Raw genomic sequence first — 144179 nt, 5'->3', positions numbered from 1 at the left:
CCTGTTTGGGGTGGCCACAAACAAATCGCCTCCAAGTCGCCCTGTCCCCCGCCATTTCACTGCCCTGCTCCCAACTCACACACCCCCTCTCTCATATACCTCTCCACCCCATCCCTCAATCTCATCCTCGGCCTCCCCCTCCTTCTTCCCCCCTCCACCTCCCTCACATACACTCTCTTCGTCAGTCTTTCACCCTCCATCCTCTCCACATGGCCAAACCACCTCAGTGTGTTCCTCATAACGCTTCCTATCACATCCACATCAACACCACAATGCTCCTTTATATCCTCATTTGTCAGCCTGTCTCTCCATGTGACTCCACAGGCTCCTCTTAAATAACTCATTTCCACTGCTCTCACTCTTGACTTGTGTCCTTCCAACAATGTCCAAGCTTCACTTCCGTACGTTAGAGTTGGTATCACAATACTGTCATGTAGTAACTTTTTCACTTCCATGCTCACTTCCCTGTTTCTTATCACTGCTTTCAAAGAACCAGCAACCTTTCCTCCCTGCTGTACCCTTTCAAGCACTTCACCCTCCAAACCTCCATCCTTACTCATCACACTACCCAAGTACTTAAACGTACTCACATTTTCCAATTCCTCACCATCCAACCTCGCTGTACATTCACTGACTTCACCTCTCTCAAAGACCATCACTTTACTCTTCCCTACATGCACCTTTAGATTCCATTTCTTACACACACTCAAACTCATCCACCAAGCCTTGCAGCTCCCCTTCGTCTTCACTCAACAACACAGTATCATCTGCAAACAACAGTACAGGGAGTTTCCATACACTATCCTCTCTCACCAGGGCCACTCCAACATCCACTACCCTACCTTGTACCTCTTTTATTACCCCATCCATGTACAGATTGAACAACCATGGAGACATGACACATCCCTGTTTCAAACCAACTTTCAAGTGACATACCAGTACTTAATATTGTATTATTGCTACCACCAGGTAATTTTAATCAGTTTTAGAGAGATTTGAAGGAGTTAGATTTAGCCTTCATTAAGCCCTTCAGTACTAGAGGTCTGTCCTAAAGTAAATAAAATCATCTAGTGGTTGTAAGAATAAAATACGGTAATATAAGTACATCACTGGATTAGAATGTTTAACTTTTTACCCTCTTTCCACCCAACCAGCCCTGTGCCCTCATACAACTGGACGCGACGGAGTGGACAGCTGCCTCGAGGTTCCCGCATGGAAAACTATAACCGGGTCCTGATCCTGCCCAGTGTGGAGCCCTCAGACATGGGAGACTATGTTTGTCGGGCTCAGAACTCTCGGGTGGCCATTGAAAACAGCATTGCTCTCAGTATCCAAGGTACGGTAGGCATGACAGCAGAGTGGTAGGTAGGCAGGATGTGAAAGGGAAGGATTACTGGAGTTTCTAAAACTGGTTTGTTTTCACTTGATGGGACTGGACCTTTCTCACAACTTGAATACTGTACTGTACAATACTAAGTTGTGGTTGCATGAAATTTGATGAGCTTTAGTTATGAGGCATATATTACACATGGCCATCAGCTGAGCTGAAAGGGTTTAGGAATCTTTGTCATATTAGAGTACTGTACTTGAGTTGTTTTCTTCTTCCTTTGGCAGTGAACTGAGAATACCTACATCATAAGAAAGATGATATTAATTGACCCTCGCAGTGATCATATCCACTTGCAGTAATCCAATCTTCATTAAAATTCCCTCTGTGCTAAGGGATCTCTGTATGCAGCATGTGGTGGGAGTGTAATGTTGTATGGTAATGAGACCTGGGCAACAAAGAAAGAAGATATTCATAGGCTCAGACATACAGAAATGACAATAATTAGATGGATGTGTAGTGCATCCATCAATGCAAGCCCTGAGGGGTCTAGATTGTGGTTGAAGAGTTGAGAGGAAGTTTGGAACCTGAATGTATTTATGTTGGGATGAGAAGGGGTAGATTGAGATGGTTTGGGCATTATTGAGAGGATGGAGGACGACAGTTGGGTGCAGAAGGTGAGAAGTGTGAATATCAGAGGTTTTGTTGCAAGAGGCAGACTGAAAATGACTTTGGACTTGGTCATAGAGTGTGACCCCAGAGATAAGGGGACTGAATAGGGAGACTGCCAGAGATCGAACAGCATGAAGAGCTGCCATTATGTGATAAAGGCCAATGCATGCCAGCATGGTGGAGCCTTCATAGACAATATTATACAGTATGATATGAACGACATGATTTTTCTCTGCAGCCAAGCCTAGTTTCACCATCCGACTTCATGATCAGTTCATTGCTGAGGAAGCTGACCTTATGTGGGAGTGCGAGGCATTTGGCATCCCTGACGTTGATTACCAGTGGCTTCGGAATTCTGAAAAACTTGTTTTTGAAAAACTGAATCAGGATGAACAAGCACGCTATGATATTGTGGTAAGTGAGATGAAAATGGAAATTGTCTTTTGTGTGAATGATTGTATAATGAGATTCATCTTCCTAATATCAGTGATATGTTGCTTTTCTTGGAGGTAATTCCAGCTTTTTAAATTGCACTTTGTTTTCAGCATCTAACTTTTAAAATGTAATACTGTACATGTATTACCACAAGAATAACATAGTAAAAAAAGACTATTATACTCGTGCATCAAAAGCTGTGTTTGTGTATGAAGAGGTTAGATTCAGAACCATATTCATTCATGCACTGTTAACTTTTTTTTTTTCACCTAACTACTAGCACTGATAATACGCAGACTGTTTGCAATTTCAGGATAGTATGTTGAAGATTAAGAATGTGAAAGAAGCAGATGAGGCAATGTACCAATGCAAGGCAACAAACCAGTTAGGATCAAGTTATTCCTCTGCCCAGCTGAAGGTTCTGAGTAAGTTTTGTGAAAGGATTTGTTTGGTTTAGTACATTTTGTTGGTTGGTTAGCGGTCCAGGAAAAAAAATATCAGGTAATTCTACTTCACACAGTCCAAGGTTTAGTGAGGTTTGGAGAAATGAGGGTGACAAATTAATTTAAAGATTATATTTTAAGTTGGAATTAATGAACTTGATTTAAAATGTGAAGTAATACATTCTATAATGATGTCACAGTGATGCTTTAATTTGCACCTCAATCTTTCCCTCATGACTATTAATTTAGCTGTAATTGCAAGAAACATACTTTGTAATAAAAAATAACCAAACCTGATTTGACTTCTCTGATAGGAAGTTGCATTGCCACTTCCTACAGCATTATTAACCCACCCCATTTACCACTGAAATATTGGGTAAAACAGATTTAAGTACTTTGGGGAATATCCAGAAATGGGAGCAGAAAAGCATATGATACTTCTGTTCCTGCTTCTAGATCCTTTTCACAATATTCATTTTAAGTGAGATGTACAGACAGGGTGATGGTGATGATATACAAAGTACTCACAATTTGGGTGATAGTAATGATGACCTCTGACTTCTGTGCAAACATGGTCCCCCCCATCTTCCCCCCAAAAAAATTGGGTGTTGTACATCCTTTACCAATATTTATCAGCATAATTTATGTATGGGAAATAGGATTAGGATGATAATGAAACAAGGTTAAGTTGATGGTGGTGATGGAACTTGGGTGGGCTGATAGTAATGGGGTTAGTGATTATGATGGAACAGGCATAGGATGGTGATGATGATTATGATGATGATGATGATGATAAAGTTTTGACCTCTAACCTTCGCTGTGAAGAACTGGCCCCAACATTCCAAAAGAAACCCCTAGAGAGCGAGATGTATGCAGCAGAAGGCAAGAATGTGACCTTGGTATGCAACCCTGAAGCTGCACCCAGGCCAAAGTTCACGTGGCGTCACCGCGGACTTGTAATTGGCAATGGTGAGTTGAACTGTGGTGAGGCTTATATTATCAGCAGCCAAGGATGTTCCCAAGCACCTCATCCTTAGCAGTTTATTATTGTGTATTACACCTTGGGATTTAATTGTCATTCTTTGTGAAAAGTTTAATTCAGTTTTAATTCTGGTGGGTCATCCTTAGCTGCTGAATAATACTGTCTGGAAGTAGGCAGCACAAATAATATGCTTAGGTGTTATGCTGCCCAAAAGCATTAATTGCACATAGCATGGCCTTCCTGGGCAAGTAGCTACTAGTAACATGAGAAGGGAAGTCTGAGATAGTAACATAATTCAGTTTTTAATATTGCTCATTTCCATGAAAGGTGGTCGTCGGCGAATCCTGCGTAATGGCAACCTAGTCATTGACCCAGTGTCACGTGAGGATGAAGGCAACTACACCTGTACTGCTGAGAATGTCTATGGTTCAGACACCAGCTCTGGATATCTTTATGTCTTACGTGAGTTCAGCGTTGGTTGAGTGAGTTTAACATTGCTTGGTTGAAGGAATATGGATAGTAGAGTGATGCACAAATTGTTGTACTAAATGTTTGATTAGGAGGAAGCAGATAATTTTAAAAGACTAGATAGAAATATGTTTGGTATTTGAGACTGTTGTAATAGTATGACCAGTATAGCTTTAATGTGTACTTAAAGTCTTACATGGAAGTTTGTAAGTAAATCCCACCCTGTTTATTGGTGTGAAATTATTAAGTATTGTGATGGCAGTAATAAATGTAACTGAGTTCTATATTACCCCAATTTAGAGCATAATAGCACAGGGCTTGGCTACTGTGGTTCACAACAGTTAAGGGTAGGAGATCTGATTATACCCCCGGTAGTGTTTTACATAATAGCAAAACCTCTGGCCTCCATTAGGTTTGAATGCATCACAGACCACAGTCCTTGCCATAGTTGAGAGCTTTACCACCAGGTGATGGAATCTGACTTTATTCTTGATACCCACCAGGCAAGCCAGAGTTCTACCTCAGTCCACCTGAGCTGGTGACTAGTTCAAAGGGTGACAACCTGACCCTGGAGTGTGAGGCATATACTGACCCTGTACTGGACACAGCATATATCTGGCGCCATAATGGTCTGCGCATCCAACTAGATGATACTGAGTACCTCCGTTACATTGCATATGAACAGGTTTGTGATGCTTCAGTGTGGGCAGTGCAGTGGGTACTCAGATTGTATTGGATGTTGCATGACTGTGGTTTGTGGATGATGAATAGTATGTTCTTCATAATTTTTGGTTGCACTTAACAATAATTACCAGGACACTTGATGATTTTGTACTGGTTGATGATCAAATATTTTACATCATGTGTACCTTGGGAATGGGAATACTATCCATGTATTTCATGTTCATAAAAGGTGGCCAGAATGGGATGGGAAAACTCCCTTCCTCTTTGTACAGGTGTGGGTGTGTTGCAACCCTAGCAACACACCCACACCCACTTGCACTTGCACTGCAAACAGCTTCATGCAACTTATGGCACAGGAGGGGGGAGAGAGAGGACATAGGGCTTCCTCCCTTCATATATGTGTCAAGTGGGAAAAGAGCTGAGCTCTGGATATCCTTATATTGGGTGGGGTAGATGATGATAGCGTGTGTTTGTATTTAATATCCTTGGTGTTTGAATGTGATCTTTTGATTACTGCTTGTAATGTGCAGTATTTCTTTAAATCAAGGAATTTAGTTGCTGGTGTTCTGTACAGCTAATTCCCATTGTATTAAAATTAAAATAATTATGTATATATTTATTTATTTATTATCAGACTTTGGTTATATGATAGGAGTGGCATTGTACAGGTTCAGTTGTCCAATCCTTGATCAACTTATGGTGCCATACCCCTTCACCTAGCACCACAGTATGAATATGGTGAAAGGAAGAGAATGAGATGGAAATTTTTTGGTTGCAGCTGTCCATTAGCAGTTGGTGTCTGGGACTTGAAGAGATGAGAAGAATATGATATTTTAATGTGTAATGGAAAAGGAACTAACTAGTCATTGTAATGTAATACTTTGGTGTGATTTGTTATAATGAGAGTTTGCTGTACAGTATTATACAATGTTTTTGTTGTCTTTCACAGCTAAGACATTGTAAGGAACCAGTTTCCTCCCAAGGCATGGTATAAATACAGCCCTTGTTAAGCCACTCACTACAATAACAGTTTTTTGTAGTTAATTTTGATTTGCCAGATTATATTTAGCTTGGGGGAGACTTTTGGTAGTTAAGGGATTAGAAAGAATCTTTTTGAACTCATTCTATATGAGGACTTTTATTTTATATAGCTTGAGAAGACTTCTTGTAGTGAATGGGTTAATATACTGGCTATTTCTTTACTTTCCTTCAGTTATTGTATGTTTGTATTTTGCTTGCTTTTGTTAGGCCTGTAAGAGGTTGTGTAGTTGTTTTCTTGATATTTGTGTTTTAGAAGTAAGCTCCAGCGTGTTGTGTTTGTTTTATTGATTTGCTTGGCTCTCCACAGGGTTATGATTTTGACTATGAGAGACGCCTGTATAACCTGTATGTAAGTATGCTGCCAGTGCAATTCATGTTGACCTTACAGTGGAGTATGCATTGTAAGGTGCTTCATATCTGTGGCCCATAAACTTTACAGTATTTAAATTTATTATTGTATATGCAATAAAGTACTTCAAGTAATGCATATGGAAACATGATCATGAAATCCTAAAATTCAGCAGTCATGTCTATGCAGTATAGTGCATTACTTACCTGAATACAGTACTGTATTAATCATTAAATTACCTGAATACAGTACTGTATTAATCATTAAATATCAGTATAACAAGATTGCATGCTTACTAACATCATCCCCCCACAGGATAATCCATACGAGTCCTCGATTATCCTCCAGCGTCGTGCGCAAGAAGTGTACGTCAGTAAGCGAGAGCCGCCATACGAGAAGGTACGTACAAATGCAGTATTTTATCATAAATGGAATATAAAATTTTTGAATTCTGAAACCTTTTCTGTACTTCTCCTTTATGTTAATGGAGAATTATGGGAATCAAGGGCTTTCTGAAAGCTTTCAAAAGTTCTTCCTTTCAACAAAGCAAAAATCAAGATCCATTAAATCTGAGGTGTGAATTCCAGTTAATCTTGTAGCCAGAGTGTCTCCTGTTATTTTAGTCTGCCTGATGACAGAAAGTTTTATTCAGCTTAGGAAGGTGAGGCTGGGGATCTGACAGATCAAGCTGGATGGATGAAATGTTGTGAGAAAGGGTGCATGATCAGGGATTTGGCACTCCTTTTTAATGTGACAGCATTCGGACTGACTCTGTCAGATACGTTTATGTGAAGCTGCAGAGTGATGAAGGTTTTGGGCGTATCAGATGGAGCCAGGATTCCAGGGGCTTGAATGATGAGTGAATGGAGGCATGGCCCATTGGATTGGACAGACTTAGGCTGTCTGGAAGTTGTTACTCATCACCCTGCCGTATGGTGGGAAAGGAGGTCCGGATGATGATGATGGGGAGGAGGAAGATTGTCCATGGATTGAAAGTGTTTTGGACAATCAGTTGACTCTGATGACCCTTGATCAATTTTAATTATATTCTGCTCTTGCCAGACAGTTTTATTCATATTTAAAAGTGGAGGAGCCCACCATCCACTCACTCAATGTAGTGCTGCTCTCAAGGTCTACCCTTTCCACCGTCTTTCCTTCCATTCTCTTCTGTCTTTCTTTCCTTCATTCTTTCCTCTTCCTTCTGCCTGTGGGTGAGTCTACACTGAGTGACAAGCCAAATGGTTTCCTGTACACCAGAAAACCATTTATTGTGCTGGGTGGTAACCATATAAACAGATTTTGGCACTTGGTGGTTTTGTGGGTAATTAAGGTGCTCCAATAGGATTGAGTCGGTGAAGGTTTATATCCAAGGGGTGGTTGGGGTTTGTTGCTCACATAATGCCACTCAGGGTTGAGTGAGGCTGGTCACTCTCATCTTAAATATCAGGACCAGCTTGCCCAGCCCTGGGCTCCTACGCCTCTCATAAGGCAACGTAGAATTGGATGATGGATGGAAAAGTTATTAATTATTCTGATACTTCCAGATGATTTAATTAAAATTATCAGACCCCTGTGCTATTCCCTTCTACTCTTACTTGGCCACAATTGCCATCCTTCCTTCTTCAGACCTGAGTTGTAACAACTGATTAACAGTAGAATATGATGTTAGTCATGGAAGAGTGCTGTGGGAAGGGTATAGAGTCACAGCATTGTCTTTTTCAGCCACTGAGCTGCAAAAGGACAAAAATCTAGGCCAAGGTAAAGTAAAAACAGTACTGTATAGTGAAGCTGTTAGATTGATGCTGTTTTGTCTGCAGGGATACCGTGCCGGCCACCTGCGCATCGAGAACATCACCCTAAGCGATGCTGGTGTGTATGAGTGTGTTGCCATGACACCTGTTGCACGCATTGCCATCTCCACCACACTCATTGTACATGGACCTCCAGGACCCCCAGGTACGGCTTGACTGTACAGTAAGTCATCTTTATAAATTGGCATAATTATACAGTATGACTTTTAAAAATCCATAGTAATTTTCTGAAAATTTATCTGTTACTGTACCACTTTATTCCAGTGACATTTTCACTTTACTCTTGCTACTTTCATACATTGTATTCAGCTGAAGAGAGACTTACAAATTGTGTGAAGTACAGCTTTTGTTAACCCATTTAGTATGACTAACACACTGCATGCTATTGCTTCATCCAACTTGCTCACTCACTGAGTCCAGACATTCAAGCTGAGAGTGGCAAATCACCTGTCTTCAAATTACTGTTGAGGACTAAACCCCATCCATTCCTCAAATTGAAACCCTCATGGGCCACATTGGGTTGGAGTGCCTTAACCCATACAGCTACCAGGTGCCCACTCATAAACTATATGGTTACCACCCAACATATTAAATTATTTCTTGGTTTCAGGAAACCTTTGGGTTGTTACTGTATATAGTCACATGAAGGTGGATGGTGAAATAACTTCTCAAGATGCTATAAGCCACCTTCCTAGTATATATGCAATTTCTGACTCCAACACTGAAATCCACTTGATACTTGAAAATGCCTCTGTATTTATGCACAGCAAGTCATTTGTGTATAACAGAACAGTTAGTACTACATTATGAAAAACAAAGGCCAGTTGTTATCAGGATCAGAACCATGGCTGAAAACTTGGCCAATAATTGGTATTATATTGGAACAGACATATTCTTATGTAATACAAGTTTTACGGTATGCACATAGGCCCACCAGTAAAATTTCTGGCTTTTCCAAACCGTGAAACTATGTTTTAAACACCACATTCTTTCCACAGTCGTTAATGTTGGACAGAATTATTTGATGCTAACAAAGTGAATGTCATGTTCATTGTGGATGATGGTGGGAACTACTGATTATCCACAACTCCACTTTTTATTTTCCAGTTAGCAGTACTAAGAACACTGACGTGGCTTGTAGTCAATGGTGTAAGAGCTATAAGCACATTTTAGCTATTTTATTCAGAAATAGAATATCTTTTCGTACTTTTGTATCATTTATTTTTGGTCTTCATTGACTGTAACATAAAAGTACACTATGGACAACATATCTATGTCTTCTTCTGTTCTTTTATTAAAAGGGTGAATTTTCACCTACTATCCCTATGCCTCACCAAGGTGGTGTGACTGCAGTGGATCTAACCAGCACCAGTGCAAGGGTGCAGTGGACAAATGGTGCGAGCAATGGCCGACCAATTGAAACGTACAACATCCAAACCCGCACACACTGGACCATGAAATGGTATACTGTGGCTGAGAATATTGTAGCAAAGGTTAGTTATGGTCAGTAATCAATTGTTATTTAAGTTCTGGTAACAGTTCAGAATCATGTCAGAAAAAAAGTGTAAAGTGACTGAATATCTCAAAGATTGTTTGTAAGAATATAAGGTATTTAAAGTAAAAGTAAGAATAAGAATACAGTAATCAGAATTTGTCATATCAATGAAGAATATCAAGCAGCAGTAAGAATGGGATAGTATTACCATCATCATAATCATCTTACACATTTACTTATATGAACAGTTGTGGTAGATCTAGAGTAAAGCTTTTCATCTCACTAGACATGAATTAGAGGATGAATTTTTTTTTCTCACCTTATATGACAAACAGGGAATGCACATTCTACATTTTACAGCAATTTTCTGGTCACTGTTCCAGAGAGGGGATATAAAGTCACAGCCAAAATTTACCAGTGGCCTGTCAGTTTGAGAGCATGCTTTAAGTTAGATTAGAAATTTAAAAAATAATCTGCAAAATCACAGAAATTAGAAGTTTGTCTGTTTTGCAGGAGATTGACTCAAGTAATGGTCGGATGGAGTACCAGCTGGGTGACGTTCTGTCCCCATGGGCCTCCCATGAATTCAGGGTTCAGGGCATCAACAGTCTTGGCCTGGGTCAATTTTCAGCACCTTCCCCACAGGTATTCATTTATTTCTTTGCTATATTAATGTCTGCTTACAGCACCTCTACCGCATACACAACTTACTATACGATGGGATTACGTTGTGATACCCCATTGCACAACTAATTATTACATGATGAGGTCGATATAACATGGGTTCACTGGGGATAGGGACAGGGCCCTCAACCACAAAACCTAAAATCAAAATAGACCTTACCCATTTAGGCTGCATTTCACACACAAAAATTTAGCACTTCAAAATTGTGCACTACACTATTTGTTACACACTTGTCCCGTTGTCTGGCAATAACAGTAGTGTTTCAGTGGCCTATCATGCACATAATGGAAGGAAAGGCAGATGATCACAGCAAAAATAAAGACTGGGTGGCCATCTTGGCTCAATCAGCTTACTGGGAGCTGTGTACATGCAGTAGACATGATTTGTCACAGGTTTCAGCTTTTCAGACAAAAAGTCATCACTTCACTTAATATTGCATACTGCACTATTCGTTAAGTACGAGGTGTGTTCAAAAAGTATCCAACCTTTATTTTTCGTGCGTAAACAAACGAAGCTAGGGAGGCGTGGTTTGGTGCACGTATGTAGGCGATCCTAATGCGCATGCGTGAATTTTTTCCCACCAGCAGAAGCTGTCATTCGACGGCAGACCGCCAATGAGTGAGGAAGTGTAAGTGAGCGCCGTCGGATTTTCTTTTTTGACAAAATGACGGAAAAACTTGAACAACGCTAATGCATCAAATTTTGTGTAAAGCTTGGCGATTCCCAAGTGTAAACGATCCGCAAGATTCAACAGGTCTTCAGGGACGAAGCAATGGGCAACACACAGATAAAGGAGTGGTACAACCGCTTCAAAGATGGCCGCACATCAGTGGAGAGTGAAGCTCGTTCTGGTAGACCCTCAACATCCCGAAATGAGATCGTCATTGACCAATTGAGAACCCTGGTAATGCAGGATCGTCGAATCACGATCAGAGAACATGCAGACGAGGTGGGCGTCAGCATTGGATCCGTTCATTCCATTATGAAGGAGGATTTGGGCTTCAGGAGAATCTCATCGAAGTTCGTACCAATGCTGCTAACGATTGAGCAGAAGCAACTCCGTTTGGAGATTTGCACAGGACATGCTGGAGGCTGTCAACAGCGATCCCAACTTCCTCAACACAGTGATCACTGGCGATGAGTCCTGGGTTTATGAGTATGACCCAGAAACCAAGTTGCAGTCATCACAATGGAAGCATCCAACATCCCCGAGGCCAAAAAAAGCAAGGCAGGTCCGCAGCAATGTCAAAGTCATGCTGACCGTCTTCTTCGACTCCAGTGGCGTGGTTCATCACGAGTACGCACCACACGGCACAAGCATCACCAAGGAGTATTACCAAGAGGTTCTGCGTCGCCTTCATGACGCTGTGCGACGCAAACGGCCGGACCTGTGGGCAATTGGCAGCTCCATCACGATAACGCACCCACCCATTCTTCACATTTGATACAGAGTTTCCTGGCCAAACACAACACACCTGTGCTTCGTCAGGCTCCCTACTCTCCCGACATGGCTCCGTGTGACTTATGGCTTTTCTCCAAGCTGAAAATTCCCCTCAAAGGGACCAGATTTCAGTCCAGAGAAGACATCATGTGGAATGCGACGGACCAGCTGTGTGCCATCCCAAAAGAAGCGTTCCAGCGCTGCTTCCGACAGTGGCAGAACCGTTGGGAGAAGTGTGTGGCAGCCCAAGGGGACTACTTTGAAGGAGATTAGTGTAAGTTTGTTGTATCTGGATACAAGTATTTTTTATGAACAAAGATCTGATACTTTTTGAACACACCTCGTACTTGCATTTTTACTGTGTTTGGCAGTGCCAATGGCATTTCAGTGGCCCATCATGCACCAAATGAAACAAAAGGTAGACGATCACATGAAATGCAAACACGGGGTGGCCATCTTGGCTGGGAGGCATCATTCTAGCAAATTTGCAATCATTTTTCCTATAATGGGTTTAATTTTTTTTTCATCGTTACAGGGATTTATTGCACAGCGAACAATCATATATGAAACCTGACTAATTAATTGTGGCGCTGAAGGAAAAAGAACCTAGTTGTACAGTACCTCCTACACTACATACAGCACCTTATGTCCTCTTATATCACAGTGTCAGAAATAAAATGTTTATTGATGAATATTCATGAAGGAGGAGAGAAGGGGAAGGTTTCCAAACAACCACAAAATAATTCAACGATTTGCCTTTGGTTGCTACACCTCGTTGTCTGTGCTTTATTTTGCAGTATCATGGTCATTCAAAGATGCCTCAAATTTCTTAACTGTATCAGATGGTGGGCAGATATACAGTATATCTAGAGAGTGTTTGCTGAAGTGGAAGCTTCACTTTTACTGGATTTTGCCTTTGCAGGGTAAACAGTTCCCCCATTTTATTGGCTTTTGTTACACTGTATCTGATTTTAACTCCAACAGTATAAAGACTGAACTGATTTTAATAAATATTTATGCTCTAGTATGCCAAAATTATTAAGAACAGATATCGGTAACTGCAGTATTTTTTTTCCCCCCAACCTCAAATAGGCTAACACTCGGCCTGATCGTCCCTTCACCACCCCGACCAACCTTGGAGGAGGTGGTGGCAAGACTGGTGACCTCACCATCACATGGGATGTAAGCTGAGTGAAATTTGTGTATTTTGAGGGTGTGTGGAATGTGGTAAAGTTCTATGGGGCATTTCTCTACTAAGCATATTGATAGAATAACAACGTCAGCAGTGTACGATTGTATCCAGAGACGTGGGTGTAACTGTCAGTGATACAGTTCTGTAATGCACACCCATTTTGAGTCAGGAAAGTTTCCCTTTTTGATACATCACCCAGAAGATAACCAGCCAAGTACAAACACATTCTCACAGTTGTAGGGAAGAAAAAATAGTACAAGTAGCCTTTGTACTGTAGCTATATTAATGACATCCACAAAATATGCAGTAGTTAAGCATCGTACTGTACCACCTGAGTATAGTATTGAGCACTAACACTTTATGCAGACTTCTGTATAGTAAAAGTAGAATGAAGTTCAGTCCCTGTCACTGTGCAGTAATTTTCAGCAGTCTTGTGGAAGAATACTGTACATTAGTTGGAGCAGTGGCCTTGCATGTAACACCCAACAAATTAATTCCAGAAGGGTTAGCCGTGAACTTTCTGAATTATAATGTTTCTAGATATGATGGATTCCAATTGTTGTTAAAATTGACATAAAAATTAGTACAGCATAGGCTAACATGATCTTCCATCGACAGCCACTCCCTGGGGAACACCAGAACGCACCAGGTATTTACTACAAGGTATTTTGGAAACGCACCGTCATTGACCCTGAGACAGAGTTCCAGAGTGAAGTGCTACGAGACAGAGGCAATATTGGCATGCACGTAGTTGATGTCAACCCTATCAAGTATTTCTACACTCAGTATGAAGTTAAGATTCAGGTTAGTAAAGCAGAAGTAAGTCAAGATGAAATATTATGATGATGTTGACCTTTCATGTACTGTATTTATACACCCAGTATGAAGTTAAGATTTGGATTATAAACCAGTACAGTAGATCAGCATTTGAGAAAAATGAAGGTAATGGCAGAGCTAATAGTTTATACGAATATGTAAGCTATCCAGTTTGTTTAGCAGTTATCATTTGCAGAAATAAATGTAAAAAAAACAAGTCCTACATCTCTGCACTCCCAGTTTTCCTGGGAATTGAAATAAGGGTGGTGGTGGTGGTGGTGATGATGATAACTGTACTTCAGGCCTGGAACGACAAGGGTGCAGGTCCAATCAGCGAGCCAGTTGAGATTTTCACTGCAGAGGATATGCCTCAAGTGCAGCCTGCGGAGGTATCGGCATATGCCCATAATGCCACTGCTCTTAATGTCACATGGCAGCCCATTGAACCAACAAGAGACAATATCCGTGGCAAGCTCATTGGATACAGGGTAAATAGATTATCAGTAAATTGTGTAAGCCCCCTTAATTATTACCATACATCTGACTTGTGTGCTTCAGTAACAGAAGAAAATACAACTTACAAACAATCCACTGTATCCACATTGTAATGCAGCCTACTCACCCCCTACCCCTGTACACCACAACAAGCTTCCTAGCATCATGCACCTCACTAATACAGTTCAGACAGTCCTTCAGCATAACCTGGAATCCACAGGGTTCAATTTTGGCACTCATGTACAGAAATGACAGTGATTAGATTAATGTGTAGTGAATCCTTAAATGTGAGGCCTGGGGGAGCTATTATTATGACTGAAGAATTGAGAGGAAGGATGGGACTGGAGTGTACTGGTGTTGTGATAAGAAAGAGTGGATTGAGATTGTTTGGGCATGTTGAGAGGATGGAGGTTGGCAGTTGGGTGCGGAAGGTGAGAAGTGTGATTGTTGGGGATAGAAGTGCGAGAGGCAGGTTGAAAAAAGACTTGGCATGAGGTCACAGAATGTGACCTCAAAGATAAGGAATTCAGTGGGGAGACTGCCAGAGATCTAGCAGCATGGAGAGCCGCCATTAGGTGACCAAGGCAGACACATGCAAACATATTGGAACCTTCATAAATGATACGATACAAAAATTGGGACACAGTAACACAACATTGACCTATCTGATCCCAGAACCTTCATTCATTCCATTACTTCTGTCATCACAAAGTGATTTACAAGTACCATAGCCACTTTCACAGTCTCATACTTGTCATACAGGCATGCTGAGTTAACACACATGCAATCACTTTCTGGATACATACTGAGATATTACTGTATAGTACACCATTCCCACTGCTATGAGGACTGTGGTAATATTTCTTCACAATCGGTATATACTGTACTATTCGTACTGCTTTGAGGACAGTGGTAACTTTTTTTGTCAGTACTGTACTACTCGACTGCTTACATGGCTCCAAAGTTCATGCATGTGGGGAGAGTCTGAAGCGTACAACTGTTTACCAAGAACACTAAGTATTGAGATGACTTGTAATTGTAATACAGTAATTCCTAAATTCCTTGGGAAACTGGAGTTAATTTGACAGTCTCTTCCTAAAAGTAGCTCTTTCCAAGAATGCAATTCAAGTGTTGTATTGAGAATTCTTATAATGTACTATACCGGCCTTTGTTCCACACTAACTACTCATTTCATATTTTTCCAGATCAAGTACTGGCGTCGTGATGACAATGAGACAGATCATATTATCAAGCTGCAGCGTGGCACTGAGTCGCATGGCCTCATTGTAGGCCTCATACCCAACACCTTCTACTGGGTCCGTGTTATGGCATACAACCAGGCAGGCTCGGGACCAGAGAGCGAGAGGTTCCTGGGTAGGTTACAGTTTTGTATTATATTGTGGAGGGCTATGCCTGCAAGATGGACTCAAGATTCTATGGGTATGAATGGTGAGTAAATGAGTGTGTGGCCTATTTCAGTGGACATGTCTTTAATTTAGTCTCCCCCCCCTCCCTCCAGACGTGTCATCTAAGAAAGCACAACTTTTTCCATATAACTGGTACTGTAAAACGAAGGAACTTAGCAAGTAAAATATTAGGAACTGGAACTTCTACGGACAATTTTTGCTCAGTTGCATAGAAGTGAGAATATTGAAATGGATGGGAAGGGTCTCACTGAGTGACAGAACTCGGCCTACAATGCTGTGAGAGAGATTAGGAAGAAGAAATGATAGACAGGTGATGCAAATCCGAAGGTGGAGATGATCTAGACATGCATAGAAAAGGGAGGAGGATGTATAGCAACAGGTGGTCACAGTTATATATGTGGAGGAATGAATGACCAGAGGCAGATCAAGTAAGATGTGCATTGAGGTCCTGTGTGGAGACCTTTGCACTAGAAGATTGAATAGGGCAGTAGCTCAATATTACACCCAGTGAGAGCAGCCATTGAGTTAATGGACCTACCAAACACATTAGCATGGAAATTGGTGCCTGACATTCACTTAAAAGGATGGTTAAGGAAAGATACTGCAGAGTCTTTCCATACTTCAAAAACAAATATTAGTTAGGGGGGGAAAATTTTGGTTGGCCATGTTAATTCACAGCCTAGGTTCGTGGGTTCCTGGCCTTGCACATTATGATGTAACGTGTAAATTACTTTTCCTTTGCAGAGAGGACATGGCGCCACCCTCCTCTGATGCCCCCAAATGCAGTCAAAGTGTATCCTATCAACCCCAGCACTATCAGAGTCACATGGCGAGGTGTTACTCCATCACCTATCGAAGAAGCACTTATTGGCTATAAGGTTTGTTTCATGCTAATTTATTAGTCTTCCCACCATTCTTGCACCCTTTCTGTTGTATATTTGAGTCATACTACACACTCTGCCACATGCTTCACATTTTATGATATTTGCTGCTGTCAGGTGTCTGCCCTTTCCTCTCCTCTCTCCATTCCTTCCATCCTCTTTTGTCTTCCTTTACTTCATTCTTTTCTTGTCCTTCTGCCTACAGGTAACTTTACACTTCCTCTTCTGTCTTTCTTTCCTCTTCCTTCTGCCTGTGGGTGACTCTACACTGAGTGACAAGCCAAATGGTTTCCTGTACACCAGGAAACCATTTACTACGCTGGGTGGTAACCATATAACCAAATTTTGGCGCCTGGTGGTTTAGTGAGTAATTATTGCGCTCCAATCGGATTGAGCCGGTGAAGTTTTATATCCAAGGGGTGGTTGGGGTTGATTGCTCATGTAATGCCACTCAGGGATGAGTGAGACTGGTCACTCTCATCTTAAATGTCGGGACCAACTGCTTAGCCCCGGGCTCCTATGCTCCTCATGGGACAATGTAGGATTGGATGATGGATGGATGGATGGATGGATACTGTACATGCAAAGTGCAGGTCTACATACAGTACAGTGGGTGAAGTTGTATTATGCTGGGTTTTATGGTGTTTAAAGTTTAACCCTCATTTTTCTTACCTCATCTAGAGATACTGTATAGCTATACCAAGACATAAATAAATAGGAGCTTCTGCCATTAACGTTGGTGCGTTAGGGATCTAACTATTCCTATTTGTAATGTGCGTCCTACGCTTTATCATTGGTGATCTCCGTTTCTTCAGGTCAAGATTTGGGAGGCAGACCAGGATTTCACTAAGGCCAACGATACTTACGTTTATATTGGGTCACCACTGGAGGCGTATATCTATAACCTGGCACCCGGCAAAGTTTACATGCTCAGAGTCCTCGCCTTCTCAAGGGGAGGTGATGGCAAGAAGTCATCACCACCATGGAAGTTCCAAATGGGTGAGTAAAGTACAGTAGATTCTCAAATTTACACACAATTTGGTACTGTAAAGAACTTGTGAAATTTAAGTTGACTAAATTAAAATGGACTTCTTATGGAGAAAAAAAAAAAAAAAAAAAAGTTGGATACCTAGGGTGATTGGTGACAACACAAATAAAGTTTTTTCTCTTTAATTCTCTCTTCTTGCTCCTTCCTTTGGACATGAAAACAGTCTGAACAAAATTTTAGCTCACCAGTTCCACTACCTCCCTCTCAGCATACCAGTATTCATTTTGTTTTGTTTATAAAGGCTCCAGCATGCTTGCATGCATCAGCCTTGGTCACCTACTGGTGGTTCTCCATGCTGCTCGATCTCTGGCAGTCTCCCTGTTCAGTTCCTTATCCCTGAGGTCTTACTCTATGACCTTGTCCCACATCTTTTTTGGTCTGCCTCTTGCAACCCCACCTCCAACATTTACACTTTTAATTTTCTGCACCCAACTGTCATCCCCCATCCTCTCCACATCCCCAAACCATCCCAATCTACCCCTCCTCATCACAACACCAATGTACTCCAATCCCATCCTTCCTCTCAACCCTTTTATCTTAAACCTAGCCTGCCTGGGCCTTGCATTTTTCAAGGATGCACTGCACATCCACCTTATCATTGTCATGTCTGTACAGTATGTTTAAGCCTACAAACATCTTCGTCCTTGATTTCCCAGGTTTCACTACCATACAGCATTACACTCCTAACACGTCGCATACGAAGATCCCTTAGTGTTCTTAGTGTAAGTAGAGGCAACAGCTCTCTGAACTTCCTCCAACCTCTCATCATAACCACATAGCTAGCTCTCACCCCACTTCCAGCATATAACATGACCCTCAAATAACAAAACTCCTGCACACAGTTAAGAGACTCTCCAGCAAGATCAATCCTAACACGCTTGATAATCTCTACATGGTCTCCCCAACAAACGGAACAAAAGAAATCAGCATTATTCCACAGCCAACCTCTAATACCACTACATCTCTTATCCAACAACTTCTCACAAAACTACACAAAATGGAGTTACTTTGCACATCCATAGCTTTTTTTTTTTTTTTTTTTTTTTTTTTTTTTTTTTTTAATGTGTCCGACTCTGGGCAAAGGCTTCAGGGCCTATATCTCGGGGGCAGTAGCCTGTCCCAAAGCCCAGTAGTCCTCCTACACCTCCACATGTCACCACTTCGGCGCTAACACCCACCGTCCATATTGAATACATGCTAGGGCTGTCTCATACAGGACTGGTGTATTGGTATTAGCGGGAGTATTTTTACGACATGTCGGCGGGTCATCTGGTAGACCAGGAAAGTCTGCTTTTAGGAAATTCAAATCCTTAAACTGTTCCCTGCCCCAGCCAGGATTCGAACCTGGGTCCATTAGGACTGCAGGCCGCCTCTCTACCGATTCAGCCACCGCCTCCCCCAAAGCACAGGCACACATGCACACGCATGCGAGTGTGCGCACACACACACACACACACACACACACACACACACACACACACACACACACACAACCTGACAGTGCATCATGAGTAACCGTAAGTGAAGAAGTGTTAATTCATCAGTTTCATAGTAATGAAACAACTTTACGCGAAACTGCTGTAAATGTGACTAACTGTTGGGCATTTGAACTCATCCAGTCCAGTGATGTGTTATATTCATTTATTTTTGCTAACTCCAGCTAATATTTAATTATTAAGGTTTGGGAAAACCTCTTATGGTGAAGGGTTAAAGGAGGGCTTATTTCTAACCTCATCAGTAATAAAAAAAAAAAAAATAATAAATAAAAGGAACACAAGATAGCAAGAATACAATTTAAGTCACTGGATTGAAGGGGTTGTCAAGAAAACATTATTCCTGAATTTCCATGTCTGCTCTTGTTGCTACTTCTATCCTGGTCATCTGTACATCTTCCCATTTGACTGATTATGTCTAGTTTTCTTCCTTTCCATCTATTGTAAGTACAGTTATTCTGATATTCCTTGCTTTTATACCATCTGTCATTCCTCTCCTTGCTTCTCTCTTTTTTTCCCTTTTCATTATCTATATCATACCTTATCACACCTCACTATTTGGTTACCATCTCATCCCAAATTAATACCAGCTCTTATTCCAGGTGACACAGACGTACTGCGTGGGGAAGCCCCGACTCCAGATCTGTATTTTAACTCCAGCCTGGCTGTTATGTTCTTCACTGCCCTGCTTGCTCCACTGCTTCACTCCCGTCTCTTCCAACATCACTAACACTCCATGGCAATGTACTGTTCTGTATGAACACACACCACTGATAGCTCACTGTACATGTGACATGATGTACTTCCAGTATGACTGCACTCATTCTCATCAAATTAAATTAAGTCATTGCACCTTTGGAGCTTTAAAACCAGGTATTGACAGAAGTATTACCAGTGACTGGCAGTTATAATGTACAGTATTATCAAAAGCAGCTTCAGGCTAAAACAAGCAGTCTATTTACTGTATGATTCAGTTTGATGTCTCCTTGTGTTTATCTAGAAAGATCTTGAACATGCTTGATTTGGCAGTCTTGTTCACCTTGTGACAGTTCTTGCTACATGATCTCTGGTAGCATCTTCGTTCAGTCCCTGGACGCGGAGGTCATAAAGGCCTTCTCCCTGAAGATCTCGTTTTCATGGTGCTCTACCCTCCAGATTTATACCTAGATCTTGCCACTTAATTTTCTTTCTTCACTCTCACCACAGAACCAGACCACCATAGTTTATCCAAGTAAATTTCTGGCTTGGCTCATACTGGAAGGTACAGATGGTATTTTCAAAGGAAGCTATAACATTTACATTTTCGCAGCTAGAGTAGACATTGGGTGCAGCTCCAGTCCACACAGCCTATCCTTTGCCTTTCAGCTTCCAAAAGTTTTGGCATATCTGTATGAAATGGTAAGTTAAGTGAACCTGCACATACAGAGGCTACCAATAGAAGCCATAGTACAATGTATCTCATATCATGATACACAATGAGTTCCATCCACAATATTCGTCCATTAATTGTAGTACAGTTCGGAAGAAGATACTACTGTTATTGCATGAAGCTTAAATAGAAGTATTTGTTGTTTCTATCTGCCTTTTTAAGCTGTGATATATATATATATATTTTTTTTAAAGAAGGGTTTGTTCAAGCATAAATCATTTGTAAAAAGAATGAATATTTATCAAAGCTGATAGAGTACTATATATGTAGCTAACTTGATCTTGTCCCCTCCTTGTGGTGTAAGACTGCTTGTACTAAATAGCAAAGATGTTCATGTGCAGTATCAGTACAGTACTACATATAAACAGCTTTTACAACTACATAAACATATATATATTTTTTAAGGCCATTGCAATTATGCTAATATTAGTTTGATACATATTAATTATGACTGAGATGGTTTGGGCATGTGGAGAGGATGAGGGATGATAATTGGGTGCAGAAAGTGAGAAGTGTTAATGTTTGTGGTAGGGTAACTAGTGGTAGACCAAAAAAAAACTGGGACGAGGTCATTGAGTGTGACCTCAGGGATAAGGGACTTAATTGGGAATCTGTCACAGATTGATCAGCATGGAGAGTTGCAATTAGATGGCCGAAGCCGACGCATGCAAGCATGTTGGAGCCTTCAAAAACAAAATGATATTAAATTATGAATTTCAGTAATATAAAAGGCATGGATGGGAACTGTTGTTCTCCAAGAAAACTAACGAGTGAAAGGGTCTTAAATGTAACTTTATATTAATGCTGGTTATTTTTATACATCCCATTGCCATAACTGCACAGGTTTTGCATTGTCATAATCAAAATGATGCCCAGCTTCCTTAAAAAGGAACCAGGAATTTTAATTCTGAGGTTGACCGAGATACAGCTTAGGGATTCCATAGGCTGGAAGCTTAACCAAGTGTCAGACTGAGTCATTACTCCTCAGCAGATGCTGGAAATTGTGGGGGAAGAGAAAACAGTACTGAGTAAGAAGGCAAGACTGCTAATACAAGTGGTACTTGAACCTCAGCTTGGACTTTGTGCAACCAGTTGTGGGTAGTTACCAAGCTTGTAGCTACAAATCATCCTATAGCCAACTACCTACTTATGACTTGCATAAGTATTACATTGCAGTTTGTTTCTGTTCTGACTACTGTAGTTTGCATCATCTACTCTTTTCAAACTTTATCATTTACAGTGATTTTAAGAAAAAATGAAACAGTTACTGTGCTGGTGATGTATGCCAAATAATAAGCCCATTCTATCTTCATATGAGGAATTTCATGGGTAACTGTTAATGTGTCAACCAATAAGAAAAATTATTTCCAAACTACATTTGGCAGCTTATTATGAACAAAGTGAAATATCAACCAGGTCCTGTACTGTACCATACATAAGAACAAGTTGTGAGTGTGTCTGTGTGTTATCTGCTGGAATAAGTACTGGGACTCAACACAGAAATCAGTAATTAAGAAACAAGTTAGCACTAACAGCCAGTCCCATATTATCCCATGCAGACTAAGCCATGGCTGACCAATACATCTGACAACAAGAGACTAGCATCTTCTACTGTATTCTCTGACAGGGTTCAAACTTTTCTCATACGGCAAGGCCAATCCCAACTGAAACACCAGGTGCCACAATAATTCACTTATAAGATTAGATGAAGAAGGATATATTAGAGGCCCGTCCAACCAATGTGAGTTGACCCGTGGATGTTCAGACACCCAACCACAACTGAGCCTAACCACACAAGATGAGTTTAAAATTTACAGACAAACTTTACAGGCAAAAGAAACACTGTACAGTGCTGCATATACAGATAATAATCACATGCAAAAATTTTTCAGTCATCCTGATGCATATACAGTAAGTCCTCATATTTTATAACCAGTGTAGGAATCCCTTTTCACCTATGTCTTATTTATAAAAAAAAAAAAAAAAAAAAAGCCACTTAATGTTCTCTTAATACCAGTATGCTTGATCTGCCAATTTCTCTTGCACAACACTCCTAGGCAAGGAACCAACCACATTTACATTTAGTCTAGTCTGAGACTATTGCATGATTTCTTCTACAAAACTACAGTCAGTACTTCAGGGTAGGCTGGACTCTTCGGCCTTGGATGGTGGGTAGCCTAGGAGAAAGAAACTTTCAAATTCAAGCCTGACCCCCTCGGTAGTGTGGGAGACAGTAAAGACTTACAGCCACGGCACATGCTGATAGTGAAAAGAAAATGGGAGGAGGGGGGCATACCATGCATAGCCTAGACCTTGAAAAATGTACACACTGAAGCAGTCCAATAATTATTTAGAGTAACACCATGCCACAGATTATAACATTACTGAATTCCTCAATTTTTAAAATAAAGTACTGTAAATGAAAATCATATAAGGCACCATGTGGTCTACTGGTAATGGTTACAACAATCCAGGTGGAAAGAAAACCTTGCCTTGTGCATGAGTTTGATCCCAAGAGGTGATCAGAGGATTCAGATCCTGCAGTGCCTTTACGGGAATAGGCTGGTCATCTGTTATTAAATGTACTGGACTCCTGTAGCCTAGGTCACTACTCCTCAGAATGAGTAATATATGACTGTGGTTTTACATGTGCGGTACAAAATGAGTAGAGTTTAAGTAGGGTATGTATACCATGGCTTTTAGTAGCCCTGCCAAAGACTCTTTTGTTACATGTCTTTCACTTCTGATGCACAGTGCTTTACCTTCATGTTAATCCTTTCAGTCCAATTAGCTCTGTTATTTCACTCTTAACATTGCAGGATGATTTTATCCAGCTTGCACAAGATTTCTTGTAGTAAAAGGTATAACAAAGGCTAAATGCAACACCTCTAAGAAGATATGTCTAAGGTGAATACAGTACAAGTATCTGGCAGTAGCGAGAATGAAATAATGAAGACATCACCAAACTAAATGGATTAAATATGTCACATTCTAACAGTGCTAAAACACAAGCATACAGTAGGTGTAGGTCAGTTTACTGTTGTTTCTGAATGATTCTTCAGTGAGAGGCAGGGGGAATATGATACCGGTAAGTCATTTTTAAGATGATATCTCAATCCTTTTCCTGTATAATATTAGGGTATGTCGATAACACAAAATGCCAATGATAAAAGAAAAGTGTATTGGTGGTGATGTTGAGACAGACTGCAAGCCCTGAGAGTAGAAACAGAATGCTACAGTATAAATAAATATTTTTACAACCAAGGTTGTGATTTACAATACAGGGTTTCTTTGTAGCTGACATTTTAAGATTTTTTTTTTTTTCCATGGGGGCATCAAGAGAACAATAATGGGCAGGGGACAGTGGTTTAAACTTTGGTGATGAGTGAGAAATAACTTCTCTCCTGTTTGTGGATAGTACTGTGCTGATTGGAGGGATTAGATAACTTTGGTGTTGGGGGTGACAAACTTTTAGTGAATCTGAGAAATAATAAAAACTAAGATATTTTTATACAAGCACTGATTGAAAGGTTAAATGATCCTTTAACAGTGCATATGAGCACTAGCAATTCAAGAATGCATTTTTTAGCAAAGATGGCAAGTATGAAATATGAAAAGGGCATAACAAGGCTGAAATAGGAAAGGGGCTATGCTTATGTGGATCCCAACACAGATTCATTTGATTGCTATTTTGCCCAGTGAGTCAGATTTTATTTTATTTGTATTATTTACAGGGCAAATTAATCAGCCTGCATAATACTAATTTCTCCCTTTAAAAATGTTATCACACACTTTCAAAGTCTGGAAGGATCTTGCTAATAATCTAAATCAGGTCACAAATGTGTGCATTAAGCAACATTACTGAATATGTACATTCATTCATTCACTCATCATCTAATCCAGTGTTGCCCCATGAGGAGCATAGGAGCCTGGGGCTAGGCAAGTTGGTCCTGACACTTAAGATATGAGTCACCAGCCTCACTGATTCCTGAGTGGCATTACGTGTGCAATAAACCCCAACCACCCCTTGGATTAAAACATACCAGTACTAATATTATTTAACCTTTACTCTCAGAGCACACAACCAACACCTTGCCTGTCGTACCTATTATTGCATTTATGGTTTGAGATTTTACCGTAATGAAATTCACCAGTTATTTTTAGTGAAAGCTGTTTAGTTTTTCAAAAAAATAAAATAAAATAATACACTAATATGAAAATTAATGGTACCGTAAATATTAAATTAGGAGGTTTTCAGTGACCTGTTGGTTTCATATTAACTGTCCAAATTATCAAGCATATTACCACACACATACTGTTCTTAAAACTGTAAGCACTGCAGTTTTATTTAATACAGTTTTAAGCACTGCAGTTTTATTTAATATAGTTTTTAAAAAATTATAACAATATTGAACTCATATTAACTTAACAGTTGAATTCGGTATGTGTATACTTTACATAAGATCATACAATTGTATGTCCATATTTATTAGGTATGTATATTTTGATACTGTCTTGATACAAATGCAGTATTAGTTTTTATTATTCCAAGTGTGTAATACTTGAAGCATAAAGCATGTTTCTATTGTTTGAATTAACAGTGACTATATTTGTATAATGAAACTGATATATTATTTTAATCACACAACTACATTCCAGCGATACATTCCAGTGGCTCATTACTTTTACTGTACATGTTAAGTGTGAGATCTGATAATTAATATTTATGTGCCTTTCATTGCTGTATGTGCTATAGGTTGTATCATGACTATTTTTGTTATAAAATTCACATGATCTTTAAAGATAAGCATGGTAATTCTTGTAATGTACTGTAAACCGATGAATGGTAAAAAAAAAAAAAAAAAAAAAAAAAACAAAAACACGGAGAGAGAGGGAGGGGGGGGGTGACTGAATCTGTATGGCATCTGGACATTATTTAACACCACCAACAGGCATTGTCCAACCACCTGTCCTTGACTCTTTCAGTACGGAGGACATTATTTAGAGACAAAATAAACTTTTTAAAATAATAATAAATAATAATGACAAATGTGCAGAAAGTGATATTAAGATATTGTTTCTAAACCTTCTAGGCTTTACATTGAGTGACAAGCCAAATGGTTTCCTGTAAGCCAAGAAACCATTTACTATGCTGGGTGGTAACCATATAGCCAAACCATATGTGCTCCCTACGTGTCAGCAAGTGGGTTGGTGGAGGATTAGTGCCCCTCCCCATAAAACAAATAACTCAAAGTCAAATGGCCACCCCTTACGGGATTGTGGCGTCTGGCAATAGATAGATAGATAGATTTCTTATAGTAGATGAAGTTGATTGCAGGTAGCATGAATGGAGGGGGGGAAAAAATTCTCCTACTGTAAGGGTTAGCAGTACACGCTTTCAACCACAGTAACCTAACCCTGATCCCCTACACCTGCTAGGGGTAATGTGGGGCAGATCTCCCCCCCCCCCAACTGTTAGTTATGTGCCAGTTCTACAAACACTGATGATCCTCTTCACTAAGGAGTATATACCTCAGCATTTTGGTGGCCACTAGAATATGATTTAAAAAACAAAAAGAGGTTTTACTGAAAGCTGTTTGTAGCCCTGTCACAATGAAAGTTGTTTAAAAAAAAAAAAAAGTTGCAGCATATGATTTAAAAAAAAAAAAATTACATCACCAGCACACTGTAAGGATTAACCACTTCAACCTGGTGATATAATACAGTATAAGTACAGTGGAACCTCCTAAATCGTGGTCTTATGTGACTCGGCACACTCCGCAGTCTGAGAATTTTGTGATTTAGAAATAACCAATCATATGGGGAAAATTACTTATAGGTCTGTCATTTTGGAGAAAAGTTGTCCCCCTTATCTCCAAACCTATATCAAAGTGTTCACCTGCAAACACTAACAACCTTCATGCTTGGTGTGGGAAGGAATTGGCTTACAGTAATTGCTATGCTTGAATATGACTGGTTTAGTAAATGCCATGCTTGACTGAGATTGATTTACCCCCAGCCAGATTTGAGGTAATGGTGACGCATATTACACGAGCCATTGGAAAAACGTCACTTGATGGTTGCACCCATGAATTTCATGTAAATTCCGCAATTTACTGATGTTGCAAACTTGCACGATGTTGCCATGTATTATGAATCTGGTATTTAGAATTGCAAAATTTAGGAGATTCCATTGTAGTACAGTATTTTCATTCTTGGTACAGTACTTTCAAATTCTTTTATGCAGCTCAGGAGAGACTTTTTTCAAACTGGAAAGGTTGAATACAGTATTCATTAACTCCTTCACTATTCCAGTTCCTTTTACAATTAAATATCATCATCTGGTGGCCCTATATGATGTAAAAAAAAATAATAATAACAATAATGCATAAGTTGCAGTTTCTGGGATTTTGCCGGCATGTTTGTGTATCATCCTTTCCCTACGGGCTCATATTTACAAAACTCTTAAATTTCCAAATTTAGGGATTCCCCCTTAACTTCCTGGCACTGCCCCAAACCGTCCTTTCGGGGGGACCCTAGTCATTAAGTGGTAAAGGAAACTGAAGAGTATGTCAGCATTTAATTACTGTACCACTAAATTTAATTCTGTTGTACTTAAAAATTACCATTTTCAGCAGGTTTAGAGCTTCCTATGTACAAACTCTAATTAACAGCATATTTTCCACCTTGCCCACCAGCGATGGCCCGAGGAATATGATTTTATGGGGGGAAGGGTATGGACAATTTTGAACTTGATCCATTCGATGTTACGGTTTGACCAACTAAATAGGTATCATAAGCAAACCAAGCTTATGACAAAGTAATTTTTATTGTTTCCTGTACTTAAGTAAAGCCATCTGAACTTGCACCCAAGCCTGAATTATTGTTGACAAGAAAACAGACACCATGTAAATTATTTATTAGACTAAGGAAACTAATTGACCCAGTCATGACATTCGGAGTTATTTGTGACCAGACCAGTGGCAGAAGTGCATACAAATTTGTTCCCCCCCCTCCCTTCTATGGATGAAGGGGGTCCAGGTCCAGGCACCTTGATTACTATGGTACAGTAGCAGCTCGATTTAACAAACACCGATTTAGCAGAAGCCCAAGATAATGGAATAATTTTTTCCTGTATTTTTTGCCTATTTAAGGAAAAATTTCCGTTAAAGCAAATATAATTCCGTTAAGGAAATTCTGTATACAATGATGCATTTGTGAGGGTATTAATTATGGGTTCAGAATGCTGTGTGTAGCATTAAGAGTAAGCATAGTTTGCTTGGTTTGGGTTGCCTTCAAGGATTTAGCGGAGAGTACCTCGAAATACCAGAAAAATTTCCCTAGTATTGGGCCTTGGTTGCAGAACTAGATTTTGCAGAAAATTTGAGATAATGGAGTTAGGGTTGGCTGAATCAGTTTATTAAATCGAGCATCTACAATACTTGATTTTGGCTTGTCCCCTCGGAGACCTCTCTTTCTCTCCACTCCACTTCTGACCAACTCAGAGATTTTTTTTGCCAAACAATTATTTGGGAGTAACCCCCCTCCCAGGTCGGGCCATCCCTGGTGCCCACTATACTGTAATGCATTAAGTTATACTGTAATGCATTAAGTACACCCATTACTTTAAACACTGTTCATTAATATAGGATATATAAGGGTCTACATTTTTGTACTGACGTGCAATTGTAATTTACCGTTTAATAGGTCTAACTGTGTGTAAACATCTGTGACCAGTGACTTCATTTATATATGTAATAACATGTTGATTTACTGTTCTATTATCTTATTTTGTTGTGGTTAATGGATTAAACAATACACTCTTTAAAATATACTGTATTTTCATTTTCTTAGGTACTGTAATGTTATACCATATTATTCAGGAGGACAACTAGTCATTATAATGATAACAGACCTATGGCAAGGAAAAGCCTTAACATGAACAATAAAAACTGAGTTGGACATTATTTCATCACTACCATATGGCAGGGCTATTCAACTGGTGACTGGAGGGCCAAATACAGCCCTTCAGTCGTTTTTGTTTGGCCCTTTGACCGACTCAGAAGAATGAAAATACAATAAACAAATAAACAAGCATAAAACAAAGGGTGGAAAGGTTACAAGAGAATCGAAAAAAGGCAGAATATAACAGAGAAGTGGAGGAGCGACACGGTAAATATAATTTGGAGCAGATGGGGGACGTGGAAGGTGTTTGCAAGATATTCACAAAAGAAATCTGTGCAGGTGGTGTGTGGTGGTGTGTGGGGTGAAGAGAAGATGCAAGGGGGTGCAAGGAACAGCAAGGTGGAATGAAGAGGTGAGACAGGCTGTGACATAAAGGATGAACTGGGGTGTGGAGGAAGTTGAGAGACAGAAGATAGTGTTATATGTTAAGAGGAAGTGAGAGGTGAAAAGATTAGTGAGAGAGAGCAAGAGAGTGGATGAGGAATTTGAAAGGAATTTGAGTGTAAAGTGGAGGGAATGGAAGAAAATGTTCTGGAAATAGGTAAAGAGTGTTAGATAGGGTGCTTAAGAAGCTAGTCAGGGAGTGAAAGATAAAAATGGTAGATTACTAATGGAGAAAGGAGAAAAAGAAAGTAGATGGAGAGAACACTTTAAGGTATTGTTGAACATAGAGGATGAAAGTAAAGCGAGTATAAATGGCTAGGAGAAGGAGGGATGTGAGAAGAGAGGAAGAAATCAGTAGGATGGAAGTTGTGGAAGCAACGAAGAAAGTCAAAATGGGGAAAGCCCCAGGAACTGATGGAGTGTGTGGTGAAATGCTGAAGCATGGGGGAGAGAGTGTAGTAAATGGATGTGGAAGATGTGCAGATTGGCCTGGGAGGAAGGTAAAGTCCCAGAGGATTGGAAGTCAGGTATAATTATTCCCCTGTACAGAAGGAAATGGGGAGAAAGAAGTGTGTGGTAATCATAGGGGCATTAGTCTTCTCAGTGTATGAGGAAAAGTATATGGTAGGTTACATACTGACAGAGTTAGGGAAATAAAAGGAGAATTAGTTGGAGAAGAACAGAGAGTTTAGCAAGGGACGGGGTTGTGTAGATCAGATATTCATTCTTAGGTCTTAAGTGCAAAAGTTTCTAGAGAGGGGAAAGTTATATGCAGCCTTCATGGATTGTAGAAAGTATTAAGAATATGTGGCGTAAATGGGAAGTTGCTGAATGCCATGAGGAGTATGTATGAGGGTGCCAATTGCTCTCACTGCATTCCTACAAAGAAGTTAATGCAGAATGGTATTTGATGCACAGTGTTTTCATATAATTTATAAAGGCTCCAACAGGCTTGCATGTGTTGGCCTTGGTCAACTAATGGCAACTATCCATACTGCTCGATCTCTAGCAGCCACCCTATTCAGTCCCTTATCCCCAAGGTCACATTCTATGACCTTGTCCTGGCCTTTTTCAGCCTCCCTCTTGCAACCCTACCCCCGGTGTTCAAACCTCTCACTTTCCGCACCAAACTGTCATCCTTCCTCCTCTCAACATGTCCAAGCCATCTAGATCTACCCCTCCTCATCACAACACCAATATATTCCAGTCTCATCCTTCCTTTCAATTCTTCAATCACAGTCGTAGCTCCCCCAGGCATTGAATTTAAGGACACATTATACATCCATCTAATCATCGTCATTTCTGTATGTTTGAGCCTTTGAATATCCTCTTCCTTTACTGCCCAGGTCTCACTACCATACAGTATTACTCTCCTAACACATGCTGCATACAATGATCTCTTAGCACGTAGGGAGAGCCCTCTCAATGTCAGGAGAGGTAACAGCTACCCCTAGTGGAAAGCGAGGTGCTACTGAGAGGGGGTACATCTAGAAAGGTAATTTTTTTTTTAATTTTAGGTTTCACAGTTAAGGGCACCCTCCTTAACCCCATTGAACCCACTTTATATCGACATCATGTGATAATATAGGAAGATCTGACTGTAGTTATAGGCTTTTTCTACTCCACCGGTACAACTCCACCCACCCACCGAGGTTTTCTGGCATATTTCAAAATTCACTGCATTCTCTCCACCACACTATTTTTTCTGCATATACAGTACAGTATATTGACACCTACTGTCCTCCCAGCCGTATCCATTGCTACCACCAACATGTGCTCTGGCGCCACATCTCATTTTAGTTTTTAAGTAGGCAATCTACTCACATAATCTACAATCCACTCTCAGAACTCCCCAAACTACTCAAAGGATAAATATTTATGTGTTTACCTGAGCTACTGTAGCTGGAGAGCTGAATGAATTCTGAGATCTGTGAAGCAACATTGCCAACCTCTGAAAAGATAGTGCTTTTATCTTAATATACTGGGTAAAAAGTAAAAGATTAGCACAATAAACAATGTATGTATTTACCAAATAATACTATTAATCAGTATAAGGCATTAAAAGTAGAACCTGAAAAGTACATGTGCTGGTACTCAAAGTTACTGATACATAACTCTGACACACCCATATCTCCAATGATGAAAGAGAAAATGGTTAAAGAAAAAGACAAGCACGAAAACACGATAAATACTTGAGCATGTAAGTACATAGGGATCACTGGATACAAAAAAGAATAGTGATCCCTTGGTTTTTGCAGTTTTATCACTGCTAGATGAAAATCTGCACTCCTGCCATTATCACGCATTTTTTGGCTAAAAACTTCATTACTGCGCACCTGAACTGGTTTCTGTTGACAATGATGGTGCAAAACCTGTGGTTTATGATGACTTTGAGGGATTCAAAGATGGGGCCCTACTCAAGGAGTTAATTCCAAGTGGTAACCACTCTCTGCCTCCTGGCCTCTTACCTGAAGCCCATCTCACATCTCTAGATGGTAAATGTTTCTTCCTTACTGTGCTTTTTTCATCACTTTCTATTAACCTGACCATGCCTGTGTGCGCTTCTGATACTTACCACAACAATATGTGTGAATTCAGTGGGTCTAAATTGTTGTAAAAGGGAAAACTTGTATTTAAAAGTGAGGTGCCCAGTGCCAAGTAGGATAATTCCAATACATTTTGTGCTTTTGTTATTGCATACTTTTGTTATCAAGCACTAGGCATGGTACCAACTAAGTGTGATAACGAGGGGATCATTGTAATGTAACAAATTTATTTACAAGTGCTCGTCTGAAATCCAGTACAGTATTTAGGTAGATAATAACCATTACAATGTTGATACACACACTAAGCAGATAACACATCATACAATGAATACACTAATAAGAGAAACTACCCATACCATACTACACTGTATGTGTGTGTGTGTTAGTGTGTGTGTGTGTTAGTGTGTGTGTGTGTTAGTGTGTGTGTGTGTACGTGTGTGCAAGCATGTGTATACAGTACATGCACATGCATGTATGTTTGTGAGAGGATTGTTTTAAACACACAAGTTTTTATGTATGGCACTGGTTGATACTGTACTGACTCAGTGCAATGGACCTTTTCAAAGGGAGGTCGAGTTTCATCCCTTTTCTTTTCTGATGCATCACCGGTGGTGGGCGAATTTATGAAAAACGTTAGTTTCGTTAACTATTAATCCGGTAATCAGATAATTAGCTTCGTTAATCACTTAATTCTGCCAAAAATTAATGGAAGTTAACTGTTAATCTGCTAGTTTTACTTTCCTGCCTGTCCATTCTGTCCTGGCCGACTACAGACAACTGAGACGTACTGGACTGAGACGCCACCACTATGAAACTGAATCTATGAGTATGATCCCTCCATAATCCAAACTCCAAAATTCTGTTGGCTTAAAGCTGATAGTACCAACACCAAGCTTAATCCCCGCAGTATCGATACCATGTTTGAGTATCAAGTATAAATGAGTACAGTGTCAGTACATGCATGGTATGCATGGAATTTTCGTACAGTAAGTGGTACGACAGTAGCAGAATATTCATTATGGAAATTTATTTGATTTTTCACCATTGTATGAGCTGCTATTTTTTTTTTTTCCCCTCCAGCAACATGGTCGATGTATGCGGGTAGGAAACCTGTGTGAAGTTGTGAACCATCTGTTATATCATACAAAAGATGGTTCACAACTTCAGATCTATGTTCATATAACTTATATGAACTTAGATCTGAGACACACACACACACACACACACACACACACACACACACACACACACACACACACACACACGCACGCACACACACAAAGTTCGTATCGATTTCTGAATCACGGTATCGCTCACCACTAACTTTGACACCATCATTTGACAATTTAAATGTCGATTCGAAGCGTTTCTGACCTAAAGTGACCTGTTTCAGGACATCTATCTATCTATAGCCCGACGCCCTAATCCCGCAAAGGGTGGCCGCAGACAAAACGCCTCCAAGTCACTCTGTCACCCACCATTTGACTCCCCTCCCCCCAACTCACCCCCCCCTCCCTCATATACCTCTCAACTCCATCCCTCCACCTCATCCTCGGTCTACCCCTCCCTCTCCCTCCCTCCACCTCACCTACATACACCCTCTTAGTCAGTCTTTCATTCTCCATCCTCTCCACATGTCCAAACCACCTCAGTGTATTTCTCCTAATCTTTTCAACCACATCCACATCTACCCCACAACGTTCCTTCACTTCTTCATTCGTCAACCTGTCCCTCCACGTCACTCCACATGCTCCTCAAGTAACTCATTTCCACTGCTCTCACTCTTGACTTGTTCCCTTCTTGCAAGGTCCACGCCTCGCTTCCATACGTCAGGGTAGGGATCACAATACCATCATGCAGTGACTTCTTAACTTCCATACTCACCTCCCTATTTCTCATCACTGCTTTCAGTGTACCAACAACCTTCCTTCCCTGCTGTACCCTTTCATTTACTTCATCCCCCAAAGTTCCATCCTTACTCATCACACTACCCAATTACTTGAATGCACTCACATTCTCCATATCCTCACCATCCAACCTCACTGCACACTCTGTAACTTCATTCCTCTCAAACACCATAACTTTACTTTTGTTTACATTAACTTTCAGCTTCCTCCTCCTACACACTGTCCCAAATTCATTCACCAAACCTTGCAACTCCCATTCATCTTCACTCAACAATACTGTATCATCAGCAAACAGCAACACCGGACGCTTCCAAATCTCACCCTCATTCATTAGGGCCACCCCCACATTCAGGACATAATTAACAAATTAACGGATCAATGGAAATGTTAATGGAAGTTACCACTAATTCGTTAAGTTCAAAAACAAATTACCGCTTTAACTCATTAACAAAAACATTAGCTTTGTTAATAAAGAATTAACAATTAACGCATTAATGCCCACCACTGCGCATCATTGTTGAGAGGTGTCTACATGTTAATCTGGGGAATTACTACCCATCCTCCCACCTTCAAATTCACTCACAAATAGCCATTTCACCACCATGTCTGTATCCACACTCTACATAACCATTACACCTAAGCACTCTCTCTTCTACCCATATCAAAAGAAATACCGACTCTACATGTTTTGAAAATCACTGCTGCTTGTTACATCCGCTTTACACACACCTCACACATTTCTCAACAGGTCCATTTCCACTGCTCTTATGATTCACTTTTCAGACTCATTCCATGCCAGTCTTACACTCATATATTAACCGGGAACTAAAATGGCTTCATGCAATCTTCTTGTAGCCCTCATACTCACAACTCTGTTTTGTACTATGACTTTTCTCATAGCCCCATCCATGCACAGTATATAGGCTTCACTGAGCAACCAAGGGCACATCATACATTCTTGTTTCACTCCAACACTGAAACTGCACCACTTACTCAAACATCCATTAACTCTTACACCTGCTTTGCTACCATCATAAAAACTTACTTCAGCAGTTCTCCATCCATGCTATACACAGGTAACTCTCTGAATCAAATAAACCAAATCACTGATACCATTTTTCATGGGTGGGGGTGCCCATCATCCACTCACTCAATGTAGTGTTGCCTTATGGTCTCTACACTGAGTGACAAGTCCAATGGTTTCCTATAACCCTGGAAACCATTTACTAAGCTGGTACCCATATAATCAGATTATGATGCCTGGTGGTTTGGTGGGTAATTAAGGCACTCCAATTGGACCGAGCCTGCGCAGGTTTACATCCTAGAGATGGTTGGGGTTTACTGCTTACATAATGTCACTCAGGGATGAGTGAGGCTGGTCACTCTCATCTTAATGTCAGGACCAACTTGCCTAGCCCTGGGCTCCTATGCTCCTCATGGGGCAACACAAGATTTGATGATGAATTATGATCCCATCCATCAAATTAAGGAAGCCACATAGTGGAGGTGACCACTGTAGAGATGAGGTTTTCTATGGGATGGAAGTTGTTCCAAGTATGAAAACCAGTTCCTTGCCATACCAGCAAAATTGTGGCTGAATATCAGAAACCTCAGATATGTTACAAAAATCTATAACAATGGACAGGTCTTAGCTTGTATTTTGTTTACTTGTGGCTGTCTCCATAAATATATACCAGTACATTCTTTCTGTATCTTACTGATTTAACTAAACATCATCACAAAGAGTACAACATACATAACCAAATCCAAATATGTAAAATATACTGTGATATCATGAAGCTACAGAAATTAATGTTATGTAAAGACTGTAAATCACTTTATTCATATAAAATACCTTTGTAGTAACTTTTTTGTGTATGTGTAAAAATCTAAAGTTTTTTACACTAACAGTAACCTCCTATTTAAAATGATATTTTAAGGCACATTCCCCATGCAAGCATGTTGGAGCCTTTCTAAACAATACGCATGATCCAATTCAGTCAATACTGTTAATACCTCAGAATATAACACATTACACACCTGTTTTGATTTCAGTGTAAAGCACTATGGTATATTTGACAATCAATTCCTATACATGATTCAATTTAGGAACTATCTTCAGCATTCATTGTCTGGCTACACCAAAAAAATGCAGATAACATTAGAAAATTGAGTGCTTTGATCCGTTTCTCATATATTTTACCTGAAACCATATTCCAATGCTGTGGTAAAAAGAACTATAAACAAATTCATCCCAATTCACATACCATCCATCAATTATGATACGGGAGCTCTTCACTTAACATGGGGGACTGATGTGAGAATTGCAAGTTACAATTTCATATCATCATCATCATCTGGAACTATTTTTTTCCCCACCAAAAGATCAGGTGAGGTACAGCCAAGAAAGCAAGGAAAAGAAAAAAGCATGAGAGGGAGAACCAAACAACAGCATCGCCCAGTGCAATGGGCCATACTATACACACATTCACTCACCATTCAAGTCTCCATAATCTTGTATCTTAAAATTAAATATAACATCAGCAATGTGCCACAACTTTTTTAGCAATCCAACGGCAGGGGAATTCTGGGATGGCTGGCACAGCTGATATATCCAATGACGTCCCTGAAAGGTAAAAGAAAGAAAAAGTTAACAATTCATTATCTGTCACTGCTGCATTCTAGAACAGCCTAAGTGTAATGAGAAAGTTCCATATTCATTCATTCTTCTCATCAGTGGTTACTGGCACAAAAGGAAATGCAACAAAATCACCACTGACTGCCACAAAATGTGGTCAATAACCTGCTTTTCCCTTTAGTGTTATTGAACCTGCTTCTATGCTTTTACACATAAATGACCACTCATACCTGATGCATAAGGGAGTGACTGGGATGCCTTAGCTTTGATAAGTCAGAAAGAGAGTGACTGGAATACCTCAGCTCTGATAAGTCAGAAAGAGAGGTGCTTTAATTATATTGAAAATTTTCTGAAAATTTTTGGGTATTTCCAACAGAGATTATATGTTAGAAGCCAATCACTATCTTTTCTCATTTAACCCTTTCGTTCACGGTACATATCAATAAGGTTTGTGTTCCACAACACATCGTCTTTCTCCCCTCCCCCCCGCCACCTGCAATGCACTCCAAAAAAGTGTATTCTCAGTTTATTTTAACCACCAAAATATAATTATTTTGTCACAAAGCTTATATATTCCTATTCGTCGATGTTTGTTCTACACACACACACACAAAAAAAAATACAGTATGTACATTAGGGCAGTGTGAATAAACATTCGGGAACATTCATCTCACTTCCCAACATCATAGCTCGAATGTTTACTAAGCTATCTCTACATGTTATCCAATCATTTGAAAGAAAATTTTATTAGCTTTCAAATGGGGTAGCAGGCATTTTGACAGGAGGTATGGTTTTCGAATAATAGGCAAAAAAGTAAAACCTATTTCCGACAGACAACAGAGTTTTTATTTCGGGGAGCTCTAGTGAAAAACTTTTCTTGGCAGTGTTATGTTTTTATTTTATCATCTTAGGCAGAATTACACGGGCTTTCACATGATATAATCAGCATTTTCCTACGCCTCATAATTTTTTAGAAAAATGCAAAAAACCACAGTGTACCCACGCCGTGTCATGACTGGAGGGCGGTTTCCCACCTCCCTCTAAGCTCCTGCACATATTTCACCAATTCATTGTACACTAGGTATAAACACTATATTCACATGATTCACTGTCACTATTTTTAAATCTGAATACAGTACTGTACTCACATTTGGTGCAGGGTAGAGGCAGTGTAGTTGATTAGAAACAGCAGCACAATCTTCGTTGGGCCAATGGTTGATAATGGCCAGGAACACTTCACAAACACCTAATATCCTATTGCAAACACCAAATCTAATCACAACAGTGCCCAAAAACTATACATAAGCACTACTGGTATAGTGAAATATGTCGCATGGCCGGGACGGGGGTTAAAGAGGAGATTTAAAGGGACAAGACTACGTACTACCTTCCCTACTCACAGCTCATTTGGTACTGAAAAACCTGTCTGCTCTCTTGCAGGTAACGGGACCCACTGTTGCCAACTCATTACTTTTGACAAAAGCTGGGCAAGCTATGACGCCTCCCAAAAAGGACGCAAATCGACCGAAAACTCTTTTTTTTTGGGGGGGGGAGGGGGGAGGTCAAATATTTTATGGTATTATGACACTAAAGGCATCACTGCGTATTTACGAGGAAAGATGCTAATGACACCTAATGCATCACCATGTACGAAGGGGTTAAAAACCAACTGACTGATTAAGCTGTGAGATGTGCACCCGTAGATTTACCATCAGGATTTCAGGTTATCTTAAAATCTCCATATAGCTGCTGGATGCTTTAATGTGAGCTTAGAAGTTACACCCACAGAGTGCAGTTCATCTCCAACTCTCATACAATCTTTCAGGGTACAGGTAGTGAGTTTCCTTTGTGTGTGTGCCCAGTGTCACAACTACACTGTTTACACACATAGAACTGTCTCTTCAGTAGATTAGGAAAAACCTCAGCTGGTCTCTGCTGATTCATGAGATTCCACTACAGATGAGCCATGATGTATGAGAAACAAACAATCACTTGCTTACAAAGCAGTCACTATGCTGTACCTCTCACCTGTATCCAAGTTTTAGGTATTTAAGATTTTAAGGAGAAATAGCTGTCTATAGGACTGTGCTACACTGATTTTCTCCCTCCCTCACTTATATGAGTTAGAGCATGCACTATAAATCAAAGGGAGAAGTGTTCAGGCCAATCAAGGACCATCTGGTTGTCATCAGGAAGGTCTGCCTGTCACACAATTCTCACGCATCAACACCATTCCTCTATATAGAGGCTGCTCAAAGATGGTAGTGCATGGTATAAAACCTTCATAATCTTACTCTTACACACCTTCTGCAAGGGACTCCTGCAGGTCAAAAAGTGCCAAAGAGACAGTATCTAGTGCAGCGTGAGATCGGTGAAAGAAGACTGTCTCCCAGGTGTTGGGTCGCACCAGCCACAGAGCCAGGCCACACTCCTCACCAAACAAAGCCAACACATTGCCCCGACCTTCACGCAATGTTCCACTAGCTTCAAATGCCTACAGGGATGTGAAGAGTTATGTTACTGGTATCTGAAGAATACTTTGGTAAACTACCTTTAAATGTAAACTGAATTACACAGAATGCTAGTATACAGTACATCAAACACAAAACTTAAGATTGGTATACATACTGTATACTGGTAGATAAGAACTATCTTTTGCAGAACTAAAATAATGTTTTCTCTATACAGAGGCCACAATGTGTCCTAAGGAAGTTCACTAATGACAGGGCTGCAACCACAACTAAGTACTGTGGAGTTATATCATTGTGTAACATTATGAGAGTATTTTTACAACATACCTTGTAACCCTGCCTCTCTGAAAGGCCAGGTGGGAGACCAAGGGTAGGGAAGTCCTCTAGGCCACCAATATCCCCTCTGCTGATTCCTCCAGCATTACTGGCACTATCATCTGCAGTCACATCATCACCAACAACACAAGGTCCATTGAATGAGCCAAATGTTGATCCTCCTACACCTGTTGCACAAACATTTAGCAAAATCAATTTAATATTGATACTGAGATGCAAAATTTATGGCAACTACACCACTAAGAGTGACATACAATGATTCAACTCCCTTCAAGTATGTGACTGATTAACTCTTGAAATGACTTCCTCAACCAGGCTGCAACCTCCAGTTTTTCATATGCAATGTGTGCCAGCATCTCAAAACGTGTAAAGGGTTGGCTTCCTTTTGTTCAACTTTCTTTGGAAACAAGACTGACTAATGAAATCTTCACTGAATGCAGAGTGTATGATGCATCCAAGATGAAATACTATCCCTTTAAACCCCTTCAATCCCAAGTCATATTTCTTGTTTTGGTCTTGCTCTTTTCACTACTTTCAGATGGACTTTCTGAACTGGAGGGCTTTAATACAGCCTTCAATAATTCCTTCACTGTAAGATGTCTCCCCTAATCTAAATAAAGTTGTTAAGTGGTAACGGTAGCAAGAACTACACAAAATATATCATCAGACTGATGAGGTCATGCAAACAACACTGCACAAAAATGTAAATTCCTATTATATGTAGCCAATTCTGACTTGTTTTATATAATAAGTCCTCAGTACATCACACAATAACAGACTATGTATCAAAGTTCCATTTCAACCTATAGTCAATTTATAGTTTCAGCAATGATTTTAAGAAAAAAGTTGTGAGATAATAGGGACATATTATAACCTCACACACCACAAAATGCATTAACACTGACCCTGAGGTTTCTTGCCCTTCCAAACTACATTGGCAAACCAACTGCAGTGGAAGTTATCTGCTGTTGGTTCACACATCTCAGCATCAAACTGGAGCGGGTCATCTTCACTTAGGAATTCTCGCAGACTCCGTTTTGGGCGCTTACCAAACAGGAACACCTTTGACCGCATGAAGAACACTCTCTGCTCCTTTAAAACACACAGAACAAAATTGTTATCGTATATTAAAATCATCATCATCATCATACCTTCATGAGGTGAAAGGGATCTAGAAACATGAACAATAAGTACAAAAGCAACACAGAATGCCCAGTAAAAATCATCCACACATCCCTAACTCTATTTACCTGTGATTGAATTTCCTACCCATGAGTGATGATTGTGTGGCTAAGTATCAAACTTGTGAGTAGTCTTATAGCAGCACCTTCTGGGGATGCTGGTGGCCAACCATCTACTACTTACAAAAGGGTTTAAGTAGCACATGGAATATTAACAGCTTAATGTACCTACACCTATCTTAATGTACCTACACCTACGCGCACATCAGTAAGCTATACTTTAAAATGGAAACTAGTAAAAGAAATTAGGAAAGTACTGTACTGTATTTGCATAAAAAAATGAACATACTACAGAAACAATGTAATCTCATGGATTCAAACCTCATCATAAAAGTTGAAAAGGATGACGCCCTTGCCCGGTTCCACCTCAGAGATGTATCCATTCTGGTTGATGACCCGAGGTGCAGTTGGTTTATTAGACTGACTAGATTCATCCAAGGGATCTTTTGAGGCCCTTGCTGCATACCACTGGCAATTGTTACTGGATTCCTTAAAAAAAGGAAAAAGGGTTATATATTAGTAACTATGTTATATGTGACCCCGAAGTAACCTTTAAATTTCGGCAGGAATCCACTAAACTCACCGAGTCTTGTGGCAGCAGAAATACCTGTGCATTTTACAGTACCGGTACTACCAGTCTACTATATTGCAAAGTAAACATAGGCTGATATATCAACATGATCTAATTTACAAGCAACAACACTACAGTACAAACTTATGATTGTTCTGTGTATGTCTCCAGTACAATGAAGTGCCTGTCTACATTACCTTATCATATGTGTGGCAGTCAAAGTTGACAAAATCTCCAATATTCAGCTTCCCAAGGAATGAATCAGACTTGTCCAAAAGCTTGCCCTGAGGATAAATAGATACAATGATTAATTAATATAATGAAATCATTTCTAGCATTTACTTAATTCATCCAACTATCATCCAGTCCAGTTTTGCCCCATCAAAAGCTTAGGGTCCAAAGCATTGCTACTCAGTTCAGGCAATTGCAGGGAGAGAGACCAGTCAATCTTTTGAGCAGACTTAAAACCTCACTGGCCATGCCCAACTGGAATGCATTAACCCTGTGAATTAATAGGTATCCAATGGCTAGTTTCATGGTTACCACTCAGTGACATACATGTTCTTCATGAATCATAAGTGACAGATTTTGGTTCTTCATTCAAATATAAATAACACTGTCTCCTTCAAAATGACCTGGGCTGTAGTAGTTTAGCCTCAAGCCACCCTACATCTGGGCTCCTGTGTTGTTAAAAAACTCCAACCATTTACAGGTCAGACACATTAACCCTTGACTCCATTAACTGTATGTGTTTTCCATTTTATGCTACCCATTCCCAAACCATTATTTTCTGTGCCACTGAGAATTTTCATACTGACGAGGTTAGATATACCCACCATATACCACTTCACTGCAACAGGTCTCTGACACACTGCATAAAATCATTTGGAAGCAGAAAGAATTCGACAAAACACATCGCTGGATTGAAGGGGTTAATCAGCATCATCATTATCATCACCATTCTAGCATCATCATTATCATCACCATTCTAACCCAATTTCCTAGGCTGGTTAGGATCCAGAAACAGGAAAGAGATAATGAAAGAAGAAATTATTAACAATGCTCCAAGAAATGAATCATGTTTATAGGTTTACTCCTACTTAAAACCTTCAAAGTTCTCTACTGTACTGTACCTTTTCAGCAACACTCAATAAACTTGCACCATTATTATTTCTGCAACACTCAATAAACTTGCACCATTGTTATTTCTGCAACACTCAATAAACTTGCACCATTCTTATTTCTGCAACTCAATAAACTTGCACCATTATTATTTCTGCAACACTCAATAAACTTACAGCATTATTATTTTTGCATTCACTTCAATTACCTTTACTGTTCTACAGTCACTGACTTCTGCCAATTGATGGGTACAATTCCCCTCCATCTTTCTTTATTCTCTTCACTAGCCTCTTCACGTGTTTCATACTTTCAGTAAATTCCCTCCTTTTATTTGAATCCCATCCTTGCATCCAACCTAGCCACTGCTCCTATCAGGATACACAAAAATCAAGAAACAAACTACAAACCTGATGGTAAAAGCACTTGACCCAGAGCAGAACCCGCTGTGTTTGTCCATACAGCTGAAAAGTTAGAACTGCTTTCCCTGGCAAGAAGATCTCCTCCACCACTCCTGTCTGGCTGAACAGGTACTTCTCACCCATCACTACTCCTCTCCCAGGCTAAAATGCACATGGACATATTGGGTTGACAGCAGGACTACTACCTCCTACATGATAACTATCATAACTACATTCTTGTTACTACCAGATGATAGAAATTCCATTAAAATATTACCCAAGAGTAAGGACGTAGAGGGCTGCAGGAGCACCACCAAAGGGGGGGGGGAAGGAAGGGGCTCAATAATTTGATTAGTTGGCCAAATTGCCCTCCAGAACCAATGGCACTTGGCTACCATGTCACCTGACACCTACAGTTTCTTCTCCCATCAATATCAAATCAGTAAAAAAATGGTTGGCATTTCAAATAATGGGCCTCGTGAAGAAATTTTCAATAACAAGAAAACAGTCACTATTATTAAAAGCCCACATTCTGAAACCTGCTGGTCTCGCGGTAGAGCTTAGGTGTTAAAGTTCAAATCCTGTAAATTACTGGAGGTTTTTCTGTCACCTAAAACACTACAAGGTACAGTATATAGTCAAGTCTCCTATCCTTAAAAGTTCTGGAAAATAGTGTTTTACTGCCGTCATCTATTGTACCAAAATCTGTTAACTGCTCAAAGTCTAGTTTACACTATTTTTTAACAACAGGGTACATTTTTTTTTTTTTTCTTTAACTTTATATACACCGGTGAATGTGGTATACATATACAGTACAGTACTTGTATATGTGTGTGTATATATATATATATATATATATATATATATATATATATATATATACATATCTATCTATCTACCTATTGCCAGACGCCTCAATCCCGTTTGGGGTGGCCACAAACAAATCGCCTCCAAGTCGTCCTGTCCCCTGCCATTTCACTGCCCTGCTCCCAACTCACACCCCCCTTTCTCATATACCTCTCCACCCCATCCCTCCATCTCATCCTCGGCCTCCCCCTCTCTCTTCCCCCCTCCACCTCACTCACATACACTCTCTTCATCAGTCTTTCACCCTCCATCCTCTCCACATGGCCAAACCACCTCAGTGTGTTCCTCATAACACTTCCTATCACATCCACATCCACACCACAAAGCTCCTTTATATCCTCATTCGTCAGCCTGTCTCTCCATGTGACTCCACAGGCTCCTCTTAAAAAACTCATTTCCACTGCTCTCACTCTTGACTTGTGTCCTTCCAATAATGTCCAAGCTTCACTTCTGTACGTTAGAGTTGGTATCACAATACTGTCATGTAGTAACTTTTTCACTTCCATGCTCATTTCCCTGTTTCTTATCACTGCTTTCAAAGAACCAGCAACCTGTCTTCTCTGCTGTACTCTTTCAAGCACTTCACCCTCAAAACCTCCATCCTTACTCATCACACTATCCAAGTACTTAAACGTACTCACATTTTCCAATTCCTCACCATCCAACCTTGCTGTACATTCACTGACTTCACCTCTCTCAACGACCATCACTTTACTCTTCCCTACAATCACCTTTAGATTCCGTTTCTTACACACTCTCCCAAACTCATCCACCAAGCCTTGCAGCTCCCCTTCATCTTCACTCAACAACACAGTATCATCTGCAAACAACAGTACAGGGAGTTTCCAAACACTATCCTCTCTCACCAGGGCCACTCCAACATCCACTACCCTACCTTGTACAGTAAACCCTCATTATACGATGGGGTTCTGTTCCTGAAAAACCCATCGTATAGCAATCCATTGTATAGTGAACCTGTTATAACATGTAGTCAATGGGGATACGTTCCCAGACCTGCCTAAACTCGCACATTCACACACCTTAACACTCACATACATGAAATATCCTTATGTTTAAACATGTAAAGTAACACATTAATAATGAATAAAGTGGGGAAAAACATGAAAATAACAGTATACAGTAGTTCTTACTATTACTTAAGTAAATAGGATTGTTGATGTCCCCTCCGAGGCTAAGGGACAGTTAGGGCCTCACTGCCCTCACTCATCACTGGCAGAACTGGCTGACTGGGCAGGGCTGGCTGGCTGCACGGGGCTGGCTGATGAGTCTGGACTGGTGGATGAGACTGGGCTAGCTGGCTGGGTGGGGCTGGTTGATGGGGCTGGACCAATCGATAAGACTGGGCTAGCTGGCTGGGCAGGGCTAGCTAATGAGGCTGGACCGGTGGACAAGTGTGTGTGGTCTAATGCCGACAGTGTGAGGACGTTTTTGTTGCGTTTGCACATTTGCTGTTCACTGAGCCGCGGATGATCCATCGTTGTTGTAAATCGTTCCCATTGTATAGTGGGCATAGGGTACTAAAATTTTGACATTGTATAAGCGAAATATCATACAATGAGGCATTGTATAATGAGGGTTTACTGTACCTCTTTTATTACCCCATCCATGTACAGATTGAACAACCATGGAGACATGACACATCCCTGTTTCAACCCAACTTTCAAAGAGAAAAATTCACTTAGTTCACCATCCACACGCACTGCAGCCTTCGCACCATCGTACGTACTCTTCACAGCATTCAACAACTTCCCATCTACTTCATATATTCTTAACATTTTCCACAATCCTTGTCTATCCACCCTGTCATATGCTTTCTCCAAATCCATGAAAGCTGCATACAACTTCTTTCCCTTCTCTAGAAACTTTTCCACTAAAAATCTAAGAATGAATATCTGATCTACACAACCTCTTCCCTTCCTAAAGCCTTCCTGTTCTTCTCCAACTAATTTCTCTGTTCTTTCTCTAACTCTGTCAATAAGTATCCTACCATACACTTTTCCTATTATACTAAGAAGACAAATGCCCCTATGATTACCACACACTTCTTTTTCCCCTTTTCCTTTGTAAACGGGAATAATTATACCTGACTTCCAATCCTCCGGGACTCTACCTTCCTCCCAGGCCAATCTGAACATCTTCCACATCCATGCTTCAGCATTTCACCACACACTCCATCAATTCCTGGGGCTTTCCCCGATTTAACTTTCTTTATTGCTTCCACAACTTCTATCCTAATGATTTCTTCCTGTCTTCTCACCTCCCTCCTTCTCCCAGCCATTCCCCAGCCACTTATACTCGCATTACTTCCATCCTCTATGTTCAACAATTCCTTAAAGTGTTCTCTCCATCTGCTCACTTTTTCTCCCTTCTCCACTGGTAATATACCATTTTTATCTTTCACTCCCCTGCTAACTTCACTTCCAACCTGTCTTACTCTTTTCACCTCTTTCCAGAACATTTTCTTACAGTCCCTCCACTTTACACTCAAATTCCTTCCAAATTCCTCATCCACTCTCTTCTTACTCTCTCTTACTAATCTTTTCACCTCTCTCTTTCTTTCTACATATAACTCTCTCTTCCGCCTCTCAACTTCTTCCACGCCCCTATTTCTCATCCATTCATTGTATGCTTTCTTCTTTTGTGCCACAGCCTGTTTCACCTCTACATATATATATATATATATATATATATATATATATATATATATATATGACGACAATGATGGTTTAGATGCTGATTTACACCTTATCTGATCGCAAGACTGACACTGACAACACAGTGCAACCATAACACATCGTACACCTGGCACCACCACACGGAATATTTACTACTTCATGGACCTGTATCAGAGGTAATTTGTTTGTTTGCTGTATTGTGTTATATATCGCTGAACTCAGGATTTTTTTATCTATCTTTTGACAATACAGTAATCTCCGTACTATCCGGACGCCCACTTTCCGGACACCCCACTTACTGGACATTGTGGGCCTAGACCTTAGGAACCCAAAAATGGACAAAAAAAGAAAAAAATACCCCCAAAAATCCAAATTTTTTCCCACCCGCAATTCGAAATTGCCGCGCAGCGCTGAACAGCTGGTTTACACCATGGCCCCTTCACCACTTCCTTCCTTCCCCCTCCCCTCTCAAGGTTGCCATTTGGTATTTTTCATTACCAATCATGGGCCAATTTGGTAATGAAAAATTTGTTTGGTAATGAATCAGAATAATGCAATACCAAACGGATTTTTCAAATGTATGAGGAAACACAGGATGGAGATGGTGGATTGTTTGCTCTCTCTGATTAATCTGCTAGCCTACATAATGTGAAAATAATCAACATGCTGTTAATTATAAGGAGAGTGATTACATGTATTTCCACTTGTATATAATTATAATTAATGAAGAATAAATGCTAGCTTTACGAGTTTGGTAATGAAAAGTTAAATTTAGTAATGAAAATTGAAGAGTTTGGTAATGTGGCCGTTGCGATCTTGCAACTTTGTTTCCCCGTCATCAACAGTTACTGTCTAACTTCGGTGGTGAGTACATGCTTATCGCAATGGAAGCCAGACATGCTAGTTTTTTTGTGAATAAACATTGAATAAACTGCAATACCATACCTCGCCACTAAACCAAATGGGAATTTATAGTGTTGTGCAGTGTTAAGAAATTAGAACTTTGAGTGCAAAGGATCAACTGTGGAGTGCAAATTGGCGGTTGAAACTGGCGACTGAAACTGGCATGGTGCAGTTAAGAACAATGTGCAGTGTTAAACAATTATAACTCACAGTGCAAAGAATTAAGTGCAGCACAACACTGGATTACTGTACGTGCTTCAAGAGCATTTTCACCACTGCCAAATCCTTAGAAAAAGTGGCCACAGACGTGCTGTAAGTACCCTGGCTGAGGTACAGTCACTTCTAATTTCTTATTCTTTGGTTCCTTTTCATTTATTTCATGCTTTAGGTCCATTATTGGTGTGAATAGGGTCTTAAATAGGTTTAAATAGGTGCTATGAATGTCTGGTAGGGAGTTATTTAGGTGGCTTTCAAAGTTAGGCTGGGTTAGGGTCTTTAAGTACCAGTCCAGGAGCCAGAGGCACACTTTCCGGACATGCCTTTTGCTCTATTACATCGGACAGTAGAGAGATTACTGTATTATTTTTTTCTAAATATCTGAAAACTGCCACACACAGGATGTACATGTAAAAAAAAACACCGACGCAGAGAATGGGTTAATACCCCTCACAAATGTGTTACTGTGTACGAGATTTCCTAAACAGAATTATACTCGTTTTAAAGGAAATTTTCCCTTAAACAGGGCAAAACAATACCTGAAAATAATGATTCCGTTATCTTGGGCTTCCGCTAAATCAGTGTTCATTAAATCGAGCACCTACTGTATATGGCATATATATATATATATATATATATATATATAGTTATAGTTATAGTTATATATATATATATAGTTATATATATATATATAGTTATATATATATATAGTTATATATATATATATAGTTATATATATATATAGTTATATATAATATATATATATATATATATATATATATATATATATATATAATCGTTATATATATATATTTATATATAGTTATATATATATATATATATATATATAGCTACCAGTGGTAGGTGGGGGTGCTCACCATCCACTCAGTCAATGTTGTGCTGCTCTCAGGTGGCTGCCCTTTCCTCCCTTCCTTCCTCTACTTTCTTTCCTTCTTTCTATTCTCTTCTTTCTGTCAACAGGTGACTCTACACTGAGTGACAAGCCAAATGGTTTTCTGTACACCAGGAAACCATTTACTATGCTGGATGGTATTCCTAAAACCAAAATGGTATTATTTTACAAGTGGACAATATGCAGTTTTGGAATTTTAGCACCATTAACGTATAGTATAGTCTCTAAGGTTCATAATGAACCCCCATTACCCCATTCGGAAATTGATATTTTCAGAGATACTGAATTTAATTTAAAATTACCACCAAACTACCACCTGGTGATTTAGTGGGTAATTTATGCACTCCAACCGGATTAAGCTTGCGTACGTTTATGTCCAAGAGATGGTTGGGGTTTATTGTTCACGTAATGCCATTCTGGGATGTGTGAGGCTGGTCACTCTCATCTTAGTCAAGGCCAACTTGCCTAGCATCGAGCTAGGCGAGCCTAAGCCGAGGGTAGCTGGGACACGTTTATTACAATTGCAAGGGTATTATATATACTTACTGACGGTGGGATAAAGCCTTCACGCAATTTGAGTGGTGTGTCACAAAATGAGAACTTTGCTAAGTTTTTCCGGCCACTAGGAACGAAACGTGCGGACCCTGGTGAAGTTTTCAAAGGCAGTGCCGATAAGGTTGAAAATGCGGTACTACTAAACACAGCCCGACACCATATAGAGAAGCAGTCAATTTAGTAGAGATGCTAAAACTTACCCGGGTATCGATAAAATAAAAGTTGCACCTCCAAGACAGACGATTTTGCACACGATTTATTCCAATGCATTACAAATAATACTCCCACGTGCGCAATAATTCAACAACGCAGCGCATGCTGGTGTGCACTGCACACATTGCAGGTGGTGTAATTGTACAAAACGCCTAGAATAAGGCTTTGCTGCTAGGCTACGAAAAGAGGTGCATTGGTGAATACTTTAACAAGTACACTGATGACAGTTTCATTTACGCTGTACATGATAAGCCAACATACGTGTTGTATGGCTTGTGCTAAGGTGGTAACCTACGCCATATAGGCTACATATGCGGTGTAGATATACTTCCACGTATACGGTACATGATCATATAAATACTTTTTATACCTTTACTGTGTATACCTTCACAACAAAAAATATGTCAATCGAATCAGGATTCAAAAAATGACACCTACCTTCGAATAACTGACAGTTCTCTTTCCCAGCCTCTTTCGGGCGGCAGCCAACTTCAACCAACCCGAGCACCATGATCGTCCAGGATTTCATGCTGAAAACCTTTCAACATAAAACTGCCGAAGCAGAGGAAGAAGAACAGCAGAAGCCACAATATGGCTGTATGGCACTGTGGAAGTAAAGGGGAACTAAAGGTCGAAAGAAACACGAAAATAGCAAGAAAAGGGGTAGGACAGAACAGAAGGAGACAGTAGGGAGGTAAAGACCTGAGACAAAAAGGCCCCTTTTAGTCGCCTCTTACGACAAGCAGGGATACTGGGGAGGTATTCTTCCCCCCCCCTCCCCAGGGGATACAAAAAGCAGGAGAGATACAACATTCACTCCCCCAACATATTCAAGCACAGGAAACTTACGTAGTAAAATGCCCGCCGTGCCCGCCGCAGGACCTCCCACCTCACCACCCCCCACACCACCACCGAGCCGCCACCCCTCCACCACCCCAGGAGGACACACCGGTGAGGTTAGTGACCCCGGGCAAGAGGGTCATCAGGGCATCACGGCCCTGGGTTCCTATTCCCCGGAAGTGCCCCAACCCCAGGTGATCAGGGGAAGTGAACTACTGTGCGGGCGGAGCAGTGATCGACAGAATAGGGGTGGGACTGAAATAAAATCAGTCCCAGGTAACACCGTATTGACGGCTTTGTTACACCCTCTAGGGCAGGAGGCCCAAGGCTACGGCCTAACAAAAAGTAAAAAGAGAAAGACGAACCTAGGCTACGGCCTAACAAAAAGTAAAAAGAGAAAGACGAACCTAGGCTACGGCCTAATAAAGTGTGTAAAGGGGAAGGCGACCCCAGGCTCCGGCCTTAACACACCAGGGAGAGAGAGTTGCCTTAGTGCATCCCTCTCCTGCTGTTCTCCCCTTCAGGAGCAACATCCCGTGGACGGTCCCAAGCCGCAGCAAGCGGGCGACCCCGGTTGCCTGGCAGATGTTCCTGTGGGTGTGGGAGGTGATCGGCTCTCGGCTACGGCCAGAATACGGATCAGGGTAAAGAGCCCCTCCTACCGTACGTGTAGCACTTCCCTATTACGGAAGCGACATCCCGTGGACGGTCCCCAGCCGCAGCGTGACTGCGGGCGAACCAGTTCGCCCGGTAGTTGTCTTTCGTACGGGTAGACACTCGGCTCCGGCCGGGACACGTACCAGGGTAGAGAATTCCCTGAAGGTAGACTCAATCCGTATTGGAGAGAGTGTGGTCTCTGTGCCCCTCCCTCCGGCTTGTCTCCTACTACGGGAGCAACACCACGCCGGCGGTCCCAAGCCGCGGCGAAAGGGCGACCCCGATCACCCTATACAGTAGGTGTCCCCCGTACGCCGGGCAAGTTCACGGCTACAGCCAAAGTGTGTAATAGGGGAAAGAGACCCCCGGCTCCGGCCTCCAGACACACCCGAGAGACCACGGGCAACGTGAGTCCTCCTCCAGCATCTTTCCCTGCGGGGAGCCCTTCGTCGCCGTCCGGGAATGTAGCCCCGGAGGAGACACTAGAGTGGTGACAAGGCCCGATATCGGACTTACCGCCCACACCCGGGAGTTCCTTGTTCCTGCCGGAGCCCCGTAGGAGACGCTGCCGCAGTCCAGCCCTGACGGCGCCTCTCCCTCTTGGTACCCGCAGCCCCAGGACGCCCAGGCTCGACTCCACAACCCACGACGAAGGTGATCCAGGCTCCCTCACTCCCCGCAGTCGGAAGAAACAGGCCCGATTACTCCGGCTGTTCGGTCCCAGTCCTGAGGGCCACCTATCAGGTCGAGGCCCTCAGACCAAAGGGCCTCTCTGCACCCCACCGGCGCGGCCTTAAGACGAGGGCCGCCTCTCAGGTCGAGGTCCCCAGACGGGAGAGCCTCCCTGTACCCTAAAGTGTGACTAACAGTGACTATACCCAGCAAACAGAGGAAAACAGTGACAGTGACTACCCAAGAAAACATAGTGAACGGTGGCCCACCAGAACTAGTGTTACCAGGGCAGAAAGTGAACTTTGTGAATTATCTTAGTCCCTCCCCATATTAAGGAACCAGGGAGTTTTCCGTGAGTCTCGAGGTAGGGGCGCGGGCGAGTCAAAAGTTAAGTGTACGTGTCTCCGTGACAAGGTGACAGTGTCGAGTGTCGCTATCCGCACCCTACCTCTTTTATAGTACTATCCCTAAACCAGACTCCCAACCTTGTGTACTCTTAAAGTGAACAACCCCATTTATACATTACCTCCAAGTGACATAAGAACCCTATTAAAGAATACTCGCAATCTCCCTGTGTGAATATTGTAGTGCATATGATTATTCTGTGAAGCCAAGTGTTAACTCTGTATCTCTGTGTCCCTGTATCTTAAATATCATTCTGAGTGTATTGTTACGAGTAGGATCTAGGTAATAGATGTGTTACGGTATACTGCCTGGTTTTTATGTCCTGTTCCTTTGTTAGTGCTTTACTTCCGGTCTAGAAAGAGGACCTCGCTTCAGTAGCTAGTGTTTTTATGACGAGAAGTCGCCTTAAAAACACAGCATTACACGTAGCTTAAAGACTGCACACTCACTCTTCACATTCTACTCACCATTCACATCTTCCACTCATGTAAAGTTAGGGAGGTGCCAACAACAACAACCCTTCCTTCCCACAAGCCTGCTGTCTATGCACCACCCATAGTGTGGCAACTCATGCTCCCACGAGTATTTCTTCTTACTCATCCACCTCCATCAGCAGTTCTCAGATCACCTCTTACCCTCCCCCCCCTTTCAGCCATGCAGCTTTGTCTTTTACTCCTCCTTTCCCTTGGTTACATTAATTTACCCATCTCATCATGTGACTATGTATCCTCTTGATTCATTTACACTACACAACTAAAGAAAGACCATGCCCATTTTGTCACTGCTGTCACTGCTAAGATCCACTGTGTGGACATACGAGATTGATACCCACTCCCAAAATGTGGAAACCATATTGTTTGATTGCAGACGACGACACTTCCAAAGACACCCAATCCACACACAAGGGATTCAGCTCTTTCCTTATTCGGGACTGCCATGTCCTAGGAGTGTGCGTATACCACCGAGCTATTCTGGCCTCAGTATTCTGGGATACAAGCCACACTGTATCATTCAGGTCACCACAGATACCTTCCTTGGGTGTTACCTAGGTACCCAGTACAGTACTAATTTGTCAACCTACCCACATAGCGTGGATGGGCACCCAAATTGAGTGATGGCAGCTGCCTGCACTAGGATTCAAACTCTGGTGCTAATGGGCTGGCAGCTTCGCAGCCAGCAATGTTAAATACTCAGCCACCATAGTGGAGTAGGTAAAAGGGCATGTGGTATGTCACTGAAAATTTGTCCTGAACATGGCCATTTCTTCCACACTCAAATATGCAGTAGTACCATATAATAAATTAGTCAGTTTTTTAAAGTTTTGAAAAGTGCCAGTTCTTCTCATGGAATTCATAGAAAAAAAAATTATGCTGCTGTTGATATATCTACAGTGTCCTAAAATTACTGTACACTGGAATTTTTCTATCTATTGCCAGACGCCTCAATCCCGTTTGGGATGGCCACAAACAAATCGCCTCCAAGTCACCCTGTCCCCCGCCATTTCACTGCCATGCTCCCAACTCACACCCCCCTCTCTCATATACCTCTCCACCCCATCCCTCCATCTCATCCTCGGCCTCCCCCTCCCTCTTCCCCCCTCCCCCTCACTCACTTAAACTCTCTTCGTCAGTCTTTCACCCTCCATCCTCTCCACATGGCCAAACCACCTCAGTGTGTTCCTCATAACGCTTCCTATCACATCCACATCCACACCACAACACTACTTTATATCCTCATTTGTCAGCCTGTCTCTCCATGTGACTCCACAGACTCCTCTTAAATAACTCATTTCCACTGCTCTCACTCTTGACTTGTGTCTTTCCAACAACGTCCAAGCTTCACTTCCATACGTTAGAGTTGGTATCACAATACTGTCATGTAGTGACTTTTTCACTTCCATGCTCATTTCCCAGTTTCTTATCACTGCTTTCAAAGAACCAGCAACCTTACCCTTTCAAGCACTTCACCCTCCAAACCTCCATCCTTACTCATCACACTACCCAAGTACTTAAACGTACTCACATTTTCCAATTCCTCACCATCCAACCTCACTGTACATTTACTGACTTCACCTCTCTCAAAAACCATCACTTTACTCTTCCCTACATTCACCTTTAGATTCCGTTTCTTACACACTCTCCCAAACTCATCCACCAAGCCTTGCAGCTCCCCTTCGTCTTCACTCAACAACACAGTATCATCTGCAAACAACAGTACAGGGAGTTTCCAAACACTATCCTCTCTCACCAGGGCCACTCCAACATCCACTATCCTACCTTGTACCTCTTTTATTACCCCATCCATGTACAGATTGAACAACCATGGAGACATGACACATCCCTGTTTCAACCCAACTTTCAGAGAGAAAAATTCACTTAGTTCACCATCCACACGCACTGCAGCCTTCGCACCATCGTACATACTCTTCACAGCATTCAACAACTTCCCATCTACTCCATATATTCTTAACACTTTCCACAATCCTTGTCTATCCACCCTGTCATATGCTTTCTCCAAATCCATGAAAGCCGCATACAACTTCTTTCCCTTCTCTAGAAACTTTTCCTCTAAAAATCTAAGAATGAATATCTGATCTTCACAACCTCTTCCCTTCCTAAAGCCTCCCTGTTCTTCTCCAACTAATTTCTCTGTTCTTTCTCTAACTCTGTCAATAAGTATCCTACCATACACTTTTCCTATTATACTAAGAAGACAAATGCCCCTATGATTACCACACACTTCTTTTTCCCCTTTTCCTTTGTACAAGGGAATAATTATACCTGACTTCCAATCCTCCAGGACTCTACCTTCCTCCCAGGCCAATCTGAACATCTTCCACATCCATTCTACTACTATCTCTCCCCCATGCTTCAGCATTTCACCACGCACTCCATCAATTCCCGGGGCTTTCCCCGATTTAACTTTCTTCATTGCTTCCACAACTTCTATCCTACTGATTTCTTCCTGTCTTCTCACCTCCCTCCTTCTCCCAGCCATTCCCCAGCCACTTATACTCGCATTACTTCCATCCTCTATGTTCAACAATTCCTTAAGTGTTCTCTCCATCTGCTCACTTTTTCTCCCTTCTCCACTGGTAATATACCATTTTTATCTTTCACTCCCCTGCTAACTTCACTTCCACCCTGTCTTACTCTTTTCACCTCTTTCCAGAACATTTTCTTACAGTCCCTCCACTTTACACTCAAATTCCTTCCAAATTCCTCATCCACTCTCTTCTTACTCATCTTTTCACCTCTCTCTTTCTTTCTACATATAACTCTCTCTTCCGCCTACCTATCTATCTATTGCCAGATGCCTTAATCCCGTAAGGGGTGGCCTGTATTATTACGGGATAATATACCTATCTATCTATCTATCTATAGCCCGACGCCCTAATCCCGCAAAGGGTGGCCGCAGACAAAACGCCTCCAAGTCACTCTGTCACCCACCATTTGACTCCCTTCCCCCCAACTCACCCCCCCCTCCCTCATATACCTCTCAACTCCATCCCTCCACCTCATCCTCGGTCTACCCCTCCCTCTCCCTCCCTCCACCTCACCTACATACACCCTCTTAGTCAGTCTTTCATTCTCCATCCTCTCCACATGTCCAAACCACCTCAGTGTATTTCTCCTAATCTTTTCAACCACATCCACATCTACCCCACAACGTTCCTTCACTTCTTCATTCGTCAACCTGTCCCTCCATGTCACTCCACATGCTCCTCTCAAGTAACTCATTTCCACTGCTCTCACTCTTGACTTGTTCCCCTCTTGCAAGGTCCACGCCTCGCTTCCATACGTCAGGGTAGGGATCACAATACCATCATGCAGTGACTTCTTAACTTCCATACTCACCTCCCTATTTCTCATCACTGCTTTCAGTGTGCCAACAACCTTCCTTCCCTGCTGTACCCTTTCACGTACTTCATCCCCCAAAGTTCCATCCTTACTCATCACACTCCCCAAGTACTTGAATGCACCTAATAATAATAAAAATATTAATAACCTACGTGTGATGCTCCACATGACCATTGGCGAGACTCGCTCATTTGTCCAAGCACCAGTGTATAATAACAGTCAGAGTATGACATTGGAGGTGTGAGCACGGTTAACTGGCTTTGCTGAATGGCAACATTGTTGACGACTGAAGAGAGAGTGTTCCTGGTGAAGCATGTTATTCACAATGGTGATAAATACACAGACGACATTCAACAAAAGTTTGCAAATCAATTTCCGGATGCACAAGTTCCCCACCATAAAGCAATGCGAAATCTGATAAACAAGTTTCGCGAAATGGGCAGTGTGCAAGAAACAGTTCTTGATATCCAGGAATGGATGCTCCAGGGTCAAAGTCTGTGAGACGATTATCTCAACAGGCCCATGGAGATGAAGTTGAAATTGCATCCATCCCGGGTGTCTGAAGTGCATCAGCTGAAGCAGACATATCACCAGGCCCGTGTCATCTACTGCACCTGGTTTCTGAACTTCCTTACGGAGGAAAGTGAGGAAATCCTTGATGTAACCTTCTTTACAGATGAAGCATGGTTCCTCCTTTCCAGGTACATGAACAGCCAGAACAATCATCTGTGGAGCAGTGAAAATACCCATGAATTTAAGGAAATGCCTCTCCACAATCATAAAGTCAGGTTGTGGTGGGCCATAAATCATATGCGCATAACTGGGCTCATTTTCTTCAATGACACCATAAACGTAGAATGTTACTGCACCAACAGTCTTGAACCATTCCTAGGCCACCTCACTCAACGTGAAATTGAAGATGCCTGGTTCCAGCAGGATGGTGCAACTGCACACACAGCTTCATCATCACTTCAGTTTTTCGAGGAAATCTTTGGCAACTGCATAATCTTGCAAGAAATCTGGCTAGCTTGTTTTCCTGATTTGTCTCCTCCAGATTATTATCTCTGGGATGCACTGAAAAGAAAGGTCTACGAGAACAATCCGCATACAGTTGATGAGCTGAAGGCAGCAATCACCACCCACATTCAACAAAAGTGATGATATATAGGGTTGGTGGCGGTACTGTCAAAGACGAGGGAGAGTGGCCATGTGCAGTTTGCGACAAGGGTGTGGGAAGTAATTCCATCTTGTGCGGTGTGTGTGATAAATGGGTGCATAAGAGATGTAGTGGTATCAGAGGTAGACTGCGAGATAATGCTGATTTTATGTGTACGGCGTGCCGGGGTGAGCAGGTGGAGATCGCCAGACGTGAAAGGATTGAACTTGCTGGTGAATCTCTTGAGTGTGTGGAAGAGTTTTGTTATTTGGGAGACATGTTGTGTGTTGGAGGTGGGGCTGGAGCTAGCTCTGTGGCTAGGGTGAGAAGTGGTTGGAAGAAGTTCAGGGAGCTCTTGCCTCTCCTGACATTGAGAGGGCTCTCCCTCTTTGTATGCAGCATGTGTTAGGAGTGTAATGCTGTATGGCACTGAGACCTGGGCAGTGAAGGAGGAAGACATTCGCTGGCTCAGACATACAGAAATGACAATGATTAGGTGGATGTGCAGTGCGTCCCTGCGTCCAAGGCCTGGAGGGGCTGGGTTTACGATGGAAGAGTTGAGAGGTAGGATGGGACTGGAGTGTATTGGTGTTGTGATGAGGAGAGGTAGATTGAGGTGGTTTGGACATGTGGAGAGGATGGGGGATGATAACTGGGTGAGGAAGGTGAGAAGTGTTAATATTGGGGGTGGGGTTATGAGGGGTAGACCGAGAAAGACATGGGACGAGGTCATTAAGTGTGACCTTAGGGTTAAGGGACTGAACAGGGAGGCTGCAATGGATCGTGCAGCGTGGAGAGCCGCCATTAGGTGACCAAGGCCGACACATGCAAGCGTGTTGGAGCCTTTAAAAACGAAACGAAACGAAATGATTCAACAGATCACACTGGACACCCTGCAGGTCTTTAAGAATATGAAGAGTGTTCAGACATGTCTTCAGGCCCATGGGGAATAATTCTAACACCTGCTGTCAGAAGAACTGCAATGTGTACGTGGTACTTTACTGCACAGTAATTTTTGGGACACCCAGTAAATCTATCAATCTATCTATACATATATGGCTATTAATTTTGTGTGCAGTACAAAATTGCATCTGTGGCTGTGACATCAACTAAACTCTACAGCTTCTGTCATTGCACCTCTTTCAAGATCAAGATGTCTCTACAAAAGTAAAGTCTTAGGTTGCCTCTTCAATGAAATGAGAGAAGTAAGTTATCTCACAGCTAAGGACTGCTTATCATATATCCTCATCGCAATATATGAAAATGACCGCTCAGGGAAATGAACTTTGGAGAGTATGAATTGGTCTCAGTCAGTGACTAATTTACCACTAGTGTTGTGATGTGTTACACTTAGTTCTTGCCACCTCCATATGATTTAATTCAGCTCAGGAAGGGATTAAAGAGGGCTAGGCTATACAGTATCTAACTCCTCCAACACCTCACTTAAAGGGAGTAAAATTGTCTGGAGGTAGCAAGAATCAAATGCTGGATTTGAAGTAGTTGTAGCAGTAGTTGATGCCCTTCTGCAGTTCACCATCCTCCTTTCACTGGACAGGGAGGAAACCGAAGGATATTCACACGATCTGGCAGAGACGCCGCATGGTTATAAGAGTGCCATCACAAGAAGGCATCCCCTTCCAGCACCAGACATTGGATTAAAAAGGTTCATGCACCAAGGTACTATGTCTGCCATTAGTTCAACTTTCTCTGCAGTCATCAGCGCATTACACTTGGAGTCAATCTCTCAAAACCAGTCACTTATGTCTTTTCATACATCAGCATATTGCGCTTGGAGTCACTTAAAATCTATCACTTTAATTATCATTTACTTTAAAATCATGGCACTTGCAAATACAGAACTTGGAAAATTCTGAACTACACTGCAAAGATCATGATCACTATTCCCAAGCACCACAGTATCATCTGGACCTATTTTACACTGTCCATCATTAACTATTCATCCCTTGCATCACTTTCCTTTTGATATCTCTTTCTGCCTACAGGTGACTTTACACTCCCTCTTCTGTTTTTCTTTCCTTCATTCTTTCCTCTTCCTTCTGCCTGTGGGTGACTCTACACTGAGTGACAAGCCAAACGGTTTCCTGTACACCAGGAAACCATTTACTGCGCTGGGTGGTAACCATATAACCAAATTTTGGCGCTTGGTGGTCAAGTGAGTAATTATTACGCTCCAATTGGATTGAGCCAGTGAAGGTATATATCCAAGGGGTGGTTGGGTTGATTGCTCATGTAATGCCACTCAGGGATGAGTGAGGCTGGTCACTCTCATCTTAAATGTTGGGACCAACTGCTTAGCCCTGGGCTCCTACGGATCATGGGGCAATGTAGGATTGGATGATGGATGGATGGATGGATATTTTTACTCTTTCATGGCACCATCTACAGCATGTATACAGTGAACAACCATATCACTGTGACATTCCCTTGTCTCACTCCAACACTGAACAACTCAGACATCCATCTACTCTTATATAAGCTTCACCATCATAAATGACTAATATGCAAAGCCTTCCATTACCCCTCCCAATTAACCATATTTATATGGTTTTTCCAGGACCATAAATGGCAATAATATCTAACTTTCTCACATATGAACTGCACATTCATTCCAGTCTTAACATCTTGGACGTACCTCATAAGCAATACTGTACTCACCCACACATTCCACCCCACCCCCCCTTTTGAAGCGCTTATTTTTAAGCGACGACACAAATCAAGCTAAATTATTTCTTGCTGCCCCCAAAGCAATATACTACAGATGGATGCCTGCTGATCTATTTGGGTTACACACTCCAGCAGAATGTGCCCCATAAGGTTTCAAGTCCACAAGATGGTTATTCCTCACATAACACAGTGCAGGGGAAAAGCGACTGGTCCTCTCGCCTTAAATGTCTGGAATAAGTACTTTAGACCTAAGCCCCTGTGCTTCTGACTGGGGAATACAGGACTGGATAATGGAGGGATGGATTTTCTTAATCTGATGCACTTTGCAAATACCTGTGGGACAGCATAATTATACTGTCTATCAAACAGGGATGTACAACACAAATGATTCGATGCAATACAATATGCGTCTCCACACATACTTCATCTATTCATTCTCATCCTTCTCCAGTTCTTCCACTCTCTCATCTTCCATACCTGACTACAGCACCTCATAAATTCATTTGCCATACTCATTCATCTATTTTACTCTTCCATGCCTCCTCCTACTTTCAAACTCTTGCATATATATACCTTTTTCATCACTCCACCACTCCATCACCATCATCATCATCCTTACTCATATTCCCGACTAAAGAAGACGTAGATTAACCTAGAGAAGCAAAGAACCCTATATAGGAATTAGGTTCCTCAAAAATGAATATTCAAATTGAATCAGCAGAGTATATTACAGGAATAAGATTAACTTCTTTCCATGTTGAACAGAAGCCTGATTGGTAAGATGAGAAATGCTGTACTTTACTAAGAAACTTTCAACCCATTCTTTAACAGAACATAGATGAGCATAACAGAATAAAAAGTCATCCTTTGCATTTCGTATATACATCCAACGTCTACTTACATGGCCTAGATTATATATACTGTACTTTTGATAATTCCCTGTCTGGTAAACTTAACTGTAATTTGCATATGAAAGTGCTATAAGTCTTGACAGAAACTTCATAACCATAATACCATATTTTATCGGATCTTTCTTTGGATAAAGTGCTTGAAATCTCATACTGCTAAATTTGTGGGGTGATATACTGTAAATATCACCCCAACTAATATGCCAACTATCACAAAGTGGTTTTATGTTCCCACAGTGTGACCACAAAGAGTGTTCATAAATACTCTATGAGGACTATCAGCAGGATGATCAGTTACATATTAAAAAAGTAACATTAAAACAAACAACATCCACAATACTAATACTCACAGTCCTGGTGGAATGCTGAGGAACTGAGTAACCTAAGGAAAAATAAAATAAAGTGTCTGGTAACAAATGAGGATGCACTATACTGCACTAGGAAATGTTCCTCACAACATCTCACTTAAAACATGCAAATAATAACTCAAAACAATAAATAAACAGTAGAGGACAGAATAACGGAAGAATCTAGTGAGTTGCACAGCAGCCAATGCATAACTCAGGATCTAAAATGAAGGCCAAAAATAAATGCTTCCTGGTTTTAGAGTTTTTCAGAATGATAATCACTTTGTGGTTCATGTAATCATAAGAATCTCTTCTGTTGCTACCTCTGGTTTACTGTTACTGAAAAAATTGAAAATAAATAATAATAAAAAGACAACAACACATAATACTAGGCACAAGCATTCTACTCCAGAGTACGCCCGCTTTAAATCTTAGTCTTGCCATCGCCACATAATATTATTCAGCACAGGGAAGATTTTGAACTAGAAGTGGCAGGTATGGTCTTAACAATCTCTTCCTAATAAGGGGCTCTCCTAAGCTTAACAATATTGTCTGGTAGCATCAACAATAACCTACAGAAAAGACATCCCCACATTAAAGGGGATAAGGTTGAGGCTCTAAAACCAGGGCTGCTGCTACCTTGTGCCTAAATTTATTTATATAAAAAAAATAATAATATTAAAAAAAAGCATATCAACAACTGGAAAAAAAAAAGTGACACATGAACACAGATTCCTCAAACCTCTTACAAGTTCATTGAAATACAAGTGACTGCTGAAAAACACTGATGTTTTCTGGCTGACTGCACAACACAGGCCCTGCAAACCAAAAATGTGCTAGAATACTAAAAAAAATTAAACACTAACTCATTGAATTCCACAGATGAAAGATAAAACTAACTGCACAGCAGCTCCAAGAAGTGAAACATTCACCAGATTTTCAGTATAAACGTCACTGCCATACTCCACACAATCTGCATATCGAGAATGCAGTACAATACAAATGTCACCAACAATACGGTAAGTCAGTTCTTGTGCTTCTTCCCTTTAAGGTGATCACCCACTGATCTCTTATACTGTATTTCACTATATTCCAACTGATAATCTGCCATGTGAGTTGTGAGCTCATTTTCACTCCTTATACTGTATATAATATATACATATTTCTTTCTTTGGTGTTCATAAGTTACCTGTAAATTGCTATATTGAGCTGTTCTAAGTCATTTGATCTATATGAATGCAATAGCATCACTTCTTGCATTGTAACATCACTAATTCTAACAATAAAGTCTGACTGGGGATGCAGTGCTGAAGTCAACATACGGCCATATTCCTGTTGGCACAGAAGACTTCAAAGCACTTTTTCCTTGGGAATTCATTTTGCATATTACAGTTTAAAATTCTCTTGCATGTTTCTCCTATCTTTTTAATATTGACATAGTCTGCACCAGTAACATACAAGAGGGCATTACAGTTCAACAGGAAAAATAAACTGGTGAGGAGGATGTAAAGCTCCTTAAACCAACAAGACTATGACACATACTGTGTTTGGGGCAGGAATACTGAAGGAGGCTGAGGCAGTGAGCAAATCTGATGCCTTAGGGTGTCAACAGGAGGCATAGATGGCAGTCACAGATGGCACTGGGAGTTGCATAACACCTGCTATGAGCAATGGAAACCTTAGGATGTTGGAGGTGGCTCAGACAGCAGTCAAGGATGGCACTGGGAGTCACAAGTACAGGTATCTCATGTTGTACATTCACAACACCTTAAATCTAGTCCAAGGTGATAATCACAGACTATGTTGAGAATGCCTGATAAACACGAGTATCAGTCAGTACATTAAATTGGCACCCAACAGATGGACTTCCAAGTGTAAATGAAACTACAATGACTGTTCAAGACCAGCAACCCCCAGGGACAAACTATTGAAACGTGGTGAACTAGAATGGAGCGTAGCCAGGAGGGAATCTTAGCGGGTGAGTGGTGGCAATGAGGGAGGAGGCATGAACCCATCCCAGTCTAGAATATGCCTCCGTTAATTTTGCCTCATTGTCACGCGTCCACTTCTCCTCACATTGCCGGGCCAAGAGTCGTACTGCCAGACCATCCAAGCTGCGTACCCGGTAGTAGTTAACAAAGAATCCACACACCTGTCATAATAAAATCCATGATTAAGGTCTCCTGTGCCAAAAATCACTAAAGAAAATTTTATGGGAATAATTAAACTCTTATGGTACAACTCTATTTAATCTTGATCCTGTTTCACAGTAAAGAAAGGTTATAATACTGTCAACTGTATCATATATCTGTTTTTTACTGCATTAATGAGTATGGTATACGGTCACTAAGTTCTCAACGAACATACTGTACTTTGTATGATAATGGAAGGGTTTCTGTTAAGCAGGACCAAGTATGAAAATATTGTACTGTACTTATAATATTTACTGTATTATGGTAGTCAAGCCTTGGGCTCCTACACTTCCTAGGGCAAGGGTCAGGGAACTTTTTAAGGTACAGTATTACCCCAAAATTTATTTGAGTAAAATGTGAAACTATGGTGACATGGAAACAAAAAGTCAAGAATAAAAGCAGTGGAGATGGGACTGCTGAGAAATGTATGTGGAGTACAGTGAGCAGATGGGATACAAAATAATGTGATTTGTGAAAGATGCGGAGCGAGGAAGTCTGTGGACACCAGAATCAAAGAGAGCGTACTGAAATGGTTTGGTCATGTGGAGAGAATGGATGACAACAGAGTGGTGAAAAAGGTATATCTGAGAGAATTTGAAGGAGGGAGGAGACGAGGTAGGTCAAGAAGGTGGAGGGATATGGTGGATGAGTGTGTGAAGAAGAGAGGTATGGAAGTTGGTGAGACTAAGGGACTGACAAAGAGATCGACCTGGCTAGATGAATTTTGTGCAGTGAAACACATAACCGGGGATTTGGCAACCCTTTTTAACGTGACAGCATTCGGACTGACTATCAGATAGGAATGTGTGAAGCTACAGAATGTGGTGAAAGTTTTTTTTGGCCTATCTGATGGAGCCAGGATTCTGTGGGCTTGGATAATGAGTGAATGGAAGCATGACCCATTGAACTGGGCAAACTTAGGCTGTCTGGATGTTGCTGCTCCTCACCCTGCCCTAGGGTGGGAAAGGAGGTCCGCATGATGATCATGATGATGATGAAACAGCCCCCAGACTTAAAAAATAAATAAATAAATAAATAAAAATTAAAAAGCCAAGTCTGTGTATACATCTCAATACAGTAGTATGGCACCTAAGCAACAAATATTGTATCATGATACATGGTTTTACATCTTATTAAACTTCCATCATTTATGTGAAAAATCAGTAATATACCGCACAAACTACCCCTCATACAGCACGCATTAACCCCCAAATTTTTAGTTATCTCACTTAGGGTAGGTTACCCCTGTTCCCCAACACCTGTCTAGAAAGTAACATGGGATTGGGTGTTACCATTATTATTCTTACCATATCTGCCTGTTTATAAAAAAACAAGCACTATCACAAAAGTTTAGCTAGCACTTCACAACTGAAGAAATAGATTCCAATCCTTTATACAGAATACAGATGAAAATCTCTTAAGTAGTTGAGAATCTAGCAATCAATAAAGGGCATTGTAGGAATAAAAATTCTAATTTCCCTCTGACAGAAAAATTATGGAGGCACCAAAAGAGATACACATGACCGGCATAAATAATAAAATAAGCAATGAGGGGACAATCTGTAACTGTCCTGTGCTTTGTACATAACCCAATCAATTGTTGAGTTGTTGATGAAGCTGTACAAAAGGGCAACTACATATGCGAGATGGTGTGAAGTCAAATAAAGAATTCTCAGTCAGCAATGCTGTGCATCAAGGATGTGTTGAATTCAACGCTGTTTATCCTGGTAACCAAGGCACCGTCAGAAAAATTCAGAAGTTGGCTACTGTGGGAGCTTTTACATGCTGATGATCTGGTTCTGACTGCTGAAGACATGAATGACACAAGACAGAAATTCAAAAGGTGGAGGGATGGAATGGAAGCAAGGAGACTGAAAGTTAAAACTGAGGGGATTAAGAATCTCCTACCAGTGTTTCAGAAGAATAACTCATACACACAGCAGCTCTTATAGTACTGAAAACCAACAACACAATGGCTTCAATCCAAACCTGTCTGTGCTACCACCTACCGTGTACAGGCAAGCTACTCTTAAGTCCCAGAGCTCTTAGTTCCCTGAAGGAATCATCACCATTTACTTTCTCTCCTGCTTAAACTTCTTCAGTCTACATAACACTGAGGCCAAACCCTCTCCCACAAACCTCACCTTAGAATCTGAAGGCTCCACAAACTTCATGATATCTGAAGCTATGTTGTCAATCTGTTGGAGTGCTTCAGGGGTGTGCTCAGCTGGTGTAAGAGCCAGAAGGTCCGCACACTGGGCAGAACCTTGCCGAGCCATTGCCTCCAACAGGATGTTGCGTTGCTTGTCCATCTGGAGGAAGAAATTTTAGTGTGCAGGTGAGGAGTCAATGGGAATTTGTACGGGTACGCAATGCTTAATCCAGCTTTCCAGAAAGTGGAATATCCAGAAGACTGAAATTAATGACTGGAATCTTAATCTAATTTTACAGTTAAGTTAACTTTTGCATTTACTACTTTACTTTGGTGGTAGGAGACAGCGACCATCATCCACACACTTGAAGCAGTGCTGTCTACTACATCCTTTAACTTTATCAGCCAGTCTCTGTGTCTACCCTCCTCTCTTCCTATTTCTCCCTTTCTTTGCTGCCATTTTTTATTAGTCTTATTTCCATTTCATGTGGGTCTCATTGAGTGACAAGCTGAATGGTTTCCTGTAACCCATGAAACCATTTACAATGCTGGATGGTAATCATATTCACGTAACTAGATAAACGGGTGATGTGAAGCCTGCTACGGTGCCCCTCCTAAGTGAACAGAGCAATGCAAATGAGGTGTCCATCCAGGAACCATACCTACACACTCCTCCCAACATCTCGTAACAGCGAGGCGCTGTCAATTGCAAGGGAACATCAGTTAACTATACAGGACGGCCCTGCAGAGGCAGTCACTTGCCAGTGGTTGATGAGGCTGCTCGGTCTGACAGACCACGCTTGATCAACAACAACTACTGTACCTTGATTTAGTGGCACTGTCAATCCTTCCATACTAACAGAACTCTTCAGAAAGAAGGAACTGTATTCTGCAAAAACTAATAAATAATAATAACATTAATATGGTAATAACAACACAGTGAGAAGGGAGGTCTGGATGATGATTATGATGATGATAAGTGGTAGGTGGGAGTGCTCACCATCCACTCACTCAATGTAGTGCTGCTCTCGGATGCCTTCCCTTTCCTCTCTTCCTTCTTCTTTTCTTCCTTCCTCTTTTGTATTTCTTTTCTTCATTCTTTCCTCTTCCTTCTATATACAGGTGACTCTACGCTGAGTGACAAGCCAAATAATTTCTTGTACACAAGGAAACCATTTACTAGGCTGGGTGGTAGCCATTTAACCAAATTATTGCACCTGGTGGTTTAGTGGGTAATTAAGGCAATCCAATTGGATTGAACAGGTGCAGCATTATATCCGAGTGATGGTTGGGGTTTATTGCTTACGTAATGCCACTCAGGGATGAGTGATGCTGATCACTCTTAACTGAACCCTCTTGAACTCTTGCGATGCAACCTTCGTCCAACCGCTTCCGAGTACTGCATGACCTCCACAGGCTGGCCCAGACCTTACGTGCCACACACCCCTCAATCAGCAATGTGCGGAACATCGGAAAATGTTTCCATTCAACTTTCTCCCCCGCCCTTTTTTATAACAATATTGTTTTGAAAGTGCTGCATGTTATAAATGAATAAATGATCTTCCTAATGAATGAAAAAACAAGAAAAAGAGAAAATAAATTTCCATATTTCATTGTTCACTCATTCATTCAACACTGATTTCTCTATGATATACAGGTATACACATTTCGTCAATGCTCGTTTAGAGAAAGTTGTGGAGCATTTATTTGCGGTGATTATAATAAAAAAATGACAATTCTAGCTCCATTAGAATTATTTTTGTGGCTTAAAGAACAGAAATATCTTCGGTCTTTGACCATACCTGGCCGCTCTAGTAGCGGCTGGCTCAACATCGTAAAATGTTTCCAATCATTTCATTCCCCTGCCCTTCTTTGTCACTGTATTGTTATGAAATTACTACTAGTAGTAAATGTGAATAATGGTCCTCCTAATGAAAGAAGAAAAAAGAAAAAAATGAATTACCATATTTTTTTGTTCACTCATTCATTCAGTGCCGAATTTTTAGATACATATAAACATTTTGTCAATGTTTGCTGAAAGCTCTACAACTTTCAATATGCACTGACAAAATTTTTATATATCTATGGGAAATCAGCATTCAATAAATGAGTGAACGATAAAATATGGTAATTTATTTTCTCTTTTCTTTCGTTCATTAGGAAGATAATTTATTCAATTATAACAAGCAGCAATTTCATAACAATACAGGTATAAATAAGGACAGGGGAGAAAGTTGAATGACGCAAACGAAAATCGTGGCAAAACAATACCGCACCCTATATCGTTGGACACAACCTGCGTAAAAAAAGGTGCGAGTGGTTGGATTTCACTTGGACGCATACAGCATCAAATAAGTGCAAGCGGTTGGATTTTTTACCAAGCCCTCGTTTATGAGAGGGTTAAATGTCAGGACGAATTTGCCTAGCGTCAGGCTCCTATGCTCCTCATGAGGCAACACTGGATTAGGTGATGGATGGCTGGATAATAATATACATCATCATCATCATCTACTCCTGTGTTGCCCCATGAGAAGAAAGGTTATGCAAGTTGGTTCTGACTTAAGATTGAATGACCAGCCACACTCATCCCTGAGTGCCATTACATGAGCAATAAACTCCAACCATCCCATGGATATAAACCTACCCGGGCTCAATCCAACTGGAATGCCTTAATTACCCACTAAACCACCAGATGCCATAATTTGGTTATATGGTTACCAACCAAAGTAGTGCTATGCTTTGGATCTGCTCAGTCACAGCTGTTCATGAGACTATCCATCAACAACAAACCACTTAATTACAAACCACCATTACTGGCCCAACCACCTACCTGAGTCTTGATCTTAGGTGCATCTGGCCTGGTATCATTTTTGGTGCCATAAAATGCTAGCAGTGGAGCCATGTCTATTGCTGCAACAATCTTCCCAGCTGCTGCTATAACTGCTGCCCGGTTCTGTGCAGCAGCAGCACCACTTACTGTTGCAGAATCTAATGCTTGGAGGCGGGCAAGCTGGGCAGCCAAATGGTCAGGATGGGCTGACATAACCTCCTTATGTAGCTGTTCTCCTGTTTCACTGTCTGCAATATGGAAATGGGGGTGGAGCAAACCGAAATGAGTTAAGAAAAGACAATAAATACAGCTAGAAGCAAAACGGGGAATAGGGGTGAATAAAAAGCCACATACATGCCAGATATATGGTGGTATTTATTTATTTATTTATTATTATTATTATTTTTATTTTTTTTTTTTTTTTATGCAGGGGTGTGGAATCGGATTTAAAAAATTCTGACTCCGACTCCAGGAAATTTTAAGGTTGCAACTCCAACTCCGACTCCGCCCCCCCTCCCCCACCCCCTCTTCTGCAGTACAGTAGTAGGCATACTGCATTACTTACATATTTTAAAGTTTACTTCATCCCTATTATTAGTGTATATAATATAGTAAATTCACATTAAATAATTGTTCTCACAAAAATATCCCACAAATGCTTGCTTGAAATGTCCTCCCACAAGAGCTCCCACAAAAGCTAATTTCTCCCACAAATTTGTGGGAATTTCCCACAAAGTGGCGCAATTGGCCTAGCAATGCACCGAAGTACTTTACACGAGAACTGATCATGTAAAGGAGTTGGACTCAGAGATAATTTTACCGACTCCGACTCCAGCCAAAAGTATCTGACTCCTTGACTTCTGACTCCAACTCCAACTCCACACCCCTGGCTTTTATGCCATGTGTCCATTTTTCAATAAGGGCTAAGGCGCTGCCCCTGGGTAGAGGACTTGGGTTCTGAAGCGTGCAGCACTTTATGACCGGATGCCCTTCCTGATGTCTACCAATGACCCTTGGGTGGACTTGAATCTCTGACCCTTCGGTCAGGGCACCCTAACCCACTGAGCCACGGCTGGTGTTATATACATGTGAATCTAGTTCCTATTCTTTTGACTGCAACTCAACTCTTTTACTTGCTATATATCAACAACATCCCATGAAAAATATGCTCTCAGTATCAAAATGTATTGACTTTTATGATGAACTGATCTATGATTCACTCCTTTTACACAGCCCCAACAATACAGAGCCCCAACAATACTGTGGCACACCAAACACCCTGCTACGAAGATTATTATTTTGCTTCCTACTGTCCTTTTTATTGTCTAAACATGTATAGTATAAATCTACCTTACTAATAAAAGTAATCTTCTAGTGTCTCACTCTTAGGTGGACAAGAGTTACAAGTGAGGCCACCAGAGAGGAGTTACTTGAAGATTATATGTGGAGATACCTGCAGATAAGAGTTGAAAAATTAATATGTATGTACAGAAACTGAGGTAAAGGAACACTAAATAGGTGTGGCTATGAAGAATGCATTGAGGTGGACTGGGCATATGAGCAAAATATTAATAAAAGTATCAGTGTCTCCAGATGTAATGCTGATGAGGGAATAATATCAATGGTCACAGTGAAAAGAAAGGGGGTGGAGGGGACGAAGTGGTGAGATAAAGCAGTAACACATGGCATTACAAATGCTTAGAGGTTGCAGTTACACCCAATGATACTGGGATTTGGCACGTGGCAACAAAGACATGTATCACATGATACTGTATTCTGCACACAGCTTACCAGGTCGTACACTTTTTATACCTCTACAATATTACTACCATGGGGGGGAAGAATCCTTAAAACATGCATTTTCTTTTTAAATATTTAAACTCTTAATAAGCTTTAATGACAGCAACGGCTAAACTACAGTATTAGCCAGACAAGCAAATTTTACCCTCTTCTGGGTGTATGGGACAGACTGCAGTTACCCCCAACTTGTCAATCCATGCAGTCTGCAAATCTCTTAAATACTCTAGGTAATCCGAATAGAATTTTATCTCCTTTTGAGCATAGGGGCTGGACCACTCTTACCTAATTTACCAAATATGCATTCTGTAAATCTCTGAATGCTTCTAGGTAAACTGAACAGCATTTAACTGCTTCAAGGATCACAGGCCCAACTTCACTTACCTAATTTACCAATCCACGCAGTCTGTAAATCTCTAAGAGCTTCTAGGTAATCTGAGTAGCTTTTGGTCTCCTTCTTCTCCTCAGACCCACACCCTCCGCTGTTGCTGCCCCCTCCACCACCACCACTGCTGCCACTGCTACGTTTCTTGCATGGCACCTCTGTCACCACCACTCGCAGAGGGTATTGGTCCTGTCACAGGATGGAAGAAAGCAAGTGCAGAAAAGGGAAGATATAGTAGTGAGGGGAGGGATGGAGGAGTTAAAAGGAGAAATGAAAAAATAGTGAATGGTAGTATATGACCACAGTGTTACTAACATCAAGGGTGAATACATGAGTTCATATATATATATATATATATAGGGGAAGGGGGGATAGAATACTTCCCCAGTACTCCCTGCTTGTCGTAATAGGCGACTAAAAGGGACACTTTTATCTACATTCTTTTTGCTCTCTTTCTTTCCCTTGTACTTTGTCTGTCCAAACCCTGTGCATTTTACTATCATTTAGTTAATTTCCTCTCTCCACTGTCTGGTTCCTGCGAGTCACTGGCATTGGCTCCAGGGTAAAATATTTTACTGCTTAAGAAATCTTGATGAACTCTGGTGACGAAGCAATGGCCCTCAGTTCCGTGCAGCCCTTAAGTGGGCAGGGGGTGCTAAGAATCCCACGGTGTAAAAATAAGTTCATAAATCTAAAAAGAACCTTAAGAATAGGAAACTGGAATGTTCGAACTCTCAATCAGGCTGGTAAAATGGAAGAACTTATTTCAATGTTCAAGGAATACAAGATGGATATTTGTGCTCTGACAGAAACGAGGTTGCTTGGAGTTGATAAAATGAATTTGGAAGATGGTATTACTATGGTGGTTTCTGGTAGGAGTGATGGAAATCATTACCAAGGAGTAGGCTTACTGCTGAGTAGAGATGCTTGCAAGGCACTATGTGAGTTTGAATCAATTAATGAGTGCTTGCTTTATACTCGCTTAAAATCTGACCATGGTAATATCAGTATGGTTGTAGGGTACACTCCGACAAATGAGACTGCTGATGAAATGAAGGATGACTTTTATGAGAAGCTGCAGGATGTAGTGAATAGAGTGGCAAGACATGATGTGTTAGTTTGCACTGGTGATTTTAATGCGATTGTTGGCAGTAGTAGGGATGGCTTTGAAGATTGTATGGGTAAGGAGGGTGTTGGTATAAGAAACGAAAATGGGGTGCGGCTTGCAAGCTTTTGTTTGGCAAATGACCTTATAATTGGTGGAACTATCTTTGAGCATAGAAAAATACATACGACTACTTGGATTTCACCATGTGGTAAATACTGTAACCAGACTGACCACATTGCAATTAGCAGAAGGCATAGGAGTTATTTGCAAGATGTTTGCGTAAGGAGGGGGGCAGATATAGGCAGTGATCATCAACTTGTTGTGTCAAAGATTAAAATAAAACTTAAGAGAAACGTTAATGGTAATTGTACAGGAGGTAATAATTATGATTTTGATGAGCTGAGAAGTGATGAGAGCACGAGGGAAAAGTTTCGGTGCGAATGTAGAAACAAGTTTCTAGTCCTGCAGACTTTGATGGAATCTGAAGACAATGATATTAATCAAATGTGGGGTAAAAGAGGTTTTGCATGAGAGTGCTAAGGTTACTATTAAGAAAAAGGGAAAAGCGAGAAGGAAAAAGTGGATGTCAGATGAAACATGGAATGTAATTCAGAAAAGAAAAGAGGCTAAGTTAAGAAGTGAAGGACAACATGTTGATGGCCAGGTAGTTGAAGTACTTAGAGCAAAGTATTGGCGTTTACATTCTGAAGTAAAAAGACTCGTTAGACGTGATAAGAGGAGACTATATGATGAAAAGGCGACAGAGACAGAAATTAAATTAAGTAAAAATGACGGTCAGAGCACAAGAGCAGCGTATCAGGCCATAAAGGAGTTAACTGGGACTGAAAAGAGAAGGAAGGAAATACCTGTACGAGATAGAAATGGTAATTTGATGACTAAAGATTTGGATATAAAAGGAAGATGGAAAGAGCACTTTGAATCTGTTCTAAATAGACCAATCCCAGCTGAAGAGGACATTTTGCCAGCCGAGAGAGATTTGCAGATAGAAACAGGGGATATAACTTTGGAAGAGGCAGCGAAATCTATAAAGGAGTTAAAGAATTTTAAGGCTCCAGGTGAGGATGGAATATTCCCTGAAATGCTTAAGGTGGAAAATGACGAGTTGATGAATGCACTTTTGAAACTTTTTAATGTAGCTTGGGATAATGGTGGAATTCCAGAAGAATGGAAAAATGGAGTGATTATAAAAATACCAAAAAAGGGAGATTTAAGTGTGTGTGGCAACTGGAGGGGGATAACTTTGACACCTGTAGTTGCAAAAGTCTTTTCCAAAATCTTGTTGAACAGAATAGAGCCAGTAATTGATAAAATTTTAAGAGAAGAACAAGCGGGATTTAGAAAGGGTCGAGGTTGTAATGATCAGATTTTTATTGTAAGGCATCTAATGCAACAAGCTAATGAGATGAAAATGCCACTTAACATGTGTTTTGTGGATTTTGAAAAGGCGTTTGATAGTGTTTCACGTGGAGCTATGTTGAAAATTATGAGATTCTATGGTATACCAGAAAAGTTTGTAAATATTGTCAGAAGCCTGCATGAAGGTACTTTTTGTAAGGTAATGGTGGGTGGTTCTTTGAGTGATCCATTTCAAGTTAGGTCAGGAGTGATTCAAGGAGGAGTTCTTTCGCCATTGTTGTTTGTTTTGGTTATGGATTATGTTATGAAAAAGGTTGTAAGGAGAACAGGTGCAGGAATTAACTGGAAAGAAAATAAGAAGCTGATGGATTTGGACTATGCTGATGATATTGTACTGATTTGCGGAAGTATTTACGAGATGCAGAGGGTGCTCGATTGTCTGGTGGAGGAAGGAGAAAAAGTGGGATTGGTAATAAATTGTGGAAAGACTGAAATTATTAATATGAACGCGGAGAACCAAATCGATTGTGTAATTGGGAATAATGTGGTGAAGAATGTAGAAAACTTTAAATATCTGGGAACGATTGTATCATCTAATGGATCATTAAACAATGAAATTGAGGTGAGGATTAGACAGGCTTGGCGAGCTGTTAGAATGTTGAAATCTGTTTGGAATAATAATATGCTTTCGGTACATACTAAAGTGAAAATTACAAGTCCATGGTTAGACCCATTTTAATTTACGGGCATGAGTCCTGGTACAGTACAATTGCAACAGATCAGAAAGTATTAGGATTTGAGAATAAAATACTGAGAAGGATTCTTGGGGTAAAGTGGCAAGACAGAGTTACAAATGAAAGAGTATGGGATATTACGAGAGTGGAACCAGTTAATGAATATGTGAGACTGTCTCGCTGGAAGTGGCTGGGGCACATATACAGAAAAGAAGGTTGTTTAATACAGGATGTGCCAGAGTGGATTGCTAGAGGAAGAGGTAGAGGCAGGCCGAGGGAAACCTGGTTGAGGACAATGAAAAAAGAAGCAGGAGAGGAGTGTTGGTGGGACCTGAAGGAGATGGCAAGAGACAAATATTGGTGGAGAGAGTTCATTGAGACCCTATGCATCCCGTGGGGTGCCACAGGAAATGATTGATTGATTGATATATATATATATATATATATATATATATATATATATATATATATATATATCATGTAATGCCAATCAGGGATGAGCGAGGCTGGTCACTCTCATCTTAAATGTCAGGACCAACTGCCTAGCCCTGAGCTCCTACGCTCCTCATGGGGCAATGTAGGATTGGATGATGGATGGATGGATGGATATAGTGTATATCTATCTATTGCCAGACACCATAATCCCGTAAGAGGTGGCCATTTGACTTTGAGTTATTTGTTTTACGGGGAGGGGCACTAACCCTCCACCAACCCACTTGCTGACACGTAGGGAGCACGTATGGTTATATGGTTACCACCTAGCGTTAATGGTTTCTTGGCTTACAGGAAACCATTTGGCTTGTTACTCAATGTAAAGCCACCTGTAAAGGAAAGAAAAGCAATAACAAGTGACAGGAAAGATGGAAGAAATAGGAAGAGAGGGGGGTAGACACAGAAAAATAAAAATAAAGGCTAAGGAAGAAGTAGGAAGAGAGGGGGGCAGGCACAGAAAAATAAAAATAAAGGCTAAGGAAGAAGTAGGCAGCACTACATCAAGTGAGTGGAAGATGGTTGCCACCACCTACCACCTATACACCTATGTATATATATATATATATATAAAATTCATTCAATCATTCACTCATCATCTAATGCAGTTTTGCCCCATGAGCATAGAAGCCCAGGCCTAGGCAAGTTGGTTGTTTCGTTTGATTCGTTTTTGATGGCTCCAACATGCTTGCATGCCTTGGCCTTGGTCACCTACTGGTGGCTCTCCAAGCTGATCGATCTATGGCAGGCTCCCTGTTCAGTTCCTTAACCTTGAGGTCATACTTAATGACCTCATCCCACATCTTTCTAGGTCTACCCCTTGCAACCCCACCCCCAATATTAACGCTTCTCACTTTCTGCACCCAATTACCATCCCCCATCCTCTATACATGCCCAAACCATCTCGATCTACCTCTCCTCACCACAACACCGATACACTCTAGTCCCATCCTACCTCTCAACTCTTCCATCGTAAAACCAGCCCTCCCAGGCCTTGCATGCAGGGATGCACTGCACATCCACCCAATCATCGTCACTTCCACACGCTTGAGCCCGAAAATATCCCCCCCCCCTCCCCACTCCCCAGGTCTCACTACCACACAATACCACACCCCAACACATGCTGCACACAAAGATCCCCTAGCATGCAGGGAGAGTCCCCCCCAATGTCAGGAGAGACAACAGCTCCCCAAACCCCTCCCAACCACCCCTCGTCCCAGCCACAGAGCCTGCTCCAGCCCCACCTGCAGCAAACAACATGTCTCCCAAACAACAAAACTCCTCCACACACTCAAGAGACTCACCAGCAAGTTCAAGCCTTTCACGTCTGACAATCTCCACCTGCTCTCCCAGGCACGCCGACCACATAAAATCAGCATCATCTCACAGTCCACCTCTAACACCACCACATCTCCAGTGCACCCACCTATCACAAACACTGCACAAGATGGAATTACTTCCCACGCCCTTGTGGCAAATTGCATGTGGCCATTCTCCCTCTTCCTTAACAGCACCACCACCAACCCCAGATACCATCACTTTTGCCCTATCTGCATTTACTCTCAAGCCCCTGTGCCCCATACCATCTCTCCACTTCCCAAATCCTTCTTCCACCTCCCTCTCATTCTCTGCAATCAACACAAAATCATCAGCATACAACATCTACCACGGGAGTCCATTTCTGAAGTCATATGAGAGGGTTTCAAGTACCATGAAAAACAACAAGGGACTCAAAACTGACCCCTGATGCACCCCAACATTCACAGAAAACTCATCACTTAAATCACCATTCACTCTGAGCACGATCACCCATATACATGGCCATAATCACCCTAACCAGCCACTCCTCCATCCCAAGCTTTCTCAATACCCACTTCACCACCTCTCTAGGGATTCTGTCGAAGGCCTACTCCAAACCAACAAAAACAAAGTACAGTTCCCTTTTCTAAACTACGGTATATATTTTTCCTGACGCTGTCGAACAATAAGTATGGCATCAGTGGTCCCTCTGCCTGGCATAGACCCAAACTGCATCTCATCAATATCCACTCTTTCCCTAATCATACCTTCTAGAACTCTCTCCATTACCTCCATTATCTAGTGCAAAAGCTTTATACCTCCATAATATCCTCTTTCCAGGGCATCACCCTTCCCCCTGAACACATTCACAACTACACTCCCCAGCCAATTATCTGGGACAACACACTCATATGTAATCATATATATCAGGTCAGTGACTAACCTCACCCCTCATCTCCTGAGGCTTTCAACATTTTGGCAGTCAACACCGATACACCTGTTTCCTTCCTTCCCCTGCATCCTGCCTATTGCCTCACTCACAGTAGCAGCATCAATCAAAGGCCAAGGGCCAAACACTGGATCCACTGGCTCCAAACCTTCCCTGTCTCAGTCAAACTCCTCACTCAACAACTGGCAATACTATTCTCTCCATGCATCTTCAACATCCCCACTGCCCACCACCACCCTTCCCTCATCATTCTTCGCACACTGCACACTCATGATATCCCGATTATCCCTCTTCACCTGACTTGCCACCTTAAATATCACCTTTTTCCTTTCCACATGATTCAGGTTATCAAGTAAAAGTCTCTATGGCTCAGACTTCGCCCCGTATACCTCTCTTCCAGCCCTATGCTTGGCAGCCAAGTATTCCTCCTTGTTACCACCCTTCTTCCATTCCCGAGAAAGCCTTCTTTTCTCCTTAACTGCAGCTTCCACACACTCACCCCACCACCAAGTTACTCTATGTCTTGGTGTGCCCCTTGTCCAGCTACATACTGCATCAGTAACTATCAAGAGGTTGCTCTTGAGGGCTCTGCACTGTTCATGAATGCCCTTGTCAACAGCTCCTCTCTCAGCCACCACTCTCCTCAACTCACTACAGAAGGCATCCTTCACTGCTTGGTTTTCCAGCCTCCATACTTTCCTCCAAGGTACAAAAACCCTCTTTTTCATCACTCGTTCTATAAGTACCATGTCACAAATCAATAATTTGTGCTGCTGCACACGCTTCTATAACCTTAACATCCCTCATCAACCTCCTATCAGCCCTCTTGACCAGAAAATAATCTATCTGACTGCTGTTTCCCCCAGACTCGTACATAATCAACCTACTCTTTCTTGTCCCAAAATGTGTGTTGCACACAATCACGTTCACTGCCTCCCCAAACTCGAGTATCCTTTCCCCTTCCGCATTTCTTGTTCCATATGCACATCGCCTATGCATTCCCCCAGCTGCTTCACTCACATGACATTTATGATGAGAGTGATCAGCCTTACTTATCCCTGAGTGGCATTATGTGATCAATAAACCCCAACCACCCCTTGGATATAAACCTGCACCGGTTCAATCCAACTGGAGCACCTTAATTGCCCACTAAACCACCATGCCCCAGAATTTGGTTATACGGTTACCTCCCAATGTAGTAAATGGTTGCCTGGTGTACATGAAACCATTTGGCTAGTCATCCAACGTTGTGTCACGCATAGACAGAAGGAAGAGGAATGAATGAAGGAAAGACAGATGAGGATAGATGGAATGAAGGAACGGAGGAAAGGGCTGGCACCCGAGACCAGCACTATATCAAGTGAGTAAATGGTGACTGCCACCAACAACCACAAATATCTATATCTATATATATATATATTATATACCATCCACTCACTCAATGTAGTGCTGCTTTGGGTGTCTACCCTTTCCTCTCTTCCTTCCTTCCTCTTCTGCCTTTCTTTCCTTCAGTCTTTCCTCTTCCTTCTGCCTACGGGTGACTTTGCACTTCCTCTTCCATCTTTCTTTCCTTCAGTCTTTCCTCTTTTTCTGCCTATGGGTGACCCTACACTGAGTGACAAGCCAAATGGTTTTCTGTACACCAGGACACCATTTACTATGCAGGATAGTAACCACATAACCAAATTATGGTGCCTGGTGGTTTGGCGGATAATTAACGTGCTCCAGTCAGATTGAGCCTGTGCAGGTTGATATCCAAGGGGTTGTTAGGGTTTACTGCTCACATAATGCCACTCAGAAATATTGTTTCTGAGATGGCAAAAAACTCACTCACTCACGTTAGTCAGCACATGACTGTGTTTGACAGGGGTAGTAGTAGGGGTCTTGGGTGGAGCCTTGGTTGTGCTGTAGTATTCCATGTGGTCAAACAAAAATGCAGACAGATGAAGGGGCAACTGATCAGCAGGGTAAAGTGCAGGCAGCTCAGCCGGTCTCTCTGGCAGCTCTTTTTTTTTTTTTTTTTTTTTTAAATGCTAGGAAGAAGGAACCAAAGGCCCCAAGCCCGCAATAACCATTCCTTCCACGAGAAAAACAAAATACAAGAGAGAGCCAAATTCAAGATCCGATCATTTTGAGATGCCTGGACACACTGTGTTTGAAAGACTGGAGATCATAGCTAGCAGGAAAAACAGACAGAGGGAGACAGTTCCAGAGTTGACACGTTGCATAAATGAAGTACTGGAAGTAATGGTTAACTCTTGCATTAGAGAGTTAGACAGAAATGGGATGAGAGTTTGCTGCTAGACTGGTGCTACACGCCCGTCATAAAGGTGGAGGAATGCATGCAAGCAGACAGTTCAGTGGAGCAGTGACCATCAAAGTAGCGATAGAAAAGAGATAAAGAGGCAACAGTGCGGCAAAGAGACAGAGGTTGAAGGGAGTCAGTAAGAGGAGGAGAGTTAATAATACGGAAAGCCTTTGACTCCACCCTATTGAGAAGAGCTGTATGTGGGGAGCCTCCCCACACGAGAGTTGTACCCTACACGGGCAAATAAAACCCGTGTATAGTCAACAATTGTGCAGGGGTAAAGAAGGAATGGAGTCAGCTTAGCACTCTTAATCTCTTGGAAGCAGATTTTGCATGAGATGTAATATGATCTTTTCAAGCCCCGCATAAATGAAACCCCAAGCATGTTCAAGGATGATGCAGGATTAAGCTGAATATTATTAAACATTGTAGTTGGGGATGCTTGCTCATGTAATGCCACTCAGGGATGAGTGAGGCTGGCCACTCTCATCTCAAATGTCGGGACCAACTGCCTAACCCCGGGCTCCTAAGCTCCTCATGGGGCAATGTAGGACTGGATGATGGATGGATGGATTATTAAACATTAGTGGGTACACCTGTGGAAGATTCTGTTAGGTTGATAGGTGTAAGAACTGAGTCTTTGATGCATTAAAAACAAGATTATTTTTACCCCAGTCAGAGATACGAGCCAAGTCAGACATTAGGCGTGCCATAGACTCATCCCTTGTTTGCTGAGGTAACTGCTGAGATGGACGTTGCGAGAACCGAATGGGAAGGTGAAGGGTGGAGTCATCAGCATATGAGTGGATAGGGTTAGATGTACAGCTTAGGTCACTGATGAATAAAAGGAAGAGAGTAGGTGATAGGACAGAGCCCTGAGGAACACCACTGCTGACAAATCTAGAAGAACGATGGTTGTCCACAACAGTGGCTATAGGACGACCAGAAAGGAAGCTACAGATGAAGGCACATACAAAAGGATAGAAACCGTAAGAGGGCAGTTTGGAAATTAAAGATTTATGCCAGACTCGATTGAAAGCCTCTGAGATGTCAAAGTGCAATGGCAAAGCGATCGCCAAAGTCCCGAAAGGAAGATGACCAGGAGTCTGAGAGCTAGGTGAGATCACTAGCAGAACGTCCCTGACAGAACCCATACTGACGATCAGAAAGAAGGTTGTGACAGGAAAGATGCTTTAAAATTTTTCTATTAAGAATTGACTCGAAAACTTTTGAGATACAGGTTGTTATAGCAATTGGACGATAGTCAGAGGGTTGGGAATGGTCTCCCTTCTTTGGGAATGGCTGAATGAAAGCAAACTTCCAGCAAGAAGGAAAGGTACAAGTTGACAAAGGTGAAAGAGTTTGTCTATGCAGGGTGTAAGAACAGAAGCACAGTTCTTGAGAACAATAGGAGGGACTCCATCAGGCCCATATGCCTTGTTAGGATTGAGGCCTGTGATGGCAGAAAATACATCAGCTGAAGAAATTTTAATGTCAGCCATGAGGAAGTCAAAGGGAAGAAGTGATGGAGGAACAGCACTGGAATCGTCTACAGTGGAATTGGAGGAGAATGTCTGAGCGAAGAAATCTGTTTTATCAGAAAAAGAAATAGCTACAGAACCATCAGAAAAGAGGAGGGAAGGATGATGAGGTAAAGTTGTTAGAAAGGTTTTTGGCAAGGTGCCAGAAGGAGAGGGAAGAATTCGAGTTGGAGAGATGAGAGTATTTAGTACGGATGAAATTATTTTTAGCAGAGCAAAGAACAGACTTAGCATGGTTTGAATTGTCGAAATGGTGGGGATAACCATGTTGAACAATGAAAAACGGTATAGATTTATGCCAAAAAACGAATTGTTGAATAACGATTGGTCGAAAAATTATAGTTAGATAGACAGATACAGACAGACAGATACACACATAGATAAATACACTATAGATATACTATACACACAGGTATGCCCTGCAATACGATCCCCCTTTATGCAATACCCCACCTTAGCAATGTAAAATATAGGTAGATAGATAGATAGATAAACAAATAGACAGACAGACATATAGATATATTGTATCATACACACAGGTATACCTTGCTATACAATCCCCCGCCTTAGCGATGGAAAAAAAAACACCCTTACCCACCTAATGATGACCAGTCCCCGGTTATGCGATGGGTTTTTTTTTTTTTTTAACTGATTTTGTTGATACTTTAGACTTATTTAGGCTGATTTATATACTGTTTTTTGACTTAGATTACTGTGATTCTTATGGGAAATATTCTCACAATTTCTTAAAGGAACTATCTTCTTCAGCAACAAGAATAAAAAATAAGAGGCAGAAACTATCAACTGACTTCCAATTGACATGGGCCACAAATCCAATCACTTACTTTTCAAGCCTTAAAATTTTGGTTCCTCTCCACCAGAAATCTCATTCACACCAACTCAATTTGTGAACAGCCTTGAATCTCATTCTCATTATGTGTTAAATTACACAGAGATGCAATCCTTTCATTGTAGATGTCCTTGGAATTTTGATCCATTCATTTTTGCAGTTTATAAAACAAGCTCCTTCATTTCTCATGTAGTAACTCACCATATCATGCCATTTTCATTCCCAATTATTATAATAAGTATGAATGTAACACACTGAGTTACTGGTACTGAAACTGGGAGAGGTAAAGAACAGATGACTAAGATATAAGGTTACCAACAAAAAGCAAGACCAAACATCTAGTCACACACAGGCACACAAGGTAACAGCCTCACCAGCTGATGATTCATTCATGAATTCAGACACAAAGCCACCAAAGACTGGTAACCCCATCAAACAAAGAGATCTACTCTAAGTGGAGTAAACTGTCAAAGCTCTTAATGCAATGGAGGAGTTAATGACTATGGCTACAAACCCCTTCAATTTATTTATTTTTTTTTTCGAAGCTAAATAAAATTAACTTATAGCAGCCAGAATAAACAAAAAAAGATGTCAATGTACTATTGAGATTAACTAAACTGTAAATCACAAAATGAGTTGAACTACTTAACTGTCATCATCATTATGATGAAATGACAATGCAGTGAGGGACTTTTACTAATCTTTTGATGAAACTAAAAATTGTATAACACTGCTCAGTCATCATCATCTGCCATTAGCAGACAAATAAGGTAAAACTACTACTACTGAACTGAAAAAGAAATGAGTGAGAGTGCTGGGAAGTAAGAAGAGTAAGGAAGCAAAATAAAACTCATGGGTCAGCAGCCTCTCTATATGGCAAAGAATGAAGGTAAGAAAATACAGTAGTGAAGAAAGCACCTGATGAGAGAAAGCATGAGGGAGGGGGATAAGCTGGTGCTCTTACCGGCATAGTACGTATGGGCCCAAACTTGTGGCTACTTACAGCTTTCCGCACCAGCTCGTCCTTGGCAAACGACAGTGTACCTAACAGACACTGGCCGGGGGTCAGGCCAAGCCCCTTTAGCGTCCTGGCAAGAAAACGTTAGGTTGTAATGCACTGTTTACCAATATCGCCTATATGGCTATAATGTAAACAAAAAATACTTAAAACATTTAGGTAAAGTACACAGCAATCTGATCAAATATTTCTTTTGTGAATCATAATATAATCATGAATATGCATCATCACATACCAATCACCATCATCATCACCAACACCACTACCATCCAAACTCTAATGCCCATTTAGACAACAAAGAAAGAGTACGGTAGGTAAAAAGTATCAAAATCAAAATATGATGTTAAGATTAACTTAAATTACTACATGGTAAAATGGAATTTTATGAGGCAATAAATTTCTTCATCTACTGGAACATATCAATCTAAAATATATAAATACTCTTTACTACATCACAGCCAAAACAGAAGAGGTTGGCGATAAATACGGGGTGATCCAAACACAGTACTGTACAACGTTTCTCTTCCACTTCGCTGGGCAATCTCATGTATAATACAGATGGTCCAGGCAGCGTTATCAATGTCTACCCTGCATCATTTATTCATCTCCTACTCCTAAAGCCATACCAACACCCACACCAGCTGTCTAAGACTTTCCCCAAACATGAGATACAGTACTGCCAAGAGAGTTTCCAGTGTAGCACTACATATGGATCACCCGGTATGCCTGGCTATATACTGCATATACACAACAAATTATTCACAGGCATGTGTTCTCCTTCATACTGGTTAGAAACAATGACTTCCTAATCATCATCATCATCTGGACCTCCTTTCCCACCCTAGGGCAGGGTGAGGAGTAGCAACGTCCAGACAGCCCAAGTTTGCCCAATCCAATGGGCCACGCTTCCATTCACTCATCGTTCAAGCCCCCGGAATCCTGGTTCTGTCTGATAAGCCAAAAAACTTTCACCACATTCTGTAGCTTCACCTAAACATATCCGATAGAGTCAATCTGAATGCTGTCACATTTAAAAGGGGATTCAAATCCCAGATCATGCACTTCTTCTTACAACACTCATTCAGCCACCTTGATCTCTTGTCAGTCCCCTAGCCTTACCAACTTCCATACCTCTCTTCCTCAACACACTCATCCACCATATACCTCCACCTTCTCCTTGGCCCACCTTGCCTCCTAATTCAGTTAATATATACTACAACATTACTATCATAGCACAGCAAATAACTTGCAGTAAGTATTGCATAAAGTACCAAAGATAAAGTATATGGGAAAAAAAAATTACTCTAGAAAGTGTCATAATGGACCCTAAAACTGGACAAAACATTTGTTCAGACTTTCTTTTCTGAACGGAAGTTACTAATGTGTTTTATGTGAATGGTGACGATCAGAGCAAAAAAGGGAGAAACAGGATACGGTAAAGACTATTAAAATAAGAGGATATACAAATAAAGGCTGAGGAACAGAAAATTAAAGAGTAATGCACAGAGTGCTGAAATGAAACAGTAAATGAGTGGGGCAAAGTAAACCTGGATGATAGAATGACAACAACGTGAAGGAAAGAAAGCAAAAGAAACTCAAGAAGATAAAGGGTGAAGCAGATGAGTAAAGGCAAAATTACAAGCCATGTGAGACAGGGAGAAGAACCTACTTATCTGAGAGGCTGGGGGCTGCCAGGTAGATAGGCTGGCTGATGCCTGGACTGAGGGTAGTAGCCTGTGCCTTTTTTCCATTAGCTACTGCAGCATTGAATGATGTGTACACATCCAGCTTTACCTGTAAAAGGCATGGTTGAACAAATGGTGTTATAACATTAATCACTTCAGCTGTGCTGTTTCACTGTGTATGTACTGTAGCAGCCAGCCTGAACACATCTGATGTGGGCAGACAGTTCTACCATATATGATCATGCTATACCGGTAGCTATATTACTGGTTCTAGGGGGAAAACTGATCCAAATGGCTGTTGCTACAACCATCTAGCTATCTATTGAAAGCTAAATAAATCCAATTTCATTACACTCCTATTTTCCTTACCTCCTGGGGTAGCTTTGTCAGGATGGTAAGAGGAAGATCAGTCAACTTTTCCAGTAGGTCAGATCGTTCATGCCTGACGTGAAGCCGCACTGTGTACTCTCCCTTCTCCAGCTTGAGACTATACTTGCTACTGTATGCATCACCACTACCCATCAGCTGCTTGTTGTGATCATACAACATCCACAGCTGACTCTCAAATGCTGATTCATACAGCACATCATTCAACAGTGCACACCGAGGAGTTACCTGTTCAGGGTAATTTAATATTTATTATGACTAAAACTGGACAAGTCATTTAGTTATGGATTTTATCTATAGTTTTTTCAATGCTAAAACTCACTTCTCAACAGAAGGTAAGGTAAAGGAACCTGACTTGCTCTTGTAGCTTAATGTACATCACTGTGACTCTAAAACAGATGAATTTGGGTTACCTCATTTTCTTCCACACTCACCAAGTTACTTCAGGTTAAGTAAACACCTTTGATTTAACTTCTAGCATGGCTAGACCAGATAACAAAAATCCGTAAAAGCTGACTACTGTAACATAACTACTTTTGCATAACATGGTATTGTATAGGAAAAAATTTACTGATCATAAACAGCTACCCCAGTACAATAATTGTACAGTATAATATTTTTGTACCTTACGACCCTCCGACAGGTAATTACAATTTGCTTCCTGTTTTTTTCTTTCTTTCTTTCCCTTTTTTAACATATAAACATTCGTACAGTATTACAACTCATTCACAACCAACATATAACAGCACACAAGGCAAAATTTGTTGTATGTGGTCAGAGGTACAGAACCAAAATAATATGCCATACTGAAGAATGAAAAGGAATGTTGCTTACACCAACCACTTAAAAACCTATAATATACAAAGAAGGTTCTTAACTACCTACACTCCTAACTTCTACAATGGTGATAACATAATGCACTGAATCCTGATAATATATGGATCACTGAAGAGCCAGATTCCATGGGTACGAATGGTGCATGAATAAGTGTGTGGCTCATTCAACTAGGCACACTCTGGTCAGTATCTCACTCTATCATGCTTTTTCTGGCTCTCCAGACCCTACCTCACCTCGTCTTGAGGTGGGAAAGGAGGTCAGGATAAAGATGATGATGACACAGATGATGATGATGAAGATGACAATGACAATGATGATGATAGTGACAATGACGACGATGATGAAGATGACTGAAGAATGCACTCTATAATAACTACAAACCTCTGCTGCCTTGGATACAGAGACAGGGTAGGACAAGACTAATTGGTAGATGGGTCGATATCCTGGGATGGTGTCTCTTTGTCCACCTAGCACCTCCACTCGGCTCTCACTTGGACTCACAACCTACAGCCACAAAAAGATCCAAATTACAATACCATATTATAGGGTAAGAAGAATGATGGGTTAAAATTACATACACAGTTAGTCCACACTTAGAAGTCAAGCTTTGTATGTGCTGAAAAAATCCTACTTTAACCAAAACAACTTCAAATGAGACATGTTTCTGGCTCTTAAACACACACACACACACACACACACACACACACACACACACACATACACAGAAACTTACTGACTTCACACCACCTTTATAATGAATCACAGGCAAATCTAAATGAAGAAAGGTATTAATGAATAAGCAATTTAGCAACAAAACAATTTACGAGAAGCATCTTTAAATGTGAGACTCGTCACCACTGCCCTGAATGTTGGGACTGAGTAGACTAGCTCTGGGCCCCTATGCTCCTGTTTATATGAGGCAAAATGAGAGTGATGATAAAGATGATGATGATGATCTTTAAATGCAAATTAACTGCATGCATTTATAACAGGAGCTTCCACGGGTTCACCTGATGACTGTTCTCCAAGGTGCATGATCTCCCATCACTTCCCCGTTAAGTTCTGTGATCACTTGGTCCCTACTTAACACTTCATCCCAATTTATCATACAGTAATCAGTTGGTCCCTACTAAAACATACATACATCATCTAATCCTGCATTGCTCCATGAGGAGTGCAGGAGCCCGGGGCTAGGCAAGCTGATCCTAACATTTAAGATGAGAGTGACCAGCCTCATTCATCCCTGAGCAGCATTACGTGAGCAACAAACCCCAACCTCTTGGATATAAACCAACACAGGCTCAATCTGGTTGAAGCGTGTTAATTACCCACTAAACCACCAGGCGCCATAGTTTGGTTATATGGTTACCACCCAACATAATAAACGGTTTCACAGTGTACAGGAAACCATTTAGCTTGTCACTCAGTGTAGTTTGGTTATATGGTTACCACCCAACATAATAAACGGTTTCATAATAGACAGGAAATCATTTGGCTTGTCAATCAGTGTAGAGAAACCTTATACCAACATAGATATTTTAATGATGAAACCACCTCCACTATTTCTTAAGTTCAGTGCATGGCAGTGTCTCTGATCCTACTTATAAACAATACTGACAATATCTCATTAATCCTCAGTACACACCAGTACTCACACTAGTTAACTGCTTCATTATTTTTTTTTGCTGAATAAAACTATTTAACAGATGCAGAATAAACCAAAAAAGACATTACTATACTGGAAGGATTAAAATACAAAACTGGAAGCGGACTGAAGCAACCTGTGCATGCTGCTTGAGGACGGCTTGTGGTGAAAGTTCCTCTGTTCTGAGACCTGACCGAACATCCACTCGCTGCACACCCTCACTGCACAACAATGTCACCTGGAAACAAAAAAGGACGTCTTGAGTTATAATCAACTCTTTTGTGATACATTGGCAGCTGAATGAAAGGGAGTCTTTTTTAACAAAATGCTGAGAATCAGAGGTCAGAAAGTAAGCCATGTGATGAAATTTTAATAACATGCATGACAACAATGTAGGGATCGAAGACAGAGTAACACATGAATTGTCACGAGTGGGGCTAAAAAACAAAAGTTTTGAGCAGAGTTCATCTTCACTAGATGATGACACACTAACAGCCACTACAGCATAAAAGAGAAAGGAAAGAAATGAATGGAAAATTGTTGAAGAAGTTATTGGTAAAGTACCAGAAACAACAGGAAGGGTATAAAACTTTGAAAGAATAAGGTTGTTTTTGTGAAGAGAGGGAACAGATTTATGGTAGCAATTCTCCAGACAGAGAACTGATATAAGTCAACTCATCTAATCTACCTCTCTGACTTACCTCCTCTTGTGAGGGGCGAAGACTGTGAAACTGGACGGAGATCTCCACCTCGCCATCTACAAGTGACGACCACCAGCGGGCCAGACACAACTCTAGAGTATAGCCTCCACGTACGCTAATCACATGCACACTGCTCTCTTGGCTGTCCAAGTTCACAACCTGAATTATACACAAAGAAATACATCACTATATAATTAGACAGGCCCAGCAGAGGGCACACAGCCCATGTACCAGCAGTAAAGTCCGTACAATCCTGTCACTGAATCGCTATCTCCCAGAGTGTGAAGGGAAACTGCTATGAATGTAAGATTACTTAAAATGAGTAAAAGATTATCTCCAGTACGTAACTGGAGAGGGAAGCCTTCGCACAGTTTCTGCTGCTCAGTTATATGTATGCATTATATAATCGCCCCTCAACTTCCCCCCCACAATCGCCTGAGAGGACAATGATGAGAAAGATAACTTCAGACAGCAGTACACCAGGTTCACATCCAGATAAGCCTGGAGCCACAACTAAAACAACACACATGAACTATGTTGCTGCTGAGGCCCAAGCTTCACCTAACCATGAATCTAAAGGACTGTAGGTTGATGTGGCCCTTCTCCAGCAGTTCATCCTCCTCCTTTCATACGATATAAGAGGGAGCTGAAGGGAATGTGTATGGACAGCAGAGATGTCTGGATTGCATCAGTGTCATCCCATGAAGGCATCCTTCTATAGCACCCCAATGTACTTACAGTACATAAACTATAAGTAGAACACACATATAGAGAGGTATACTGGTCCCTTTGGGTAGGTAAACACCACTTTGCTCTTATTTCATACAGTGTTTGAGGACCATAATCTTGTGGGCTTAGTAGGCTCTTCTCAAGTATCAGTTCCTTGGGGATTTATTTGCATACACCTACAGTACATCTCTTGCATAATTTACCTAATACTGACATGGCTACTAAAAACAACATCCAAGAAAATACTGTACCAGCTGCAGAAATATGATAATAAGAAAGATATACTGGAAAACATCCATCATTTGAGCAAATACAGCTCTAATCTCCATCACCACTCACCTTATAGTATTCTAGGGTCTTGACACTAGAGCGGGGTTTAAGTTGGACGGTGTGAAGAGTAAACCGCTGAGACTTGTCCGCTTGTGACCCCTTAAGTGTAACAACGCCCCAGGTGGCCTCCAGTGGCACATACAGGAAGTGACGACGAATGTGGCCAGCACGAAACACTTCAGCTGGACTAAAGGGGAGAGGATATGTGTTACCGGTATGTGGACGGGGGCTGCAAAGGAGCAGAAGTTAAGTTGTGCTCTACTTTCTATGGTTTCTACTGACAAAGTATGGTATATAGGTAATCTGAATAAAAAAGCCTGAAACCAGCTGGAAGAATTAGAAAAAAAAACTTCCATTGGTTCATGGGGTTTAGATGAAACACATACTAAAATAGGGAAATAAGAAGAGAAACAGACTGAAATGAGGATTAAGAAAGGTAGCAGATGGATGAGGATTAAGAAGAGGTACAGTGATGAAAATTAAGAAGAGAAACAGAATGATATGGGCATAAAAAAAAATAAAATAAAAAATAAATAAGGGTACAAAAAGTGACAAACATCAATACAAGCCATCTGTACTCACCATGTATACAGATAACCATGAAGGAGGTCAATGCAGGGCACAACAACAGTGATGGGCACCTCAAACATGCAGCCCTTTTCTACACTGTTGGCATCATAGGCTCGGACGCTGGTGAAGTATACTCGCCCACGTTCTAGCCCTCGAGGATCAATACTCACCTACAGAAAATCATATATCCAATAATACACTAATCCACATTCAAGCCTTCAAGGAATTATACTTACTTATATATGTCAAGGCATTCCTCATCATTAAAGGATATGTTCCTGTATGTCAGTGTTTTCCATACAGCTAGTACTCTACACTGGGAAAAACTGGCATTAATCAATAATCAGCATACTCTTATTTTTCTTGATTCATTGAAGAAATGTGAAATGAAATTAAACGTCAAGGATATAGAGCAATTATTGGTGACCATGACAAAAGTAGGTGGAATAGTAGCAGATTTACTGTTGGATGCAGGAGTGGAAGTACAGAACAGGCTCGCCCACTTATTTACTCAACAGCTCAATCTTTTGTTAGTCCCCTAGCCTCACCGACTTCCATACTCCTCTTCCTCACACACTCACCAACCATATCCCTCCACCTTCTCCACTGCCCTACCTTGCCTTCTCCCTCCTTTAAATTCACTCAAATATACCTTTTTCACCACTCTATTGTTATCTATTCTCTCCACATGACCATACCATCTCAGTACTCTCTCTTCAATTCTGGTGTCCACAGACTTCCTCACTCTGCATCTTCCATGAATCACATTATATCGTATCTTATCCACTCTCTGTACTCCACATACATTCCTCAGCAGTCCCATCTCCACTGCTCTCACTCTTGACTTTTCATTTTCATGCCACACCATAGTCTCAGATCTATATGTTAAAGTTGGCACTACATGAAGGAGCAAATATGGAGGAGGGAGGGGGCAAGGTAGACTAAGGAGAAGGTGGAGGGATATGGTGGATAAGTGTGTGAGGAAGAGAGGTATGGAAGTTGGTGAGGCTAGGGGACTGACAAGAGATCAAGCTGGCTGAATGAATGTTGTGAGAAGTGCATGATCAGGGATTTGGCACCCCCTTTTAATATGACAGCATACGGATTTACTCTTATCGGATACGTTTATGTGAAGCTACAGGAAGTGGTGAATGTTTCTGGCATATCAGATACAACCAGGATTCCAGGGGTTTGAATGATGTGTGAATGGAAGTGTGGCCCATTGAAGTGGGCAAACTTGGGCTGTCTGGATGTTGCTACTCCTCACCCTGCCCTAGGGTGGGAAAGGAGGTCTGGATGATGATGATGATTATGATGATAAAAAAGAAGAATATTCCCAAAATATGGTATAATGCAACAGTCATTACACTGTACAAAAAAGGCGATTCAAAAGATTTTCGTAATTATCGACCCATTAGCTTATTATCAGTTATTTACAAACTCTTCACTAAAGTCCTTATGAACAAAATAAATCTGGAAGAAAACCAACCTCGTGAACAGGAAGGATTCCGAAACGGTTATTCGACTACTGATCATCTACACACAAAGAATCAGCTAATTGTCAAAACTACTGAATATAATAAACCACTGTGCTACGATTTTTTTGATTACAAAAAGGCTTTTGAGTCGGTGGAGCACATAGCACTTATAAATTCATTGCAAGAACGAGGAGTAAATGAGAACATTGTCAAAATGCTCAAAAACATATATAAACAGGGAACTGCTACAGTTAAAATGCATACAGACTCAGAAAAAATTAAGATCGAGACGGGCGTGCATCAGAGAGATACATTCATCACTATCATCATCATCATTCGGACCTCCTTTCCCACCCTAGGGCAAGGTGAGGAGTACCAATGTCCAGACAGCACAAACTTGCCCAATCCAAATGGGCCACACTTCCATTCACTCATCATTCAAGCCCCCAGAATCCTGGCTCTACCGGATACGCCAAAAACATTCACCACATTCTGCAGCTTCACACAAATGTATCCGATTGAGTCAATCCAGATGCTGCCATGCTCACAAGGGGTGCCAAAATCCCTGATCATGCACTTCTCCTCACAACATTCATCCAGCCAGCTCGATCTCTTGTCAGTTCCCTAGCCTCACCGACTTCCAAACCTCTCTTCCTCAAACACTCATCCATCATATCTTTCCACCTTCTCCTTGGTCTACCTCACCTCCTCCCCCCTTCAAATTTGCTCAGGTATACCTTGTTCACCACTCTATTGTTATCCATCCTTTCCACAAGACCATACCATCCCAGGACACTCTCTTCAATTCTGGTGCCCACCAACTTCCACATTCCACACCTTTCACGAATCACATTATTTCGTATCTTATCCACCCTTTTTCAGAGAGATACAATTTCATCTAAATTTTTTACAGCATGCCTAGAAAGTATTTTCAGAAAGCTAGACTGGGAGGCCAAAGAAGTAAATATAGATGGAGAAAAGCTAAACCACTTAAGATTTGCAGAAGTCATTGTCCAAATCTCAGAAACAGCAGAGACATTGCAGGAAATGTTAAATGACCTGAACAATGAAAGTCTCAGAGTAGGGCTAAAGATGAATCGAAGTAAAGCTAATGTTTAATCCACATACACCAAAGATCGTTATCAGAATAGGCAAAGAAATTCCTGAAGAAGTCGAGGAGTACAATAGGGGCAAATACTAAAATTAACGAAAGATCATGACAGCAAAGTAAAAAGACGCATTACAACTGGATGGAAAGCTTTTGGTAAACATAGAGACATTAGCCCAATATGTATGAAACGAAAAGAGTATAATGAATGCATAATTCCAGCTATGACATACATTTGTGAGATCTGGAAACTAACAAAATCGATTGAAAATAAACTAGTTCGTTCTCAGACAGCAATGGAAAAGTCAATGTTGGGAATATCTTTAACACGTTCGCCGCGTTTGGCAACCCTGCACTCTCGCCCTCCCAGCGTCAACTTCACTTCGCTCCCCTGCCAGTGTCTGTTGGACTTTCGGAGGGAGAGGAGGTATGATTCACTCTTAGAGGGTGGTGCATTGGTTAGAGCAGTAAAAGTCGTGGTACATATGTATACTGAATCGCCGACCGCTAATATATTTTTCTCCCCTCGCGTATTGGTGCATCGATGTACCGAGGTTGCCTCGGTGCATCAGGGTACCAATACCCGACCTACTGATGATATCTTGTTACTCTGCGAATTGGTGCATTGATGTACCATTTCATTACTTTAGAAAAATGTGTATTTTCTAATGTATATACCTGTTAGTACCTATAAAATATGTCTTATTATTTCAATAAGCTGCACATCTCTCTCTCTCTCTCTCTCTCTATCTATCTCTCTCCAAGGCGAGTATCAACCTTCTGTGTTGGGTGTGATGGACAACCCCACCTTTGTATTTCATGTTTCAATGAAAAGCATGCAGCTTCATACTAATAGGTTATATAATACAGGGCAAAAATTAGATATTTGGATATTCAGTTTTGCAAATTACGAGTCATATAGTGTAATAGTTAATTATTTTTGTATGTTTTATATAACCTTCATTTATCATAAGATTTAAAATTTTTAATTTTTTTTTTTAAGTTAGCAGTATTTTCCTTTACAGTTACTGTTACATTATGTAATTCATTTACTTTGTTTATAAATTGTTACCAGGCTTCTTGTGCATCTTGGAACTATGTTTTATTTTATGAAATATTATCTCAATTTTTTTTAAAACGGAGTGTTGATTTTTTACTTTTTATACAAGAAATGCATTCATAAGTGTTATATTTGATACCTGCCTTTCTATGATATTGATTATAATGCATTTGAGCTAACTGTATTGTGTGAAAACTGATTTTATATAAAAAATGATGAACGAAAAACAAATAAATTTTTAGCTGATTATTAATCAATAACTTACCCATGTATAAGTATTTTTGTATTAAATAATACCATTGCAGCACATCTGTAGCTTTAATAAATGCAAATGGAAATAAATATTGATTATATACTCACGTTTTCAAAAGTTTTTGAAAAGGGACATTCGGGTCAAGGATGTACCAATACGCTGAGGGAGAAACTTCTGCTCGGTACATCGATGGCCCGATAAGCAGTCAACGTGTTAAGAGACAGGAAAAGATCAACTTGGGTGAGAGCAGACTACCATCAAAGACTTTACTGAAGTTATAAAACAAGAGAAATGGAGGTGGGCAGGCCATGTAGCAAGAATAAGGGATAACTGATGAAGCAAGAGGCTGACTGACTGGACAACAAGAGATTGTAAGCGTTGCAGAAAAAGGCCAGACAGGAGGTGGAGAGTTGAGATAAAGAAAAATGCAGGGGAAATGTGGCAGAGATTGGCTCGGTCAAGGAATTAGTTGAGAACGTTGGGGAGGCCTTTGTTCAGCAGTGGACTTGTAATGGCTGATGATGATGACAACAGATGCATATCTATCCAGATATCCACTCTGACTGTGCTGACTGAAGTTTTAACCATTCAGCGGGATACTTTGGTTTGTATCTGGACTGAAGAGATAACTGTCTTTCAACCTCTGGCATAACAAGTGCACCTACCTGAAATGACCTAACAGTGTATGACATTTGAAGACAGGATGGAGCCTTCACCCAAGACGCATCACATGTCATCACCAACTCCATACAGAATGACAGTTTCTCACTTGGTTCTGAAATGAAATGGGTCATTATGATTATACTTGTCTTACCTATAAGTCTGTCCTACTATAAACAATATTCCACCTTCCAGTCCCACTGTTGTTGAGCATGATGGGTTCCATCACCACCAGATTTATCCAGTTTCTTCTAGGTCATTCACATCTTCCACCAGAACTTTCTCACACATACAGTTATTCCTCAATAACACTGTGGATGTTAAAAGTAAATCATCATCATCATCTAAACCTGTGTTGTCCCTTGAGGAGCATAGGAGCCCAGGGCTAAGCAAGTTGGTCCTGACATTTAAGATGGAAGTGTCCATCCTCACTCGTCCCTGAGTGACATTATGTGAGCAATAAACCCCAACCACCCCTTGGATATGAACTGACAGAGGCTCAATCCAGCTGAGACCCCTTAATTACTCACTAAACCACCAGGCACCATAGTATGGTTATATGGTTACCACCCACAGTAGTAAATGGTTTTCTGGTGTACAGGAAACCATTTGGATTGTCATTCAGTGTAGAGTCGCCAGTAGACAGAAGGAAGAGGAAAGAATGACGGAAGGAAAGACATAAGATGAAGGAAGGGAAGAAGGAGGGGAGAAAGGAAAGGGCAGCCACCCGAGAGCAGCACTACATCAAGTGAGTGGATGGTGAGTGCCCCACCCAACAATAAGAACAAATAAATAAATAAATCATCTAAAGAGAAACCAATGTTATATACGGGTTGTATTCCTGCAAGCAAGGCTAATAATATAAAATCATATGCAACGCTGAAAACAATGATAAAAAAGATGGTAACCATATAATTAAATGATGGCTGATGATTTAGTGGGTTACAGGACTCCAACTGGATGAAGCCTGTATGTGTTCCATCTGAGGGGTGGTTGGGTTTCTTACTCATGTAATGCCACTCAAAGGCAAGTGAGGCTAGTCACTGTTTCATAATTGTTACGACTGTGTTGCCTGGTTCTAGGCTTCTACACACTTGTTTGTAAGGAAAACAATGGTTTTGGACAATGATGGTGGTGGTGACGATGATTTTATTTGGTGACAAGGTATCAGTGTGTACTAAATACTAAGGTCCAAAAGGGCAATAGGCAGGATGCAGATGGGGTGGCAGAAGATGTGTCTGGGTTGAGTGCTGAAATGTTGAAGACCAGGAGATATAGGAGTGAGGTTAGTCACTGAGTTGATAAATACAATTATATATGAGTGTGTTGTCCCAGATGATTGGTTGAAGAGTGGAATTGTAAATGTGTACAAGGGGAATGGTGATGCCCTGGAAAGAGGAAAAAACAGAGGCATAAAGTTTTTAGACCAGATAATTAAGGTAACAGAGAGAGTTCTAGAAGGAATGATTAGAAAAACAGTGCATAACAATGAGATGCAGTTTGGGTTTATGCCAGGCAGAAGAACCACTGATGCAACATTCACTGTTTAACAGCTTTTGGAAAAATATATGGGAAAGAAATGGAATTGTACTTTATTTTTGTTGATTTGGAGAAGGCCTCTGACAGAGTCCCTAGAGAGGTGGTGAAGTGAGCTGTGAGAAAGCTTGGATCAATGAGTGGCTGGTCAGGGTGGTTATGGCCATGTATGTGGATGCTCGCACCCAGGTAAGAGTGAATGGAGATTTGAGTGATGAGATTTCCATGAATACTGTTGTGTACCAGGGGTCAGTCTTGAGCCCTTTGTTGTTTATTATGGTACTTGAAGCCCTCTCACATGACTTGAGAAATATATTTCCGTGGAAGATGTTGTATGCTGATTGTTTGGTGTTAAATGCACAGAATGAAAGGGAAGCAGAGGAAAAATTTAGGAAGTGGAGAGATGGTACGGGGCACAAGGGCTTAAGAGTAAAAGCAGATAAAACAATGGTGATGGTATCTAGGATTGGTGGTGGTACTGTCAAAGAAATGGGAGAGTGGCCATGTGCGATTTGCCACAAGGGCGTGGGAAGTAATTCCATCTTGTCCAGTGCTTGTGAGGTGGGTGCATAAGAAATGTAGTGGTATCAGAGGTAGAATGTGAGATAATGCTGATTTCATGTGTGCAGTGTGTTGGGAAGAGCGTGTGGAGATTGTCAAGCATGAAAGGACTGAACTTGCAGGTGTCTCTCTCGAATGTGTGGATGAGTTTTGTTACTTGGGAGACATGTTATGTGCTGGAGGTGGGGCTGAAGCTAGCTCTGTGACTAGAGTGAGGAGTGGCTGGATGAAGTTCAGGGAGCTGTTGCTTCTCCCAACACTGAGAGGGCACTCCCTCTGTCCTAAGGGATCTTTGTATGTGGCATGTTAGAAGTGTAATGCTGTATGGTAGTGAGACCTGGGCAGTAATGGACAAGAATATTCGCAGGCTCAAATGTACAGAAATGACACTGATTTGGCGGATGTGCAGTGCGTCCCTAAGTGCGAGGCCTGGGGGGGGTTCATTTACGATCGAGGTGTTAAGAGATAGAATGGACTGGAATGTATTGGTGTTGTGATAAGGACAGGTAGATTGAGATGGTTTGGGCGCGTGGAGGGGATGAGGGATGATAACTGGGTGCAGAAAGTGAGAAATGTTAATGTTAGGGGTTGGGTTGAGAAAGGCTGACTGAAAAAGACCTAGGACAAGGTCATTGTGAGTGACCTCAGAAATAGGGGACTAGATAGGGCAGCTGCCTGAGATCAAGCAGCATGGAGAGCCATCATTCGGTGACCAAGGACGACGCATGCAAGAACGTTGGAACCTTCAAAAACAAAACGAAATGAAAAGGAAGTTATAGAAACAGTGATATACTGAGATCTGTGCTAGTGTAAGATGTATCAACCCTAACCCTTCACTGCTCATCCTGGCCACTTGCTAATGACCAATGAACAATGACATGCAATGTGAAGTGTTCCTATGTTGATTTACAGTTTTACAGTGAAAAATGTGCTCAGTGCAAGTGCGTTAAATAGGAATTACTGCATCCACAAAATTCACTACATTGTAATTCTACCCACCAGCCTCAGCATCACCAAGCAAGATGGGTTCCAACACCACTGATCCACCAAATTTCTTTAAGGTAGTTCACAATTCCACTCAAACTCACTCACGTACAGATATATCGTCTCACCTAGTACCGATCCATCCAATTTTTTCTAGATCTTCCATACCTCGTTCCACTCAGACTCACTAACATATATCCACCCAACTGACTACACCGATATTTTCCTCACCAGCCTCAGTATCATTAAGCATGATGGGTTCTACCACCACAGATGTATCGATGGGCTTGTCTGCTTTCCAATTCCGTAAGTGGATACCCTTGCCCCTCTCCCCAGTGGCACAGATGCCCCCACACTCGACTGCAAACCGAACCTTGTCCACCACTCCACCACTGTGCTGTAGTAAGTGATCAACTGCACGCTCCACCTGTGTTGCAGGATGATAGGTTATGTCAGTGCTATGGTATCGAAACTGTTGCTACAAGTCAACATTGTTTAAGATGATTTCTTTGCTATTAAGTGTATAGTAACTTAAGGGGCATTGGGCTATATTTTGGGTATGTATAAAAATTACTGACCAATTTTCATGAAAATTTAATACAACACAATTAAGATACCGACTTAAGTATGCAGAAAGTTTGAATTTGGTGTATGAAAAAGAAAGTTTTTTTTTTTTTTTTTTTTTTTTTTTTTTAAATAAAATCACTTGAAATTTTTACCTGAATCTAAATTGCCAAAGCTATGAAGTATTCAACAATATGATCATTTTTAAGCTACCAGTGCTAAATTTGTTACTATACAAATAAAATTTATGGTTTCCTTTCTGTTATTAAATTTTCATGAAAACTGGTCAGTAATTTTTGTTTTATATTTACCCAAAATATAGCCCACTGCCTCTTAAAGAAAACTGCCCATTAAAGTTCAACTGCTACCTATAAAACTGATTTATATACTGGTGTACTGAAAATTATGATATTTTGAAAAAATCTTGACATATTAAGAGCTTACTGTACTAATACGGATGACAGATGGATGAATATGATAATGGCACTGATCTCTTCGGTATGAGAAGCATCTAATACATAAATGATTTTATGACATAATGAAAATCAAAGTATGTCATCACCAGTAGTGGGCAGCGCAAACGAAGAAGGACCTTGCGCAAGCGCAAAGCGCAATCCACAGTTCACTACCTTGCGCAAGCGCAAATGCGCAATCTGACAAATATTTAGCCTGCGTAATGTCGCAAAGCGCAAGCGCAAACCATTTGCATATATTTTTGGGAATTACTGAAAAATATTGAGATATTTAAATAAAACAGCATACCTACTTACTTTTATTTTTTATTATTATTTTCTATTATTTATAATTTGCACAAGTGCGCAATTTAATATTTAGCTTGTGCAATGTCGCAAAGCGCCAACGCAAATCATTTGCATATATCTGTGGGAATTACTGTAAAATATATATTGGTATAATTAAATAACTTACTAAAGTAGCAACCTGCCCACCACCCATGGTGACTGAGGTACAGCATGTCATTGTCCGGGAAAAACAGCCTTTATTTACCAAGGGATTGGCAAAGATCACGTGATTAATGTATCATCAACTCTCTCTCTCTCTCTCCCTCTCCGACAGAGGAGGGAGGGAATGGAGAATAAGAGAGAGAGGAGGGAAGGAATGGAGAATAAGAGAGAGAAGAGGGACGAAGTTTATGCCTTATCTCCTCACCCAAGGGACGCTCCTTTGCCATTCCCACGTATTTATCCTCTCTCTCTCTCAGAATAATGCTCTTTATCTCTCTATCTCTCTTGTCTTGTCAAGACAGTTTATTTAATAATTCAATAAAATATACAATAGCATATGTAATTCGTTACAAAAAATAAAAAATCATGAAATGTATTTATTCTCTCTCTCTTGGTATTTATTCTCTCTCTCTCTCTCTCTCTCAGAATAGTGCTCTTTATCTCTCTCTCTCTCTCTTGTCTTGTCAAGACATTTTATTTAATAATTCAATATAGATATACAATAGCATATGTAATTCGTTACAAAAAATAAAAAATTATGAAAACATATTATTTAAATCAAATATCGTTTTCGTTTTCGTTTTTAAAGGCTCCAACATGCTTGCATGTGTCGGCCTTGGTCACCTAATGGCGGCTCTCCACGCTGCACGATCCATTGCAGCCTCCCTGCTCAGTCCCTTAACCCTAAGGTCACACTTAATGACCTCGTCCCATGTCTTTCTCAGTCTACCCTTCATAACCCCACCCCCAATATTAACACTTCTCACCTTCCTCACCCAATTATCATCCCCCATCCTCTCCACATGTCCAAACCACCTGAATCTACCTCTCCTCATCACAACACCAATACACTCCAGTCCCATCCTACCTCTCAACTCTTCCATTGTAAACCCAGCCCCTCCAGGCCTTGGACGCAGGGACACACTGCACATCCACCTAATCATTGTCATTTCTGTACGTCTGAGCCGGCGAATATCTTCCTCCTTCACTGCCCAGGTCTCACTGCCATACAGCATTACACTTCTAACACATGCTGCATACAAAGACCCCTTAGCACGTAGGGAGAGCCCTCTCAATGTCAGGAGAGGCAAGAGCTCCCTGAACTTCTTCCAACCACTTCTCACCCTAGCCACAAAGCTAGCTCCAGCCCCACCTCCAGCAGACAACATGTCTCCCAAATAACAAAACTCTTCCACACACACTCAAGAGATTCACCAGCAAGTTCAATCCTTTCACGTCTGACAATCTCCACCTGCTCACCCCGGCACGCCGTACACATAAAATCAGCATTATCACGCAGTCTACCTCTGATACCACTACATCTCTTAAATTATTAGGCTATGGATATATGATTTAAATAATATGTTTTAATGGTTTTTGTAAGGAATTGCATATGCTAATCTTAATAAATAATCTATCTATCTATCTATTGCCAGACGCCTCAATCCCGTTTGGGGTGGCCACAAACAAATCGCCTCCAAGTCGCCCTGTCCCCCGCCATCTCACTGTCCTGCTCCCAACTCACACCCCCCTCTTTCATATACCTCTCCACCCCATCCCTCCATCTCATCCTCGGCCTCCCCCTCCCTCTTCCCCCATCCACCTCACTCACATACACTTTCTTCGTCAGTCTTTCACCCTCCATCCTCTCCACATGGCCAAACCACCTCAGTGTGTTCCTCATAACGCTTCCTATTACATCCACATCAACACCACAAGGCTCCTTTATATCCTCATTCGTCAGCCTGTCTCTCCATGTGACTCCACAGGCTCCTCTTAAATAACTCATTTCCACTGCTCTCACTCTTGACTTGTGTCCTTCCAGCAACGTCCAAGCTTCACTTCCGTACGTTAGAGTTGGTATCACAATACTGTCATGTAGTAACTTTTTCACTTCCATGCTCACTTCCCTGTTTTTTATCACTGCTTTCAAAGAACCAGCAACCTTTCTTCCCTGCTGTACCCTTTCAAGCACTTCACCCTCCAAACCTCCATCCTTACTCATCACACTACCCAAGTACTTAAATGTACTCACACTTTCCAATTCCTCACCATCCAACCTCGCTGTACATTCACTGACTTCACCTCTCTCAAAGACCATCACTTTACTCTTCCCTACATTCACCTTTAGATTCCGTTTCTTACACACTCTCTCAAACTCATCCACCAAGCCTTGCAGCTCCCCTTCGTCTTCACTCAGCAACACAGTATCATCTGCAAACAACAGTACAGGGAGTTTCCAAACACGATCCTCTCTCACCAGGGCCACTCCAACATCCACTATCCTACCTTGTACCTCTTTTATTACCCCATCCATGTACAGATTGAACAACCATGGAGACATGACACATCCCTGTTTCAACCCAACTTTCAAAGAGAAAAATTCACTTAGTTCACCATCCACACGCACTGCAGCCTTTGCACCATCGTACATACTCTTCACAGCATTCAACAACTTCCCATCTACTCCATATATTCTTAACACTTTCCACAATCCTTGTCTATCCACCCTGTCATATGCTTTCTCCAAATCCATGAAAGCCGTATACAACTTCTTTCCCTTCTCTAGAAACTTTTCCACTAAAGATCTAAGAATGAATATCTGATCTACACAACCTCTTCCCTTCCTAAAGCCTCCCTGTTCTTCTCCAACTAATTTCTCTGTTCTTTCTCTAACTCTGTCAATAAGTATCCTACCATACACTTTTCCTATTATACTAAGAAGACAAATGCCCCTATGATTACCACACACTTCTTTTTCCCTTTTCCTTTGTACAAGGGAATAATTATACCTGACTTCCAATCCTCCAGGACTCTACCTTCCTCCCAGGCCAATCTGCACATCTTCCACATCCATTCTACTACTATCTCTCCCCCATGCTTCAGCATTTCACCACACACTCCATCAATTCCTGGGGCTCTCCCCGATTTAACTTTCTTCATTGCTTCCACAACTTCTATCCTACTGATTTCTTCCTGTCTTCTCACCTCCCTCCTTCTCCCAGCCATTCCCCAGCCACTTATACTCGCATTACTTCCATCTTCTACGTTCAACAATTCCTTAAAGTGTTCTCTCCATCTGCTCACTTTTTCTCCCTTCTCCACTAGTAATCTACAATTTTTATCTTTCACTCCCCTGCTAACTTCACTTCCACCCTGTCTTACTCTTTTCACCTCTTTCCAGAACATTTTCTTACAGTCCCTCCACTTTACACTCAAATTCCTTCCAAATTCCTCATCCACTCTCTTCTTACTCTCTCTTACTAATCTTTTCACCTCTCTCTTTCTTTCTACATATAACTCTCTCTTCCGCCTCTCAACTTCTTCCACGCCCCTATTTCTCATCCATTCATTGTATGCTTTCTGCTTTTGTGCCACAGCCTGTTTCACCTCTTCAGTCCACCACGCTGTTCCTTGCACCCCCCTCCGTCTTCTCTTCCTTCCACACACCACATCACATGCTGCACATATTTCTTCTGTAAATATCCTACACACACCTTCCACGTCTCCCATCTGCTCCAATTCATATTTGCCCAATCGTTCCTCCACTTCTCCCTTATACTCTGCCTTTTTCTCATCCTCTTGTAACCCTTCCACTCTCCTTGCAACTACTCCTTCCTCTCGTCTTTCCCTTCTTCTATTTCTCCATTCTAATTGGACCTTGATTCTGGCCACCACCAAGCAGTGGTCAGAAAGTCCACTCCCCCAACCTCTATAAACTCTTGCATCCATTATACATCTTCGCATCCTTTCATCCATACACACATAATCAATCACTGCCTTCCTTTCATTCAGTTCACCACCCACCCTTCTCATCACTCGCCATGTATACCTGTGGATCATTTTATGCCTGAAGAGGGTATTGGCTATCCCAGCACAAATGTCCACTAACGCACTCCCATTCTCATCTATCTCAGCAGGCACACCCCACTCACCAACTATTCCATCCACCTTCACATTCCCAACTTTACCATTCATATCACCAATCAAAAACACTCTCTCATTCCTTCCAAACTTTTCCATCCACACTTCTACATTTGTCCAGAACTCTTCTCTCACTCTTCTTGCACGATCTTGCGTTGGCGCATACACACACACAATCGCCCACATTTGTATTCCAACTTTCAACTTTACCCACACAATCCTTGACCCAACTGATCCATACTGTCTTATGCTCCTCTTCCACCTTTTACTCACAACTATACATACTCCTTCCTTTGCCCTCTCATTCTCACCTACTCCTGCACATATACCCCATCCATACTCCCATTCTCTCACACTTTCTCCTCTCCATTTGGTTTCAGTTATTCCACATACATCCACTTTCGCATCCTCAAGCACCTGGACGATCTCTCTCTCTTTCACCTCATCATTCGCTCCTCTTACATTCCAAGTACCAATTACCAAGTCCTTTGTCCGGTCCTGGGTCATCATCGTTTGGTCAGTCCTTGTCCGAGGCTTATTGTTTGTTTTTTTAGTTAGTTGTTTTCCGGGGAGGGGCACTAACCCTCCGCCAACCCTTTTATTCGCCTTTTACGACAAGCAGGGATGCTGGGGGAGTATTCTTGAAAACCCCCCCTACCCCCAGGGGTAATAAATAATGTATATTTATTATCATTTACTAATAATAAGGAGGGGGGAAGAGGGAGGGGGAGGCCAAGGATGAGATGGAGGGATGGGGTGGACAGGTATATGAGAGAGGGGGGTGTGACTTGGGAGCAGGGCAGTGAAATGGCGGGGGACAGGGCGACTTGGAGGCGATTTGTTTGTGGCCACCCCAAACGGGATTGAGGCGTCTGGCAATAGATAGATAGATAGAATAATTTAAAAATATTAAAAATACATTATCTGTTGAAACATATTAATGCTACTACCCCCTTCCCTCCCACCTCCCCCCACCAAGCACCAACCCACCCTCGCGACCCGCCCCAGTCTCCCCCATCCCTTGTCCAGCCATGCGGGAAGCTCCCACCACGTGTCCCCTGGAAGATCACGTGTCCCTTGGATTGTGCAGTGCTCAATCCACAGGGCAGGTGCGCAAGCGCAAATTTAGTTGTGCAAGAGTGAATATTGATGAGATGCAGTTTGGGTTCATGCCAGGTAGGGGGACCACTGATGCCATATTCATTGTTCGACAGCTTCAGGGAAAATATATTGGCAGGAGAAGGGATCTTTATTTTGTTTTTGTTGACTTGGAAAAGGCCTTTGACAGAGTCCCTTGAGAGGTGGTGAAGTGGGCAATGAGAAAGCTTGACTTGGAGGAGTGGCTGGTTAGGGTGGTTATGGCCATGTATGTGGGTGCTCACACCCAGGTGAGAGTGAATGGAGATTTGAGTGATGAGTTTTCCGTGAATGTTGGTGTGCATCAGGGGTCAGTCTTGAGTCCCATGTTGTTTATCATGGTACTTGAAGCCCTTTCACGTGACTTTAGAAATGGACTCCCGTGGGAGTTGTTGTATGCTGATGATTTGGTGTTGATTGCAGAGAATGAAAGGGAGACGGAGGAAAGGTTTAGGAAGTGGAGAGATGGTATGGGACAAAAGGGTTTAAGGGTAAATGCAGATAAAACAAAAGTGATGATATCTAGGGTTGGTGGCGGTACTATCAAAGACGAGGGAGAGTGGCCATGTGTAGTTTGCCATAAGGGCGTGGGAAGTAATTCCATCTTGTGCGGTGTGTGTGATAAATGGGTGCATAAGAGATGTAGTGGTATCAGAGGTAGACTGCGAGATAACGCTGATTTTATGTGTACGGCGTGCCGGGGTGAGCAGGAGGAGATTGTCAGACGTGAAAGGATTGAACTTGCTGGTGAATCGCTTGAGTGTGTGGAAGAGTTTTGTTATTTGGGAGACATGTTGTGTGCTGGAGGTGGGGCTGGAGCTAGCTCTGTGGCTAGGGTGAGAAGTGGTTGGAGGAAGTTCAGGGAGCTCTTGCCTCTCCTGACATTGAGAGGGCTCTCCCTACGTGCTAAGGGGTCTTTGTATGCAGCATGTGTTAGGAGTGTAATGCTGTATGGCAGTGAGACCTGGGCAGTGAAGGAGGAAGATATTTGCCGACTCAGACGTACAGAAATGGCAATGATTAGGTGGATGTGCAGTGCGTCCCTGCGTCCAAGGCCTGGAGGGGTTGGGTTTACAATGGAAGAGTTGAGAGGTAGGATGGGACTGGAGTGTACTGGTGTTGTGATGAGGAGAGGTAGATTCAGGTGGCTTGGACATGTGGAGAGGATGGGGGATGATAATTGGGTGAGGAAGGTGAGAAGTGTTAATATTGGGGGTGGGGTTATGAAGGGTAGACCGAGAAAGACATGGGATGAGGTCATTAAGTGTGACTTTAGGGTTACGGGACTGAACAGGGAGGCTGCAATGGATCGTGCAGCGTGGAGAGCCGCCATTAGGTGACCAAGGCCGACACATGCAAGCATGTTGGAGCCTTTAAAAAATTAAAAACGAAAACGAAGCGCAACTAAATTTGCACTTGCGCACCTGCCTTTTCATGTGCACAAGCGCAAAATTGCGCATGGTCTCGTGCGGTGCACAATGCGCAAACGATATCACCGAAGCGCGAGGGTGCGCAATTGCACTTTGCGCAAGTGTTTGCGCAACTGCCCAGCACTGGTTATCACTAATACCAGGGATCACGGAGATAGCTTCAGCCTCCTTCCAACATGAGATGTCACTTTCTAGCTGAAAGAAATCAACTGTGGTAATCAGTGAGATATACGACATCAGTGTGACTAGAACCAAATACAGTGCAGGCTTGTTATACGGTACCTCATTACGTGATAACTCATTACAACAATGATTAAAAAGTTATACCCTGTCTTGGTACAACATAAAAAAATGAATCACGATTTTGCTACACCAATATTTTTGACAACCGCCTCCGAGAATCTTGTGCGGACACAAATCAAAATGGGTGCACAGTGTTTACATTGGCTGTGATCACGCCTTTCATTATAGTTTGTGCATGAAAGGCCAATGAAACACTTCTGCTATTGCCAAATAACTGTGCAGGTGCTTAAAAAATTGTGCAGTGTGCAATATTAAGTGAAGTGACACTTTTTCGTGCGAAATATTGAAACTTGTGACTCGTAAACTGTGTCAACATAATGCAGCCATCATACCCTTTTGGGGTCTCTACTCTTGCATGAAAGACCATTGAAACACTATTGTTATCACTAAATAACAGTGCAGGTGCTTAACAAGTAGTCTATCTATCTATCTATCTATTGCCAGATGCCTCAATCCCGTTTGGGGTGGCCACAAACAAATCGCCTCAGCGTCGTCCTGTCCCCCGCCATTTCACTGCCTTGTTCCCAACTCACACCCCCCTCTCTCATATACCTCTCCACCCCATCCCTCCATCTCATCCTCGGCCTCCCCCTCCCTCTTCCCCCATCCACCTCACTCACATACACTCTCTTCGTCAGTCTTTCACCCTCCATCCTCTCCACATGGCCAAACCACCTCAGTGTGTTCCTCATAACACTTCCTATTACATCCACATCCACACCACAACACTCCTTTATATCCTCATTCATCAACCTGTCTCTCCATGTGACTCCACAGGCTCCTCTTAAATAACTCATTTCCACTGCTCTCACTCTTGACTTGTGTCTTTCCAACAATGTCCAAGCTTCACTTCCATATGTTAGAGTTGGTATCACAATACTGTCATGTGGTGACTTTTTCACTTCCATGCTCACTTCCCTGTTTCTTATCACTGCTTTCAAAGAACCAGCAACCTTTCTTCCCTGCTGTACCCTTTCAAGCACTTCACCCTCCAAACCTCCATCCTTACTCATCACACTACCCAAGTACTTAAATGTACTCACATTTTCCAATTCCTCACCATCCAACCTCGCTGTACATTCACTGACTTCACCTCTCTCAAAGACCATCACTTTACTCTTCCCTACATTCACCTTTAGATTCCGTTTCTTACACACTCTCCCAAACTCATCCACCAAACCTTGCAGCTCCCCTTCATCTTCACTCAACAACACAGTATCATCTGCAAACAACAGTACAGGGAGTTTCCAAACACTATCCTCTCTCACCAGGGCCACTCCAACATCCACTACCCTACCTTGTACCTCTTTTATTACCCCATCCATGAACAGATCGAACAACCATGGAGACATGTCACATCCAAGTTTCAACCCAACCCCAAAGAGAAAAATTCACTTAGTTCACCATCCACACGCACTGCAGCCTTAGCACCATCATACATACTCTTCACAGCATTCAACAACTTTCCATCTACTCCATATATTCTTAACACTTTCCACAATCCTTGTCTATCCACCCTGTCATATGCTTTCTCCAAATCCATGAAAGCCGCATACAACTTCTTTCCCTTCTCTAGAAACTTTTCCGCTAAAGAGCTAAGAATGAATATCTGATCTACACAACCTCTTCCCCTCCTAAAGCCTCCCTGTTCTTCTTCAACTAATTCCTCTGTTCTTTCTCTAACTCTGTCAATAAGTATCCTACCATACACTTTTCCTATTATACTAAGAAGACAAATGCCCCTATGATTACCACACACTTCTTTTTCCCCTTTTCCTTTGTACAAGGGAATACTTATACCTGACTTCCAATCCTCCGGGACTCTACCTTCCTCCCAGGCCAATCTGCACATCTTCCACATCCATTCTACTACTATCTCTCCCCCATGCAGTGTGCAATTTTAAGTGAAATGATTCTTTTTGTGTGAAATACTGAAACTTGTGTCTGGGAAATAGAGTAAACCTTACATAACCATGATCCCCCCCTTCTGGGCTTCTACACAGCTGACTGAGCCAGGATGCCCGGCCAGTGTTTACACTGACTGTGATTGCTGCCTTTCATTTTATTTTGTGCATGAAAGGCCACTGAAACACCACTGTTCTCCCCAAATAACAGCACAAGTACTACAAATAATGCAGTGTGTGACATCAAGTTGTCCAGGCCCTCTAACTGTTTCCCTTCCTTGGGGGGGGGGGGGACTCGGTGATGACTCGTACCAGCATAGGATGAACTTCAGGTGTGTGGCATAGGTTTTTTTTGGTCATTTTAGGTTTCACGGTCGAGATCACCCTCCCTAACCCCATTGAACCCATGTTACAGTGACCCCATTGAACCCATGTTACAGTGACCTCGTTATATGATAATTCATTATGCAACAGGTCTTCACTTGACACAATCCTATCGCAATAACAAGGTTGTACAATGTGAAATTGCACCGATCAGAGAAAGTTTTAACAAAGATAGTTCTAGTTTCTTCACTCAAATGGTCATTCTTAATTATCAAATCACTCTCAGCACCAAGAAAAAATTAGAAAAGAAAGTGCCAGTTATGATGGAATCATGTCAATGTTGCAACTTTCAGGCAAAACCATTCACACAATTTATATTTCATTTTCTCAGAACTATTCACTCATCCAACATTATTACCATCATCCTGACCTTTAGATCAACATAAGGATTGAGTGAGATATGATCCTCAAATACGGAAAAGAAAGTGCAACACCAGAAGAACTGTCAACCACATGTCTATTATTGTGAATAAGCTTGATGAGATGATTATTTACACACCATTCTAACATATGTAACACCTCTTCCTACGTACCTTACTACAACCACTCACCTGAATAAGCCCATGTCCCTGAGCGAAGATGTCCAGATCAAGTGTTAATGCCGTATGCTGGAGTGCGCGGCGGATAGAGTATGGAGAGTAAGCAATCCCGCGCTGTTTGAGTGCAGATATTGCCAGACTTACACAACCCGCTGTATGAGGAGACGCCATGCTGTGGGCAAATATTCAGCCTCTTAAATCTGGCTAAAATCCTTTCTGGTTTATTATCGCTGCCACCAGAAAGCTTTCTCAACTTAGGAATGGCTTTTCTTGTATGGAAGGGATTTACTAAGGCTGGATCTAATCCTTCCAGTTTATAAAACTCTATCCCACGTTAAATAAACTCTTCAGGAAATAGCAAGAACTAGGCCTAAAGGAAAAAAGATATTCCCCAAAATGTTCTGAAACACAGGACAATAGCCAAACCTTCAGCCACCAAACTTGAAATGATGTACAGTAGTGTAGGATTAGCTGCTTTTGTTTCTATCTTTGCTGATTATCAACTGACCAATTAAATAGGTGAGTAGGGTAAGTTGAATATACAAAGGTCTGAAGAAACAAAGAAAACTTGTTATCTAGTGATACAAATGTGTAAACTCCAAAAGATCTAAGAGCATGACTGACCTAAACTGCAGCCTAGCTGGTCTGGTAAAATGATAAAATTTTAAATACACCTGAAATCATTAAACAGCATTTTCAATGAAATACCTATTCTACACATTGCCCTCTGACGATACTCACCATGGTAACACTTTGTTAACCTTTTCATTGGGAAAGCAGCTTTGCTGTAAACTTTCTTTTAAAAATGAAGCCCACCATACTTAATTTTTGGCACTAGATGCCTTAAAAAGTTATAATATCCACCCTCAAACCAAGGGCTGTCATAATTATATTCCAAGTAAAAACCTGTGACCTTTAAAACCTTAAGTAGGGGTTTCTCACAGCTAAATAAATTTCCTTTACCTTAGTCAAATTAAAATAAATTACCTATATAAGACAATACCTTTGAACTGATTAGGCCCCAATAGAGTGAGTTGTTACCTGTACACATGTAACAGAGCTGAATGTACACTAACCTGGTGCCATTCATAAGTTGATTTGTGCGTAAAGTAAACGTTGGGACTGACGTGATGGCTCCCCCTGGTGCACACACAGTCACTCCCCTCGCACCATCAGCTGTGGGGCCACGCGACGACCATGTATATGCACAACCTGACAGAAACACACATGCAAGCAATCCTCATTATAAGTGATGGCTACATCCCAGAATCCCACTGTTTTTTCAATACAGTAATTCTCAATATACTGTAAGCAAAGGATGTGTCTCCAAATACTGCAACTGATCTAATATACTATAGCATTAGTCATGTGTGTGTGTGTGTGTGTGTGTGTGTGTGTGTGTGTGTGTGTGTGTGTGTGTGTGTGTGTGTGTGTGTGTGTGTGTGTGTGTGTGTGTGTGTGTGTGTGTGTGTGTTTTGGGCAGACGAAACAACACATTCAGATCGCACCAAAACTGGCACAAAAATCACAAAAAAATCGCTGATGTAAAAAAACTTGGTCCCATCATGACTGAAAAACTTTTACTATATTTAATGAGTGATCACATTTTGACCAAAAAACGCTGCTCCCGGAGCCCGGCACAGGAACTCCGTAGAATTTTTTGCCCAGAGGTAGAACTAAAATAAACTATAGCAGTAGCCGTGTGTCTGTGTGTGTACTTCAGACTTGCGTTCAGACAACTTGGGTTCCATTCACGAAGCTGCAAATAACACGATCAACTGGTTAGCAGCAAAAAATCCAAGTGACAACTAGAACAGCACATAAACACAAGATCCCTCCACAGGAGCAATATATAATTGTAGTCTTATTAATCAAATGACCTAAAATTGTCAACCCTCCTTCTTCAACATCAAGTTTTAACAATAGATTAACAGAAGAATATAATGCTAGTTACAAAGAAGTACTATTTAAAAGAATGTTGGACCATCCTATTGTCTTGTGAGTTATGCGAACAGGCTGCAACAGGACGAAAATCTAGGCCATGTCAGAGTAAAAAAAGGAGTATAGTCATGTGCATTAAAAAAAACGGTAAATCAGCATTATAGGCAGAAGTGGAACTATAACGGGCACTTGCACTGAAATTTATGGCAATCTTCTCAGGGGGGGGGGGGAGGTCAAACCGGGCAACTCACAATGAGGATGTACTGTTGCTTACACTACCAAGAACACCTCTGCTTGTGATATCTCATTCATTCCCCTATTCACAAAGACACACCACTGTTTTCAACCATAAAACACTGCTTATACAAATTTTATGAAGACATGAATGAGACATCAGTTAAGTGGCTGGGTACAGTACCTGGATGTGTTAGAGAGTGAGATATGGAAGCTGAGGATGGAAAAGAACTGACAAAAGACTGAAATGGAAGAATGAAGTACATATGGAGACATACCGTACAAATTAATAAGCTTCCTATCCCTTTGTTAATATGCCAGTACGGTGAGGAGTTGCAACGTCCAGACAGCCAAAGTTTGTCCAATCAAATGGGCCACGCTTCCATTCACTCATCATTCAAGCCTTCGAAATCCTGGCTCTATCTCGTACACCAAAAACATTCATCACATTCTGTAGCTTCATATAAATATATCTGACAGAGTCAATCTAGACACTGCCACATTAAAAAGGGGTGCCATATCCCTGATCATGCACTTATTCTCACAACATTTATCCAGCCAGCTCGATCTTGTCAACTCCCTAGCCTCACTGACTTCCATACCCCTCTTCCTCACACACTCATCTACCATATCCCTCCACCTTCCCCTTGGCCTACCTTGCCTCCTCCCTCCTTCAAATTCGCTCAGATATACCTTTTTCACCACTCTGTTGTTATCCATTCGCTCCACATGACCATGCCATCTCAGTACACTCTCTTCGATTCTAGTATCCACAGACTTCCTCACTCCACATCTTTCACGAATCACATTATTTCGTATCCTATCCATTCTTGGTACTCCACGTACATTCCTCAGCAGTCCCATCTCCACTGCTCTCGCTCTTGACTTTTCATTTTCATGCCACACCATAGTCTCACATCCATATGTTAAAGTAGGCACTAACACTCCTTCATGTAATCCTCATGCAGCTGCAACACTCAAGCTTCTATTTATTATCATGGCCTTCATAGCACCAACTACTTTCCTTCCTTGTGTCACTCTACTTTCCTCTCTCTCCATTCACTGTAAAATCTCACTGGGAGTCACCTTCTCTCTCAGTAAACATCACTTTGTTCTTTTCTACATTACCTCTCAGGGCACGATGTCCATAGCCATCAGAATAACTGCACTAGTCTACCAAGTTCTTGTCCGGTATTTACAAGTAGTACTGCATGATCAGCATACAACAAATTCAAGATATTCCATCCATCACCATTCATTACCAACGCCATCCCTCTCTCAATTACTCGTGTTTTTACTTCTCTCATCACCCCATCCATTATACACTGAACAATCATAAAGACATCACACAACCTTGTCGCATGCTCACACTGATTGTCAACTATTCGCTTAGACGCCCATTTACCCTTACACATGCTTCACTACCATCATAAAAACTCTCGATGGCACCTAGCAGCTTACCATCTACACCGCACATATGCAAAACCTTCCACAATCTTTCACTGTCTACTCTGTTGTATGCTTTTTCCAGATCCACGAATGCCATAAACACCTTATAGTACTTTTCACAAGCCTTCTCCACTATCTGCCTTACTGCAACTATTTGATCCACACATCCTCTCCCACTCCTAAAGCCACCCTGTTCATCACTCACTAGGACTTCTGATATCTCTCTAACTTTTTCAATAATAATTCTTCCATATACCTTCCCTACCACACTCAATAAACTTATGACACAATAATTCTTGCACTCACCTCTATCTACACATACATAGCAATACATGGATGGCTTGCCTGTGCTATGGAGCCAAGAATTATGAAGGCACAAATAGTAGGTGAGGGGAATGTTATCTATTTCATTATTTGTGCTACTTCCTAAACTTTTATATCCTATCCTCAACACACAACTTACCAGGCAATCTCTCCACCATGGCATATTCTGCAGTCATCATGTCAGGAGATACATAGGCCCCAACCCCAATGATGGAGTCAGAATGAAAGTCAGGTGGGACTCCAACCGTGCCTAGGGCTGGTCCATGATTCCCAGCAGATGCCACCCAAGACACTCCATATTTGTTGACAACCTCATGTGCCAGTTCTCCCAGACGCCTATCAAAGAGGGTAGCAACAAAATATATACACACATATGTACATAATTTTATGATTAAGAACAAGCTACAGTAAAGGATTACAGTATAACTGAAATAGTTAAGACACAAAAATATAGTAAACAATTTCATTTCTAATACCTACCCTGAGTCTGACCAGTGCGCATGCTCCCCATAGCTTATATTGATAACATCAACGGTGTGGTGAACGTTTTCCATCACACGAACCATTGCACGGGCCAGTGCTGTTCCAGTTTCCATGCTGTTTAATCGATTGTCACCTGTGAAATTAAAGATTATGTCTCTTACTAAACAAAGCTATGTCTAAGCCTCCTTGACTGAGATTTATTAGAGGAATTTATACAGACAGTGATCAGGAAGGAAAAAAGTGTATCATCATATTATAAATCCAAAGCTGGGGGCAAAGATCCAGAGAAATGGTCACAGAAATCACCAGGGACATGAATCATGAAAACGAAGTCTCTGGCACAAGCTCACCCCTTTCATATGATTGTCTGAAAAGGGTTTTTTTTTTCCTATTTCTACCCCTTCAAGCACACCACCTGCTTTTCCCCCATCTCCAGGAATATGGTCACATATGGTATACAGTGGGCCTTTGTTTTATGAAGGAAAGGTTTACACTAACCATCATTTACATGGCACCCCCTATCTCTACCTTTCTGCTCTTTACGGTGGTCATTCCACTTGGGGGGGGGGTGTCATTCCAGTGTGAACTGCATCACTCACCTATTGTAATAGAGACAATCTGTGCTCCAGGAGCAATGCCATTGCACTCGGGGTTGTCTGGAAAATTAGCAGCTGCAATGGATGCTACATGGGTCCCATGGCTTGCTGAGATAGGGGAAGATGGTATCAATACAAGCTGTATTCAGTACACAGTACAAATAAAAAAGTGCTTTACTGTTATTTTTAAGTGTGCAGTAATGGAATCATAATTATCATCCTTAAACCTCATCAACATCTGACCTCTTGTTCTTAGAGCCACGGTGGTGAAAGAGCAAGTTCAAACTATAGTTTACTTTAAAATCATTTGTATCTTGCAATTTTGTTTGATACCTACTTGCATCTAACCAACAGTATTAGCTGACTTGGGAAACTGTTTCACTCTCGCATCTTGGGAATCATATGCTTTTTAAAAACAAATCAGCCAGTATATTGGAAGGAGAGGATATAAAATTCAATAACAGAAAACAAAGACAGATAGAGGAGGCAATACTAACAGCACATCCCAACAATCTCCAGGATATTGCCTTCATTATGTACATTAACAGATACGTTGTACTGGTCAGCTGGGGTGAGAGGCGCCCACTGGTGTGTCAACCGATACTCCCCCAAATGCACACCAGTCTCAAGTGCTCCACGTTCTGATGTGTCAATGCACGCCCTAAAAAAGGGAAAACGTAGGTAACTATAGGATCTATGATACCAGCAACAGCTTGTCATTGGTGAAGCTCTGGCCCCAAGCTTATCTACAGGTGATCTCAGTCAACTGCTGGCCAAAGCTAACCTTTACCTGCAGTACATCCTCCTCCTTTTGGGGGATGATGAGGAGGAAGTTGACGGCCATATAGGGTCACTGCATGAAGGCGTCTCTCTCCAATAATATCAAAGTATTAAAACATGAATACTGATGGGCAACAGCAAGTGTGTATTTTTTATATCAACATTCTTGATAAGATAATCTGTACCATTCATGTCAAAAAATAAATCAAACATTAAATGGCATACAACCAAAAACTCCGTTGAGGCACCACATAGTACTACTGTACTGTACTATCATAACTTCTGAATTCCAAATCACTAGCAAATTTATTTCTTAACCCCTAACCGCCGGGTGTCAGTCGGAACTGTCAAGAAATCGGTGGCCGGGTATGATGGGTGCCAGTCGGAACAGCAACTGTTTTCGTGCCAATTTGAATTGGCTGCCACTTTATCTCCTCATCAAAAGCTAGGGAGGGACTTCCACCAGCCAAGCCAGGCATACCTCAGTCATCTCTGTAACTGCGAAGTGTAAGACAATCTTTTCTTAACCCTTCTTATCCGATTCCATTCCCGCCTCACATGGACTTTTGCCTCATCCACCCCTGCCAAGCCTCTTTCCCAGGATACTAGGAAAGAATTCAGTGATAGTGCCATAGGGCGTGCCTTGGACACCACTGTGTCTAGTTTATCCAGTACAGTAATGGAGAAGTTATTACACTGAGAGCAACGCCATAGGTGAGGCTATGGGCAGACACACAAACACATCCTGTTCTCGCGGCAAAAATTAGTCTTCTTCCTCACGTCATTACTCAATGATGCAACAACCTACATACCTGGTGATACATTCATTTGCAAGAAGAGCTGGTGAGTTATATGGTCTTTAATTTGTTTCTCTAACTGCTATAGTTTTTGAGATATTAATGTTTGAAAACAGGCTATTTTTAGGGAAATTCCCGTAGTGAGTTAACAACTGAACTAAAAATAGCCCGGCATAGAGGGGTTAAGCTTCATACCAAAAAAGAACCAACTTATTTTGTTACAACAGAAATACCATAGTTTTTGACTGTTCACAATCCTCTCATTCTGAAATATAAAAGTATTACAGCATTTTTCAAAGAAATATGCTCAGAAAGATACCTCACCAACTGGAGAGAGGATAACTGCTGACTAAGAATACTCACTATCACAACAATAATTGCTACTCAGCATATTTATTAACATCCTGAACCATATTCCTCAAATACAGTACAGTATTAGGTTATAACAATGTACTGCCTTGCACAAATCTTGGCTGCTGAAAAAAGAAAGCAATTAATATTTTGAGACAACAGACAGCTACTGGTATATCACAACTCACCTCCACACCTCCCCATCGTGATAAACCACACAATCATATGCAGGACCCAGATCCTTGTACTTCTTCTCTAGGGTATTAAGGTGAGCAACCCTGGCCTCAGCATCTTCCTTTGTAAGCTTTTCCAGCATACTGTGGCAGCTGCTGTTGGTTCCGTTATTGCCTCCACCACCATTGTTGCTCTTACTAGTCTCTAAGGCCTGTTCAGGATGAGATGGATTTACTGAATCTTTGTTCCATACAATAGTTAAAAAAAAAAAGGAGATCAATGAATTAAAACATAATCCCTGAACAGTCTGTACTACTGAAAGTAATGTTGAACTGACGGACTCCAGCTGAGCAATGGATCTTAATATCAGAAGCTTCAGAGAACAGAGATTTTTAACCCCCTCAGCCTGACAACTCTCCTACCTGGAATAAAACTGGTCTGGCATTAGCCTGAACAAACAAACAAATATACAAACAAACAAACAAACATATCCCTGGGTTGAAGGCATTAATGGATACTGTTTCTCATCATCACCCCTTCAACCTGACAACTTTCCTACCCAGAATAAAACTGGTCTGGAATAAGCCAGAACAAAGACAAAACAAACAAATAAACATACAAGGAAACATATCCCTGGGTTGAAGGCATTAATGGATACTGTTTCTAAAGCTTTCAATCCAAGGGACTTTTCCTTAAGTTGAGTACAACTGGTACAGTATTAACCAGGATTTAATTCAGTGTCTCCTCTGGCTACAGAGGTTACAGAAAAAGGATACCGGTAATAATACTGACAAATAATTTTGGCAACATAGTTTTTCTCACCCTGAAGTAACAATAATCAACCAAACAATGATCAAATAAGTACCCTACAGGATATGACAAAGCCATATATCACCTACCCCTGTGTATACAGAAAGTGACATGAAGAAACTACAGTAATGTATATCAATTTAGAATTCCATGAAGGAAACAGCTGCTGATTCCCTCTAATGTGTTTCTCAATTATGGTACACAAAAAATACACTACATGTTTATAATGAAGCCAGCAAAGTAAATGACTCAAAGAAGGTCCAAAAAAGGCTCCCAGAGGTGGCCCAAGTGACAGCACAATTCAGGATAAGCTACTCTGCAGAAATACGACCTTTGTGCCCAGAGGGAGAACCATGACTGCTGCCACAGGCCACTGAGCCGTAATGTATGAAATGAACTGAAGGAAACATATATATCAACATTATCAATGTTATCTGTTTGAGACATTTTTAAGATTATAAACAACTGTATATAAATAAGACTGTATAAAACTTCTCTCTTAAAAACCTATTATTCTTTTCTTTTACCTGTACTTTCCTCTGTGCCTCAGCAAGGAGTGCCTTATGCAATACATCCCACTTCTTTTCCTTTCTTTCCTTAGTGATGCGGTCCCTTAGCCTCTGTGGGTAGAGGCTATATGCTCCTTTTACACCCACATGATATTTACCACTTGGGTTCACCCAGGATTCAGGGATCTGTTTCACAATGAAATGGGATGAGAAGATAATGACAATAAATTACAATACAGTGCATTCTAAAAACATCCTATGAACAAAATGAATATCATTCTAACCTTACCACATTATTCCTATCAGCAAATAATTTAATTAAACTACAGAGGTAACTATAATAGTGAAGGGGTTCATTAAGACCATAAACTAACCCATCCAGTCCAGAAGTCCTTCCCTAATCTGAAGAAAACCACCTCCAAACAACAAAAATAACCTAAAAAAAAGATGTACTGGTCACTAAACTGATGAGGTTAACCACTTCACTCTTAATGCTACCACCAGACAACTAGATTCAACTTTAAAAGCTTTTAAACTGGTGAGTTAAATATAGCCTTCAGTAACGCATACACTACCAGAGGTCTGTCTTAAACTGAATAAAGCTGTCTGGTGAGGTTAAAAATAAATAAATAAATAAAAAATAACTGAAGGATAGGACTACATTCCCACCTTAAGCTTGCGTCCAGTGAGTCCAGTGATGACACCATCCGTCGCTGTAACAACAGTTGATGTGTCCACATCACCGGCACCAGAACCATCAATTCGCTCAATAACCTTCACTTTACCTTCAGTTGTCACCTGTTGGTTACAACATATTTTTTTTTTTTTTTTTTTTTTTTCAGGGGGTAAACTTACTGAAAGAAATGAAGAAAAAGATAAGAGTAAACCGACTGCACATTACCCACTTCAGGATGAAATGGTCTGTGGTTACCAGAGTTCACTACTGGATTTTTGTGGACATAATATTGATTCACTTTATTACAATACACAACAAGACAGCTGAGGACTTCTTAAACTCAGTGCATTGCAATCTCTGGTGTACAATAAACTTCTCATAATACTATTTGAGAGTTTCAAAACTGATGACTACTAAAAGGTGGATAAGCACTAACATCTGCACCTGTACACATAACCATTTTGGTTCAATGAAGTATTTTCTTATTCAGCTAGGTACCTCATGACTTCACAGAGTTAAGGAGAGACCTGTTGCTTGAAGTTCAAAAAAGCCTATCATAATATGAATAAAATTAATTGGGGGTATCATGAATAAAATACAGTGAACAGTACAGGTAGCTACATCTTCGCAGTGAAGCAATGAAGAACATGACAATTTACTGGTGGCTCTCACTAATTATATAAAAAAAAAAAGCCAACTTCACATTATCCAAAGTCTCCTAAACTGTACATGTCTGCTTTGGATGGCAGCAGGCCTAGAGGAAGGAAAACCTGATACCCTGGGTAAGGACTGGTAACAGTAAGGGCAGATAACCATTTAAAAACTTTCCCACACTACTTAGTGACAAACCCGTGGTACTGAAGTTACTCTGAGCCCAGTGTTGCTACACAGTACAGTACTGCCATCATGAGGTGGAAAAGGCTTACGCCTGCATACAGCAGACCCTTATTATATGATGAACCATTATGTGATGAACTGCTTATACGATGATGAAAAGTTAGTATTTTTTCAACATAATAAGGAATTTTTGCTTGTTCAGTACAACCATTATGATCCTGTATGAAGCCTAACTGATCAATGTACAACTGTTATTTCTGCCTATACAACTGCCAACATGCAATCTCACAGTCATTTGTTTGTTCCACGATGGCCTTTGAGTTCAATCACTATCAGGTGTCTCTGATAGAACAAGAGTGTGATGCTGAAGTTGATGCAGGGAGTGAAATGCAGTGAAGTGAACTGAAATACCTAACAGCTTATGTGAGCTAAAAACTAACTTTTATACTTATTTTTGGTGTTAAGCAGCAAGTGAAGAGCAATGATGTGAAATAACCACTGTACAGTACTGTACTAGGTGAGGTGGGTTGCAAAGTTTTTAGACTTTGATGAGTGGGTGACCCTTGACCAAAAATATTTCGCCATTGAACCCACATTATAAATGACTCAATATATGATAAATCATTATGCAATGAACTTTTAAAAGTGCATCCTCATCATAAAACGAAAGTGTGCTGTAAACTGTCAAGGCTTTCAGAAACAAACGTAATGCAATTCTGTTGTCACCGACTGTACTGTTCCAGTTTTTATGATGGAGTGGTTCCTCTGACCAGTCAGAGGCTCTATCATTTCAATTCAGTCATGTTTTAGTGGTTACCACTTGTCCCTGATGCTACCTATTCAGTTCTACAAATGTGGATATGAAAATGTAGGATCAATTTTTAAAAATGCAATAAAGGAGTTTATATTACAACATTAGCTTGTCTTAAACAGTATTAATTCCCTTTGACCTTTTGTTCCTACCAACCTGAAGTCCGGGGGCACCAGGATCAACTCCGGAGTCAAATATAGCAATAACTGTCCCTCGGCCATCAAACGTTGGATTTTTGGTCAGCAGATTCACAACACCAGTCTCCTTCCTGAGGGTAGAAATTCCATCATTAGGTAAACAGTAACATTACAGTGGACTACTACATATCTGGTAGCTAATATGTGGCTAAAGTGTCCGAAGCAACATTCAAGCACAATTTGTAGGAAGCAGTCATGGGTGCACTGAGTCAGTACATCTCATTCCTGACAATGGGTGATAAATGCTCCTCAGAACATTCAATAATTTATCCATCAAAATGACCTAGACAAAATTACATTAGGTCAGGTTATGATTGGATAAGTTGGCCACATTCAGAGTTGATGAGTTGGTTTTAGTTACAACAGATTTATTGATATGTTAGCATCAGGCAGAGCAAATTAGATTTGGGATGTCAGGTTATCATTGTCTGTTCTGAAGGTCCTTCCAAATCTAAAGAAAACTGTCTGATGCAGAGAGGATAAAATTGTTCTTATCATAATCAAGAGGTTAATGAGAACTGTTTTCAATTTTTTCAGTCACACAAGTCCTGTCTATGCTGCATCACACTGTATGGCATTGAGAATACAACAAAAAATTTACCAATTTTGGGTAAGTGAGTTACAGTACTACATTAATTGGAGCATTGTATCACTGCTATGTTCTGACCTGCCTAACTGATGGGACAACATTAAAACTGTGATGTTCAGCTTCAAATGTATAAAAGTTACCCCAAAACAAGTATGAGCAAGTTCACCATACTTAGGCAAGGATGTACACGTGCATAGATGGAACCTAACCAAGAAGCAGTGACTGAAAAAAAATTACAATAACAGTTTAGTACAGTGCTACAGTGAACAATGTAACTGCACATGAATGAGTGGTGCCAGACAGAGAAAAGGGTACCTGATGGACAAAGACAGGGTAACATGGAGGAAATCTGTTAGTAGCTCCACCCCTTTGTAGATTAAGGCATCTTGCTACAGACAAAGATAAATCATGACTCTGTCCTATGCCACAATGGTTTATCGGTACAGTACTTGGCTAAAAACCTGCGTAACATACTGCACTTCTAAGACAAACCTCTTCCACAAAAGGTGCAATGTCATTAAAAGTCTTATCAGTACTTACGATGAAGTTGTATACGTGGTTACTCTACTCTTAAAAAAAAAAAAAAAAAAAAAAAAAAAAAAAAAAAATATCTTCTTGGGCTATCCTTCGCTCAATGTTGTCATTGCATTCTCTGCGAGGAAGGCCTGGAAACTATCCACACTATCTGGTATTGTTGTTGTGACTGGTCTGCTTTAACTGGGTCATATGCTTCTTTGAAACCCAACTGTTCCCACATCATTTACCGGGTACTCTACTGTTAGTCACTGATGTAACTATTCAAGTCTGGTCATTTGTTCTTCAAGTGGATGCAACCAGGGATGGCTATCACATCCATACAGTTAGATGCATCATTCTTTTGAGTGCTGGAGTCTGCTGATCCATCACTGCTGGACTGCTGACAAGGGAACTACTTAAGTTAGAAAAATCTCAAGTTTTTAAAACATATATTATGCCCTGGCATCCCCAAGGGTTAGTGTTCCAATGCTGCAAGCCTGTTAAGATAAGTGTTGGGATAATGCATCAATATCTTATGTGAAAAACATGTCTTACCATTAACAAAGAAAACTACACAACAATAGTTTCCTTTAATTGGCCTAATCAATCTTTAATTTTCCAAAGTAAAATCTCATCCAATAATGTGATGCTATGCTGCTAACCAGACTCGTACCATTCTAATGAAATATTAGTGACAATATGCGAAATTAAATAATATAAAAATTAAGTGCTATAGAGGAAAACCCACATAAACTAATGTCAAGAACAAGATAGCAGCTGACAATGCATCTTCTTTTATCATTGCTTTCATTCTTCACTTTAAACTTGTATCTTTTATCCAAGGCCTAAAGTACTTGGAAACTAGTTTAAGACAACGTGGACTTGTGAAAATTTCCATTACTGACGCAAATACCTTGGTAATAATCCGGAACAGGGAAACTCCCCCAATGACTCTACCGACGACGCCATCTTTGTTATTGTTCTACATTTTCTCAGTAAATAGAGGTGATGCCTCATTCCGAATCACTTCCTGATTTTCTTGAGTAATTTTCGTTCACTTTTTCGTCAAAAATAACATACATACATAACAGTACTACTGGATGGATAACATTCTTATACGAGCACAGGGAGGGTACAGCGGATTAATTGAATTTGGATGATAGTTATATGATGCAGTATTATAAACTGAGCTAATTAATCCCACAGTATTCTCAAAACATACAATAATATTTCCACGTGAATGACAAATTACTTTCTGCCAATGACCTGTATTATTATAGATTTGCGGGTATCCGACATTTCAAGATAATCCAAGCATATGAAAATTTTTCAAAATTATAAGGGTGGAATGTTTTATGAAAACACTTTATTTTTTATAACACCAAAGCTTATAAAGATGGCAGATATTCTTCACAGGAGCCCTCCATCTTGGCACACCAAGCGATGGTAAACAAACATCATGGCGACGGAAGACGATGTAAAGCGCGAGAAGCCAAAAATAGTTTTTAAGAAGGTGAAGAACAGAATTTGCCAACGAAGAAGGGATTCAGATGAAGATAATGACAATGAAGGCGATGAATCGCTGTCGTAAGTACCATTAAAGAAAAATGTCAAGTATCAGTTGTGAAGACCGAAGATTAAAATTTCCTACTGGTGTTCATTGTCATTCACCGTAGATGACCATCTTTTCAGTTATAAGAATCCTGCCCTCACGTTCCGCTCTTAAATTTGTTAGAACATGGATCGAATACTTGATACCTGTATACATAAACCAGTTATACTTGTGATGCAGGTCATTATTATTATTATTGCCTTAGTAATGAGTATACTGGTTATTGTAAGACGAACAATGCATTGGATTTTTCATTTAAAGTTATAAAAGATGAATGATGCCAAGCAATATTAAAAAGTAAAACTGGAAATGTAAGAGAAGTGGGATGGAAATCAGAATTAGTGGTAGGCGTAATCGATTGCTTGTAATCGCTTACATCGATTACAATGTAAAATTTTTCACCAATCGATTATAGTTCCCAGTAATCGATTACCAAATGATTACTCCCAGCATAAATTACATTTTAAATATATGTTACAGACGTGCATTTCAATGGATTTTACCCAACACTTATTAGTTTGTTTTATAATAGATGCATTAATTCATAAAGATATATGTAAAAAAAAGAGGTAGCTGAGAGTTAATAGTGTGTACGTACGGGCAGACCAAAAAGCCAGGGTCTCAAGCATTGGAGAAGACAAATCTAATATAACAACAAACTCGTACGTGGAGTTTCTGTGTACTGCGTAGACTGTGGTGGGTGTGCACTGCACAGCGGCCAGCAGTGTGGCAGTGTGTGAGTTGTGTGACTGTGCAGCAGGTGGCTCAGCAGATCTGATTACTGGTTAATGAAATTTTCGGGTATTAATAATGTTTTCACACTTCCCAGATCTTTTCCTTTAACTTAATGCATGGAGAGAGAGAGAGAGAGAGAGAGAGAGACTTACACTGTACTTTACCAATATACTGTACTCATATAATATCAATTTAAAGTAAAAGTAATTGAACAGTACCCGTAATTGATTACTAATCGATTACTGACCACAAAAATAATCGAAATAATCAATTATAGAAAAATTTGAGTGTCGCCCATCACTAATCAGAATAAACATTGAATAAACCATTCAGTCACCAGTCATTCAAGGTTGTGGGTTTTTGGCACTGCATGACATGTCTTATTATTTAAACGCTTCACTTGATTGAGCTTTTGAGATCTCGGCCTTGTGCATACACTGTGTATCTGCCGAAGCATGTCTTTCATTTTAAGTTGCCCTGTTAACTGTTCCCTGCTATAACCCTATAAAGGGAAGCCATTTGAGTTAGTTGCAGTTGACACAAGGGAACACATGTGGGTTGGTTTTATGGTTACCACCAAGCACTGTAAATGGTTTCCTGGCTTACAGGAAACCATTTGACTTGTCACTCATTGTAAGGCGACCTAAAAAGGACAGAAGAGTAATAAAAAGTGACAGGAAAGATGGGAGAAATATGAAGAGAGGAGGGCAGACACAAGAATGATAAAGGTGAGGGAAGAAGTAGGCAGCACCACATCAAGTTTTGGGGGAGGCGGTGGCTCAGTCGGTAGAGAGGTGGCCTGCAGTCCTAACGGACCCAGGTTCAAACCCTGGCTGGGGCAGGGAACAGTTTAAGGATTTGAATTTAAAACTGATCTACCATTAGACCCACCGATATGTAAAAATACCCCTGCTAATACCAATACACTAGTCCTGTATGAGACAGCCCTAGCATGTATTCAATATGGATGGTGGGTGTTACCGGTAGCACCGAAGTGGAGACATGTAGAGGTGTATGGTATGTAGGAGGACTGCTGGGCCTTGATAGCAGGCTGTGAAGCCTATGCCCAGAGTCGGGGGGGGGGGGGGGGTTGATAAAAAAATGTGTGCAACCTTTGTCATCCACATTACCACAGAGTGGTATATAGTGTTGTACGATACTTCATTCATTCCATTCTATCCTTTATCAGTTCATTTGCATCATGATCCTTGTTTCTCTTGTATTCACTTACCATGTTAATTCAAATTACAAAGCAGACATCAGTGTAACTTTTTTTTTTTTGGAAGCCTGTTTATCAAATTAAGTCAGAGTGTGTTCTTTCTACCAGTCATGTGTTGCAGGGCAAAACTCGAAGAGAGCCGAGAAGTGCGGAAATATCGACAGCGGCAGGCAGGGGTCAGTGCTGAAGTCCTTCTGCAGGGTGAAAAAACACACAAGAAGGAAGGCCCAGATGTAAGCTCATTGTGAAGCATTTTATATTCCCTCATGGTCATAATATAGTATTCTGTCCAAGCTACCACCAGATTACAGTCAACCCCAGCTATTTATGGGCTCACATGCAGTGTGTGTGGATTTTTCTGGGAAATTATTTCAAAATACTGTCTCTCCTGCCTTTCCCACAGCATCAGCTATTCCTAGTGGTTCATAAGTGATTTTTTATGCATATTTTCGGTGAGAAATACTGTCCATACAGTTAAACTGTGCAGTTACCCTGTTTAAGTACAGTACGTTATATGCTGTTCAGCACATGGCAAACTCTTATCATCACTGCATGCCGAGTACAATACACTGTACCTAGAAAGGCTTGTGTATCATCCTCTACCATCTTTTGGGGAAGTATTAATGTGCCATAAAATGCATTTACAGGTGTTATAGAAATAGCTTAAACTCTGAAATAATGACTTCTCTGGTAGGTCTGGGCTATTCACAGAATTCAACATTCGCAGGGTGATCTGGCACATACCCCTGCAAATAGTGGGACCTGACTGTATTTTATTCTACCAAGAGCGAGTCATTGGAGCTAGAGGCAGAGGATTAATACTGTCATCATTAACCCATTTACACTTGGGGCAACCCAAGTATTTTGTTCTACTTAACACTAGATTACTGTACTCTGTGAGTGAATTACATGAGCCTGAGAATTAATACTTGTTCGTCCATCTACTGTATATCTAGACACCTTAATTCTGGAAGGGGTAGCTACGATACAAACAAATCACTCTCATTTCATTCTGTCTTCCAGCATCGGGGTGTCCTCTCCCAACTTATATTTCCGATACTCATACGAGTAGCCTATATATTTTCACCCCACTTAATTCATTCATTCATTCATTGCCAGACGCCATGTATCCCAAACGGGGTGGCCAAGGGTTTAGAGTTAATTGTTTTACAGGGAGGGGCACTAATCCTCCACCAACCCCACTTGACACGTAGGGATGCCAACAGCATCTGGTGTTCCCAGGCGGTCACCCTTCCAAGTACTAACCAGACCCAACGTTGCTTAACTTCACTGATCAGACGGGAAGCGGTGTACTCAACGTGGTATGGCCACTTAATCTTATCCTTAAACTCTCTCCGTTCACCTCACTTACATACGCACTCCTGATCAGTCTCACTTTCTATTGCCACCACATGTCCAAGTGGATAGGTTGTGGAGATTCATCCACTCACATGATGCATTGCTGCCTACTTCTTCTGTCATCATCATCTAATCCTGTGTTGCCCCATGAGGAGCGTAGGAGCCCGGGGCTAGGCAAGTTGGTCCTGACATTTAAGATGAGAGTGACCAGCCTCACTCATTCCTGAGTGGCATTATATGAGCAATAAACCCCAACCACCCCTTGGATATTAACTCACATTTTTAATTCTGTTTGCCCTCCTCTGTTCCTACAAGTAATTCTCACTTTCCTTCCTGTAACTTTTTAGTACACCTCTTTCGACTTCAGTTGGTTCTACACTGAGTGACAAGCCTAATGGGTGCTTGTAGCCCAAGAAACCATTTACAATATCAGGAAGTAACCACATAAGCAAATGATGGGATGTGGAACCTACTATGGTGCCCCTGTTAACTGGGTGGAGATGTAAATGTAGCATCCACCCTGGAGCCAAACCACTTAACTTTTCACTGTGCCTTGCTGTGGTAAGGTGCTGGCAACCACAAAGAAACGTTAGCCCACTGCATGTGTCAGTCCTGCAGGGGTGTTTGCTTGCCTGTGGTTGATGGGTCTGCTTGGCCAGGAAGACGAGTTGAACAACAACCATATACTGTACTGGAATTTTGTAGGTAATGCCAGTACATTAATGTAATCTCTTATGTCTGACTCTTCAGGATGACCCATTCAAAACCAAGAGTGGCGGAATGGTGGACATGAGCCAAGTAAGGAATGTGAGGAAGATGTCAGATGATGCATATGACACTGGCATTGGCACTGCATTCTCTGCAGAAACCAACCGACGTGATGAGGATGCAGAGATGTAAGTAGAACTGAAAAGAAATAATAGTAGAAGGGAAGGTATTAATGTTAAGATGCTTGGTTTAATTGAGAGAAGATTTTTGGTGTGTATTACTTAGTAGGTAATCAGTGGAAAAGTTTAACACAAACCCACTTGAACCCCTAGGCAGAAGTATATAGAAGAGAACCTTGCCAAACGGAAAGGTGTTGAAGCAGAGTCAGGGAATGATGAAACACCACGACATCAGACTCTGGAAGAAGTGGCCTTAAATGCAGTTCCAGCTATCCTCCGTGAGAGCACTTCAAAGCGATCTGAAGAGATGTTGAGCAACCAGGTGAGGCAAGGGTTGTGGAAATAAAATCAGACTGAAAATGTAAAAAGAAGACAGCTGTGTAGAATAAAGTAACACATGAGTGAATATGTAGGAAAGAGAGAATCGAGAAAAGAATACTCTGGTTAAAAAAAAAAAAAAACGTGCAATGAGTAACCTTCCAGTCAGTTTGGTTGAGGATGGGTTTACGTGATCTGTCAGTTAGAGCAACTATTAGTTAGGTTAACTGATGGAATTACCTGACATTACATTTATAAAATGCACAAAACTGCTTCAACCCCAACATTGTTCTAGCACTGCATAACCCTCTTATCAAGAACAGGCACCAGCACTATACTGGCCTTTTCCAAATGGAGAACTCATTGCTGCAGTGTAAAACTCATTGTCTTTGCAGTGTAGGACTATCAACCATTGGCTGTAACAGTATTAGTGTTGTCCCACCTGCTTTTGCCTGATAGTCTTGACACCTAACACAACTGAACTATGTCCAGCATGAAGATGAAATGGGACAGTGTTTGCATACTAAGGCCCCGCCCATATGAGCGGGCAGTGCCTGACGGGCAAACGTTGTTACCAAATCAAGTTCCAATTCACACGTTTTGAGGGTGGGTGACGGGCACGAGTGTAGATGACATCAGAAGCAGGGAAACCACGGGCAAACCATCAAAATGCCCCTGCCCGTTGTTGAAGCACTGCCTGCTGGGCTGATGGCCGGTATGTAGCCAACAGCCGCCGGGGACTGGGCAATCTAGAAACACTGCTAAAAAAGCGAGGGATATCGACTCAGCGGGCTGTGCCCATCAGGCACTGCCCACTCATGTGGACAGGGCCTAAAGGACTCTCTCCTTTAAATGTCAATCTTGCCTTGGATAGGCTACAGTACTGTATATGCAGCATTGGGAAGCTTAGCTGTTATTTGTGCTTTTTTTTTCCACTTTTAGGTTATCACAGCACGGCCATTATTTTAAATCAGCAAAACCCCAGTAACGAGAACATGAGGTAGTTTTCAGTAGAACAGTTATTACTAGTAGCTTCAGGCTTCCAGTCACATACAGAATATGATCATTCACATACATCAAATATATATATATATATATATATATTACATGTTACAGATGTTGAATGGCATCCCCGAAGTTGACCTTGGATTGGAAGCAAAGATCCGAAACATCGAGGCAACAGAAGAAGCCAAACAAAGATTGCTACGGGAGAGCATGATGAAGAAGGAGCGACCCTCAGATTTTGTACCAAAAAATATGGCTGTTAACTTTGTACAGCATAACAGATGTAGGTGTGAATAACCTTAAATCATGGATTACAGTACAAGCAACTTGATTGAAAGTTTACCTACTTTTTAAATTAATTTAATATTATTTTTCAGTCATCATCATCCGGACCTCCTTTCCCACCCTAGGGCAGGGTGAGGAGCAGCAATGTCCAGACAGCCCAAATGTGCCCAGTCCAAAGGGCCACGCTTCCATTCACTCCTCATTCAAACCCCCGGAATCCTGGCTCTGTCGGATATGCCAAAAACATTCACCACGTTCTGTAGCTTCACATGAACGTATCCAGTAGAGTCAATCCGGATGCTGCCACATTAAAAAGGGGTGCCAAATCCCTGATCATGCACTTCTTCTCACAGCATTCATCCAGCCAGCTTGATCTCTTGTCAGTTCCCTAGCCTCATTGACTTCCAAATCTCTCTTCCTCACACACTCATCCATCATATCCCTCCATCTTCCCCTTGGTCTACCTTGCCTCCTCCCTCCTTCAAATTAGCTCAGATATACCTTTTTCACCACTAATGTCATCCATTTTCTCCACATGACCATACCATCTCAATACACTCTCTTCGATTCTGGTGTCCACCGACTTCCTCACTCCACATCTTTCACAAATCACATTATTTCATATCCTATCCACCCTCTGTACTCCACATACATTCCTCAGCAGTCCCATCTCCACTGCTCTTACTCTTGACTTTTCATTTTCATGCCACACCATAGTCTCACAATCATATGTTAAAGTTGGCACTTAACATTCCTTCATGTAAGCCTTGTGCAGAAATATGAGTTAATGTTCTAATTGGTATATCTCCAGAACCAGTGGTGCTGGAGCTATATGACACTCAGTTTCACTATTAATTTCTGTCAACAGGTAGAAAAAAAACTTACACATGATTTCAAAGCCATGCCCAACAAAAATGTAAATGTTAACATACCTGTAAGTTAATGCAGCATACTTGATGTTCAAAACTACTGTCTGTATACTGTATCTGTCTATCACTAAATGCCTAATCCCATAGAGGGATAGAGGGTGGCCGTAGATGAATTGCCTCCGTGTCACTCTGTCCCCTGCCATCTAGCTGCCCTCTTTTCAACTCGCATCCTCTCATATACCTCTCCATCCAATTCTTCCATCTCATCCTCGATCTCCCCCTCCTCCTCACACACGTGCTTTCTGCTAATAAGTTTCTCATCTCCACTCTCTCCTGCTATATCTTCTTAAGGTATTTCTTGTAATGCATTTGAAAAACTAAATATAAATTACTAATAGTGTTTCTTTTCCTGTACAGTCAACCTAGAAGAAAGTGGGCCATCGAAACGAAAGGAGAAACGTGTGCGAGAGATAGTAGAACCAGTTGTGGGTGGTGGCGTTAAAATATCCACCATTGCACCAAAACGGCCCCCAGGAGAGAAGGCAACTGACGACTTTCACTATGAGAAGTTCAAGAAACAGTTCAGGAGGCACTAGAATCAGAGATGTGATACTGCACAATAGAAGGGGGGGCACCTGGAAAAAGGGATGTATATCCTGAACAGAAACAGTAAAGGTGTTACTTAATGGTATTGTGATGACTGACTATTTCGATAGCAAGTTAATAAGAGGTGTGTCTAGGACTGTAGTTAAGCGGATGTTTCTTTACAGCTAATATCCTCTTCTATGAAGGCTGAGCAACAGAAAGGGGAGCTAGGGATAAGGGTTTCACTTATCATCAAGGAGCATGAAGGTCATCACCACCACCACCACTGTCATCATCATCCTATTTCCCACTAGTAATGATGAAAGTAGCCATAGATAATATTTAAATTTTAACCAGAGTGTATGAAATATAAATAGAATATATAACATACAGTTGCTATTTGATAATCCTTTGTGACGGAGAATGGGAAGTTACCTAACATCTCCCTTGGTGATCCCCTGTGAGTTATGATCAAGTTAGAACGTATATCTCAAAGTACAGTAGTAAAAGTGGGGTTGGTGGAGGATTAGTGCCCCTCCCTGTAAAACAATTAACTCTAAGCCATTGGCCACCCCGTCTGGGATACATGGCGTCTGGCAATGAATGAATGATGAACAGTAGTAACATCATTCAATTAGCCTATTCATTGTTTGCAGGAAATTTCTTCATTCCTACACACGGCTAACTAAAAGAATTACACTGTAGAACACCAGGGCTACCTAGCAGTGATTTACAGCAAGCTTTGTGATGAAAGAAATTTATCAGGAAGATAATAGGGAGAACTGAAAGACAATTTAAATCAAATACTAAAACCTTACATGTACAATCCTATAATAATGAAAAAATCTAGCATGTTTTTTACTTTGATGGCTGACTGGCCCACAGTGAGCCCTTCTACCTGCTGATTATAGAATTAGTTTTGCCATCATCACTGTAAACCAAATACCACAAACTAGGGTATGTAGGTTCTGGAAGAAAATAAATATCGGAAACATCCTTACCTCTTTTCCCAATTTCCATATTTAAACTGAACAATAAACTAACACCAATCAACAAAATTCACATGACACTAAATCATGTAAAGAAATGGCAACAGACAAAGCGCTCCAAAAAAAAGGAGAAGGTATCGGGTATGAATGAGAAATGACGCTTAACTGAATGGGAGAATTTTCCCACATAATGAAGTGGTAAGGTCATACTGCAATTAAGGAACTGTCAGCCAAGTTTTCCATTATTATACAGTGATCACATTATCTCTTCAGCTGTAGTTAAATGGCTGTGGGAATACACAGGAGGTGTAATTAAATATGCCATGACTGTGAAGTTCCTACTTTACATCTGAAGCAGAAGCTTCAGAGCCTAGGAAGGCCCAATACCTGCCCGGCCCCAACCAAATGGGCAGGTTTGCATGGCCATGTGGAATGTGAGAGGTGCAAATGAGGACAGCAAGAGAGTGGATGTAGTGAATGTGTTCAAGAATGTGAGATATGCCATGATGGCATTGTGTGAAACAAAGATAAAAGGGTGTGAAGTGGAGGAGTGGGAGGGAGTAAAATGTGTAAGATTGGGCATGGATGGGCGAGGATGATGCAAGGAAGAAGCTGCACTGTTGATGAATGAAGTGTGCAGGGTTGCCAAGGTCGCGGTTTTCCCGCCAAATTGGGCTCGTTTTGAAGCTCTTCCGCGGGCAGATTTTACCGGTCGCGGGTTGCAGTTTTTTGGGCTGGTTTGAAAACTGTCGCGGTTGTTTGGGCTAGTATGGAGTTAAACCACATCACGACAATATACTGAGAGAGAGAGAGAGAGAGAGAGTTTAAACATATGGCGGAGAGAGACCCCCTAATACTCCCACAGGGACCAGTGGATGCAGCCAGTGCGGAGACTCCGGAGAGAGTTTTGTTTTATCCCAATTATCGTTGCCAGCAAGCACTGCTGCAGTAGAGAGGATTTTCTCTCAGTATAATTTAGTGAAAAGTAAATGAAGAAACAGACAGCAACATGAAACAGTTGAAAACACTCTTCATGTTAGAGCAATATGCAGACATAAAATGTGTTGTAATGATTTCACATACAAAATTATGTTAGCAAATTTCACATATGACGTACACAGCATCGAAACACAGTGATGATGATCATATAGATTTTTGAATAATATAAGTGTGATGGAAAGTTGACTCAGAGGGAGAGAAAATACCTTCACTTGCATGTTGTATTACCTAGTGTAATGATAAGTATATTTCAACAGAATCATTGTTGTTTTATGGGCAATAGTGTTTTTATGGGAAATAGGGAAAGTTTAAGTGAATCAAGTGATCATTTCAGGCATTAATAGGGACCTATATATGAATTATTAATATAAAACACTAATTTCGCATAAATAGAGGATTTTTAAAATAATTATTGGTGTTGGGCTACTTTTGGGCTGGTTTTCAGTTGGGTTTCCGCGGGCAGAGCAGGGTGCGACTTGGCAACCCTGGAAGTGTGGCTGAGTGGTATGAGAGATTACAAATGTGTCAGCTCGAGATGTATGTATGTCAAGTTCAAGTTTGAGAAGGTGAATGTGGCAGTGATTGTAGAATATGCACCGTGTGATTACATGAGTGAGACAGAGAAAGACAAGTTTTGCAATGACCTGGATGAAGTAGTAGGAGAAATGCCCAAAGTTATAAAGTGTCTGTAATGGGCAACATGAATGCGAGAGTAGGCACTGGTCCTGTGAATGATATAATGAATAACAATGGAGTACCAGGAGAGAATGATAATGGGAAGCGACTGAAGGACATGTGCCAGAAAAGGAGGTTGTGCATTTGTAATTCACATTTCAAACACGAAGGTGCACATAAACATATATGGTATTAAGGGAATAAAGATTGTGTTGAAAGGAACCTGATTGATTATGTGCTCATACAGAAGTTGATGCTGGGATGTGCTGCTAATATGAATGAAGTGAGAGGACGATGTGAAGGTTTGTCACATCATATGATTGTGATATGCAAGATCAAGCTGAGAGGAATGACGTGGACCAAGAGAGAAAGAAGCAGTCAGGGAGAGAGACTGAAAGTCGAAAAGCTGAGGATCAAAGAAATGGCAGAATACAGGGCCACAGTAGGGGAGGAGTTAGAATCAGTGAATTGGAATGTAATGGATCTGGACAGCTTATGGAATGCATACAGAGACTGCTTAGTTAGGAAAGCTAAAGTGGTGTGTGGTGTTGCAAGGGTAACAACAAAGTAGAAAGGTACAGCATGGTGAAACAAAGAGGTTATGAGAGCAGTGGAGGAAAAGAGGAAAAAATGGCTAAATTGGATACAAGACAGGGGTTCAGTTGAAACAAGAACTGAATACACTGAGAGCAAGAAGCATGAAAAGAGACTAGTGAAGAGGAAAATGACAGTGGTAAATGATCTAGGAAGAAAAATGAATGCAAAATTACTCTGAAAACATGATGTTATTCTGGAACGAGGTGCAGAAAAGTAGAGGTGACGGTGGAAAGAAATGTGAAAATGTGAAGGATGTAAGAGGTAGATTATTAACCCATGGGGATGAAGTAAGGACCAGATGAAAAGAATATTTTGAAAGTCTGATGAATGGGAATGGAGAGAGCAAAGAGACTGTTAACATGATTGGTTTTGGTGGTATACAAAGAAGGAATGCAGTGCCAGGAAATGTGACACTTGCAGAGGTGAAGAACACTGTGAAGTGGCTGAAAAAAGGGAAAACAACTGGGGTTGATGAGGTGTATGCAGAGATGATTAGGTGTAGTGAAGAAAACAGAATGAAGTGCTTGTTGGAGATATGTAAGAAGGCATGGATGAGTGAAACTGCCAGCAGAGTGGAAAATGGCAGTGATCGTACCCCTGTACAAAAATAAGGGTAAGTGAAGTGAGTGCAAGAATTATTATGGCATAAGTCTACTGAGTGTTGTAAGGAAAGTATATGGAAGAATTGTTATAAACAGAGTGAGAGAGAGATATCAGAAGTCCTTGCAAGTGATAAACAGGGTGGCTTTAGGAGTGGCAGGGGATGTGTGGATCAAATATCTGCAGTGAGACAGATAGTGGAGATGGCTTGTGAAAAGAACTATGTGTTTATGGCATTTATGGATCTGAAAAAAGCATATGACAAAGTAGACAGAAAAGGATTGTGGAAGGTTTTGCGCATGTAAGGTATAAATGGTAAGCTGCTAGATGCTGTCAAGAGTTTTTATGATGGTAGTGAGGCATGTGCGAAGGTAAATGGGCATCTAAGTGAATGGTTCACGATCAGTGTGGGCGTGTGATAAGGTTGTGTGTCCCCACAGTTGTTCAATATATATATGGAGGGGGTGATGAGAGAACTTAAAACACAGGTAATGGAGAGAGGGATGGCGTTGGTAATTGATGATGGATGGAATATCTCAAATCTGATGAATGCTGATGATGCAGTGCTACTTCCAAATACCATACAAGAACCTGGGAGACTAGTGCTGAGTTTTGTAGATGACTGAGAGTGTTGTGCCTTGAGAATAAATGTAGAAATGAGTAAAGTAATGGTTACTGAAAGAGAAGGTGACTCCCAGTGTGACGTTACAGTGAACGGAGAGAGGCTGGAACTGGTGAGAGTTTAAATAACTGGGTACAATGATAGAAGAGAGAGGAAAATGTGCAAAAGAAGTGGAAAGCAGAGTGACACAAGGAAGGAAAGTAGCTGGTGCTATGAATCCTTGATAAGAAATAAAGGCTTGAGTGTTGCAGCTACACGAAGCAAATGTGAAGGAGTGTTAGTGCCAACAGGTGTGAGACTGAGGTGTGGCATGAAAATGAAAATTCACGGATAAGAGCTGTGGAGATGGGACTGCTGTGGAATGTATGAGGAGTACAGAGAGTGGATAGGATATGGAATAATATGCTTCATGAAAGATGTGGAGTGAGGAAGTCTGCGGACACCAGAATCGAAAGTATATTGAGATGGTGTGGTCATGTGGAGAGAATGGATTACAACAGAGTGGTGAAAAAGGTATATCTGAGCGAATCTGAAGGAGGGAGGAGGCGAGGTTGGCCAAGAAGAAAGTGGAGGGATATGGTGGATTAGTGTGTGAGGAAGAGAGGTTTGGAAGTTGGTGGGACTAAGGGACTGACAAGTGCTCGACCTGGCCGGATGAATTTTGTGCAAAGAAGCCCATGACCAGGGATTTGGCACCCCTTTTAACGTGGCAGCGTCCGGATTGACTCTATCGGATACATGTGTATGAAGCTACAAAACATGGTGAATGTTTCTGGCGTATCCAATAGAGCCAGGATTCTGGGGCTTGAATATTGAGTGAATTGAAGTGTGGCCCGTTGGATTGGGCAAATTTGGACTGTCTGGACATTGCTACCCCTCACCCTGCCCTAGGGTGGGAAAGGAGGTCTGGATGATGATGATGATATGATGACATGACTATTACCGTACTTAGATGGAAATCATGTGGAAGGTGGAAAATTCAAGCTGAATAAACGGTACGGTTTAATATGAATATAAAGTGAGCATGAGATTTTTTGTGATAACTAAACTTCCGGTATACAGTATATGAAACTCTGTGGGAACATAATATACTGGCAGAAAACCAACTTCACACAAATATGTAGAAAAAGGAAAAATTCATTAACCCCTTCACACCCAGGTCTCTCCTTTGATATATAAAAATAAAATCGTCTGTTGTTAGTCATACAATTATAAAAAATAAATTAATAATCCCAATTAATTAGTAGACAAGGATATGAAACAATTATCTACAAAATGTTGCTCATATTCATTAAAATTGTCTGATGATAACCAAATTACAATGAATATACGTTCTGGGCGTCAAGGGGTTAATTAACAATGAACAAATTCTTTATACTATATAACCTGAATACATCTTCACTACTAGGATTATTCTGATTTTTAATTCAATACATGAACAATTTGCAAGTACATGTACTCTTTTTAAATGTTTATAACCACACCATTTTTTCTTCACTATATGTGCATTCAAAAATTCCTACAGTTCAACACAACCCAAGCTACCACTGCTCTGTCACAACTTCACTGTACCCTAATGTAAATGAATGCCATACTCTTCGCCTGAGGTGCTGAGTAATGAAAGGGCAAACTAGCCAAAAGCTGAGTTTGTGAAAATGAGCTCTGAAGTTAGGACATTTCAAGCCCACAAATTTTGAATAATCTGATTCAATGCAGATTCTCAGTATGGTAAAGGCAAATTAACCAAACCATTCATCATCATCCTTGCCATACAACTGAGCATAAGTACTGGAAAACAGTAATACAAAATCGCATTTATCCTGCGATGATGAATTTGCCCTTGCTTTTTCCAATGCCTCATATATCACTGGATTTGTAGCCCATGGAATACAAACACCACACTTACTGATTTTGGTTCCTATCAGAATGTCCTTATATAACTATCCTAACCCTTCTGGAGGTTTTCATTTGTTTACAAGTGAGCCATAAGTTACCTTATGGTAGTCCTCCAAGCTGCCTCAACTCCTGCTACCTCTACCTATACAAAAGGAAGGGCACCAAAGGATGATCACAAACTGAAGCTCAAACTTAGGATGGCTGCAGGCAGAAAGGAGACTGGAAGCTTTTCAAAACTGGCTAGTTCAATGCTTGTCTTCTTGTTCAAGCATATACAGTTGATGATCTGAAAGTATTATTCTTATGCACTGTTTTCAGATTAAACACACTATAATGATTTATACACCACTGTATATTGGTGTATAAATCATTATACAGATGCTTTCTAACTAATGAGGATCTGGTTCTGTGCCAGCATAGCTCAAACTTTATTCAACACACAGTTCAGTCTAACATATTAAGGTAGCTCTCCTTAAACCTACCTTGGCTATTATTTGTTCTTAACTACAACTGCAGAGTTCAGTAGCTTGGCATCAGCCAAGGTTTTACTTGTATCTGTCAACTCAGCATAAGGAAAGGTGGTCATCAGGGCAAAGTCCACTGACTGCAAGTTAGGTCGGGCATTCAGAAGGAATTGCCTCAGATCACCCACTGTGTGTGTGTGGTTCAGCCGCACTGGTAACCTTGAGCCATCAGGAAGCCGCAGCTGAAGGAAAGAAATCAAAATCAGACTGCATGTTCATTATTTGTTCTCATTTATATCATACCCTGTGATCACAGTCCTAACATATTATGTGTTTGTATGATAAATGGTGAAATGGAGTAATCATCATCAATCTCCTCAACTGCCAAGTTTCCATTAACTGTCACTGATAAACTGAAGACTCATATTTGTATTGATGGTGCTCACACAACTATACACAAACTGTTGTTGATGTGGCCCCAGGATCATCTGAACATGTACCCAGTAAACTGCAGACTGCCCTCCACCTGCAGTCCACCATCCTACTACTGGAGGATTGGTAGGGAACTCAGGGATGTCTGTACAGTCACATGTTACTTAGTATTGGTGCCACCACTATACAAAAATAAGAAGTATATATCATACATCCATAAAAACACTACATGGTTGAAATTAGCATTTTTTTTCACACCAAAGCCATTATAATTTACCTGGTGCATAAATTAATTAGTGCACATTTTTCATCATGGAATTTTGAGATCGGTGTGCAGTCTAAATTTAAGCTTACAAGGAAATTATTTTAACACAATGTTTTATCTGACACATCGTAATCGTATAATTGTTCCTCTGTACAAAGGAAAAGGGGAGAGAGAAGTATGTGGTAACCATAGGGGCATTTGCCTTCTTAGTGTGACTGGTAAAATATATGGTAGAATACTCATTGATAGGGTTAGGCATATGACAGAGGAGCTAGTTGGAGAAGAACAAGGGGGATTTAGGAAGGGAAAAGGGTGTGTAGATCAGATATTTGTTCTAAGATGTTTAGTGGAGAAGTATTTAGAGAAGGGAAGGAAAGTGTATGCTGCCTTCATGGACTTGGAGAAAGCTTATGACAGAATAGATAGGCAAGGTATGTGGAAGGTATTAAGAATATATGGAGTGGAGGGGAAATTTTTGAGTGCTGTAAAGAGTATGTACGAGGGAGCTAGGGCTACGGTGCGAGTGGATGGTGAGCTGAGTGAGTTCTTTGATCTCAATGTGGGACTAAAACAGGGGTGTGTGATGTCTCCATGGCTGTTTAATATATATATGGATGGGGTTGTAAAGGAGGTGCAAGGTAGGGCAGTGGATGTGGGGCTGGCCCTAATGAATGAGGGTGAGATTTGGAAGATTCCGGTGTTGCTGTTTGCTGATGATACAGTATTGTTGAGTGAAGATGAATGGGAGTTGCAAGGTTTGGTGAATGAATTTGGGACAGTGTGTAGGAGGAGGAAGCTGAAAGTTAATGTAAACAAAAGTAAAGTTATGGTGTTTGAGAGGAATGAAGTCACGGAGTGTGCAGTGAGGTTGGATGGTGAGGATATGGAGAATGTGAGTGCATTCAAGTACTGTACTTGGGTAGTGTGATGAGTAAGGATGGAACTTTGGGGGATGAAGTACGTGAAAGGGTACAGCAGGGAAGGAAGGTTGTTGGTACACTGAAAGCAGTGATGAGAAATAGGGAGGTGAGTATGGAAGTTAAGAAGTCACTGCATGATAGTATTGTGATCCCTACCCTGACGTATGGAAGCGAGGCATGGACCTTGCAAGAGGGGAACAAGTCAAGAGTAAGAGCAGTGGAAATGAGTTATTTGAGAGGAGCATGTGGAGTGACATGGAGGGACAGGTTGACGAATGAAGAAGTGAAGGAACGTTGTGGGGTAGATGTGGATGTGGTTGAGAAGATTAGGAGAAATACACTGAGGTGGTTTGGACATGTGGAGAGAATGAAGAATGAAAGACTGACTAAGAGGGTGTATGTAGGTGAGGTGGAGGGAGGGAGAGGGAAGGGTAGACCGAGAATGAGGTGGAGGGATGGAGCTGAGAGGTATATGAGGGAGGGGGGAGTGAGTTGGGGGGAGGGTAGTCAAATGGTGGGTGACAGAGTGACTTGGAGGCGTTTTGTCTGCGGCCACCCTTTTCGGGATTAGGGCGTCGGGCTATAGATAGATAGATAGACAGATAGATCGTAATCGTACCCAGGCATTTTGATTTTTTTTTTCCCACCCTACTCCAGAACTTTCATGAATATCTGTTTCCTATCCTATCAAATCTATAAAGCTGAAGTAGCATGCACTGACCTGGATGGTGGTGGTCGCCTCATCTGAGTTAACTGCAAGAGTATCTTGTGCACTCCTCTCCTGCCCCTTAAGGTCTGATGTAGCTGAAGGGAAGTTGCTGGCTCCATCTACTGTCTCAGAGGGCTGACTATGACTCACCACTGTTGGAGCTGGGCTGTATTAAACAGTAAGACTCATAAACACAGCTGTCTACTATAATATACTGGAACCCTGTCCACTTGTGGGGCAGGGCTGAATAAATTAAGGTAAGGTATGACTGGTAACCATACCTACTATACTCAATCCACTATTAGGGCTGGGTTGTACAAGAGGGTAAAACTGATAAATATATCTACTACACAACACCACATCCACTGAGAGAGATTGGGGGATATAATAGGGTAAGACTGGTAAACAACTATTTTATTGTTTATAATGGCTCCAATGCTTGCATGGGTCGGCCTTAGTCACTTACTGGTGGCTCTCCATGCTGCTCGATCTCTGGCAACCTCCCTTTTCTGTTCCATAACCCTGAGATGACCTCGTCCCAGGACCTTTTTGGTCGGCCTCTCACAACCTACTCCCGATGTTCACACTTCTCACCTTCCACACCCAAATGTCATCCTCCATCCTCTCAAGAAGCCCCCATCATCTCAATCTACCCCTCCTTATCAAAACACCAATACATTCCAGTCCCATCCTTCTTTTCAACTCTTCAATTGTAATCTAGCTCCCCCGAGCCTCACACACAAGAATGCACAATACATCCATCTAATCATGGTAATTTCTGTATGTTCAAGCCTATGAATATCCTCTTCCTTTACTGTCCAGATCTCATTATCATACAGCATTACACTCCTAACACATGCCACATAGCTACAAAGATTCTTTAGCATGGAGGAAGAACCCTCTCAATGTGTGGAGAGGCAACAGCTCTCTGAACTTCCTCCAACCACTCCTTACCAAGACCAGAGCTAGCTCCAGCCACACCTCCAGCACGTAACACGTTCCCCGTATAACAAAACTCCAAACACTCACGAGTCTCTCCTGCATGATCAATCCTTTCATGCCTGACAATCTCTACATGCTCTCCCTGATAATAAACAGTTTCCTTGGCTACAGGAAATCATATGACTTGTTCCTCAGAGTAATAAATAAAACCTGGAAATCTTTCATAAACATACTACTGGTGAGTTCCCTGTTGAAAGGACACACGTCAAGAGTGAAAGCAGTGGAAATGAGTTATTTGAGAAGACCATGTGGAGTTATGAAGAGACAGACAGGTAACACTGCAGTATTAACATTAATGAGACTGAAAATATTAACAGAAATACTCCGAGATGGTTTGGCCCTGTGACGAGGATGGAGAATGAAAGACTGACAAGAAAAGTGTACTGGTAGGTGAGATACATGGAGGGAATGAGAGGGAGACTAACGATGAGATGAAGGATTAAGGTGGAGATATGAGACGGCGTGGAGGTGTGAGATGAAGGAAGGGCACACAAATGGCAGAGGGCAGTTGATTTGTTTGTGGCCACTCCTTACAGGATTATGGTGTCTGGTTATTGATACAGACAGAGAGAGTTCCCAGAAGGAAGTATGAGATCAGCAGGATGGATTACACCAAATATTAACTATTACGGCACTGCAAAATTCACAGTGCATAATCATCATTATTCCCAGTATTTCACACCTACTGACAGAGTAGGAAAAAATTTACATAAAATTCATTAATCCTGTGCCTGACCTTCCAAGCGTGTGTCCAGAGCCAGAGAATGGTTTGAGTGCCTGTTTGGGTGGTATGTAGTCTTCATGGCGATGGTCAGCCATGTTGATGTACACTTCCCCACCTCGTGCCTCTCGCACCAGCTCAAATGGCACCTCACTGTCAACATTAATACAAAAAGGTAAGCAAATACAAAGAGCATTATCATCACCCAATCTGGTACTGCATGACATGAGCAACACAAAAATACAGTTTCCAATTACATTAGAAATTAATTAATTAATCACACATGGCACAAATTATGATCTTTAATGATATGTTAGACCACACACTATGTAAAGTTAAAGAAGAAATGATGTAACAGTATTAAATGCTGCACAGTGCTATCATGTGATCAGCACCAGTGTCCCAAATATTCTATAGACAAACTTTGCCTATTTCTTTTTCCAACTTTACCTCCCTACATGTTCAACCTTGCCTTTCTTAACTTACCCTACTTGCCCTTCCTTCCTATTAACTACATTTCTCCTGGCTTGTCAACTTTCCCCAATCTGTCTCACTAAATTTAATTTCTCACATATACAGTATCCTGCACTGTCTCCCAACTTATCCTGTCTCTCACTTTTACCCTACTTATCCTTTCTCTTTATCATATCCTGCCTCTCTCATTCACCATCACTCTCCCTTCCCTTATCTTAACACTTACCTACGCCTGATGGAGTTAAGAAATCGTGCATTGGCTGGGTCATCATAAGCTCTAAGTGGCCCATCATCTACTGTGAAGCCTGTCCTCCACATCTTGAGTGACACATCCCTTGGACGTTCCACTCGGGTAGAAGTGTCAGGAATGACTGCAAATAAGTGGACAAAGGGCTTGAGGTTGACATAAATTTCTTGTGTATTATAACAGCAGCGGTTGTTGCTGTGGTCCTAGACTAATCTTCGTATGAACTCAGCAAAATGATGCCACAATGTGATGGTGTCCCTCCCCAACACATATAACAAGTGTAATAGAAATGTACCAAAACTACAGCTTAATATGGGGGGGGGGGGAGTCATTTTATATTAGGCAAAACTAAGGCACTATGGATTTTAAACAGCAAGAAGTCAATATCTCACCCTCTGTGTCATCACTTGTCTCTCCCAAGCGGTAACCAGTGCCACCAAAGCTGATCTTCTTTTGTTTCTTGCCCTCTTTTCCACTCTCCAGAACCTCTGCACCATGCCTGAGGTTAAATTGCTTACATATATTCTCGTATCTTACTTGAACTAACCCCACAGAAACAGATGTTACCCCAAAAGGCTGTAAATTTTACCAATCCACTATTTTTTATCATCATCTGGACCTCCTTTACCACCCTAGGGCAGGGTAAGGAGTAGCAATGCCCAGACAGCACAAGCCTGCCCAATCCAATGGGCAATGCTTCCAATCACTCATCAATCAAGCCCCCAGAATCCAGCCTCTATCTGATACATCAAAAATTTTCACCACATTCTGTAGCTGCACATAAACATATCCAATAGAGTCAGTTTTTTTATTAACAGAATATAAAATGGCATCCAGAGTAGGTGAACTATCCAAAATTATCGAATGGCTAAATGCTAGATACTCAATATGGTATTAATATGGTAATATCAATAAAAATGGTAATTCACACATAAATCAGAGCTGTGAACAAAGCAAACAAGGAACAAGATAATTCACCTGCCAGGTGTGAAAACAGAACTTACTCTTTGGCAGACTTGAATAATTTTGCCACCACATCTCCCTTCTTCCTGGGTGGGCCGAGTACCTGCTGGCCTGAATGTTCTGACCCACCAGCATAAAAGGCCTGGCCCTCCTCCCCCTCACCCTCACTGCTGTCACTGTCATGGTCCATCATGTTGACGATGGCTCTGCAAAGAAGAGTATGGTGCAGTTAACCCCTTCATTCTGAGGAAACCCATAAGAGAAACACTCAATGCACAATAAGGACCAAGGACTTAATACTGCTGAAGATACCTAACATTCTGCACCTTACAGGGCATTCTGATGCCTTACATTCCAAATCAGAAGATAATACACGAAAAAGAAAAAAAGTACCGGTATATTATCTATTGCTTTAACCCTTTAACCGCGGGTGTCATTCCAGAATGACATTGCAAAAACTGGACCAAACCGCGGGTGTCATTCTCGAATGTTTGTGAATATTTGGAATACCCTGTGTTTTTTCCGTGCGCCAATTGTTTCAAGGGAGAGTAACTAATAAGTTCTTTCACTCCAGCCGACCCCCACCTCCCTCCTCCCCCCCCTGGGGCCCCCACCTCCCACCCCCTGGGCCCCCCACCCCACCCCGGACCAAACACGCATCAGTATCTGTCCAGCTGTGTGAGTGACAACACTGCTGATGTGGCAGTGAAGTGCAGGCAATTACAGTGCCTTTTACCTGCCTCAGTGAACACAGAGTGGGTGTTTATCGTATGTGCAGTGTTCATGTATGTTTATAGTATTATTATCAGAATGAGGTTGGCATTTGCTAATGGTGTGTGAGCGAAAAATAGTGATTACAACACCGCTGATGTGGCAGTGAAGTGCGGGTAATTACAGTGCCTTTTACCTGCCTCAGTGAACACAGAGTGGGTGTTTATCGTATGTGCAGTGTTCATATATGTTTATAGTATTATTATCAGAATGAGGTTGGCATTTGGTAATGATGTATGAGCGAAGGTAATGGTGTGTGAGCGAAAAATAGTGATTTTAGATCGCTCACTTCTAATGGCACTGCCCATCCAGTGATAGTCAAGGAAATCATGAAACCTACATCATTGCAAAGCCGAAGGTTAGTACTTTCTAATGGTACCTTATTTTTCGCTCTAGATTTATTCTGTGCAGAGTTATAAAGGTTTACAGTTTGTTTACATTTTGGTCGAAACCCTCGCGGGAGAGGCCAGTCGGGGCAAAACAATGCCCGCAGTTAAAGGGTTAATATTCATTCCAATGGAAGATTACTCAGTGTCAGCCTGAGATCCCCAGTGATCCTGACAAATTCATCGCAAACCATGGAACACTAACTTCCAAATTACAAGTCATATTTTATGTTATTTTATATACACTCATGCAATGAACTGATATTCCCACGCGGCTGAAAGTGCCTCACTACAGTACGGCATGAGGAACAGTGTGGAGATTTGGTTCCTAGGATGAAGCCGGATTTGCGTCTCTCTATCCAAATAACAGAGGCATCTCAGTAGGCTCCACGTCATCCCGTTATCTGGTTATATGGTTACCATCCAGTGTTATACATGGTTCCCTGAGTTATATGAAACCATTTGGCTTGTCACGCAGTGTACAACTACAGGAAGTGGAAAGAAGAGTAATAAATAGTGATGGGAAGGATGGGAAAAATAGGACAAGAGGAGAAATGAGCAAAAGAAAGAATGACGACGGTGAGGGAAAATGTAGGCAGCGCTACATCACGTGAGAGGAAGATGGGTGCCCCTACTTACCATGAATATTCCAGATGAGGGAAAGTGACTCTACCATTGGAAATATGAAGAAAATTTTTAAGATCTGGGTGAGTCTGAATCTAAGGATATACAGTACAGTACTTATTCCCAAAGACAGTTGTAAACAATTGGAATGGGCTACCTGAAAGGCTGATAAATGAAGACACAGTGGAAAAAGTTGAAGCAAAATTTTACAATTTTTGGAAAAACCAAGAGCAAATAATTTACTATTGGGTACACATCCTCCAGGTGCAGCCATTGTCCAAGTAGAGAAGAGGTTGTTGAACTGGAGTCACAGCAGGCTTAAGCCTCTTCCAGAGGGACATCTGTGAATACCTTGCCCTGCTTCGTGTTACTTACTTCTGCAGTGCTGAGGGCTGTGATGCTGGCCGCTGTGGAGTGCTTGGAGCTCCTTCTGCCTCTGGTCGTTCACCCAGAGCCTCGTTGTCTCTTCCCCCCTCTTCCTCTCCCTCTTCGTAGAAGCTGCTCAAGGCCGACTGGTGAAAATTTAACTTGTTAATGCAACAGAAGACAAAAGTACTTCACAGAATATCTGCATGTCTACTGAGGAGCTGTATCACTGACTGTGCTAAGCAATTACCTACAGTATACATCAGTCAAAACTTCCTAGTTCAAAATTTCCACAGTTGCCTCCTGAGAAAAAGAAACGAAGGTTACATAAAAAAAAAAAAAACTAATCCAGTGCTGCCCCATGAGATGCACAGGAGCCTGGGGCTAGGCAAGCTGGTCCTGACATTTAAGATTAGAGTGACCAGCCTCACTCATCCACGAGTGGCTTTATGTGAGCAATAAACCCCAACCACCCCTTGGATATAAACCTGCACTGACTCAATCCAATTGGAGCACCCTAATTACCCACTAAACCACCAGGGGCCATAATTTGGTTATATGGTTACCACCCAGCATTGTAAATAGTTTCCTGATGTACAGGGAACCAATTGCCTTGTCACTTAGTGTAGAGCCACCCATAGACAGAAGGATGAGAAAAGAATGAAGGAAAGAAAGACAGAGGAGGAAGGAAGGGAAGAAGAAAGGAAGAGAGGAAAAGACAGGCACCTGAGAGCAGCACTACCTCGAGTGAGTGCCCCTCTGTTAAATATGACAACCAAAACTAACTTTAAAAATTATGTTACCATACTTCTCTTACCATCCACAACCTACTCAAGTACCATACTGAATCTCTTTACTAACTGCATTCTTTCCCTCACCTGGCTGGCTACCCTACTACAATTAACAGTATGGCTCGGTAGGAATCTGCTTTTCAAGAAGTAGGGCAGCCCATACCTGCTGGGACGCCAGCCCCGTTTCCAATATACATCATCATCAGAATAGACTATTGATTAGAGGCTGAGTTTTGTGCCATATGCACGGTAGTTGCACTACTTGAAGGACTTCGAATTAAGAGTCATAGTTATTCAATATAGTCGAACAGGATGTGACCTAGTTGTGAGTAGGACTTTTTAAATGATGCAGCTGAGTCAGCGCTAACAGCAGGATACCTTTATTTTCATTTTTTAGTTTTTATAAAATCATTGTCTTGTCATTACAATTTTCATCATTCATTCATTGCCAGTCGCCATGTATCCCAAACGGGGTGGCCAAGGGCTTAGAGTTAATTATTTTACAGGGAGGGGCACTAATCCTTCACCAACCCCACTTGACACGTAGGGATGCCAACAGCATCTGGTGTTCCCAGGCGGTCACCCATCCTAGTACTAACCAGACCCAACGTTGCTTTAATGTACAAAATCTTAATGGTTCTGGAATAAGATATTAGTATTGTTTTAATCCAAAAATCAATCTGATTAATTGGTGAGTATTCTACATTTATATCTTCTCACCTGTGTGAACATCTTTCCTTCAATGACATTTACCTTGGAAATCAATAATTATGTAGAGGTAATCTTCACGGAGACATGGGACCACCTATTTTGTATTTTATTATTATTTTCTTCTGTACCAATGCCCTTCCTATGATTATTTTCTGAGTGTGCTTTTAAGTTTTATATATTTTTAATTTCTTTGGTGAACAGCAAATAAAAAGCAATCTTTG

General features: G+C 41.2%; 5 protein-coding genes and 1 non-coding gene across 8 annotated transcripts in view; 2 read left to right on the top strand and 4 right to left on the bottom strand.

Annotated features, from left to right (window-relative positions):
- Window positions 1-19988, top strand: part of Cont (Contactin) — a 187067-nt gene extending 167079 nt beyond the window's left edge. Inside the window, exons 12-29 of the mRNA XM_080283189.1 lie at window positions 1155-1336; window positions 2238-2413; window positions 2748-2859; window positions 3703-3846; window positions 4187-4321; window positions 4831-5012; window positions 6360-6401; window positions 6717-6800; window positions 8219-8357; window positions 9551-9705; window positions 10221-10352; window positions 12926-13015; window positions 13644-13829; window positions 14144-14329; window positions 15542-15710; window positions 16508-16641; window positions 17460-17643; window positions 19788-19988. Coding sequence (XP_080139315.1) covers window positions 1155-1336; window positions 2238-2413; window positions 2748-2859; window positions 3703-3846; window positions 4187-4321; window positions 4831-5012; window positions 6360-6401; window positions 6717-6800; window positions 8219-8357; window positions 9551-9705; window positions 10221-10352; window positions 12926-13015; window positions 13644-13829; window positions 14144-14329; window positions 15542-15710; window positions 16508-16641; window positions 17460-17643; window positions 19788-19915 — 2560 coding nt within the window. The 3' untranslated portion in view covers window positions 19916-19988. The remainder of the gene's footprint in view (window positions 1-1154; window positions 1337-2237; window positions 2414-2747; window positions 2860-3702; window positions 3847-4186; window positions 4322-4830; window positions 5013-6359; window positions 6402-6716; window positions 6801-8218; window positions 8358-9550; window positions 9706-10220; window positions 10353-12925; window positions 13016-13643; window positions 13830-14143; window positions 14330-15541; window positions 15711-16507; window positions 16642-17459; window positions 17644-19787) is intronic.
- A 15877-nt stretch (window positions 19989-35865) lies between these two features.
- Window positions 35866-48623, bottom strand: LOC145413392 (uncharacterized). 2 transcript variants are annotated; one of them, XM_080283081.1, is made up of 8 exons: window positions 48544-48623; window positions 42203-42355; window positions 40871-40957; window positions 40424-40591; window positions 39767-39953; window positions 38853-39028; window positions 38359-38548; window positions 35866-36042 (listed from the first exon to the last, which is right to left on the bottom strand). In XM_080283081.1, exons 2-8 carry the CDS (start codon window positions 42335-42337, stop codon window positions 35957-35959), a joined length of 1029 nt encoding a protein of 342 aa, XP_080139207.1. In that variant the 5' UTR covers window positions 42338-42355; window positions 48544-48623; the 3' UTR covers window positions 35866-35956. The 2 variants fall into 2 exon arrangements, with proteins under 2 accessions (XP_080139207.1, XP_080139205.1); XM_080283079.1 differs by lacking the exon at window positions 48544-48623 and adding an exon at window positions 48335-48397.
- A 10929-nt stretch (window positions 48624-59552) lies between these two features.
- Window positions 59553-119838, bottom strand: TppII (Tripeptidyl-peptidase II). Its single transcript, XM_080283153.1, has 25 exons — window positions 119774-119838; window positions 117715-117826; window positions 115904-116032; window positions 115253-115420; window positions 113930-114126; window positions 112311-112474; window positions 111817-111921; window positions 111215-111350; window positions 110874-111070; window positions 107863-107998; window positions 106799-106958; window positions 95871-96066; window positions 92564-92673; window positions 88012-88169; window positions 87439-87616; window positions 86371-86529; window positions 85806-85907; window positions 84406-84528; window positions 83170-83415; window positions 82785-82909; window positions 81062-81185; window positions 69442-69631; window positions 67261-67508; window positions 64423-64590; window positions 59553-62238 (listed from the first exon to the last, which is right to left on the bottom strand). Exons 1-25 carry the CDS (start codon window positions 119827-119829, stop codon window positions 62029-62031), a joined length of 3897 nt encoding a protein of 1298 aa, XP_080139279.1. The 5' UTR covers window positions 119830-119838; the 3' UTR covers window positions 59553-62028.
- A 476-nt stretch (window positions 119839-120314) lies between these two features.
- LOC145413455 (splicing factor C9orf78) lies at window positions 120315-128410 on the top strand. Its single transcript, XM_080283152.1, has 6 exons — window positions 120315-120447; window positions 122548-122659; window positions 124536-124681; window positions 124826-124994; window positions 126107-126278; window positions 127567-128410. Exons 1-6 carry the CDS (start codon window positions 120320-120322, stop codon window positions 127743-127745), a joined length of 906 nt encoding a protein of 301 aa, XP_080139278.1. The 5' UTR covers window positions 120315-120319; the 3' UTR covers window positions 127746-128410.
- LOC145413572 (5S ribosomal RNA) lies at window positions 123644-123762 on the bottom strand. The gene has a single exon (XR_013899756.1). It is a non-coding gene; the product is annotated as a 5S ribosomal RNA (ribosomal RNA).
- Window positions 128411-133201: 4791 nt separating the features above from the next.
- Window positions 133202-144179, bottom strand: part of p47 (NSFL1 cofactor p47) — a 12222-nt gene continuing 1244 nt past the window's right edge. Inside the window, exons 2-9 of one of the 2 annotated variants that reach the window (XM_080283224.1) lie at window positions 142466-142602; window positions 140351-140515; window positions 139739-139845; window positions 139326-139470; window positions 138641-138778; window positions 136915-137068; window positions 134595-134818; window positions 133202-134398 (exon numbers count right to left, since the gene is read on the bottom strand). In XM_080283224.1, the coding sequence (XP_080139350.1) occupies window positions 134603-134818; window positions 136915-137068; window positions 138641-138778; window positions 139326-139470; window positions 139739-139845; window positions 140351-140515; window positions 142466-142602 (1062 nt within the window). In that variant the 3' untranslated portion in view covers window positions 133202-134398; window positions 134595-134602. Of the gene's footprint in view, window positions 134819-136914; window positions 137069-138640; window positions 138779-139325; window positions 139471-139738; window positions 139846-140350; window positions 140516-142465; window positions 142603-144179 lie in introns of both variants that reach the window. The other variant, XM_080283223.1, reaches the window with a different exon arrangement.

This window comes from Coenobita brevimanus, chromosome 96 (assembly GCF_032717465.1).
Source record: "Coenobita brevimanus isolate Jiangsu-jjx chromosome 96, ASM3271746v2, whole genome shotgun sequence".
Lineage (NCBI taxonomy): Eukaryota > Metazoa > Arthropoda > Malacostraca > Decapoda > Coenobitidae > Coenobita > Coenobita brevimanus.
The sequence above is the reverse complement of the archived record's forward strand: the minus strand, read 5'-3'. Positions and strand labels throughout refer to the sequence as shown.

What these genes read in the sequence shown, in the direction of transcription:
- LOC145413392 (XM_080283081.1), bottom strand. Translation starts at nt 42,337, where the DNA reads ATGGGTGAGAAGTACCTGTTCAGCCAGACAGGAGTGGTGGAGGAGATC. An exon ending in TCAAGTGCTTTTACCATCAG is followed by an intron (nt 40,958 to 42,202) that starts GTTTGTAGTTTG and finishes ATTTATCCTCAG; the next exon opens with GGCAAGCTTTTGGACAAGTC. An exon ending in GAAGGGCAAGAAACCTCAGG is followed by an intron (nt 39,029 to 39,766) that starts GTCAGTGTTAAT and finishes TTTGTGCAACAG; the next exon opens with GTGTAGGAGGATCAACATTT.
- TppII (XM_080283153.1), bottom strand. Translation starts at nt 119,829, where the DNA reads ATGGCGTCGTCGGTAGAGTCATTGGGGGAGTTTCCCTGTTCCGGATTA. An exon ending in AGACCCTAGAATACTATAAG is followed by an intron (nt 86,530 to 87,438) that starts GTGAGTGGTGAT and finishes TGTATAATTCAG; the next exon opens with GTTGTGAACTTGGACAGCCA. An exon ending in CACCTAAGATCAAGACTCAG is followed by an intron (nt 64,591 to 67,260) that starts GTAGGTGGTTGG and finishes TTCTTCCTCCAG; the next exon opens with ATGGACAAGCAACGCAACAT.
- LOC145413455 (XM_080283152.1), top strand. Translation starts at nt 120,320, where the DNA reads ATGGCGACGGAAGACGATGTAAAGCGCGAGAAGCCAAAAATAGTTTTT. An exon ending in ACAAGAAGGAAGGCCCAGAT is followed by an intron (nt 122,660 to 124,535) that starts GTAAGCTCATTG and finishes CTGACTCTTCAG; the next exon opens with GATGACCCATTCAAAACCAA. An exon ending in CTTTGTACAGCATAACAGAT is followed by an intron (nt 126,279 to 127,566) that starts GTAGGTGTGAAT and finishes TTTCCTGTACAG; the next exon opens with TCAACCTAGAAGAAAGTGGG.